Below are 144,179 nucleotides of genomic sequence, written 5' to 3'. Positions count from 1 at the left end.
TGACGGTTGTATTCGTGTACAAGATATGGACAACTTACTTTATTTGTTTTTTTTTTCTTTCTTGTCATATCTCTTGGCAGTAGTTTGAGGAACTTCGCCAGCGAAAGTCGATAGAAACGTGACTAATTTGTTATCTTTCCACACTAAGCTACTTATTTCCACACCATCGCAAGTACCAACAAACTCTACACTAGTCTTCATTTTTCATAGCCCTTTCATCTGGCAGCTTACAATTTGAAATCCTATTCCTTCTTACGGTTCCTAAACTGTGATTACCTTTTTTGGAAAGACATACAAGGAGAGGTATAAAAGAGTAATAATTGTCAAAATAAAGCCTGTGACAAATATTCCTAGGAATAATTCTAGCCAATCTCACCACAACATTTGCAGTTATTTCGAGGTCAGGTTCAAAAGCACGTCTCGTTTTTTGATCATTCTCTTGTCCCGTATATAATACTATACGATATGCATATCCAGAGCTACTGCATAAGACAAAAAATTTAAAACCCCATTTATGTATCTTGTTTGGTAGGTACTGATTCAGGTGCCTAGCTTTGGTAGAACCAATTTGCTCATCGACGGACAGATATTGTTCCAACGGAAGTTCATTTGAAAATGCGTTATTAAGGTGGTCAATTATTGGTCTAATTATATAAACTCTGTCGTAGTTTAGATTGCCACGGGATAAGACATATATATTTAGGGATTCTACAGTATTCACTGCCTTCCCTCGCTCAACCGTTTCCATCTCTCTCTGTTGTTCCATTCTCCATCGTTTAGTCCTCTCTTACTCATGGCGTCGTCTACTTCGTTCCTCCAGGATTTTCGGGGTCGTCCTCTTTTCCTCCTTCCTATGGGGCTCCATTCGGTTATTCTTTTTATCCATCTGCTGTCGCTAGTTCTTTTTACATGTCCATACCACTTTAGTCTTTTTTGTTCTATATATGTTAGTACGTCTGTTTCTATTGATGTTGTTTGCTTTATTTCGTCATTACTTCTCCTATCCATTCTTGTTACTCTGCAGCATCTTCGCAGGCATTCCATCTCTGTTGCTATTATCTTACTGCTGTTTTTCTTGTTTATGATCCAATTTTCGGCCCCATATGTCATAATACTTCGCACTAATGTTTTATAAATCTGCGTTTTTGTCTTCATATTTAGGTGTCTATCCCACCATACTGAGTTAAGTTGTCGGATTGCTGTTCTTGTTTGTCCTAATCTTTGTGTAATTTCTTCCTCTGTTGTTGCCTTTTTCGTGATTATAAACCCCAGGTATTTGAATTTAACCTTTCCTTTGATTGTTACGTTGTCATCAATCTGTAGATCTTCTATGTCTTCTTCACTTGTAGATAGGTACTCTGTTTTCGCGAGGTTAATATCTAGGCCAGCCTTGGTATATTCTTCTTGTAGTTTCTTCATCATGTAGCTGAGGTCGTCTTGGTCTTGTGCAATCACTACTTGATCGTCTGCAAAACTTAACGTATATAGGTATTCGTTCCGTACCGGTACTCCCATGCCTTCGCATTTTCTTTTCCATGTAGTCAAGGCTTTCTCTAAGTATATTTTGAATAGGGTTGGAGATGTGGAACAACCCTGCAGAAGCCTTTTTGTTGTGGTGAAGTCTCCTATGATTCTTGTTCCCATTTTAATGGACACTTTATTTTCTTTATACAGAGCTTTTGTAGCTTCTATGAGTTCCGTCTGTATTTCTAATTTGTACATTGCCTCCCATAGTTCTGACCTTGGTACAGAGTCATACGCCTTTCTCAGATCCACAAATGCCAAGTGTATATCTCTATTTTTTGCTTTTTTCTTTTCCAACAGTTGTTCCAGTGTGTATATGTGGTCTATGCATGATCTTCCTGCCGTGAAGCCTGCCTGATCCTCCCCGATTTTGCCTTTTATCGCTTGCTCTATCTTTTCTCGCAGTATCTTCCCATATAATCTTCCTATTGATGATATTACGCTTATTCCTTTGTAGTTTTCGCATCGTTTTCTATCTCATTTCTTAAATATAGATGTCATATATGCCGCCGTCCATTCCTTTGGGAGCTGTTCTCCATTTATGGCTTTCTGAAATATCCATTGTATCATCCGGTGTAATTTTTTTGATCCGTATTTTATAAGCTCAGGTGAGATGCCTCCAGGTCCCGGTGCTTTCTTATTTTTGATTGCTTTTATGGCCGTTCTCATTTCCCTATCTGTTATTTCTATTTCTTGTTGTGGGAATCTGCTTCGTCTTCGCCTGTTTTCTTTTCCAATGAATTGTGGTCTTTGTTCTGTTAATAGTTCCTTGTAGTAGTCCTTCCATTCTTTGTCCTGTATATTTTCCAATTTAGTTTTTTTTTTTGAGTTTTGTTTCAATCCTCTCAGTACTTTCCATGACTCCGAAGTTCTTGTACCTCCTATATGTGTTTCAATATTTAAGCAGATTCTTTCCCATTCTTCATTCTTTTGCTGTGTTATTTGTTTTTTCACTTCTCTATCTTTTTCTCTATATTCTTTATAAACTTCATCGTTGTTTGTAGTCAGCCATTTTCTGTATAGTTGCTTTTTTTCTTCAATTATTCTTTTTGTTGGTTCATTTATTTCATTATAGTGCTGTTTATTTGTTATATGTTCTTTTTCCCCAAGGGCTTCGAATGCTGCTTGCTTTATACGCCTTTATATGCTCGTATATTTCTTCGATGTTGCCGTATCTAAATTCTATTAATTTTTGGTCTAGGCGTTGTTGGTACAGTTCTCTTATTGATTGTTCTTGGAGTAGTTCTATATTGTATTGTTTTTCTCTTATAGTGTTCAACGGTTCTTCTGTGGAGGGGGTCTTGTTATGTTTCCAATTAATGCCCATTTTTGCTGTCAGTAGTCTATGGTCCGTTCCACATTCTGCTCCTCTTTTGACTCGCACATCTTTGATCTTTATTGTGGTATCTTGTTTGATTATTATGTAGTCTATTATCGATTTCAGCTTTCGTGTTTCTTGCGTCCATGTATATTTATGAATATTTTTATGTCTGAAGAATCCGTTGGTGATTTTTAGGTTGTTTAATTCGCATAATTCAATCAGACGTTCTCCGTTATCGTTTTGTTCATCCTCTCCAAATCTCCCCACTACTTTATCGTTTTCTTTCCTTCCGGTTCTGCCGTTAAGGTCTCCTGCTATAATTATCTCCACGTTCTTTTTAGGGATAAGACATTATAGTTATTATTGAAATGTAAAAATTGTCCGACTTTTTTGTACCTGTTGACTGACATAGCACTTTTCATTTCTCAAAGCCAATTTCTTCTGACCAATATGCCCTCGTATAGCGCGTGGAAGGCCCTCATCGCTCCTAGTACGGCATCACTCATTGGTGATCTAAATCATATATTCCTCGAATGTTTTCTAACCTCTCGGCTGTCTTCAATTCTGTATCAAGAACTAATTCATAATAAGTTTCCATTGCCGCTAAATATTACAGTTCTCCTATTTTTCTCCGATAAATCGGTACTTGATTTCATCATTAATTTTATCAGAAATGCAAAAATTGTGGTTTAGTTTAAAGAAATTAATTATTTTCAGAGTTAAAGCTCTGACAGGTCGATTTTTGTTTTGTTTTTTAACCTTTTTTGAAAAATTCCCAACTTTTACGCTCACTACCTTACATCTAGCAGATGTAACGTCATCGATAATTAAAAAAAAAAGGGATTATTTTGACGTGACAACGTCTTAAATTAGGTTGTGGCTCGGAGTCACTCATGAAAAAGTGTAACGCCCGCTCACGTCTGTTACGATGAGTCACCGAACGAGAGAGAGGCCCGCCGGACCGGCGAATGCCTTGCGTCTCTCTCCCACTCAAACATGATCGGTCCGCTGCGCGCGCAGCACTAGAGAATTGGGCGCGTTGAATCGGTGCGTGCTTGTGTCTCTGTCTTTCTCGAGCGTTCTTGGCGTTGGAAAACCGAGAAAGCGTCATAATACAAGTTCACACGTGTGGTTAAAGTATCGTCAGCTGTGTCTGTAGTGAAAATGTGGAGTGCTTAGATTCGTCATTTACAACAACTACAACAATAAAGGTAAATAATTGTACACTAATATTTCATTATCGTAAACTATGATTGATTGATTAATTGTTAGATTGACACAAAAGTTGAGAAACTGAGTTTATAGGTTATGTCATACTATTGACAAATGTTGATAGTGTTAAGTAAATTATTAGTTTAAATCACTCTGCAATCAATCGTAATTCAGTCGATTGAGAAGAAACAGCGCGTTTCAACTGCAAACAACTATTGTGCAATTTAATAATATTCATATCAATAAATATTCTACCGAGAAAAAGACGTTGTCACGTAAAATCTTCGCCCGTAAAACCGACTTTACAGGCAACCGATTTTTTTACTTAAAAAATTAAAAGCCCATATTTTTGTGAATACAACCTTACGAAACTGATCACATTTAAACTTTACTATTCAGCGTGTAGAGGAAACCAGTACTCGTATTTCTTAAAATTTAATTCAAAATTTATTTTACAAAGAAAATTATTAAAGAAGTCATTTCATATTAAAAACAAACAAAAAACATAATTACAACAAATGCTCAAATGGAGTGGCCTATTGTTGAACGATACAGAAGGTGGATTGTTTATCTATTAAAGATAACCAATTCCATTTAAATGGCTTTATAATGGGCTGTAGATCAACAATATAATAAAATAAAGTGGTAACGACTATACTCTGTGGGCTGTGAAGACATGTCAAATTCCTTAGCAACCAGACAGTAAGTTCGTAGCATCCATTGGATATGTCAATATTAAATTCATTTGTTGTATCACATCGATTAAGAAGTCTATACTAGTATCTTTTTGAGAAGTATTACCCTAATAGAAATTATTTGAAATTACGATGGTACTGTCAGAAACACAGTAAATAGACGTGTTACGTAAAAATATGAGTCATAGTGAGGCCGCCACCGTTGCAGATAAGTTGATCCAAGAATATATCAGCCGATTTGGAGTGCCTTTGGAGATCCATAGTGACCAAGGCAGGAACTTCGAAAGCGATCTATTCCAAGGAATATGTGATAGACTCGGCATGAAGAAAACAAGAACTACCGCGTATCATCCGCAATCGGATGGTATGGTAGAACGAATGAATAGGACAGTTGGCAAGTATTTGACAAAGATGGTGTCCGATCATCAGCGAGACTGGGACCAATACCTTCCGTTCTTCACAATGGCCTACAGATCTGCTGTTAACGAATCAACAGGCCAGACACCAGCCAAAGTCCTATTCGGACGCGAAATGCGACTACCTTGTGATCTAGAGTTTGGGTGTCGACCTGGAGAAGATGTAGCAGGTGAAGATTATGTGATCGAATTACGAAGAAGAATGGACGATGTACATGAGTTGGTCCGTTCCCACCTTCAGATCGCTAGCGACCGAATGAAGAAACGGTACGATACACAAGCCGAAAAGGGTTGCTTTAAGAAGAACGACAAAGTCTGGCTGTATAATCCCAAGAAGCGAAAAGGTTGTTCTCCCAAATTGCAGCAGTTTTGGGAAGGTCCATACCTCATCATGGAGAAGATCAACGATGTCATCTACCGAATAAGCAAGATTCCGAGGGGAAAGCCGATGATAGTACACCATAACCGGCTGGCGTCTTTCAAAGGTGACCACGACGTAGATGAAGAAGTGGAAGTAAACCAAGTCCAAGATGTGTCTGACCTCACGTTTGAGGAATTCATGGGTGCCTATGGAGGTACCGGTAAAGCAAGACATGGTGTTACCACTGAAGAAAAGCAAGATCTACTCGCGCTCCCCGATGACTACTCGCTGGCCCTTACCATCCCGGCCAGTATCAAAGACGCACCAGGGTTGGCATCCGTCTTTCGAAGGAAGTTTGGTCGAGTTGCAGAACTTCAATGCCAGGTGCCAGCTCCCGGTAAAACCTTGAAACTCCAAGATGCATCACGTTACCTTTTCTACCTGGTAACAAAAGACACTGCCCGTGACCAACCTACCTACCGAGATGTATGGGAAGCCTTATTTCAACTGAGAGAGCACGTACTAGAGTCCGACGTGCAAAAGTTAGCCATGCCAAAGTTGGAGTGCCGCCAATTAGATTGGAGGGTTATCCGAAATATGGTGGAGGAGATCTTTAAAGACACCGAAGTCCAGGTGTTAGTCTGTTGCAATCCGCATAGTTACTGGTGCGGAGAGAAAACCGTCCCTTGTCATTTTTATACAACTGGAAGTTGTAAAAGAGGGTCCAGTTGCCGATACCAGCATACCGTTCCAGTTCTAGTCCCGACAAGGTTCCAGGAGGAACCATCTTTTGAGAGGGGGGCAATGTTACGTAAAAATATGAGTCATAGTTTTAACCTGTAAACATGTTTTTATTCACATGTTTATGTTTTAGATTTTATCAGAGGCTTCTATTTACCTGAAGGGACCTTCCAGAAACGGTCGAGCCGATGTAAAAATACCCGTTTGCCTTACCGTTATAATTTCGCCGCTAGTCGAGAAGGCTGTCGATGGTTCTAGCGTAAAGGCAATGGCATATATTAACAGGACATTTTATTTGGAAGGGACAGTTAATTCTGAAGACGCGCTCGCGAATTTAATTGTTACGTACGGATATATATAAATTATTGTCAGATAAGTTAATATAAATAAAAAAATAAATTAAATCCGTAAGTGTTATAAATATTGAACCTTTTAATAAATTCACAACAGACGTTTTGATGGCCTTAGGTTACGGCGATCATAAAAGAAGTATGGCGAAAGTGTGCGATATCTTTAATGAAAAATATCCTGATCGAGTACCAATAAGTAAAGTGACGGTAAGCACAATATTGCATAAATTTAATAATATTGGCAATGTTAGAGATAAGCTCAAGAGTGGCAGACCCACTGTTTCCGAAGATAATCAATTAAATATGTTACTTGAATTTTAAGAAAATCCTCATTCTTCGATTATAACCTTATCAATTAACAATGAGATCTGTCGTGGTGCTGTTCATAAAATTATAAAAAAAAACCAATTACATCCATATAAAATTAAACTTATACATGAACTCAATAAAGACGACTTTGATAGACGCATGGAGATTTGCGAAAATATGCAAGAATTGTGAAAACGAAATAATGGATTTGAATATAATATCTTGTTCTCCGACGAGGCCACTTTTTGTTTAAATGGTACCGTTAATAGGCAAAATTGTCATTATTGGGCAACAGAAAATCCCAATTGGACAATGGAAGTTTGTACCCAATATCCTCAAAAAGTAAATTTATGGGCTGGGATTGTTAGGAATACCATTGTAGGACCGTAGTTTTTTGACGGTACTGTGGCAGGTGGAAGGTATTTAGAGATGTTGCAAACCTACGTAGTTCCATGTTTTTAACCTCAACATTTATAGATATCAATAATCATGGTCAAATAGATCCGACCATTTGGTTTCATCAGGATGGAGCCAGTCTACATTATGTTGTAGTGCTTAGAAATTTTCTAAATGCAACTTTTTCCAATCGCTGGACTGGACGATGGCCTGCTAGGTCGCCAGAGTTGAATTCCATGGACTTTTCTATTTGAGGTTATTTGAAAAGTAAGGTATATGTAAACCGATCTACCAATTTAATAGGCCTTAAATAGAAAATTCGTACCGAAATGCAACAAATTACACCATTGATGTTGTCAAAAATAACCCAAGAATCAATTGGACGTCATGAATACTGTCAATTAAACTAAGGAACTTAATTCGAGCATTTGTAATTATGTTATTTATTTTCTTTAATATAAAGTGACTTCTTTATTAATTTTCTTTGTAAAATTGTAGTATTTTTAAATTATCTTTGATATATATTGAAATCCCCTCGTATATGTTAAAACACCGAAATATTCTTTCAATTCTTTTTGCGTCGACGAGTTGATAATAAACATTTTTAAAGTTTGTTTATATATCACAGATGCATATTTCCTCAGTATCCTTTGATCGTTAAGCCGCCTAATATTGGGCGTTGAATAAATATTCCCGTTTATATGTTTTGTTTATACCAAGTTGGGTGAATGAATTTTAAAGATAATTACATCACTCTCGGTAAGGCCGGCCGCTGTTAAAGGCGTATTTAGTTTTATTGGAGTCCGAATTTATTTTCAAATTCGTAATCTTTTTGTTTTCATTTTTTTGTCATGGAAATATAGTATAAAGTGACAGTAGCAGTGAAATGTGTATTATTGAGCAGTTAATAGTTACAGTTTAAGTGAGGTTAGGGGGAATCTTTGAAAATATTGGTCATTGAGAGCAGACGTCGGTGTGGTAGTTTGAAGAAGCCGGCAAATTTGTTGAAAAAAGTGAATTATACTCAAGTAATGTGTCAATTTTAAACGAGTAATCACTGTGTTTTTGTTTTATGTCGTCTCCCACCTAAGAGATTTGTATCTAAGAGATTTTCGGCGTTTCCAACAAATTTGAAAAATACCCACATGGTTTCAGTTTTTAAAGAAGCAGATTTTCGAAGTTTGTGTCCAGTGCCAACTTTTAGCCTCAATTTTGTTTGTCCCTGGTCGTCGTTTCAGACTATAGATGCAGTTTTTTGCATGACAGTAAATCTCCAGTTCCACTCCCAGAAATTCTAGTAAGTCCAGTTCCTAACCCCAGAAATTTTAATGAAATCCAGGTAACTTTTGTGTTTGATTTTTAAAGGAAAAATAAACATTTTCTAATAATAATTGCTTTCATAACAGTTTAAGAAATAGTAATAATTAAAATTGTAGATGTTAGGACGTGGCCTAACTTGCTGTCATTTTAATTGTTCTCAGTTTTAAGATTTAGTATTGATATATTATGACAGTTAGCACTATTTTTGACATTTGGTAAATATCTAATCATATTTGAGATTTTGTTTTTGTTTTTTAAAAAAGGTCAACCTCTATCATAGTTTCTATGATAATAGTAAAAATTTGGTACTATTTACTTTTGTCACTGTTTGTGTTGAGACAGTAATAAATATTTAATTTTTCCATAAACCATTTTGTTTTTATTTTATTTAACTAACTCTTTAAACCCTTTTTTGTGTTTTTAGGAAGGAAGAACCTTTTCTTTCATCCAGTAGAAAGATTCTTCAAAGCGGCGTCCTTAATTTAAATAGCTTGGGAACCCTCTTGTGTTTTGTTTGTCCAGGAGACTTATGTAAGTACCCCTTTGTTTCATTTTTGTAGTTTCCCCAATCCAACCCTCTTGTCATTCACTTATCCACGACACAGTTCTCTAGATAATCCTTGATTGGCCATTCGCCAAAGTTTAGATTTGCTTTGCTTGCCCTATCTTCACTTCAGTAATTTCTGTCCCCAATTTTCAATCCCCTATAATAATACCGTATGTGGTAGTAAATTTTAAGAAATACGAGCACTGGTTTCCTTTACACTTTGTATACTGAAGTTTGAATGTGATGACTTTGGTACGATGGTACTCAGAAAATATGGGTTTTGATTTGTTTAGATAAACATATACCCGTTCTATTTAAAAAAAAATATCGATGTCGTCACATCTGGGGTAAAAGTTTTTTTTTCCAAAAAGGTTAAAAAACAAAAATAAAAATCGACCTGTCAGAGCTTTAGCTCTAAAAATAATCAAATCTTGAGATAATAGACCGTTTCCAAACTTAATGAATGCACTCTTCATATATAAATGTGTATGTGATTTGTAGTTTTCTGGGTTTTAACTGATCATATAAAATTCTATACGTTATTATGTCTTCTTTATACACATAAAATATGAATTAATTACATTTTACCAAGAACAAGTTTAACAATTTTTTCCATTATTACGCAGTGGCAATTTCACCAAAATAACTACCCAGAAATTCACATTTTCAATTTAATTTCGTAGCAATAAATTTAATTAACGTCTGATCTCTTCATTAGCGAAGTTGACACTTAAGTTTCCTTTGTCTTGCATATCACTCAACTCCTCTACCAGGCTTTGGTTCATAGTCAATTAATTTTCACCTTATTCTGATTTAACGCAAGTTAGGGCGATCATTTCGTAATATAACCACAAAATATGCAAAGTGGAAAAATTAATTTGCGAACGGGGTACGGTGTGTTAGAGTAACCAGATAACTGCACTAGTTAAGTGAGTTAATGTAGAAAAGTTAGCTACTGTTTAAATAATAAATAGTAGTAAAGGTCAGATACTTAAAATATATATTTTATTTTCTGTCGAATATGGAAATAACCTGCAGATAAATTAGTAGTTTTTATGTGATGTTAAAGATTACGATAAATACTAAAATAATGGTATAAGTATGTACTTACTTTTACCAAAGTGAAACTATTAGTATTCATGTCTTTAACACCGGACTCTCTCTCTTGTCGTTTCTCCATTACTGAGGATCGTGATTTCTTTCAATATTCCTAACAAGGTTTCTCCATAGGTCTCTATCTTCAGCTGCTCTGAGAGCTTTGCAGAATAAGTTTTTCCGCTGAACTCTGAATTTGGTCGGACCATCTAGTTGGTGATCGTCTTCTTGATTTTCTCCCCATTTCCAGAAACAATTAATTTCTCCAAACGGTCGTCACCTCTGCAGACATATTGTGGATAGCCTTTTTTTAATCTTGAGTTAGTTTAGAATGGAAACGTTTGTCCTATGAGCTGCTCAACAATGCGCAGCATTCACTTCTAGCACCACAAAGAGTGCTGCTAGAGCACACAAAAAAACACCTCCACCTTCTCTCAACATCTAAAAGAACATAACCACATCCTCAATATCCCAGAAGATGTATCACTTATCCACAATATCCCCCAAAAAAACTTTCTCAAACTAGACTTATACGAAGACCTTGAAATCATTAAAGAAAAACAAAAAAGTCCAAATTGTGTTAATCGCCATGTCTCATTCAATCGAGTCTTCCTCCCACTCCATCGCCAATTATTCTCATAACCCACATCCTTAATTTACTTCTACAATAAAATTTGCATTTATCATTATTCGTTCATCAATTATTCATCTTCCTTAGTTCACTCCAAAACCTCTTATCAATACATCAAACTCTCTATCACTCTATCACTCTATAAACACTCTCCGTGGAGCATATACTAACTCGGTGCAAAACATGAAGCAGCAAGAGGGAAGCACACTATCCCAAATAATATAAAGGAAGCCTTAGGAAAAAACATGAACATTGAAATACACAATAAGTTATCGTAAAGACGCAGGACTGTATCAATTATTGTAATTCTTTCTCACTTTACCTGTATTATATATTTTAGGTCGCTAATAACCCTTGTGGTTGCAGCGTAAATAAATAAAAAAAAAACTACGTTTAGCATAACCGAGGAGCAACAACGTGTACGTAGTAGTTTTTTTATTCCCCTCGGGGTGCTTGTTTTAAGGGAGTCCCCTTGCCTCTTATAATTTTATTATAAGTATACATTTCACATAATTTAGACTTATGTCTAAATAAAATATGTTTATTGTTCACACTAAAAAATTCACAAATAGCTCCTTAAGATTTTGTATTTGATTTAGCTGCTTTGACTTCATTTTCTGATGTATTTTCTGTCTTAAAGAAACCAAAATATTTGCTCTGTAGGTTTCACCATTGTGGTTTCAATCCAAGTGACTTTTGACATATATATACTTACTGTTTCGTACTCAGCAGAAATGTTTGTTGTTTACTCGGTTGATGTGAAAACCGTGTAAACGGCGAAATACAGGCAGGAATAATTTAAAATCGGTCGCGAGCAAAAGGGATTAATACATGGGCTTCCGAATATAAATTCTCGTATTCGTCCGGGAATACTTAACACACATTTTAGGAATAATTGTTGACGTTGACTTAAATTTAATAATGTTAAATCGAAATGGATTTACTGTCGCAATTAAAATCTACCTAAAAGGCACTTGAAATTTTAATAATTAGGCATAATATTTAAACAATAGTCTAGGCAATCTAATACTTGTTATAATAGAACCGGAATTAATAAAATTAAAGTTGAACATTAGAATAAGTATATGAAATTTGTTCCAAATTTTTGTAACAGTCATATTTTTTTAAAGATTTATAATATGCTAATAGTACATAGTATGTTAGAAATAATATTATCTATGGAAAAAACATAATGTAATGTGGGAAATGCAAAGACTAAATATAGATATACTAGAAAAAGAGAGTACGAAATCATCTGGAATATTGTTTGTGCAATGGGGAGGAAGCATTTATTAAAAAAAACTTGGGAGATGTACTTGTTGCATAATTCTTAGCCCTTGATGATTATCTGTAGTGTCTTTCCTCTTCTCACAACTTTTTAAAATTACTCATTCTCTCTTTTTTACTTAAATTTAACAAAACCACCTACAAACATTCTACTTTTGCAGTTCTTACATATCTTGTCAATATACAACAACGGTTTATTAACTCTGTCCACCCACTTTATGCTCATGAACTTATAACTTATCCTTTTATATTTCTCATGTACCTAGTGTTGCTTTATAACAGATGGGGTCTCTTCTTCTTAAGTTACAAGCTGAGTAACGTATGATCAACTTGAATGAATCTATGAACCACGTTTCAACCATCAATTTCTAATATCATTTTCAAAAAATATTTTTCCTATTTCACCCATCAACAATAAAGTCTCAAGCATCCAACTTCCCACATATGTCTATTCTGCATTTTCCAGGTACGAAATGTTGCAAAACGTAAAGGGCCTTTTATTAGAATCCTGATTTCACACCAATTCATTAGACCTATGTATAGTTGGTTGCCTATCAGCACCCACACAATTCATTCCACGTACATCAATCAATATAAACACTTTTCTACAGGTTCTTAACATAAATTCAGGACAAATTCGAAATTTAATACTACAACATTGATGGTTGCTACTGTTAAATTATTTTAACTTTAACTTATTCAATTTTTAAATATTGATGGCTTCTGTCATATTTAGACACAGACATTAAGCTACAATGACTGCTTTGTTCTGACTTCCTTCCTAACATGTCAATTTTGTCATTCAAATCAGTTGCTATCATCATAGATAAAGAATATATATTACTGAATAGATAGGAAACTGTGTAGGTTATTTCTGGACAATGCGCCATCTGGCGGCCTTAGGAAAGCAACATCTTTTTAAAAAATCTTCTCGTAATTCTTCAAATATAAAGATTAATATTGAGGGTTTGATTACAAAAATAAAACAAACGTTGGTTCTTTTTCTACTTTATTTTCTTTTTTACGTTTTTATATAAACATTAATTACATGTATTTAAATGTAGTTGGTTAAACAGTGGCTATTCTGTAGTTTCTATAAATTACAACACAGAAACAGAGAAGGAATAGCATCACATTTCAAGGTGGACTTATATCTCAATCCAACATAGCGGGCTTCTGGTCCAAAATGAATTGTGCAAGTCTTCTCTGCCAATTTTGTTAATCCAAATATCATAAAGCTAAAAAATAAATAGTTTGTTTTTAATATTTTCTGTGAAATAATGTTACATAGTATATTTCTAGAGGTGCTTTACAAAAGGAGAAATAAACAAAAGTTTTGTAGAAAAAGTTCTTGAAACATTGAAGAATTGCCACATTTTTAATGGCGATAATTTTAATTCCTAAAAAACTTTTACCTAATTCAATATCGGCAACAATTCTAATACACATCATAACGTGAAAGAAAGAAGTTTGGGACAACATCGGACATTTTAAGGCAATTATTAAAAAATAAATAAAATCTTATATCAGCATTTTCTACTTACCGCCCTATCTTTTGGAAAAATATGCATTTGAGCATCCTTATTGTAATTATTACAACCATTAACGCAACAGTTAAAAACCGTAATTATTTAAATATGATGGCAAAAAAGCAAACAATTATTTAATCGCAAATAATACAACTGGAAACACTGTGTCGAAACCACAATAAAAATGGCGTACTTGTTTTGTTGGTTGCGGTATTGCGCAGTCACGAAGCTTTGCTATGAATGCTACGCCCTCTGGTGTCCTTAGGAAATACAAATTTCAGAGGACTGTCACTCCCATAAGAGATACCCGGGCATGGCTATCATCAAGTCCTCGTAGACACTTCGTCTCAGGACCAGCAACTTCATGTGGAGTCATAAGTCGCCATGTTATCATATCCACTGGTAACTTTAACATCTTAAAATATAATACCAAATAGTGTAAACTAAATTGTAACATATAACTTTTAACGGGTTTTTACCCTGATATTTAGTGGCTCAAAACATGTACACCTAGTAAGTATTAACCACAGTTTGTATTAACCTTGGTCAAAATTTTTACTTTATGTTCTTTTTAATTAAAGTGGTTATAGATATACTTTTTAGGACACTGATGATGAAACATGGATTCCGAAAACGTTTTGTCTTCATGGCATAGCCCGTTTGGGTTTTTAATTTATATATACCTTTTATAAAGGATTTTTACTTTTGATGAATATATTACTGCTTGGGTTAGCTGGTTCTAAACGTTGGACTAAGTCGTCCTCCTTTCGAGCAGGGAAGATGTATGTTCTTTTTGTGTGAAATTATACAACGTCGACCTTGTGTCATTATATGTACGGCCAATTAGAAATACCTCAAGAACTAGAGGTAACTGATTTATGAAAATTGAAATGAGGGCGGTTTGAAGAGGGAACTGTTTAATAAAAGTTTATTTATCAATCTGCTACTTCTGGTTATGCCGAAAGTTGCTTATTACTTCGTTTTTTTTTAATGGAACACCTTGTATGTTTTCTAATTTTAGAAATACTCACATTATTCTGAAAACTTTTGTTAATACTTCCCTATACCTATTGTATATGAAAATTACACTTTTCTATCATGTATAAAGAGTTGAATATCCTCTAATGTGACATGAATAAGAGTTTAAATTCCATAGAAACTTATTAACTACATACAACTTTATGTTTTATAGTGCAAAGTTTACATTGGATTGGTACCAAAAGCCGACAGCATCAGGCAGGTATATAAATTACTATTCAAACCATACTACCCGTCAAAAATATAATACCGTACTAGGTATGAAAAACAGGATAATGTCCATTGTTGATGACAACTTTTTACAAAAAAATCTGGACATAATATACAAAATTTTTCGTAACAATGGATATCCTAAACAAATTTTAAAAAAACTGATTTACAGCACTAATTTCTATGACGGTCCCGTCCATGATTCTAACAACAAATCAATCAAATATAAAAAACTTCCCTTTATTAATGGTCTAACTCATTCTGTCATATCCATATTCAAAAATGTTCCTAATATTAGTATAGCTAAATATAATACCATGAACAGCAAACAACTATTTTCAAAAATCAAAGACCCAGTACCAACCTTATATAAAAGTAATGTCGTTTAAGAAATACCGTGTTTAGGATGTCAAAATAGCTACATTGGTCAAACATGACAATGGCTAAAACAAAGCATCACACAACATAAAAGTGATTGCCGCTTGGGAAAAAATACTTGCGCAGTGGTTGAGCACTATAAAAACACTGGTCATATGCTAGATTATAACAAAGCTCATATTTTGGCACAGACTGATAACTACAAAAGTAGATTATTTCTTGAGATGTATTACATTAACAAAAATAAAAACACTTTAAATTATAAAACGGACACTGGACAGTTAAGTAACATATATTGTAACATATTGAAAAAAATTTATAAATTTTCAAAATAGCCAACATTCATCTTAATAACAACTAACCTTAATAATTCATCAAAGAAATATCATTCTTCTAACGTTTCTTTTATTGTTATTTTTATTTTTACATTTGAAATAATTTTAATTTTTTATCGTATAGCTGTAACGAACGTGCTTAAGACAATTTAATCTTGACATTCAATATTTCAAATACTTCAATGTCAGTTTTTATTTGCGAAATCTTTTAAATTCTGTGAGTGTTTTAAAATGTATTTGTACGCCATTTTTTGTAATGTTTAAATTGTTTTAGTTTACTCCTGAGGAAGCTATTAAATAAATGGCGAAATATTGAGTATATCAGAAAAAAGAAAGATTTTCATTACAGACCACTTTACCCGATAATTCGAACGTATTAATATATATATATATATATATATATATATATATATATATATATATATATATATATATATATATATATATATATATAAAGAGAGAGAGAGAGAGAGATTGGATGAGATTAAAATTTACAGTAATTACAATCAATATCTCTCTTTAAGAAGCATTTTCAAGGACATCAAAGTACTCGTATGGGAGTGCGTTGTTGAGTGTATTCAGCAAAACACCAGGACGAGGACGATGACATATAGGAAGATCCGAACAGAGTTACTTTTGGCTAAATCTTGAAAATAAACACAGAAAGAAGAAATATTAATTTAAATTAAATCGAGGAGAAATCCAAACCTCAATAACAAATTAAACAGGTACCCGCCGCTGAATGGCTTTACGTTTCTTTTACGCTTTTTTTCCCTATCTCTACATCTAAAGCACTGGTTTTTGTAAAAAATTGAGTGCTCATTATAACAGCCAATAAAACGAATTGAACGAGAACGAAACGGTATATATATATATATATATATATATATATATATATATATATATATATATATATATATATATATATATATATATATATAAATATATATATATATATATATAAATATATATATATAAATATATATATATATATATATATATATATATATATATATAAATATATATATATATATATATATATAAATATATATATATATATATATATATATATATATATACCAATTTTATTGCAAACCATTATATAATAATCCGAGTGCTGTTTTTTTATCAAGCAGTGTACGTAAAGGTAGTATTGAAAATATGTCTACACATTAAGTTGTCGCTTGGCACGCAAGTGATAAATAAACATGGCTGGATAAATATAACTTCTGGCAATAGTGAACTACGCAACTCATTGGTAATTATTAATTAAATTAAGCATAGGAACATGTAGTTTAGTTTGGAAAACAATTTTATTATTAAAGTATTGCCATTTTGTATTGGAATCCTTATTTATAGCGACTTATAGGTATGTATAGCGACTTAAGGGTATGTGAGATATCATTGAAATTCTTTGTTTGTTTGAAAGTTCTGTTGATGTCAATGTATGGGATGTAACATCGTTAAAATGTTCGCCTCGACTTCGCTGGGCGACGGGCATTAAAGATGTCTAATTTTCCATGATTCTGGCTCATAAATCAAGCTAAATTTAACCGATGGCATGAGATATGTTGGTTTTAAAGACTGCTGTGCCTTGTGGTTTATTCACATATACCTTCAACTTAATAAAACCCCCAAGAATCTCACGGCTTAAACCCTGAAACGACGAAGAAGGGAAGACTCACATTGTTTAGTTGTAATATAATCTCCCTTTGTTTATATCCCTTTAAATCTTTTTATTATGCTTTTGGTTATAATATATTGTGTATCTAAAGCATGTTATAAATTAAAAGCAATTTAGTATTCTGAACCAAAATGTTTTGTACGGTTATTTTCCAAAAGGTTTTCGTGTTTCATATTAGAAAATAGTTTCAGAACAAAACAGCTATATCGACCGAACTGGTAGAGCTACAAAAGAAAATATATTTCATCCGTTCGCTTTCTGAAAACATTATTACGGTTGATTAAGCAACCAACAGGAACCGAACTATTTGTCGCTGTGTCCGTCATGACATTTTGTCCAGACGGAGTTGACCGCTTCGAAATGAGAACTAACTTTCTGATTTATGAGTGCCATTTTGCGTTTTTGTATTTGAAATCGTTTGTACAAATTGTTAGACAATGAAATCAGTCCATTAATGTTTCCGTAATATTTTTGTTTATTTATTATAACTAAATGGCAAAACTCGGCAATATTTAACACAAACAGTTAAAATGTATGGCTTTATAAATGATAATAAAAGTATATTCTTGTGGGCATTATATTGCTTCAAAGATAAAATATTTATAAGTATAGAATCATCTCAAAAAAAAAACGTAATTAAGATAGGCTGGGGGTCTGATTTAAATAAAGGCCTTTAAATACTTTACGTTAGTAAGACCTGAAGGAGAAAATTACTAACACAGACATGAAGCATACCAATGGCTGCTTGGCAGGTTCCTGGAGGCATGCATGACAGGTACGCATAAGCTCTAGCCAAATAAGTACCCTGAATTACCTGAGAATATGACATTATCTGTGAAACAGTTCGGAGACGTATTGGTATGGCAAAAAATGCGATGAATCGCCTAACTAAAGTTTGAAAAGACCTATCTCTCAAAATATCAAGATAAGACTGGTGAATGCCCTCGTATTCTCAATATTTCTATACCGGCAGAGACTTGGATTCTTCGTGGACGAGAGCCGTGAACGTTCACGGCCGCCAAAGCAGGTGGCGCCTTTGTAAGCTAACTACTGTTGTAGTGAACTTTTGGGAGACATTCGTTGGACTTTCCGAGTTTGAATTTGTATCAGCCCAAGTGTCTGATGAGGCTGGGATAGGCCAAAATGATCATAACACTTTATTGATACCGATTCGAGCACGGGAAGTTTAACGAATTTGTCCTCCTAGGCCAAATTCGTATTATATTATATATATTATATATATATATATATATATATATATATATATATATATATACATAGTAAACTCTTAAATATTGGGGAAATCTGCAAGAAATACTCTAATGTGTATCAATTGTTTCGCCGAACGTTTTCGCCAAAGAGAATTAATTTGGCTTCTTCAGGGCTGAAAGAGAATAAATTATAATTAGCTACCATATATTATCTATTAAAACATTATTGATCTTACCGTAACTTAGAATTGTAGAGTTAGAATATTAAAAAACTTTGCTAGTAACATAGTGGTGTTTTTTGTTACTATGTGCAAAAAAAGTTTTTTATAAGAATTGAAATGTATGGTAGCTTCGAACTTGACACGTAAAGGCTTACCCAAGGTTAATCGAAAAACCCAATGCAACTACATTTAAAAGGAGGTAATTCTTTGAAATGTCGGCAATAACTAAATTTTTGATTTTAAATAGTTAAAAGTGAGGTTCTGTTTAAGCCAGAACGCAAGCGCTGACAACTTCATTATAATTGGTATGAATCTTTATGTCGTTAAGGTTCATTGGTAAAAAACGAATGAATTTAAATCCCAGTAAAGGGAAATATTATTTTGATTTTCTTTATTTAATTATATTATATTGTTCATGTATTATTGAATCTTATTGAGACGTATCTAGGAAAAGCAAGGGAATGTTATATATTTTCTGTTAATGAAAATTAATTATAAAGGTATGTTAGTTGTTAATGGATATATCAGTCACGTTAGTAATCTGTGATATAGTATTGTTCTTGGTATCTGATTTAAGTAACAGGTGGTATATATCGCTTAGATTCTTGATGTCACTCTTAACATTAATGGAGAAAGAAAAATATAAGACATTTCAATGAACTCTCTTTTAGATTTATTGTTCTCACGGTGGAGAATTGTGGTGTTGGTATAGTCCATGAGATGACCAGTGGAATGGACATGTTTGGCTAATGCACAACGGTCAGGGTGAAGTCGAGAATCACTTTTGTGTAGTGTAATACGTGATTTTAATAATTGAGATGTTTGACCGATGTAGGAATTGTTGCAAGAGAGACATGGAATGTTGTAGACAATATTACTAAGCCTATCTGAGTCTTATCTTTTATCTTAGAATAAAGATTATTAATTGTTAGGGCTGATCTACAAGCTACATTAAGTTTAATGTTGTTATTATTATTGCCAAATTGTTTATAGGAGTATCAGAGACTGGGTTCCCACTTAAGACATCAGGATCAGCATTGTTAGTCGCGAAGGAAGGTGAAATATCTTCGTCATGGATAGTATTAAACAAAATCTTATTAACTAATGGTGTTGGATAAGCGTTTGAAATAAAAAGTTTCTGTAGGATTTGTAGGTTTTTTGTATGAAATGAAGGATCTGATAGTATATATATATATATATATATATATATATATATATATATATATATATACAAAAAACGCAGTTTATTAGGGCTGCAGTCAGTAGGTTTGGCCGGGATGTTATAGAAACACTCTTTTGACTTTTGGTCGAGCTTTCGGAATTCCTTTATTCCTTCTTCAAGACACTGTAATTAGAAAGAAAGTGTAAATATATACAACATATCTCAAATTGTCATTACACCTTACTAGCCGTTGAGATTATTTGTGTAAAGCTACGACACTCAACAATAAAAACACACATATAAAATATAACATTTAAAATAATGGACAAAATACATTTTAAAATTTAGTTGAAAAGTTAAAATTTTGTTCGTGACATCTTTTAATGGTGTGTTTTGACTGATCCATAGAGAACAGAAGAAAAAAAAAACAAAACAAAAATAGTGTGGTTTAAAAGGTAATTAGGAGTTCTTGCTATTATATTAATGGAAATAATATTAAACCTGTCTTGATAGTATGCAACATGTTTTGTATACAGGTGTATTATGGTGTGTATATGTAAAAGTAAATCTTTATTTTATTTTTGATGTTTTGTCAGTAAGTAACAATAAATGTTGCTCAATTTATCTATGTCTGACTTTTTATTTATACAAGACGTATTAGATTTTATGAAACACATTTCCAAGAAAACACGTTTTGTATGGTTTTTTTCCTTTGCCAAAATACAGGAATCATCGAAATTAAATTCATGTTTTAGAGTTAATGCATGTTCTGTGAGCGCGCATGCGTTTATCTTTTTGGTTTTTATGTCGCTGCGATGTGATATTACTCTATTGTGAAAATTACGAGATGATTCTCCGATATACACGTTTTCACAATTGGCACACGGTATAGAATAAACAACATTCGACGACTTCTGTATTGTGAAAGGATCCTTTGTCTTTGTGTACAACTTCGATACCGTTTTCACATTCTTGGTTGCAATTTTTAAGCCACTAACATTTTTGAAAATGTTCAATAGCTTAGGTGTAAGAACTGAAATATAGGGTAGGCAACCATACGTTATTTTAGATTGTGGTAGCTCTGATGTGTTCTGTGTCAATGTCTGTGTCAGTTGTCGGACCTCATTCATCTCATTATTATGAAAATTTTGGTTATCAGAAAATTGCACAGGAAAAGGAGAACCAAAAATGAATTTATTCAATAGCAGTGTAGGATAGGAGTTCTCAGAGGTGCCACCTGCTTTGGCGGACATGAACGAAAACGATTTAATAATATCGTTTTCTGTCCTCTGGGCTATATGAAACGTGTAAAAGATTAAATCTTTTAGCAAATGCTGCTATCGCTTTTTTGAATTAAATGGCCAAATATATGGCCTAGGAGGACAAATTCGTTAAACTTCCCATGCTCGAATCGGTATCAATAAGGTTTTGTATAAATTGAAAAACAATGGTGATAAAATACACCCTTAGCACACCCCACGGCGAATCTGGATATCCCCAGTCAGTTCATTTTTAACTTTCATTTTCGCTGTTTGATTGCAATGCAGATTACATATACTTCTAATGTCTCTACTGGATCTAGGCATCTCTGCGAAAGGTCACTCACTGTAAACAGTGCATCCCGCGCATTTTCGATTATATCTGTCAAAATGCGATCAACTGCGTCTGATAATTCCAGATGTGCTCCAACGTTGTTAAGAAAAGAATGGCACAACCATACAATATCCATAAATTCCTGCCCATACGTCTAATTGCAATGGCTGTTGGGTATGTGTTTCATAAAAAACTCGAGCATTTTTACCAGCCCAATCGGCAATTGTTTGGTTTTCAGTGCCATTTAGAAAAGTATATCCGAAAAACAAATATTATATAGACAGCTTGGATTACTATTTACAATCTTATAATCATCATCCAAGAATAATTTCACAAAACTGTAGTCGCCTGTCTGGATCATCTTTTATTTCCTGTACCAAGTGTATTTTATAGAGATTAAATTTCGTGAAAGTTCGCGAAAAAACAGATACGTCTTTTCACATTTCCTTTTTTATCTGTTACTTACACAGTTTCATAATTTTTTTAACTAGTGTTAATATGTAACAGTGATAAAGTTGATGATCTTGATGAAGTTGATCAAATAATGTAGCTGTTCTCTTAACACACTTTCCATTTTCAAAAAATATGTTCGCTACCAACAATAGTTCAAATAACCTAACTGTTTTTAAATTTTCTTTAATGTAGTTTTAGAAGTGATGGAAAAAAATCGTCATTAACATTTGTAAAGTGAATCACTTCAGCATATCCCTGCCTGATCAGACACTTAAGCTGATACAAATTCAAACTCGGAAAGTCCAACGAATGTCTCCTAAAACTTGACCACTGCAGTGGTTAGGGTACACCGTAATACCGTATACGTAGATAGCAGCTTTTGCTAAAAGATTTAATGTTTTACATATTTTGTGGCGTTTACACATCACTGCATCCTGGCAAACAAATAACATTAATAATCTGTATTTTGAACAATTTAAACCGATGTTTTAATAATTAAGGACTATAAAATACGGAACAGATTTCCAAAAATGTTTGGAAACTACCTCTTTGTTAACATAAATATTAAAACTAAAAATAACTACATGAATCAAATCTCGGTCATTGCATCTGCAAATGTTGAGGATATAAAAATAGGAACATTATAGCCAACACGATCTGTGCCAAAATATTGAATAATGATCCGAACGCTAACAAAATATGAAAAACGAAAAGTAAAGTAACTCGCATTTTATGTAAATGGATAAAATATTTATGAAAACTGAAAAATAGGAGACTCTGCCGTTGCGCTTACTGTTGTGTAATACGGAATTTACCGGAATAACAGTATGATATGGTTTTTAAGAGGAAATATATTTGACAGAAGCTTTGTACACTGCCAAAAATAATAATAATTTTGTTATGTATATCTTGTATATAACGGAGCTTTGAGCTTTATTGGGATACGCAGCGGTGAAATAAGTGTACTCTTTTAACTAAGTTTCAAGCTTTCGAAAATGTTTATTTTCATCATCAGGAAAAACTGAAATAAAGTGAGTTGCAAATTACTGTCACAATCGGAGAACCGAATGCCAATTGCTTATATACTTTTTTAAAATAAGTTAAAGACATAACACCCAGACTGGCAAGATTGTTCAAAAAAATCATCAACTTAAAAATAGCCTTTAAAACCTCATCAACTTCAAAATCTATATTTTCTAAGGTTAAAGATAAGAATGACATTAAGGATTGTTGCAACAATGTCTACCAAATTCCATGTAACAACTGTAATTTTTGGTATATGTGGGACAAACCTCACGCAGTTTAGGTAGTCGTTTAATTAGTCACCGGAGTGATAGCAGATTATATCCTGAAAGATCTGCTCTTGCGGAACATGTTAACAAAGAATATCATAAAATTAATTATGAATCGGTAGAGTTTTAGCTACAGAGTCCAACTATACTAAAAGACTGTTCTTAGAAATAGCATTTATTTCTCAGAATGCTAATGCAATGAACAAAAGGAGTGATATAAATCAATTAAGCACTATTTACTCCTACCTATTATAATTGGATAACCATTCTCTATTCCAATGATGTCTCAGTAACTGATTCATTGTAATGTTCCAACTTTTGGTCTATCTTAAAGTATTTAGCATACAATTTTGATTTTTTAACTTCAAACAACTTTTTGGTAAATTTTGATGTGTATTCTATCAGTAGTAGTACTGCATAAGAAAAAGAAAAAATAAAAGAAGAAGTGGTGTCATTTGCAATGTCCAGAAATGACATTTACTCTTAACCTCACAAATCACAGTTGGCTGGCATACGTAGCTTTTAAACTGTTTTTTAATTGTATTTTTCCTATGTGTCAGTGTATATAATAATTTGTCAAGTTGGTCTTTTACACCTTGTATTTTTTAATATTTGACTCATCAATCTAATCTACTATGAGTGGTGCGTAAACTTGTCGTCTAAGAATAGAACATCCACGAAAGACAAATCTCAATAACGTAAGTTAAGAAAACCTTTATACCTTTCAATATATTTTTTGAGGATGCTTTACTAACAGTCGCACTTTATTTCAGTTTTTCCTGATGATGAAAATAAACATTTTCGAAAGCTTGAAACTTAGTTAAAAGAGTACACTTATTTTACCGCTGCGTATCCCAATAAACCTCAAAGCTCCGTTTTCTAACGTTGTCAGCAAAGATTTTTTTTTTCCTTATATATATATATATATATATATATATATATATATATATATATATAATCGGAAGACCTTTCTTCTATAGCGAAATTAGGTGAACCGCAAATTCAAAGCCTTACTCAGAGGCCATTGAACGATACTAGGAATAACCTTTTATTCCAACATGCATCTACAGTTTACTTTTGATAACACTGTCTTTTTTACTCTTTACGTAGAAAAAAGATATTTTAATGAAAATAAAAGATTGCATTTTATTTCAATGTGAATTCCGCCATTGTTCTACACGTGTTTCGAAGTATATCAACTCTCATCAAGAACACTTTTGGAAGTTCAAACTGAAAAGAAATGCAGTATATTTTTTGGCCGTTATAATTAAATCTCATCATATTTCTCAATCGAAAAAGTTGTACGACAGGGTTGTGTTCTGTCACGCCTACTTTTTAATCTTTACTCTGAAACGATTTTCGATAGAGCCTTAAGTGACACTGAAGATGGAATCAACGGACAGACTATCAGTAATCTTCGCTATGCTGATGATACAATCATAATAGGTGATAGCCAAGAAGCCCTACAACGACTAATAGATACAATAAACACTGAAGGAGAACGACTGGGCTTGAAGATTAATATAGACAAGACGAAGGTAAGGGTGGTTAGCAGAACACGAAATATGCAATTAAATATAAGAGTAAACAATAAGAACATCCAAAAGGTCCCCAAGTTCAGATATCTCGGTAGTTGGATAACTGAAAATCTAGACCCAGTCATAGAGATACGTAGCAGGATTGAGTAATCCAGAACAGCATTTACTAATATGAGAACCTTGCTAAGCAACAGCAGCCTTAAATTAACGCTTCGATATCGCTTTGTAAAATGTTTATTTACTCGATACTACTATATGGTGTAGAAACCTGGACCATAAAGGCCAATGTGATGAACCAATTGACGGCCTTTGAAATGTGAGTATTTAGAAGACTACTTAAAATTCCCTGGACAGATCACAAAACAAATGTCGAAGTATTAAAAAGAATGGGCAGAGAACGAATTTTGCTGCCTACAATAAAAAGAAGAAAAACTGCTTATCTGGGTCATATATTTCGAAATTCCAAGTACCAGTTCTTAAAGCTTATTATGGAAGGGAAGATAGAAGGAAAACGGGGCATCGGAAGAAAGAAATACTCATGTCTTAAAAACATAAGGGATTGGACAAACCTCGATGCCCATGCACTGATGCCCATGATACCAATGGCAAGGATTCTTTGATTTGCAAATTTAGACGGCCTGCTTGTCTTTGAGTATTTTTGTGTTTTCCACTTTATTTTTGTTGTTGCTTGAAATAGTAATTGGATTTTCCAAGCTAACGGAGCTTCTGATGTTCTTCGGACTCATATTTGGCTCAGATGAAGGCGTTGGTTCGAAATATGAAGATTCTATAGACCAATTAATTTTTACACCAGATACTCAAATGTTCTTATTAAATAATAAGTCAATAGAAGTTTGGGATTGTATGCCTATTTTGAATGAGGAACTACTCGCTGTGTCGGCATCTTGAAGGAGGTCCTAATATCTAATATATTCCTGGATATCTAGCTCCTTTTTAATAAAGGCAACCACTTGTATAGGGGTGTAAATTGAAGTTAAGTTGCTAATAACTACATTATAACATTTATCTTCTGTAATCTTTGGCATTTTCTCTGGGCTAGACTCGAAATGTTGAGGGACTTCAGTCTGGATACCTGAGGTGCTATAAAATGTATTGGTATTCAATACTTCTTTTTTTTGTTAGTATAGTAGATAATAATTTGTTGGTAAGATTACTTATTTGATTAGATGTTTCACTGATGTTTGAAGCCTTTCTAACCCCATCTTAATCTCAGTTAATTTGAGTCTTGGTCTTGAAGCTTGATAGTGGTATCGAAATAGCCAAAAAAAAAGGAAACGATATATTAAAAATATCTTGTTCCATCTGCCTTATAGATTTTAAAACATTGTCAGGATTTAGCAGGTTATTTATTTTATGGATCTCGTCATTTTTTTTTTTTTTGTAAGATAGTCCAGTTTGTTCTCATTTTTTGTTAATAAATCGCATGTCTCAATAAAAAAAGGAAAATTATCAGTTAGTTTTATAGTTACTTGAATTACTGCTTTAAAGTTCTCTAAAGCTATTTATTATTATTTTTTAATTTACTAGTTTTCATTTAAATATTTTGACAGCAACATGGGATGGAAAGACCGAATTTGTTCGAAATGTTTTTATATTACATTGCAAGAACTTGAGTTTAATATTTTTTTAAGTTTATTTGAGATTATTCTACCAAAACCAGAAATTTTGTTTGATATCACAGAAAAAAATGTATGACATTGGATTTTGCACGAGAAAGGTTAATGAATTTCTTGAATTTTCGCAATTAGAGCAGAATAATTTTAAAAGTATTTGGTCAAAACAAGTAAATGATGATGTCCCCAAACCCAATAACAGGCAACGAATTATCAATATTAACGATAATAAAGAGACGTCTTATGGATGACTTCTTTTTGAAATTTCTGACACTATGATTATTCAACTTAAAAATAGGTTTTCCTATTTAAAGCATTTAGAGTATAGATAGCGCCTTTCATTAACTTGTTAAGCTATATGGACAAAAATTTGACACAGTAAAGTTAAAAACAGAATTGACAGTTTTTTATGATGATCCAGACTATATTCAAAAAAGTGTACAAGAATTATCAATATTTAAAGTATTCAGAGATTGATAATGCATTTCCGGAAGCTTTTAAATTGACAAACCTATTTTTAACAATTCCAGCTACAAGCGCATCCGTTAAAAGAAGTTTTTTAGCAATGAAGCGGTTGAAATAAATGCCAAAGAAATACCCAATTGCAAGATCGAATGTCGTCAACTTCTTAAATTTTACACTTAAACAGATTTTTTACATCTGGTTTTGGTAAAACTAGAAAAAGTGATGCGACGCTACTGGTAGTTAGATTCTTTTTCTGAAATAGACTTAAGTATATCGAACAAATTTTGATAAATTCGACATCAGTGGTCTATGGAAATCAAAAATATCGATAAGTGGTTTACGGGGCAAAATGTTTTGGAAATACTGGTTGATTCTTTTTGTACATTTCAATCTTACCAGAATCGTAAAAAATGGCAAAAATCGCGTAAAGTTTATTTATTAAACAGCTTTATAGAAACTGACTTCATTTGTGTCAAAATACAAAAATTGCATAGGAAAGCTGCACTCTTCACCCTTAAAATGCATTGTTATTTTTGTTGATAGTCTAATCAAGAGATATCGACTTTTTATCGTCGAGTTTGATACAAATTTTATGTAACATTGATTTTGCGCTCGGATTCGACATTCAAAATCGCTGGCCGCTTCAAGTGCTAATAAACATTTTTGTTCAAAATTATCTCAGCTACATTTTTTATTTGAAATATTTTTTTCTACGGCGTACTGATTCTTGGTAAATCGATTTTTTTGCGTTTCTGCCCCCCTACGAGAGAGATTTTAGGGGGAAGCCCGAGGTTAAAGCGGTAAACTTTTTTGTATCTTTTTTGGGGTCCCAAAATTGATATTCTCGGTAAACGTTAGCTTGTTCGTTGATTTTTAAGGGGTCAAATCTCTGACGACTGGACTGTAGCGAGTACCTAGTGAGTGGTTTGGTCATCTGTCAGATCGTTTAGGTATTGGTTTTTTAATTAATTTTCCTAAATTGGTATTAATTTGTAACATTATAATGCGGTTAACATAGGGGTTAAACCAAATACTTATGTCTTGATTTCCTTGTTTCTATGAGGTATGATTGGAATGCATAGTACCAGTCAAACTTATATTTATATTTATAAAAATTATAGCTAGCTTTTAGATACACATCTAATAAAATTTAAAAAAAAAATCATGTCTTAATTTATCACATTTTGAATGTCATTGGTGAGGCCACAAACAATATCGCTCTATAATAACTAAAATACAATACAAATATTGTAGTTTTCGCGAAGAACTATAGATTGAAGTCGCCCTGCCAATTCAAGCACTTATTTTCTCTTATTTCTCCATCAATAATACCATAGCTAGCTGTAAAACATAACATTGATGTTGTGCGGCCCCCTTACTTTTAAATAAACGTTCCAAGGTAGCAGGAACTATGATGTTTATGACGTCACCCATGGTAAACGCGTCCAAAATGCGCTGTGAAAAGAAAATTAAATTAAAAGACAGTCAGTGGTCGGCCGTCTCGTGTCGTTGGTTTGTTAAATAATTGTGACTGCATTGTGTTTCTATATTTTTATTCGTCTGCCACTACGTCTAAAAGTTTTTGACAAGTATTTTGTGGATTAGGTATGTTGAAATATTTTTCTTGTTGCGTGTTTGTGCATATTGAACGATTGATCGCAAATTTTTGTGAGGAGCGGGATTTATTTATAGAATCGCGTTTCTCGGAAAGTAGGAAAACATTTTAGGTGACATAAGTTTTTCTGAGATATATCATAGCATAACTATTTAAATTCAATTGGATTTACCCAATGTAACTCCTTTGTTTGATTTATGTCTATGAATATAATTTAAATATTTGTAATATTAAACCAAGAAAAATTGGTTTTTGAAGCAATAAAAAGAGAATATTTGTAAAAAAAACATTTGTTGAAGCCCTTATACCATTTGATTGATTGATTTACATAATTCTAAAACAAATCTATACCATTGATTACAATTTTCCATCTCTCTATTTTTTTTATTATTTTGAAATTATTTTGTCTCATTTCGCCTTTTATCTGAAAGATTTTTGGATCAAAAAATAAATTATAATATTTTTTAAATTATAAGACGATTCCAGAGTGCTTTCGTATGATTAAAATCTGATACGTAAGAACTATATGCAGTTTTATTCTAACGTAACTATACATATATCTACAATAATTCTTAAGCTACTAGTGTACTTTAGAGTCCTAGCTACTAGTGTACTTTAGAGTCTAATTTCTACAAACAACACTGATAAAGTGTTATTAAAAACTGCAAAATATTCTGCTTTTAACTTTTACTCTCACTGAACTAATTTAAAACGCTTGGTCCTCTTGAATCTTCTCACCAGATGGGTATTTTCTCGACGTTCCATTTTTGATATGGTGATGATTTGGATATGATCTTGTTAAGAGTTTTTACATCTAGGTCTCTTTAGACTACATACTGCGTAGCAATAGTTTTTTGTCTTTTGATTACCACAGCTACTCTTTCCGAACTTATAAATGTTGGTAAATCCTTAAAAGTTTAATATAGTACTGACTTACAAGATAATCTACTGGAAAACAGAATAAACGTATACTCATATTACAAAAAAAAAAATAAATAAACATGTCTGTTGCTATTGACCCCATGAAGTGGGGCGAATGGCAACACTTCTTCTTCTCCCTTCTTGTATGTAGGCTTTAAAGCCTGTTGCTTTTTCAATATTAGCCTCCTACTACTACTACTACTATCGGTTTACAGCGTTCTCCGCGCCTTCCGACTCCTAACCGCCATTCTTCTCTATTTAACCATAGGCCTGGAGGGATTTCTCTTTCCTCTAGTTCTTTTTCAATTCCCTCTCTCCAGCTTCTTCTTGGCCTTCATCTTTTTCTTCTTCCTTGTGGTGTCCACGTCAAAATCTGTTTCGGAATCCTGTCATCTGGCATTCTCTGTACATGGCCCTACCGTATTAACTGTTTTGTTTGAATGTCATCAACTATTGTATGCTTGACTCCCATCATTTCTCGTATTCTCTCATTTGGTATCCGATCTCTTCTTGATTTGCCTGCTGCTCTTCTCCAGAAGTCCATTTCTGTTTTGTGTACCGTAGAAGTCGATTTCCATCCTTTTTGTAAACTGTTCCCAGTGTTAATTTTTTGTTCTTCTTACCAACTGCTTTGTTTCATTTTGTATTCTTCTATAAGTGTCTCGGGATTCTGGAGTATCTTTTATTTCTTTTCTGAGCCATGGTGTATTGTTTTTGTTTCTTTTGTTCAGTATGACTTTGCGTTTTCCGTTGCTGCTTCTTCAATGTTGTTTTTAATTTTCTCCCAGCTCAAATTTATATATTCGATGTCGTCTATTTGTTGCAGCTGTATATTCTGTGCTAGCCTCCTTTGGTACATTTCTCTTTTAGAGTCGTTCCACAGTGATTCTACATTCAATTTTTTCTCGGTAATTTCCTGTAGAAAATGATTTGGTGTTATTTTCATTCTTATTTTTACTAGTACTAGTTTGTGTTCACTCCCTGCGTCTGCTGAGTTTAAAGCTGGATTTTTGTAGTTGACAATACTTGTAATTATATTAGTATTTCACTGTTTTAACTAACAAAGGATAAATAACAACATATCTGTTTAGACAATATATTTGACATAACAAAAAAATGTATAAGTCACAAAGTAAAATTTGAGAAAAGTTACAAGTAATAATTTTGAACCAATATTTAACTTTAATGGTTATATAAAAATATAATTATTAACTTCTAGTACCTAACTGTAACGAGGATTGATTAAATTAATTTATGGTTTAGCCTTCAAAATCATCGTCAAATGTAATTAATTGTTGGAATTGTATTGATGTGCACAATTTTCGTTTTCCAAGCTTGTGGATCACATCATCAGATGCTTTAAAGAGTCTTCATCTGTTTGTGAAAATCTCAAGCCATGGGAGGATGTTTTGTAAAACTTTCGTAACTTTTTCTGTTTTTTGTAATTTTTGGTCCTATATATAACTTTGACACTTTGACAAATGATTTTCCTTCAAAGCTTGAATTTCAAATGAATTCTCTTCAGAAACACTCTTGCTCTATTCTGCTCCACTGTCTTTGAGTGAGTAATCAGGCTCTTTAGAAGTTGGTTCATCATTATATTTCACAGGTTTTTTTTTGTTTTTAACGTGCTGCTCTTTCGTATTTTGTTCTTGTTGCTAACTTCTGTTGTGCATTCATTTTTGCTATTAGAAATCTCTGCTTGAAAATCTACAACTTCAGGAAAGACCGATACTTTGGTTCTTTTTTGCCTTTTCTTTGGTTTGCCAGATTATCTTATAGCTTCCATATACTAATTAAAGTTTAAATCTAAGGCTTTAGCGATAGTTTCATTATTAACTTAAGAACCTTTGGAGCAAGGCAGCATACCTAGAACTTTATTCCTATCCAGTGGAATAAAGCCACATCTTTTTAAACCAGAAACAACATTAATTTCTTTAAGTCAGACCTATAACTTTTTAAGAATAGTTGGAAATCGATCTTTTGGCAAAGAAGCTTCTAGTCCTTGTTTCCACTTTAGAGGGATGCACCTACAAGTCCCTAAGTGGGTGGAAAAAAGGCACATTAAGAGGTTGTATAAGATAAAAAAAAACAAATTTGATGTTATGTTCTTGGTAAAGTTTAACCACTTCTACAGATAGGTGTGAGGCTAAGTTGTCGCCCAACAAGATCTTCAGCAATAAGAATCAAACCATCCCTACTTTGTTCAGTTGTATTTGGATTTGGTGGTCCTACAACTATCCACCTGTCATAGATATGCTGTTCTTTATATACCTCATATGGATAGAGGATGCCTGCACCAGCAGTAGTAAACATATTCGACACGAAAGCTTTTGTGGAATTTATTATCCTATCGAGATACTTACAACCCCCTTTTCAGTTTGGTCATGGCATAACTTGGTTTTATCATAATTAATAATATTGTTTGCTGTAATATATTCCAAGATGATTAAAGTATTCATCAATAGTCTCTTCAGTGATAGCTGGTCTAGACCGTTTTATATTTTGACACATACGAGCCGATATGTGCTAGATATTCTTGTGTGGTGCTAGAAAGCTGTGGACAAAATAAGGTCAAAGCATATTATTCTTCGATTTTGTGACAGTTTTGCTTTGCATACCAATTAAATCTTTTATTAGTATTCGTAAAGTAATTGAGTCAATTGAAAATCCCAAGCACCGCCAATCTGACGTCTATTAAGAGCTTTTCATCAGTTTCAGACAGGACAATCTGACCACCCCAATCTGATGTCTATTAATAGCTTGTCATCAGTTTCAAACAGGACGATCTGACCACCTTTTTTCTTGATCAGATCTCTTTTCATATGTCTGTATAGTACAGTATGCTGTATTTTATATTTTTCTGCAACTTTTCTAATACTACCATTATTAATTGCTTTTTTAATGACTTCTGAGGCGTTTTTGTTTAGTTACCTTCGCTACAAATTATTCCTGAAACAAAAAATAATTCTTATAGTAATCAAATAATATAATATTATATAAGTAAAATGTATAATTAAGTAAAAGTTTACTAAAACTTATCTTTTAAGTTTATACCGGGTGGAAGAAAGAAAATGTTGTTTTATGCTGAGTTTTGGACACCCTGTAGGGAGAACAAAGTATATAGGGGTAACTATATATCAAAGTCATGTTATAATCTCATGTTTTGTAAACATTTTGTTTTTTATTTTCGTGGTATCTTTAAACACAAAAAAAATAGACGGTTTTATTTTTTAACGTGTATTTTAATAATTGAAGCCATATAAAAAATATATACGGTTTTATTTTTTAACGTGTATTTTAATAATTGAAGCGATATAAAAAATTAACTTGTATAAAAAACAAATTAACAAAACTTTAAATAACGTAAATATAGGGTGTTCCCATCTCTACTTCTAATAAGAGCTTCACATCGTTTAGGCATGCTGGATATTAAGCGGGCTAATTGATTTTGGTCTATGAAGTTCCAGATATCAATAACCATAGTTTCTATATCCTGCAGGCAAGTAGGAAGGAAGCTGACAAAGTCTTAATTGTCTACCAACAATATCCCATAAGAGTCCAATAGGATTCATGTCGGGACTGTGAGGGGACCAATTGACAATGTCAACAACATGCAATACATAGGGCTTTGCGTTATCATTCATTAAGGTGAAATTATTTCCTATATAAGGTGCGAAAGGAACAATATATTCAGACAAAATTTCTGTAATGTACCTTTCGCTATTTCAGCTCCTTCTGAGTCTTCGCGTAAAGGCAAGAAATCCGTTCTTGCTGTCAAGGAAATTCCACCCCAAAACATCAGAGAGCCTCCATTAAACAATCTCGTTCTTCTTATACTGTACTATACTGTGCATACCACTCACCTGGTCGACGAATAACTCTTAAGCGCCGATCAGAGCTATAAAGGTAAAATCTTGACTTGTCCGTAAAAAGAACGTTTATCCAGTCCTAGATGTTCCACTTCATATGTTCTCTAGCAAATTGTAGTCTTTTTCTGTGTTGGTCTGCTCAAACTGTGACTCGGATATGAATATTTTCTTCCAGAAGAGGTCTTCTGACAGTGTCAAAACGTTTCCTTAAAGCGCAAAGTCTAATGTATCGATCTTGAATAGATCTAGTCACTCAAGGTCTACCTTTTCGTAGTCGTATGGAATAAATATAACTTTTCCTGAAGTGTCTGACAATATAAGAAATTGTTGTATGAGCAAATCCCCATCTCAAATTGTAATGTTATCGCTTGAACTCATTCATCGCGAGTCATAGTTCTTTTAAGCTGTTCCATTTTCTAAATAAAGAACAAGAAAAATTGACAACAACAATGACAGCTCTTAAATGACCGAACTTTGCAACATGCAACAACATATAACAACAACAGCGATTATGTTTCTTAATGCTTTGTGTTGCTTGTGTCGTTTATATTTAGATACGTCGTGCATCTGAGGTGATGTTTTGGCTTTTTAGTAAGTTTTGTTCGTAGGTATAGCTGGAAGCTGGCCTGCTACTGTATACCTTCTCTTTTCTCCGGAATTGGAATCAGCGGTAGTTCCATCGAGCTACATAATCCATCCGATAATCTCAAGTGTAGCCAAAGGAAATAACTCCAAGCGGAGTTATTTAACGTTGGCTACACATTTAATGCCCTTCTGAAAGACGCAAATGGAAAAATCGTTATAGAAATTAAAGAGAAATAAAAAAAAAATGGAAGACATACATAACAGATCTGTTTGAGGATATTCGGCAAGAACCGGAAGAAATCGACAGCGAAACGGGGCCAGAGATCATAATAGAGGAAATCGAACAAGCAATACGAAACGCAAAAAACGGAAAAACTGTAGGTCCAGACGAAATACCTGCGGAACTACTGAAATGTCTAGACAATGAAACTCTACCTGTACTTCTGGAGCTATTTAATGAAGTATATAAAACTGGAAAAATCCCACAGGAATGGTTGGTGTCCACCTTTGTAGCAATACCAAAAACAGTATATGCCAAAGATTGTTCAGACTATAGGACAATATCACTAATAAGCCATACCCTCAAAATATTTCTAAAGGTGATTCATAGAAGATTATATAGAAAACTAGAGGATGATATGGATGATACTCAGTTTGGGTTCCGCAATGGACTGGGAACGAGAGAGGCATTGTTTGCTTTTAATGTCCTCTCTCAAAGATGCTTAGATATGAACCTAGATATTTATTCCTGTTTCATCGACTTCGAGAAGGCATTCGACAGGGTCTGACATGAAAAACTAATAGAAATACTGAGAAACAAAGATATAGACAGACGAGACTTACGAATCATTATCAATCTGTATTGGAATCAAAAGGCCAATATAAAGATAGAAGAACAAAAGTCCGAAAATATAGATATAAAGAGAGGAGTAAGACAGGGCTGTGTTCTGTCACCATTACTGTTTAACGTGTACAGTGAAGCCATATTCCAGGAAGCGATAGCGGATCTGGGTGATGGAATCTCTGTAAACGGAAAAATAGTAAATAACATAAGATTCGCTGATGACACCGTTATAATGGCAGACACCCTGGAATCGCTACAAGAATTGGTAAATAGAATTAACGATTATTGCATTAGATACGGACTAAAAATAAATAAGAGAAAATATAAATTTATGATTGTCTCAAAAACGCAACATGGAAATGAAAGATTAATGATAGAGCAAACCGAAATAGAAAAAGTAGAGACATATAAATATCTGGGAACCTGGGTTGATGATAAAAATGACCAAAGCAGAGAAATCAAAGTCCGAATTGAAACTGCAAGGCAAGCATTTGTGAAAATGAAGACAATGCTTACCAACAGAGACCTTCAGTTGCATCTCAGATTGAGGACTCTAAGATGTTACATATTTTCTAGCTTACTATACGGAATGGAAGCTTGGATATTGAAGAAACAACACATAAGGAAAATAGAAGCGTTCGAAATGTGGTGTTACAGAAGAATATTAAAAATTCAGTGGGTTCAAAGGATTACCAATGCTGAGGTACTACGACGTCTAAATAAGGAGTTAGAAATTATGAACAGCATAAAAAGAAGAAAACTAGAATATTTGGGTCACATAACCAGAGGAGAAAAATATGAGCTACTGAGAATTATTATGCAAGGAAGGATCCAAGGAAGAAGAAGCATAGGAAGAAGACGCATCTCCTGGCTGAGGAACCTTAGAGAATGGTTTAACTGTAGTTCACTACAACTTTTCAGAGCAGCAGCCAACAAAGTGACCATAGCCGTTATGATATCCAACCTCCGATAGGAGATGGAACTTTAAGAAGAAGACACATTTAATCGTAACATCTGTATTTCTGTACGTACCTTTTGTACTCTTGATATACTGTTTTTCTCTTTGCTCGATAACTTCAAATATTTTGTGTCTATCGACTTGCTCAAAGCCTTTTTCTAAGGGTAAATTTTCTTCATTTTCATTCATTTGATTTGTAATGAAAACCTTTTCGAAACCGTGCTATTATCCTCCTATAATGGCTTCTGTGATATTTTTTAGTTGTTGTTAATAGTTTTGAATTATATTTTATAAATTGCTGATACCTACCTCTATGGTTCCGGCACAGTGATGACTTGTGCCTGTTGTGACTAACTAAAATTTAAAAGAAAAATCACAAAACAATTTCTTGTAAAAGTTTCATATATTATGTTGTAGAATTTTTTTCTTTAATCGAACTTTTATTATTATGTATAAAAGGATCATGAGGTTATCTTAGCAAATGATAACTAAAATTGCTTGTTAAACCTTGTACTTATTTTACATTAAAATACCCTGTTATTTATGGGGTTATTAAGAACTTATTTTCTAATTTCTTCTTTATCATTACGTAAACAAAACAGTCATAAGAAACCGCTGCAATTATTTTTACATATAAACAATTCATGGGAATATCATAAATATGAATCACGAACAAATATCAACAATACCTAAAATAGTGATAACCCTGGTAATAAAATTTAATTATCTTTATATAGGTACTGTTAAGATCTAATGCGTTTTAAAGTATTCACTACATTATAGGTACAAGTTAAATGGCATTGCTGTCCTTGTGACATGAAAATTGTAAACCTAAAATATAGATTTAATTAAAAAAATATTTTTATAGCGTACTTAAATGTGATGCACTTATTAATTAAAAAAAATTGCGTTTTAATTTTTTTTTATTGCGTGCTTTTTAGAATACTCTGGTTTTAAACTGTAATCGTCATAATCATTGAATATGTTTGATGATTATGACAAAAACTTTGGTTATATATTTTTTAGACTTTGTATAACATTTTTTTGAAAACGATTTCCGGAGTGGAAATTGAAACGTCAAACATTTGTGAATTAAAAATGTTATTTTCAATACAACCAATAATTGTTAATACAAACATAATATTAAAATAATAAATAGGTAAAAGAAATAAAAATAAGACTTGCTCACAATCTATTTAATCCACCCCCAACGACCGGTTTCGCATACTACAATTTGCTATGCATCTTCAAGTCTTAAGGTACATGGTAAACTAAATGCTGAAATTACAAAAACCCGCATTAGCGGTCGGTACAAGAATTATTATTTAGTGATTTAGAAAACATAGTCCAAACTATCCTGGTTAGCTGGATGACGTGTGATCATCGGTTTTATTGTATCTGTTTAACAATTAGATGGATAGTTCTTGAAGGGAGAGATACTAACTAATAAACTAGGAAGTAGGTGTTGTGTAATTGTTTGTTGAAAAGAATGTGATGTATTATATTATTTAAAAGGTATTTACATTTATTCAATAGGTATATTTTGGAAATGTGTGTTAATTTATTGAATCATTTATTAAAAACAGACAGCTCTATGATAAATGAAGGTAGATGTATAATTTGTGGGTCTGCAATGACTCCAACTTGTAATTATCAAATTATGATAAATTGATATATCAAATTATTGATAATTACAAGCCCTAGTAATTCTACGATTGCAATTTTGTGTGTGTTTGGAGGAAGGGTTAACGTGTCGTAGTGCTTACAAGCAGTAGTCAGTCAGTAGATTCTTGGTGTTGTCTTGTAGTGCGTATTGGTGTTTAGGTACCTGGTACCTAATACCTTTAGGTATTAGGTATTGTGAAGGTACCTTTTGCGTGTTACCAGCTATACCAGGCTCTTTTAGATAGAGCATTTTTGGCATGTAGATAGTTAATATCTACGGTATCTTAGGGGAGTCGCTTCTAGGCTGTTAAAATACTCATCATCAAGGAAGGAAACTTTTCTAGCGGGATGCCTAATGAGTATGTGTCCTAGGCGGTGGCAAGAAATTTTTAGGACCTCTTTGGCTCTGGTGTTGGAGCTGGTTATAGTGCGGAGTGTGTATCTTTTTCCAAGAGTTCGGATCCTACTCTCGATTGTTGGGATGTTTGCCAGTTGGTGTATGATTGCTGATGAAAAATCAGCTCGCCTTCTCATGATCTTTCTCAAGATCATCTGTGGTCATAATGGCGTTTAGTTGGCGGTTGTTCACTAGGGAGAAAAGAATCGCCCTTTACTCAATAATGTGTCTGATGTAAGTTTTATAAGTGTGGAGGAGAGTCTTACTGTTTGCCCCCCAAGATTTACCATCTACAGCTTCAAGGAGTTTAGCCCTTCCTCTCACCCTGTTAAGGGTGTGGTTAAGCTCAGTGTCCCAATTGAGGTTCCTCTGAAATTGAACACCCAAGTAGTTGACTAAACTCTGGAAAGGGAGTATAGTTACGTAGAGCTCTATCTGGTTACCATCGTCTTCGAACCTGGAGGTTCTTGGGTATCCGGGCTTGTATCGTAGTAGAGTTGAGAGTGACTCTCCATTTGTTGTACCACTTGACAATATTGTCAAGTTGGGCTTGAGACCTACTGAATGCAGAGCGGCTCCTTATAGTTCCCTCTAGTGTGCCTGAGGCAAGCAATGCTGTATCGTCAGCATATAGGAGGATTGTTTCGTTTTGAACGTAGGGGCGTGGGAGGTCACTGTTATAAACTGTGTAAAGGATATTAGCTAAAATTGAGCCTTGTGGTACTCCACCAAGTGGAGTAAAAGGGATAGAATGTATGCCGCTGATTTTAACTCTTATAGTCCGATTGGAGAGATAGGAGTGAATGGTTTTTAGAAAATAGGTTTGCTGTCCAGCGAGGCGGAGTTTTTCAATCAGACCTGCATGCCAGACTTGATCGAAGACCTTCTGGACGTCTAGGAATATGCCTATGGCGATTTTACCTTTATCATTGAGTGCTCTGGATACAAAAGTTGCTGATCAGCCAATGCATTTTGTGCGAAGTAATCAGTTTACATCCAAATTGTAATTTTGGGATGATGTTGTTTGTATCTAGGAATTCTACGAGTTTTTCCTTAAGGATTATCTCGTAGACTTTACCCAGTGTGTTTAGAAGTGAAATTGGTCTGTAGGATTCTGTTCTGGTTAAGGGTTTCCCTGGTTTAGGGGTGATGACTGTGCTGGCCACTTTCCAAGGAGTAGGAAAGTAGCACAGCAAAAGACATGCATTGACTATGTTTGTGAGCAGCGGGATTATACCCTCTGGGAGTTTTTTGAGGCATCTCCTTTGTTTTTACCAACGTTGCACATCTGCCTGAAGGTGTTATCTTGCACAGGAGCCATAATTGGATATTGTATATTATAGTCTTCGAAGTGCTAAGGGGGTAGTAGAGTATGTCCTCCACTCTCAGTGTCGAGTGTCGAGTTTGAACAATTTTTTGAAGTTAGGGTTATCTGGTGAGATAAATATTGCCTGGAGTGTGTTTTTGACAACTTTAGCTTTCTCTAAATGATTTAAAATGATTGCATTATCGATTACTAGATGAGAGAGAGGCCTTGAGTTTTGTTTAGTTAGGGTTTTAAATTTGTTTCAGAATTTTCTGCCGTCTCTGTGATCCAAGTTAGAGGTAACTCGTCTTCACTGATTTTGTTTCAACTCGTTAACCTCCAGCCTTATGGAAGCAGAGAGACGGTTATATTTTGTTTTAATGTAGTGGTCTCAGAATCTTTTATACTCTCTGATTAATCTGCGCTTCATAGCGAGGATATGCTGTGGGAGCATTGGAGTATACGGATTTACTTTTATGAGGGGAATTGCTAGGGAGGAGGCTTAGCGTAGGAGGTTCACAACTTTTGAAATATAATTGATATCGTCGATAATCTCGTCTATATATATAGCAGTTATTGGTGGAAGGGGGAGTCTCTGTTATTGTATAGTAAAACTATATAAGAATAATCATGAATGTTGCTTGTGTAAGTCCATTTCAAAAGGTAAAAGAAATAATAAATTAGACTTACTCACAATCAATTTAATTTAACTATCCAGACGACCGGTTTCGCTTTCTACAATATGCAAAGCATCTTCAGGTCTCGATACAAAGTTAAAATATGCAAAGTACCGGCATCATTTATTTAACTTTGTATCGAGACCTGAAGATGCTTTGCATATTGTAGAAAGCGAAACCGGTCGTCTGGATAGTTAAATTAAATTGATTGTGAGTAAGTCTAATTTATTATTTCTTTTACCTTTTTTATATAAGAATATTTTAAATTTTCAGTTTTAAATGTCCTTTTCTGTTGTAGTAATTGATTTTTTTAAATAAATAAATAAAATTTTAAATCCGCAAGTCTAAGCACTTTAACAAATAACACAATATCTGGATCGGTGTATAACTGATATAGTTCAAAGTTGTATCTTCGACGTCATAGCGCGTTTTCATTTACGGCCCCAAAAATCTTTCTAAGAATTTTTCTCTCAAAAATACCAAAAAGTCTTTCACAATTTTGAGATAAGGTCCACGTTTCAGTCCCATATATCAAAACCGGTCTTAAGGTCTTGTATGTATTGAGTTTTATTGCACGTTTTATATTTTTATTTTTTAAATGTTTCTAGAGACCGTGAACAGTTCTGTTTGCTATTGCTATGCGTCTTTTTATTTCGTCGCTTGTTGTGTTTGTTGCGTTTACTAGCGATCAAAGATATGTGAATTCTTTGACTTACTCAAAGGTATGGTTATTAATTTGAATTCTCTGTGGATATTTCGGGGGTTTTTAGAAACCAACATATATTTGGTTTTTTCCTCGTTTACCACAAGTTCTAATTCACTTGCCGCGTCCGCAAGCCTTGTAAAAAACTACACCATGTCTCTCATACTTCTGCCCACTATAACTATATCGTCAGCGAATGCGAGAATTTACGTCGATCTATTAAAAATAGTTTCATTCTTTTTAATATTTAATTGTTTGATTGCCTTTTCCAAGGCTATATTAAAGAGGAGACACGCCAGCGCGATCCCCTGTCTTAAGCCATTATTAATGTCAAAGAATTGTTATGCAATATTTTATGCATAATCTTGCATTTTTACAAAAATACGTGCAACCATATGCGCATATTTTTCAAGATTTTCTTTGGCATTTTTTTCGCTCTTTAGTATAACACTTTTTAAACAAAAAACTCCATTTTACCGGAAGTCACTAACAATTTTGTGATCTATTCGGTAATAAAACGTTTTTGTAGGTAATTTTAATGAATCATTATTGCCTGATATTTGTATAATCAAATCAAACTATTAACAAATGAATAATCTGAACATCTGCGTTTTACTATCAATCAAAATTAGGTGGTTGCATTCATTATTTATTTAGTCCCGATCAAATATGTACCAATATTGCTATTTTATCATAAATATTCGCAAATGTTTGTGATTTGCAGAATTTCATTAGATAATTAATCGTTTCTTGTTAAATATATAACAACTAAATAATTGATTGTGTTTAGCGAAGGTGCGTTCACTTATGGTATAAGCGTATTAGACGCCATTGGATCGATAATTATGACATATAAGGTGTACATTCCGAGAAATGTGTATGCTTAGTACATTGTCTATAAATACAAAGGCACACAAATAAAGCAAGAATCTGCTTTATGATCGTAGGATAATTTATCGGTAGGGGAGACCAGTCTGTGTTGGTACCCATAATAAAAATGGTCTGTAAAATCCTTAATCGAACAGATAAAAAACTCTTTTTACCATGAAAAAGTTAGTAACACGTTACTCTTTGTAATAACAAAAGATTTTGACAAATGAAACAAAAATTTGACAGTCAAATTAAAAAAAAAGCAAAGTATGCTATCATACCCGAATAGTCGGGTATGATGGCATACTTTAGTTTTTATGGTTTATTTTGACCTCCAAGTTAAATATTTCAAAATAAATTAAACAAAACTGTAAAGGAACTTAACAACTCTATTTAGTAGTAATAAAACATTTATATGCATAATTTACACTTAAACACTTCAATTTTTCTCACATTCTATGTGGCACCAACTAGGGATGGCGGTTTTTGACAAAACACCGGTTTTCGGTTATACCGGTTTTTTTTGCTTACGGTTTAACCTGGCGGTTATAACCGGCCAAAAAAAACCGGTTTTTCCAAAAACCGGTTTTCGGTTTTTTAATCCAATAGTTACAAAGTTACATTTACAATACACTTTAGTTTGCGATACTTCATTCGACTCGATATCAATATGATCAAAATTAGAACTATCGAAAGAACATCAATATAAATAAAATATAATATAAATCAATATAAATAAAACACAATTTTTAATAAAACCATTTTATGCTATTAATTATTATATTTATTTATTATTTTATTATTAATTATGATTATGATTATTATGATTATTATTAAATATAATATAGCGTAAGATTAATATATACATATTGCAATAATATACAATAAAAGAATATGAAGTAATATTTTAAGTAAAAAAATATAGGTTAGAAGGTTACAAATAGGTTATATTATATGAAATGGATTTAGCATTATGTTGGCCAGTATTTTTCATGAAGCCTATTAAGAAAAACTCGTTCATATAATATGTTGGTCGGTTAAGCGGCTTCTCTCATCTGACACAATATCATTCAATGATGACACAAGTCTCTCTGATGCCACCGAACTTCCGACCAACGACATGTATTTTTTTAGCTATAAAAGCCAAGCCTGGCATACAGGTTCTGTTCTGATCCCAGAATGAAAACGGATCACTTGGCAGCAAAGGCCGCTGCAGATATAGAGTCAGTTAATTTGAAAAAGAACTTTGAATCTGTGTGTCCTGAGAACTTGAACTGAAACCACTGTTCATCAACTCCAGATCGTGTGAAGACCAAAGAGGGTTTGATTTTAAACTCACTTTGGCTTCTTCATTCTGGAAGGAGCAGGAAAGAGAAAGTTTTCCGATTTCGGTAAGTTACGTCCTAACTTCCGAGCCTAAATTGGATGTGACTGTCTCCGCTATATACGGATTCAGATATAGTTTTTTGAACCTCGGGTACGTGATTGTAGCATGGCAAAGCAGGGGATTTCGTAAAAGAATAGTGCCCCTCTCTTGAAGGCTAGTTATAAGCTTTTAGCATAACTTTTGAGCTGTACTAAGGTTTGGCTTGAGGTTTCTTAAAAATCTTTCGATAATAGACACAAGGGGGATAACAAGGCTAGCAGTAATGCACTGGGAACCCGAGATCTCCTTTGTGGCCTCATCACAAGGCGATAAAATGCTTACAATTTCAGTGATTAGTTTCTGAATCAGAAATCATCCTTGGTGCTTTTTTAATTGAGGGATCTGCCAATATTGCAGCTATATATGGGGACATTAGTGTAAATCTTTTAAGCATATGGTAAACAGAATTCCATCTGGTTATAGTCAGATGCAGAGAGCAGTAAACCAAAATTATTATACTACTGCTCAACAGAGAGCGCTAAAATAATGCAGGTTCTATTGTCAATGAATATAATGAGAGTAGAATATAATATGCAATTATTGTATTCAATTAATGATGTAAATTTAATTTACCATTTAAAAATATAATCCTCTAAAATACCCACCAATTTTCCTCTCCTCCCAAACCCAAAAAATTCCCCACCCCAACCATTTCGACTTTCCCAGACTCTTTCAAATGGGATTTAAAAAAAAATAATATCAACATAAATATTTTACTTAAAAATAAATTGAATAATGCAATTCATCTTTTATTTTTACTACCATCAAAAAAAAATTATCATGTATTACTTTTAACACGTTTGTATATTTGTATAATAGGTACATTTTAACTCATTTAATACTTCCTGTATGTGTGTATCGTTTTGAAAACGTAGGGAAATCCTTGGAGATTCGTATTCGTAATCGGTAATTCGATATTTGTAGTCAGAACATTATTTTTGGTAATCAGAAACAACTAGAAACAACCATTCACTTTCAATGTCAAGAGTCAAGTGTGAAAAATAGGTGATGTAAAAGATCACTTCTTATGTAAATATTATGATTACAAATACCTTTTCAACGAAATATTATAATAAAACGTAATTGTTTCTGGCTGATGAGAGTTTGCACTTTCAGTTTGCTTCTGTATTTATAAAATAAAATAAAATTTGAATTATGGTTTTGTTTGGAATAATTACTTGAAAATAATAATTATGATTGGGATCCAAAAAAATACCTAACCTAATCATAATCACCGTAAAAACCTAATAACCGGTTTTTACTTTAAAAATAAAAAATCCGGTTATAACCGGGACAAAAAAACAACCGATAAAACCGGTTATTGCGAAGTAAAAAAACCGGTTTTCGGTTAAAACCGGTAGGTTTTTCCCATCCCTAGCACCAACTGCTACACTTTTGAAAACGAATCCAGGTCTCTCCCTTTTGGATATTAAATATTGCAGTAGAGACAGGGTGCATCCGATTCATGGTCGGTTTCGTTTATTTTGACTTCTTCGTCTTTTTCGCTTTCATCAAATATTCTCTTCATAGTTTCATTTTTCTTCCTAAGCATCTTTCGTCTTTCTTTTTCCTTCTTTTCCGCAAGTTGTACTACTGCATTAGCTGGTGAATTGTTTAAAACACCTGTTTTTTGCTTTTTCTTTGTTCCATCCTGTGATGCAGGCGCTTTAGACATCGACGATATTTGAAAGAGAGATTGCTTAAATTATGACATTTTATTTTCGTCTGGTTTTGGAGAACTTGATTTGGATTTGGAACTTACTTTTACAAAATAGGCTGCCTCTTCAGCTGGTTCAAGTTCATTGACTTTATGTGGCAAGTCATTTTCATCATTATTTACAATATTTGTAGTTTCAGTAGCAGCGAAAACATAATCACGAAATGGATCCATGTTTAGAGGTTGAATTCCTATTTTAGACAAACCACTCAAAGCATTTTCTATTGTAGCTGCTTTTTTGTATGCATTACAAAATAATTCCCCTACCTGACTGTGCCGCACAGCATGACCTAGATTTTATCACAAATATTTCTGAATTTCCTGATCATAATAAATGGTTAAAGGCCCATAACCGCTTACGTCCAATGGTTGTAAATGATATAGACAAAATAGAATAATATTATTTTGTTTTGCAAATTGCAATACACCTAAGTTCTTGTGACTTCCATGTCCATTAATTAATAAAAGCACTTTCTAGATCAATGATGGTTTTACGAAATCTCTAAAATGTATAAGCTATGTTAGAAGCAAATCTCCATTAACCCATCCATTTTCTTGGCACAATCCTAAGCAACCTGGCAAAGCGTTGTCTAAGAAATCTTGTTTAATTTTTTTCCTTGGATATATGATACCGAGAGAAACAAACGTTCCAATCGCATTCACGGCACAAATCACTGTTAAATGAATACCTCTCTCCGCACTTGATAACCTGCTTGCACCTTTTTGTTGCGAATATCTTTGCAGATCTAGAATGTACAGTACAGAAGCCACTTTCATTCACATTTCAGATTTGATTTGGAGACAGATTATTGTCGTCAATAACCTTTGTCAACGTTGAAAAAAATTTCATAATTTTTGGTTTATTAAGCGCTTAAGCTGTAGCTAATGAAGTTTTTTCTGGTAGTCGCAAACTTCCTAAAGGGATTTGTTTTTCAAAAACCCGTGCATCCAATCCCATCCTGCCAATTTCTTTGATTTATTAAAAGAATGTGGTAAATGGTTGGGCTGTGCTATTTCAAATGCCAGTCTACGAAGTTCTATCATGTTTAAACCAAAAAAACAAACTTTAAGATCTCTTAAATGGGTGACTAGTATTGCTTCAAACTCCTTGCTAAATGTAGGACGCTTACCACACAAATAACTTTTACTGAAATTTGTAGCAAAATGATTTTTCTCATGAAATTTTGTACGTATAATGCTTGCAGGGACATTGTAAGTTTTTGCAGCACGTTTCCATCCCATACGTTTGTTTCTTACTTCCTCCAGCGCAAATTTTATCATACCCCGGGCTATCATACCCCGGGTGCCATCACAGACTGGTCTTCCCTATTATTTATAACAGTTTTATAATCGATTTTAAGTTGGATATTTTTTCACTTTCTCGTCATTCCTTTAGTCTTTATTAGTGCATGGTGATACTCAAAATATTGTTTGTTAGCTTTCTTTCTCCATTGGCTGTCCCAGATGGATGGATGAATGTAAGGATTTTCACACCAGAGTCTTCATTATTGGGTCTGCCCAGCCCATCTTGTTAGATATCTTTCTCTTCGTCTTTCTTCCTTTCATTCTACGAACAGCAGTTCCATAGTCTCCGTTTTTCTGGCTATGTGGGCGAAGTAATTTAAATGTGCTCAGTTCACTTTTTTTAATAGCCCGACTTTAATATTAAGCTCTACGAGAATTGACAGGTTGATACTGTGTTCTGTCCAGGACACGCGTACAATTCTTCTGTAAACCCAGAAATCGAAAGCTTCGATCTTACTTCTATCGATTGAGTCCAACCGTTGGAAGTTTGTGGAATTATCAAAAGATATTGGTTGTGTTTTGGAGACCTCAGATTTTAAATATCCCCACAAAAAAATCGAGTGGTGTTAATCCTGGAGATCTAGGTGGCCACTATATAACACCCCTTCGACTAATCCACTTGCCGGGAGAATTTTGAACTAATCTCTCACACGTAGGTCAAAATGTGATAGAGTTTCGTTTTGCTAAAAGTATAGTCATAAGTTATTTTCATCAATCAAAAAATTCCCTTGGTCATCTAGTTGGTTTTCCACCCTATCAACAATTAAAACGTTTGATAACATTATCTATAAGTTCCAAATATTTTTCTCTCGTCAATTTTTTTTCAATGAATACTGACCCAATTAGAGCGTTTCCTAATATTGCAGCCTAAACATTTATGTTTTGGGGTATTTGAAATTATCTTTACCTAAAATGTGTGGATTCTTACGTTATAAATAACTATCTTTAACCGTAATCCTAGGATAATAATCAAAGCATTCCTCAAACTTGACACTCCTGCTAATAAAAATTAAATTGATTGAGAACACTTAATCTCCAAAGGGAGACTTCTCTTGGTGAAATTGCTTCTTCTTTTCAGGATCAAAAAGGAATCCACCAACCAATAAATATTCTTTATGTGCACCAGGTATTCATTTGTTAACCTGTGAATAAGTCCAGGAATTTAACAGTTTCTTACGAAAATCTAATTGCATATTTCAGAATATCTGAAATATAAGAGAAATATAGGAAATATATAAAAAAAAATTGGTCTAAAAATAAATTCAACAACAATGGGAGGGGTAAATCTAACGTTTATACATTAGCGCTAAAAAGTGTCCCCTAAAGTTAAAAGTTGAGCTTTTTAATAAATCGCATTTCTGATATTGTAGGTGGGTCCTTCTCAAGTAAACACACTGTATATTTATATAGCACAAAGTGTGAATGTTTTTTCAATTATTGTATGATTGATGGAATGTTGGCGAGCGATGTAACTCGGAATTACAAATATTCAACATATGTAGTTTCAAAATAAATATTGTTTTGTTTTACTGAATAATCTATTTTAGATTTTAGTTGCATATTTCGAATCACGAATATAATTATGCCGGCGCGATTATTCCAATGATAATTAATGAACAAATACTTTTCAAAAAAATATTTACTGCGTCTATAAGATCTGCTCAACGATACATGAAAGAAGTCTAAGAAATGAAGCACTGATTACTCAAGGCTAATATGAAAGTTACCACATTTGAGATTATCTTTAACTAATTTGGAGGTTAAACTATATGGTTATCTCTATCAACGTCATTTGTGTAGAAATAATCAATTATTATTTCATTTATATTAAATTTTAGGCTATTATTAGCATATGGCTATTAAAAATTTTTGCTAATTTTTATAGACTTTTTTTTTGTCTACTAAAATAATGTAGTCTGTTAGCGATCGTCCAAAAAGCGGAAGACCTATTACTACCAATGTCCAAGAACGCTTTTTAACGTTAACTGCCCGAAAAAAACCCCTCTGACTACCTCAGCTGTTAGAAGAGAGCCCCAGCAAGCTCATAATATTGTAATTTGCGATCAGACTATTAAAAACACGGCGAATTTATTTACAAGAAGACCATTGTTTATACCAAAGCTTACGTTAGAGTAGAAAAGGACTCGACTGGACTGGGCCAATAAACATTTACAATGGCATGACAACAGATGGGAAAACATGTTATTTTCTGATGAAACCAAAATTAGCCTTTTGTCGGATATGTCGGAAAATGGCCGAATTAGGATTTGGATGAACCCAATTCGACAAGATAGACTTAACCAAGCTGTCCAAAGAGTCCCATATCAAGGTGGCTCCATAATGTTTTGGGGTGGCATCATGCTAAATAATAAAACTCCTTTAATTCCTATTGTTGGTAAGATGAATGGACAGATTTATATTGATACCATTCTTAGGCCTGTTGTACGCTTGTGGCGAGGAGTTATTGGTCCAGAATTTATTTTTATGGACGACAATCCGTCTCCTCATCGTACGAGACATGTGGTAGATTTTTTAGAGACAGAAGATATAGTCAGATTACAATGGCCCCCTTGCTCACCTGACTTGAATCCCAGTGAGCACGGATGGGATATGCTTAAAAGAAAAATTCAGTCCCGGCAGTCACCCCAAGGAAACTACAAGACCTTAGAATAGCAGCGATTGAAGAATGGGGCACCATGGACCAGAACTACATTAATACACTTATAAGAAGCACGGGATATCTCATTCAGTCTTGCATTGATGCAAGAGCTGGAAATACGGCATATTAAGTATTAGTTCCTATATCTGTACAAATTAAAAAAAAATATATTTATAATACATATTATAAATAATCATAACAAATTGTTAATCCTTTAAATTTTGTTTATTGTTTTTTTCAAAACATACATATAATAAAGTATTTTGTTAAAAAAAAAAAATAGATTTCACCAGATTTGGTGGATAATTATGAAAATATTACATTATGCAAAACATTTTTGAGTGTATATATATATATATATATATATATATATATATATATATATATATATATATATATACAATTAATATATTTTTAAAGATTATGCAAGAAACTAGAATTTAAAGTATTTATATTTTGGATCAAAGGTAAATGACCTGCAATGTCATATTGCTAATCAGTGAAAACAATAAAAACACTTGCACCTTCGCCCACTGAAGATTTAATTCGTAATTGGTCAAATGGTGACTTTTACACGTTTCTATAATTGTATAATTGGTCACGCTGAGACTATATTGCATATTTCTGATTCATTTAGTTTGTTAAATTAAGTAATCGTTTACCAGAATGTAATAATAGCGCAATAAACTGGTATCAAACAGCTATTCTTTGGTAACTTATATCAATTTAATATTATATAAATAAAGATTTATACAGGGTGATCAACTTTTGTGACGGTGGGAACAAATACCACAAAACGAGATTTTTGCTTTTATGGTTGTTAGTGAACTTACAAAAAAATAATAATTTATTAAAATTGAAGTTTTTCTAATACTTTTTATTCTACTTAAAATAAACTTGGTGTTCGGTACTTTTAAGGGTCAGTGTATTTAGTAAATTCTATCAGCTCCATCCTCCTCAATTTAAATATAACTAAGCGGTTAGTAGTACAAATCAAATCTTAAGTACTTTATTAGCGCTAGATGCCGACAAAACCTACTCGCATAAAAATGTAGTTATCCTAACAAGATAATGGTATAGAATATATTAAAATGACTTTGTAAATTTATTTTCATGTACTAACTAAACTGGTTTTATATGTATATGATGTTGTCATAAACAATGTACATTTTTTTATATAGTTTGTATTTTTGAATAGTTTTATAGCGTGCAAAATATTATTAGAACTGATAATTAGCCTGGATATGCTAATTATAAAAGAAGAAATAATGAAAATAGCTTTAGAACTTCTACTACTACTAACAGTGATATTATATAATAATAGTCATCCCGAAGCGCCTCCTAGAAAACATAAAAAAGCTGGGTCTAAATGAACATCTATGTAATATTATGCAGAAAGCTGTGTTACTTTCGACGTCCAGATGCTTACGAAAATTTTTGGGAGATACAGAGATACACCGACATACCAAGTCACCTAGGACTCGATAACATGAAAAGAGTCCCACCAGAGCTCAATCCTTTTGATACCGTAGGTATAAGTGAATTCCCCCCCCCCCCTTAGAGGGAGTGTGAGCCGTATGGCTAAATCTGGATAATAATAATAAGTGCAGTAAATGGTAAAACACCGATCAAACTGAGGGAACGAGAAATATGCATAAACCATCTTACTAAGGACAAAAAAATGCGCACCTGTATGGGTAAACCTCTGCAAGGGCGACATCCCAATAAGGTCAGTCAAGACCATGTCGACAATATAGCGTCGAACTATTGGCTGACATCAGGAAAGATGTTCCCTGAAACAGAAGAATCACTACTGGCCATTCAGGATCAGGTTATACCAACCAAAAATTACCTGAAATATATCGTCAAATATAGGTCCAAAATGACAAATGCCGATATGGATGTCAAGCTCAGGAAACGATCCAACATCTTACCGGGGGCTGTCAAGCATTTGCTGCAACTTAATACAAAGAACGACATGACTCAGTAGAAAAGATCATTCATCAAGAGATAGCTATCAAACTGGAACTTCTTCCAACAAACCATCTTCCATATTATGAATACGTTCCTGAGAGTATACTTGAGAATGAAAACTACAAGCTATACTGGGACCGCACTGTGCTCACAGACCAAACAGTGGCACATAATAGACCAGATCTCATACTAGTTAATATACGAGTACTAAAGAGACAAACAACATTAATTGATGTGGCGATACCCAACAATAATAATCTTCGTGTTAACTAGAACGAAAAAATCGCCAAGCACAGGGATTGGGAAATTCAAATACAAAGACAGTGGAGAATGGAAAGTATCCAGACAATACCTATTATTCTCTCTACTTCTGGAGTCATTTCAAAGAACCTCCGAGAAAACATAAAAAGCTAGATCTGAATGAACATCTCTACAAGACCATGCAGAAAGCTGTACTACTCTCAACGTCCAGATGTGTACGAAAATTTTTGGGAGATACTCTAGCATGCCAAGTCACCTAGGGCTCGATAACACGGAAAGAGTCCCACCAGAGCTCAATCCTTTTGATACCGTAGGTATCTGGGATGAGTGAATTTTCCCCTTAGAGGGAGTGTGAGCCGTATGGCTAAATCATGTATAATAATAATAATAATAAATGTCTTTATCTTAATCTTAATATTAATCTTATCTTCTGTCTGTCTTAACTAGGTGCGCTGTTACAACTTATGAATACTGAAGTCCTACCCAATTATATCGTGGAAGCTCATACATTAGAATATTTGCATATGCTGATTTACTATGCAGCAATAGCAATTACTAATGTTATGGGCATTAAGATCAGAACACGACGGGGTACTAATATCGAAAGGACAGATAACAGAGTTGCACCTTGGGAAAAACGGCTGCTAATTAAAATTGAAGAATTACGTAGGGACATTGGTCAAATCACGGAATATGTTCGAGGAACAACAAGTAGAAAACTAATCAGAAGAGCTGAAGAAATAATGATAACCGCTGCAGGACACTCACAATATAATCCAGAAAACAACACAGGACAACAGTGCCTGGATACATTAAAACCAAAACTTTCCGTTTACTCAGGCCGACTAAGGAGATACAACATTAGTAACAAAAGAAAATCCGACAATATGCTTTTTGAGAATGCCGAGAAAGCCTTCTATCGGAAAATCAATTCTACTGCGGAAAGTGCCAATAATTCGTACCCAAGCCAAGAAGAAATCCATGAGTTTTGGGGAAATCAACTTTCCACACCAGCTGCTCTTAATACCAATGTTGGATGGATCAAAGATACGGCGCACAACTGCCAACACTACGTTACTGCTCCCTACGAACCCTTTACTACAGAAGTAGTTTCAAATATTATCAAAGAGCTTCATAACTGGAAATCTCCTGGACCAGAAGGCATTCAGAACTTCTGGCTTAAGAAGTTCTGGAGTATTCTTGAGTGCTTAGCAGTATTAATTAATCACAATATTTCTTATCCGCAGGAAATACCATCTTTCCTAATGCAGGTAACAACTTATTTAATACCAGAAGATCAAAATAACACAAAAAATCCAACCAAGTATCGCCCAATTACTTGTCTTCCAACTCTGTATAAATTGGTCACATCCTGTGTAGCCCGGCGTACCTATCAACACTGTGCTATAAACAATATCATAGATCCTCAACAAAAAGGGTGCGCAAAGGGTTCCATGGGCTGCAAAGAACAACTTATCATCGGCTCTGTAATTTCTAACCAAGCATATAGCAAAAAAAGGAATCTCTTTACTGCTTTTATCGACTACAACAAAGCGTTTGATTCAGTGCCGCATGAATGGCTTATAGATATATTTAAAATATATAAAGTCGATGATAACATAGTGACCTTTTTAAAACATAGAATGTCAGATTGGAAGACAAAAATTCACCTCCAAATACCTGGTGAAAACAATATCCAAAATGAAAATATTGCAATCAACCGGGGCCTATTTCAAGGAGACTCGCTGAGCCCACTGTAGTTTTGTCTAACGATGAACCCCCTATCCCAGCTACTGAACCCAACTGACAGGTTTGTTGAACACTACTGTTGTGGCAAAGCTTAATCATCTATTGTATATGGATGATTTAAAACTATTGCCTTCCAGTCGAAGCCACCTGGATCAGATGCTAAAAACAGTGGAAAATTTCTCTAATGACATTAGTATGCACTTAGGCCTTGACAAGTGCCGTGTCTTAAACATAAGCAAAGGAAAGGTTTAGCCCGGCGGATTCGATATGCAAAACGGCTAGAACATCGAGGCCATGGGTAAAAATGATATGTATAAATACCTCGGAATAAAACAAGCGCGGAAGATTGACCATAAGCAAATGAAGACTGAGATAACTACTTAGTTTATACGAAGGGTAAAACAGCTACTTCGTTCAAGAGTTAATAGAGTTTTTAATCTGTTGCAATATCACATTCATCAATGGATCATTTGTGACCTTAAAATAATCTACTTTCTCCTTGGACAGCAACGTGGATATACAAAGCATTCCAACTTTTTGTATATGTGGGATAGCAGACCTCGTCAGACACATTGAGTATAGTCGAATTGGCTGCCAAAATCTGATCTAAAATCTAGTTATCCAAACATTGTATATTAACTACTTATTGACAAAACAAATATTATATGTCAATATTTGCCAATTGAAGGAGACTGTTTCAAGTATCTCATTTCTGTATTTCCTAACTAGTTAATTGAAAAAATAAAAGCTGGTGTTTTTGATAGTCCACAATTTCGGCAGCTTGAAAGAGGAATATTTCACCTAAACAATTCTAGAAACTAAAAAAAATGCTTGGTTGGCTTTAAAAACATGAATTTCCATTCATGGAAATATACGAAAACAGAAGTACACTGAAATTGTCTAGCAACTCTTGGAGTGGGTTGGAGTGGCTGTTCCACTGTATCATCAATAAATGTAAGAACAAGACGAGACTTAGACAGTCTTGGTCTTGGTCTTGCGCTAATACACCTGGTCTTGGTCTTGATTTTGGCATTGGGCTCCCGGTCTTGTTCTTGGTCTTGGTTTTGCAGCAAGAGTCTTGCAAGTCTCGCAGTTACCCATTAGCCTATTGCTATTTATTAAACGTTACTTTAGATCTTAGAACAACGTAACAGAGTAAGTACATTTCAAGCTTGAATTAACATAGCCATAATAAAGACCAACCAATTAATAAATGTCTAAACAACTGACACTGGGTGGGGTTTGAACCCACGATCTAAGCGATATGAGCTGTCACTAAAGGTGCCTGTCATACTATTCATATGCATAAAGATACAGCCAAGTTATTGAAGGAAAAAGTTAACTTGGGAAAGAATCACTACAAGACCAATGCAACTAGTCATTAGATGTAAAGGTTAACAACTGGAAACTATATTTATCAACAAAATTAAATTATAATCAATTTTAAAAGCTGTTTACGATCTAAACACTAATAATAATATATAAATAAAGTCAACATAACATAATTTACATGTCGTCAAATAGAAGGCATAATTGAATTGGAAAATTATTGCATGTTTGCGGAAAATTGTGGATCATAAATGCGTAAGCCTTGTACATACTATATAAAAATATTTAAAAATGACTGTAAGATTTTAGTAATAAGTGTTCATGTAGAATATTGCATTTTACTTTATTTCTAAATGTGTTTCTTTTGTTTCAGGTTACATGACACCAAAATGAATCTATTTCAGTTTGCTATTTTCTTAGGATACTTTAGTATTGGATACTGCTACACAAGTAAGTATATTGAATGTGCACTAGTAATTAATAATGTTATTATCATTCAATATATAACTTATTGCAACATCTAAATTAATAATAATAAGTTAACTAATTTACTAATGTTATGGGCATTAAGATCAGGAACTAATATCGGAAGGTAGCAAAACAGAATTGCACCCTGGGAAAAACGACTGCTGAGGAAAATTGAATTATTGCGCAGAGATATTAGGCAAATTACGGAATACATCCAAGAAGTGAGAAGTCGAAAAGTAATTAAAAAAACTAAAAAAATAATTGTAAACACTTACAATACGAAGATACTCACAACATGATCCAGAAAACAACACAGCTCAACACTGCCTCGACACATTAAAACAAAAACTCTCCGTTTATTCTGGTCGCCTAAGGAGGTACAAAGTTAGTAACAACCGGAAATGTGACAATATACTTTTTGAACATACAGAGAAGGCAGAGAAGGAAACTGAATTCCACTGTAGCAAATGTAAATAAACCTTACCCAAGCCAAGAAGAATTTCATGAGTTTTGGGGAAACCAACTTTTGACACCAGCTACTCATAACAACAATGCTGGATGGATTGAAGACACGACGAACAATTTTCAACACTACAGTAATATTCCTTATAAACCTTTCACCACTTCATAACTGGAAACCTCCTGAACTAGACTGAGTTCAAAACTTCTGGCCAAAGAAGTTTTGGAGTGTTCATGAGCTTTTAACAGTATTAATTAATCATATTATTTTTAATTCATAGGAAATACCATCATTTCCTCCTGAAGGAACCACTTATTTAAAACCGAAGAATCAAAATAACATCCAAGATCCAGCCAAGTACCGCCCAATTACTTGTCTTCCAACTTTGTACAAATTGGTCACATCATGTGTAGCCGACGGATCTACCAACACTGTGCTCTAAACGATATCATAGAGCCTCAATGGAAAGGATGCTGCGCTAAAGGCTCCATGGGTTGCAAAGAACAACTTATTATCGACTCAGTCATTTCTAACCAGGCATATACCAAAAAAAGGATCCTTTTTACTGCCTTTATTGACTACAAGAAGGCCTTTGATTCAATGCTGCATGAATGGCTTATAGATATATTGAAAATCGATAATACGATAATCTCGTGACTTTTTTGCAGTATATAATGGCAGAGTGGAAGACTAAAATTCACCTTCAAATACTTACCTGCTGAGACCAATATCAAAATTGAAGATATCACAATTAACCGAAACCTTTCCAGGAGGGCTCGTTGAGTCCACTTTGATTCTACCTTGCGATGAACCTACTATCTCAACTGCTTAACTCCACTGACTCAGGATTTAGCATCAAAAATAACAATACTGTTGTGGTGAAGCTTAATCATCTGTTGTATATGGGTGATTTGAAATTACTGGTTTTCACTTGAAATAACCTACATCAGATGCTAAAAACTGTAGAAACGTTCTCAAATGATATCATTATCCATTTTGGACTACACAAGTGCCGTAAACTAAATATAGTCAGAGGGAATGTTTATCCCGGAGGTTTCGATATGCAAGATGGCCAAAACATCAAAGCAATGGGTGAAAATGATATGTACAAATATCTCGGAGTAAAGCAAGGGCGGAGAATTGACCATAAACAAATGAAAACCGAACTAACTTTGGTTCGTACGAAGAGTACGACAACTAAATCGGTCGTACCTTAACAGTAACAATTTGTTTAAGGCATTAGATACGTACGCCTGCTCTGCGCTGAGCTACTTATTTGGTATTATAAAGTGGTCAAAAACGGATATAGAGAGTCTTCAGCGGAAAGTAAGAACACTTCTCACAAAAGCGCAAAAACACCATCCACGCATTGCAGTAGAGAGTGTTTAGTTCTAGTTTAGAGAGAGTAGATTAAACTGAGGGAACAATAAATGCGTATAAACCACCTGACTAAACAAGAAAAAATGCGCGCCTGGATGAGTAAACCTCTGCATGGGCGACATCTCATTGAAATCAGCCAAGAATATGTCGACAATACAGCGTCGAACTATTGGTTGACATCAGGAAACATGTTTCCTAAGACTGAGGGTTTCCTACTTGCCATTCAGGATCAGGTTATTCCAACTAAAAATTACCTGAAATATATTGTTAAAGATCTTCAAGATCAAAATGACAAATGCCGATATCGACGCCAAGCCCAAAAAACCATCCAATATCTTACTGAGGGCTACCAGGCGTTTGTCAGTACTGATTATAAAGAGCGTCATGACTCAGTAGCACAGATATCCACCAAAAACTAGCTGACAAACTGGGACTTTTCCAAGCCGACCATCTTCCTTATTATCAGTACGTCCCTGGCAGAATGCTTGAACATGACAACTACAAGCTATACTGGGGCCGCACTATGCTCACAGACCAACCAGTGGCACATAATAGACCGGATCTGATACTAGTTAAGAAACTTACTAGGCAAACAACACTTATTGATGTGGCGATACCCAACACCAATAATTTGCGTGTTAAATACAACGAAAAAAAAACGCCGAGTACAGAGATCTACAAAAACAAATCAGGAGACAGTGGAGAACGTAAAGTACCCAGACAGTACCTATTATTCTATCTATTACTGGTGTTATTTCAAAAAACCTCCTAGAGAAAATAAGACAGCTGGATCTAAATGAACATCTCTAAAAGGCCATGCAGAAAGCTGTAATCCTCGCGGCGTCCAGATGTGTACGAAAATTTTTGGGAAATACTCCAACATACCAAGTCACCTAGGGCTCGATAACACGGAAAGAGTCCCACCTGAGCTCAAGCCTTTTGATACCGTAGGTGTCTGGGATGAGTGAATTTTTATCTTCGAGAGAGTGTGAGCCGTATGACTAAATCTGGAGAAGTTGACTTTGGAATTCGTACGCACATTTTACTATAACACGATTTTCTGAATACCTTCACTTGAGTACTCTAATAAAACACTGATGAGTATTTATCAACGCATGTTCAGACAAGTCTAAATAAGGTATTCATGCTGTACACCTAATACTGGTTGTCTATTTTAGTATACTTTTAGTGTATTAAACGATACATTTACAACTCAACTGGTTCCGTATGGTGACTGTATTCCAATATTACCATCCGATTCTGATAATTTTGTTTATTAAAATGCAGAGATCTTCTTCGGTTGCAGCACTTTTTAAATTCAAATTCTTCATCATTGAAACTATTATCCGTGTCCATGTTTTTGGTGACACAAAAATACTTTTCTTTGATCCAAAAATTTGATTTCTGCAGCATTTCATATTACTATTACTTTTAATATCACTTTCACCATCTTCGGCTAAACAATCATCGTCGGATGCAAGGATGGTATGTAGTCTCATAAATTATTATTTTTCCCAGTTATTTGTAGGGTTTGTTATTTATTAGTCCTCCCTATATCCTTAAGCTTTATTGACATTGGTGTGTTTTTATAAACACCATAAACTGTCTGTTTTGTGTTAAAAACTAAACCGTTTTTTAAAAAGAAGTTTTAAATGATTACATGCTGAATACGTTTTTTTGTTATTTGGATAAAATACATTGTCTTCCTGAACATTTTGTCCTTGGCTAAAAGGGATGGCCTAAGACAGTCTATTAGCCACAGGATTCATTTTTATTCTTACACATATAGGTACATATTTGGTGCTTATCAGGTTAAATATCGATTTTAGCTTCTTAATTATATATTACTTAATTATATATTGCATCTAAAACGCGTTTATTATGACTTGATAACAGGGAACCAAGGTTGAGAGGGAGAGGAGTGTTGTATTCTATGAGTGTTGTAGTCTAGAGATATCCGTATCATTTTTTTACACTCCAGAAATATGTGGTTAATATCACCAATGGACATGTTGACACAGTCACATAACAGGGAGTTTAGTATGCCTAATTTATGAAGGTGCGCCAGAAAACGGCCATGATTCAATGATAAGCGTGTTACTGTTGAAGTATATCTTTTTATATAATCAAAAGTTATGTCCGATATTATATTTGGAAGCTGTGGGTAAAGCAGTAAATAAAGATTTTTTGATGTCTTCCTAAAATTATTGTAAGATTCTGACCATCTGACTTATGATCTTTAGGTTAGTAGATAAGTCGGTATAAGAAAAAATTTCTACAAATTTATCTGATTTACAAGATTCTTTTCTTCACAATCCACCCTTTTATTACCTATAATACCGCTGTGACCTTTTACCCATATGAGAAAACATTTTGTCCTTATATTGCAGTTTTCTATACTTTATAGACATGTACAAAAAATGACATTGTCAATGTCAGAGTATATCACAAGTGTTTACAAAAATTCGGATGCAAAAATAATTGAAATGGCTCAATTTAATTCAAACAGTTACATTAATTACAATTATCCAACAAACGTCCTGTCGGTTAAGCAAACCTATTATGTCGTTTTGTTCCCAAAATATGCAAATTTGCAACCCACATCCAACACTTTAACAAGTTCAATTTATCAAGTTAAACAAAACGTTCCAACGTAGGTCAAGTTAATGTTTATGTTTTATGACTGAGCGACCTTCACCTTCACAACGAGATCTGGTATTTTATAAACAAGACATCGCCAAATTTGGTAATATATTTTACTCGGAAAGTGGTTCCATTATGTGATTTTATCATACAGTGTATAAGCATTATTAAAGAATACTTGTAATTTTACTTTATTGCTTACTTAGCATAATTATACTTCGTTTTGGAAATTACAACGTTATGTTATACATCTGTGAGGAAGAATTTCAAAATTATTTGAAATTTTCTTGATTTAAATGTGGAAGCAGTGGCGCACCCAGGATTTGTCTTAGGGGGGGGTTTTGAAATTTTTTTAAGCTACCTCCATTTTGAGTCCCTAAAATTTGGGTTTTAGTTTAATTTAAAGTACTAAAGATAGCAGTGCCAAAGATTAAGGTATCTATTATCCTGCCTACCAACTAAAACCACCCTCTCTTACTTGTGCGCTGTTGACGGTCGCACGTACCATACCCCGAAAGGGGGGTGGCCACTGTTAGGCTGAAGGCATTTTTGGAACACTCCCTTCTCATATCTAGATCTTACCTATTGTTCTGAAGCTATTTTATCGTGTCATTTTAAAATAATTACTATTTTAATGGGAATAAGCCACAATTGAAGGTTAAAAAAGGTTATTAACGTTTGACATTAATCCAACTTGTAAATACAATACATTTTGAAGTCGGCTATCGCCGTATTCCCGTTCTCCTCCGCCAATCTTCCCGGTCCAAGGCATGCTTCTCCTCGAAACCTCTCGATTCCATCGCTCTTCTAATTCCTTCATTCCATGAGCGTCGAGGTCTACCTCTTTATTTTCCTCCAGTGGGCTTCCGTTTGTGAGGTTTTTGAAGCCAACGTTCGTCAGACATTCTCAATAGATGTCCAAACCATTTTTAACGTCTTCTTTCTATTCTGTCAATGACCGTTTCTGTAGCATTCATGTTATTTCTTATAAATTCGTTGGTCTTCCTTTCCTGCCTTGATGTTCTAGCACTTCTTCTCAAATAATCCATTTTAACTGCCAGCAATCTTCTCTTCAGGTCTGCATTAATTGTCTCTACTTCAGAGCCATAACAAAGAATTGATTCAACCATGGTTTCCCTATTCTTTTTTTGTTCCTTTTGGAAATGTTGTGATCCCACCATAAGGAGTTCAGACATCCTACAATTTTACGTCCCTGATTAATTCGTGTTTAATTTCGGTTTCTTCCAAGCCGTTCTTAGCAATGAGTGGACCTAAATATTTAAATTTTTCCACTTGTTTGATTTCCACGTCCTTGTCTATCAACACTTCAAACCTTGCATCTAAATTGATAACTAAGTAAATATTCTGTTTTATCTTTTTTAAAAATTCTCTATAGACGCTTTATCATAAGAATCTTGAGCTAGGATGACTTGGTCATCCGCAAAGTTCAGGGAGAACAGTACGTCATTTCCTGTGGGGATTCCCATTCCCTGGCAGTGATTTTTCCAATTTTGGAGGGCTGCCACAATATATAAATTAAACAGTAAGGTTGACATACTGCATCCTTATTTTAGTCCTTTAGTTACTTTTATTGGCTCTGATAGTTTATAGTTCTCAGAATAGAACTCGCACGGAAAAACTTTATTAACTGGCGTTCTGTATTATGCAGTAGTTGACCACACGTCTAAGAGTATTGAAGTGCTACGTCTGGTCCACTTTGTTCTATGGATGTGAAACCTGGACAACAAAAATAAAAAATCTTAACAAATTAGAAGCGTTTCAGTTATGGTGTTACCGTCGCATGCTCAGAATCCCGTGGACAGCACACATATCTAACGAACGCGTGCTAGAGACCGTGCACAAAGAGCGAGAATTGATCAACATCATCAAAATGAGAAAGGTCCAATACTTCGGTCATATAATGAGAGGACCTAAATATCGCTTACACCGGTTAATCATTCAGGGCAAAATCGAAGGAAAACGTTGGGTCGGAAGAAAACAACTGTCCTGGCTGCGTAACATTAGACAATGGACAGGTCGAACGGTCGAGGAACTGTTTCATCTAGCTGCCGACCGAGAATCATTTCATCAGCTTGTCAATATGACGATAGCCAACGCTTAAATACAAGCACGGCACACAAAGAAGAAGAAGATAGTCTATATCCGATGTTTAGGTAAGTAGTGTTATCCCCGTATACTTCTGTGATTATTCCTAAAAGGTATGGACTAATGTCGAGTTGTTGTTAAGCTTGCCACAATTTAGGTCTTGGAACTGTATTTTACGCCTTTTCTACGTCGATGAAGGCTAGATGTACTTCGGTACCAACCGCTATTCTTTTTTCTATTAATTGTTGGAGTAAAAACAAGTTATCAGTGCAAGATCAAAGATCAAAGATTCAAACGTCATTAAACTTATTTTAACTTTCAATTGCGACTTATTTCCATTAAAATAGTAATTAGACCTTATCTATGTCGTTAGCCCGGTTGGTGTTTATCTTCTTCTTCTTTCTTTTTAATGACTGCTCGGATGTAATTGTGAACACTATTCCATCCCTCCGTATTTCCCGTCATCTTCACGATCATCTCTCTTACAGTCACAGGGTTCATACCTATTTCTTTATACATTCTGTTTCTCTCCACTGTACATCTATTACACTCCAGCATTGTGTGAGTAACAATGTCGGAATATTCGCAGTATAGGCATTTATCTGTATCTGTCTTTATGAACCTATGAAGATACGCCCTAAAACAGACAATCTACCCAGTCCCTTAGGCTCGGGATCAGCATCTTTGTCCACTGAGCAACATATTCCTTGTTGTTCCACTGTTCTTGCCATCTTTCCATTGATCTTTTCCTTTCTTCTTTTTTTTATAGCTGTTGTCAAATGCTTTCTTCTCCCATAGAGATGTCTCTTTTCTACTGCTAACAGATGAAGAGGAACACAACCACTGATAGTCCACAAGGCCGCCGCAGATACAGTTCTGTAGACGCATGCTACTCGCAACAGACTCGTTCTGTCTGCTTTTTCATAAGCCTAATATTAGGTATCTATATCTAAATATAATGAAAAATATTATTAATTATTGTGTATTTATACAATAATTATTGTGTTCTACATATTTAAAGTGGTAATTTAATTATTCAATCAGCGTTTTGGATTTATTGTATTGTGTGTGAAAGACACGTTACATTTTCCTACTATTCTTTATATATTGTTTACTTTATATACCCTCGGGGGGGTTTAACCCCCAACCCCCCCCCTGGGTGCGCCACAGTGTGGAAGTAAGCTTAATAATATTGAATAATTTGCTGAATTTTAATAAGATTCAGTTTGTATAATAGATTTATTAAAATCATTGAAACATTTGTTAAAAATAACCGTGTTATCAACAAGTTTAAAACAGAGTATAACAAGAACCAATACCTCGAAATAAATTATTTGATTAGCTAAGTCTTTTTCTTCTTTAGGTACCGTCTCTAATGAAGGTTGGCAATGTTGTTTTTTTTTTAACATTCTATAAGTATTTCGTCCTTGACTTTCTCAAAGGCCTTTTCATAATCTATAATCTCTTTTTGTTGATCGCGACATTTTTGCATGGCCGTATTTAACATAAGGCCTAGTAGACCCTGGCCTAGGGCGGCAAATATTAAGAGATGGCAAGTTTTCAAACATTAATCTAAAAATCCATAAATGTAAAATATCAACAGATGCTCCCAATTTGACAGTTAAAATGGATTTAGTGACTGGAAAAATCGTTTCAGTCTCCACGCGCTTACAAATTACCAATCCCTGAATTTTTTTAAGGTCCTTCAAGAATTATATGTGATCACTAGAATATAATAGACCAGCATTTCTGTGTCTGATTGACCTAAAGAAAGCGTTTAACAGCTAAATATTATAAAAGCTATCGAAAACATCTACCAATACAACAAAATGGAAGTCAGAATAGATGGACAACTTACAGAAGCTTTAGAAATAGGCAGGAAAATAAGACAAGGGGACTTATTGAGACCCATGCTCTTTAATTTAATCATGGATGAAATTATCATAAGCGTTAACAAAAGAAGAGAATACAGAATGGGAAACAAAGAAATAAAAATACTCTGTTCGCAGACGATGCAATATTGATAGCCCAAGATGAAGATAGTCGGCAAAGATTGGTCCACAGATTTAACATAAGAGCAAATGAATTTAATATGAAAATCTCATCTTAAAAAACCAAAACAGTTGTAGTCAGCAAAGAACCAACCAGATGTAAAATAGAAATTGATGGCATCAGTATTGAACAAGTAATGGAAATAAAATACCTGGGAATTACACTGTCTAACTATGGAGACCTGGACGAAGAAGTGAGAGATCAAGTACAAAAAGCAAATAGGCTGGAAGGATGTCTTAATAACACTATAGAGCGAAACAGACACATTTATACTGAGATAAAGTCAAGAATTTATAAGGCCAGTGTAAGACCAATAGTGACATATGCATCAGAAACAAGACCCGACACAGACACAACGCAAAGTCTACTGGAAACGGCAGAGATGAGAGTACTGAGAAGAATTACAGGAAATACGCTAAAAGATCGAAAGAGAAGGGAAGACATTAGAAGAAAATGTAATGTACAGTGTATAAATGAATGGACACAAAATAGAAAAAAATAATAAAATAACCACATAAGCAGAATGGAGGAGACCCGTGTTGTCAAAATAGCAAGAGATAAGTCACCAATCCGCAGAAGTATCGGAGGACCGCACAAAAGATGGAGTGACAACCTTCCATAGAGGTATTAATCCGCCAATGAACAAGCATAATTGCTTAGAGAAAGAAGAAAAAAAGGAAGAATTGTATGTGTTTTTTACCAGCTCAACAAAAAGATAGGAAAGTTTGATATCCGAGATCGATAACAGAAAAATATTATAAAAAGCTATCAACTACTTGGTGGTTGTCCAGGGACGTTGCTAACTTCCATGAAAATGACTGTACCAAAACAACAACCACAAAATGCGAAGCTGTAGAAATTCTTAAAAAGTTCTGAGAAGATTTGAGATAGCTGTTGGAGCACAATTTTAGATCGCCTTAATAAAGTATCCAAAAAATACAGTCTCAAATGACACCGTCATTACGTGAATAATTTGCGAGACGGTATTTTGAACCATATATTCATAACAATTATGTTCTTCAATGAACTGAAGTAATATGTCGCCCCTTTCATTCCGTAGTCTTATTCCATTTTCACCAATGATGTTTTCAATTTTACCTTTTTCCATTTTCCATTGAGATATCCCATTATTATTATGTTTTTTCGCTGCTGCATTAAGAGCGTAGGCGCAAAATTTCGGGCCAATGCTTTTTAAATGCATTCATTTTTTTGGAATCCTAAAAAAACTAATAAGTTTTTTGAAAAATTTAAACGCAGAATAAAAGAATACATTATTACTGAGGGTCAAAAGCCCCTGAAAACTTCTATAATGTTTATTTTAATAAGTTACAGGGGTGAAAAAAAAAGAGAAAATTTAGTGTGATTTTTAATTTTAAATATCTCATTCAAAAAACTTGTTTATTCTAAGGGACTTTCGGCCCACGGTAATAATGTAATCTTTCATTCTGCGTTTAAATTTTTCAAAAATATTTGTTAGTTTTCTGAGGATTCGAAAAAAATGATTGCATTTAAAAAGCATTGGCCCGAAATTTTGCGCCTACGCTCTTAAGTCATGAATATCTCTATAGAACTGTTCAATCAGATTTTTCGGATTTTTCAGCTAGACCCTTAGATTACGGTTCCAATGGAATAATGTAAGCCCACGTATCGCGAAAACATTATTTTATACTATTTAACCAGAATATATGCAAACAATTAATTTTTTTATCTTTTGTAGAATATGGAAGATCGTGTAAAGACATAGGATGTCCCAGTTCTCAAGAATGTGTCATGGCCACAGATCCATGTAGTTATTATCATAGACAAGGGGAATGCGGTTCGTAAGTATAAACTACTCCTCTCTTGTCCTTAATGTTTTGGCTACAATATGCTTATTTTCTCACAGGAGTCTTCTATTCAACTGCTTCCTTAATTTGCGTAGCATTTAATTGTGTTGCAAATAAATAATACTGTTCAGAAGAATACAGTTCTTTATGAGAGATATTACGAGAGGCTTTCTTTGATATGGGCCAAAGTAGCACTTTGTTTTATACTTACAATCGGTAGTTTATTATTGATATTGAATATTTCCTTTCCTTTGAATACTATGAACGTAACCATTAAAAACTACGAGACTTAATCTTTCCTTACCATTTTGCATTACAATCCTTATAAAGTCCGATCCTCTGCACTATCCCCTTCCAATTCTCACAGTGTTTTTTTTCCTAATCTACCACCCCTCTTGCGTTAAGCTGCTGAATAAGTGATAGGTGAGCCAGTCATTGTAATTTGTATATTAATCAAGCCCTTATGATAAAAGCCCCAATATTGGACTCCCCATATACCACACTGAGCTTTGTAATGGTGCGTATATGCTATTATTCTTGTAATCTTACTGCCACGTAGAATTTTTTTAAAACTTTTCTTTCCAATATCGATACAATTATTTCATCCTGTCTGGTCGTTACGTTTCACAGCCCATGAGTACCATGTACCATAAAATCTACTATGTTCTCTCATTATTAAATTAACTTTTATCATTTTTACAGCTATCCCACATGCCAAAGAGTTTCAAGTGGTCCCAGGACTTGCGCTACGTACGTTTGTCCGCCTACCAAAGTATGCAAAATGGACGGAGATACACCAAAATGTGTTGATGATGTGGGCAAAGGTAATATGTTACTTTTTAGTTTTAGTTTGGTTTTTTTCTTTATTTCTTCATTCCTTCGATGACAAGGCTCACAAACTCAAGTCGCAGAATTAAATGGTGTGGGGTGTATTAAGCGAATTTTCATTGAAACGTTAAAGGAAAGAAAAATGATGAAAGGAAGTGAATTCAATGAATTAAGTGAGGCAGTGTACTCATGGTTTCGTCATACTAGAGAAAAAGGAACCTCAATTTGAGGCCCATACTGTACATATTTGGTAGCAAATGTGGGTTGGCTTGATCTACAGAAAAATTGATACGGGGTCAGACAACTTACTGTTTGTGGCGAAAAATTTTCAAGTACATGACCATTCTTTTACTCTTTAAAGAAAGACTTAAAAGAAATAGTGAAGGTTTGACAGGAGATCAGATTTACAATTGCGATAAAACAGGGTTGAATTTTAGACTCTTGCCAGACAAAAGCCTTGTTTAGGAGCATGAAAAGTCTTCTCTATTGTACAAGAGCAGCAAAAAACGTATTTTTACTTCAGACCCATCTAGGTCTGCAGTAATACAACAGGGGAGGATAAGCTTAAACTAATGAAGTGAGTAATGAATGAAGTAATCTAAAGAGTGGTTCTACGATTAGTTTTTACCTGCAGTTGAAGACGTATAAAATCAATTTTTACCTTAGACAATGCCTATTTACATCCAGACATAGACAAATTACTCGATGGTGATATAAAAACCATGTTTCTGTTCCCCAACGTGACTGAACTGTACCAGACTATGTGCCAGGGGTTCTAGCCGCTTTAAGGGTCCTTTTTAGAGAAGAGGTACCTCCGCAAACTGTTTTCATATATTTTTGGTACCCGTAGAAGATCTTAAGAACTTAAAAAATAGCCATAAAAGTGTGACAGGTAGCTCTTTTAAACAGCAGACTCAGTAAAACACAGGTTTAAATTAAATAAAAATATATTCGAAATAAATAAACAACTAAATATAGTTATATACTAGGTATTATATACCATAAAAGTTAACAACGTCAATCCTGGCGATGACGGCATCCACGGCAGTACGACTCACTGTTTAATATCTGCGAAAAATAAAATACAATTAATGATATAAAATCTAAGCAGCAATTATGCTGTGTTAATACACTAACACACAGGACACAGACAGTAGTGAACTGGTCAAAGAAATAAAAATCAAGCGGGCCCATTAATACTGGGCCCGGCGAGGAGCAAACGGTGTCCAATCAGTACTTGGACACAGAAGAGAATAGGTCAGATGAGAATGTCTCAGATCTGTACTCCAAGACCGGGTACGGAACTGCCATCTAGCGCACGTCGATGGAGGAGGAACTTCTGGTAGGGATGCGTGACTACGAAGCACTGACGGTATCGAGGCAAATCAAATCGTTACAAAAGTTAGCAAAAATCGTTAAAAGTAGAACATTTAAAAGAACCATATCATTTTTTTAATTAGTCCTAAAACCGTCTACAATAGACCGTTTTAAAGGTAATTAATTTTTCTTTTTGCTAAATGTATTGGTATTCGGTAACGAAACTTGACATTCAAAACACAGAGGTTTAAATTTGACCCGCTATGGTTAATCTCTATATAATATTTTGTTTTTTTTTTATTTTCTGTATTATTTATATTTTTTCGTTTTTATTCCTTTAGAATTGATGATAAAACCGATGAAAATATTAACTATTTATTGTTGTTTTCAGTGGGACATGTAGGATATGAGACTAGTGGAAACACCAATTATTTATCACAAAATGGAAATAATGGACATAACGGTAATCTGTATCCTAATTTACCAAGAGGAGAAACAACACCTAGGTCGAATGTTAACAGACCAGGTAATTATTTAAGAAATATTTATAAATATAAAAGACGTATTTATCAGAATAAACAGTATGGTGTCTTAAAGTTTATGCTTCAGTCGCAATATATGTTTCGCCATTGGGACTCATCGCTATTTTGAGGCTCATCTCCGTATTAGGGCTCACTGTCGCATTGGGGCTTTGAACTCATTACTTTTGAACTGAATTAATCTGAATTGTCACTAATGACGTCTACACAAGAATAATTCGTGTGCTTTTCAAGATAAGTCGATATTTTGTTTTTGATATAGGGTAGTTGCGGCAAAAACACGCAGTTTCGTTATCTCGTGTCGTCTTCAGAAATTATAACAGTATAGAATTTTTCCAATGTTATTACGGGAGAGCTTACATATTGATTTTCCATTTTAAGTATCGACAGTAATTCTATAAGTTCACTAATAAATGAAAAAAAAGTTTTTAAAAAATCTTCATTTGCATACTCTTGCCCCTACAAATGGGGCAGTTTAATCTAAAAGAGACTTTATATTTGGCGAGGTAGTCAGAGAATCCTACTGAATTTGAAAATCTGAAAGAGCTGGTTTTTATTGGCTTTGAAAGCTTTAAAACAATATTCGAAAAAGGCATCTTCCGTTGTCTCACGAAAACGAAATGTTGTGAGCAGTCGCTTAAAAAATACGCCTTCATAACCATCATCATTTACTTGGCAGACTTTGGCGACAAATAATCTGTATAATTTTTTTCCAAAAACATGTAAAATATTTGGTACATCATCAATGTCTTGCTCTTCATCGTTATCGGAAAAATGAATGTCACAAGAATCAATACTTTCTTGACAGGAGAGTGCTACTGATTCATCAGATGATGATTCCTCGAAAACTTTCCTTTTGGCAGCACGAACTTTAGCACTTTTGATTTTTTGATACTTCAGTAATGCTTTCCTCCCCTTCTCTTTTTTTGCTTCCTTCTTTTCTTGTTCTTCTAAAAGTCGCTCGTTATTAGGTGAAGATGTAGTAGTGTTGACTTCAAACTTTTCCTGGTTCGTTTCCTTTTTATCTTAATTTTTAGGAAGTGAATAATGTCTGAAAGAGAAATTACTGACTGTTTTGATTTTGATGACGGCTGTCTTTCGTGTCAGTAACAGTTTCTTTTTCAATATTTGAAGGAGCAGGTACAGAAATTCTGACTTCCGGTTTTAATGACGGCTGGGGCTCTATTGCATCAGTAACAAGTTCTTCTTCTTCTTCTAAATCTTGCTCTGTTACTTCCGCTGGCATAAAATCTACGTCCGAAAAAATATTTTTATCTAGCAGGTAGATTCCTGTATACCGAAAGTCCTCTCTTGCTATATATACAGTAGCAGTTTTTGCAAATGTTGTAGAAAAGAGACCAGCCACATGGTAAATGGAGAGAATCTGTCCTGGGCGGGAACTGGTCCAGCTGTCAGCGACGCTCTTATAATAAACTTTTAATAATTTGAAAAATGTCCGATCGTCGCGCTGGGTCTTATGGCTGCTATGTGGTAGCAGAATTAATAAATGGATAAAATTATCTAGAATCAGAAGAACGGGGTTGTCCTCTGTTGGATTTGTATGTTTTTTTTTAAATGCTCCAGGTACTTTGGTTTGAGCAGATGGTTTAGGACTGTCTGAATACCCGTTTTATCGACGTTATAGATACGGTTGGGAGGTAACTTATATTTTTTATAGTGTTCTCCACAAATTTCAAAATACTTTTCATGAAAGATCTAGTGACGTCATGACCAGCCAACTGATTTGCAGGTGAAAATGGATGCTCAATACGCTTTCCTATTCCTACACAATAAGAGTAAATTAAAAAACGCAATGACTTCAGCGTCATTTCATAAAATCACTATTTCGTTTTCTAGGATATTGGTTAGAACTGCTTGAAATCTGCCTAAAGACTGGACACAATTTTTCCTTTTTTTAACCTTTGCCGTAGTGTTGCTTCATGAAATCCCACAGCTTTTGCTGTCTCACGTATAAAAACGCCATTATTAATAAGATCACGAGCTTCGCACAAAATAACTTCTGTCCAAGGCTTGCACTCTGATTTTCTTTTGTAGTTTCTGGAAAATAGATACCAAGATTTAGATGAATTGAATATTTAATTTCGAAATAGGTAGAAACAAAATTAATTTATGATAATGGGGAAAAAATATGCATTCGTAGTTTTGCCCCATAACTCTCGCGTATTTTTGCCCCATTCGGCAACACTCTCAAAACCAAATGTTGATATTTTAAGGACCTAACCTCAATCGAAAACACAATAACGCACAATTCAGTCAAGAAGCACCCCCATAAACTAATTCGACGAAAAATGCCAATTTTATTTTATCGCAAATTAATTTTATTTGCCAATATAACAGCGTAATAGTAAAAAATAATATTTACCTCATAGTTTGTAAACAACGCCTTGAATCAGCTTTAAATTTGGAACAACACGTATGGCACACTGTTGTAAAAACGTTTGTAACTAAAATCAGTTCAAACTGGACATTAGCGGCAAATTTAAATGAGGTGCGTTCTTTTGCCCCGTGCGTGTTTTTACCCCCAACTACCCTACTTGATTTGATTTGCTGTTTTCAACCAAGGTGTAAAAGAATTGGACTATAGGTAATTTGGACAGTTCTATCAATAAATTTGTAAACGGGCTATAATTAAATATCTTAGATTTTGGGAAGCGCAAAAAAACTCACTGTGCTTTTTTTCACCTCGACTACAAACGGCTGTTTTGTGTATAGAAATCGGTTAAATAAAGAATGGTTTCAATATAGAGCGAAGAAAAATATTATCTTGTATAGTTTTTTGTAATTTTTTTTGTATTTGTATATGAGTGTTGCTGCTTTTATATTTTAGTTAGTTCAGGTGGCTATCAAGGAGGCCAAGTAGGCTCTGGCTACCCTGGAGGACAAGTAGGTTCAGGTTACCCAGGTGGTCAAGTAGGTTCAGGCTATCCAGGAGGTCAAGTAGGTTCAGGCTATCCAGGAGGCCAGGTAGGATCCGGATATCCCGGATACACACCACAAGGAAGTTATCCCAGACAAGGTTATCCACAACAAGGTTATCCACAACAAGGTAATTATCCACAAGGATATCCTCAAGGATATCCTCAACAGGGATATCCCCAATCAGGATATCCTCAAGGGTATCCACAGCAAGGTAATTATCCACGACAAACAGTTTATCCACAGCAATCAGGGTATCCGCAACAAGGAGCTTATCCTGGATATAATCAAGGCAAGTAGAAAAGCCAGCATGTTTGGAAGTTTAAAGCTAAATATAGTTTTATTTATTTGGCATACTATGAAGTTTATTTGTAGTTTTCCACTTAAATATATTATGTTTTTCTTTAATTTTCCATTCAGTTCATTTATATATACGAAGTAGAATAAACTTACATTTTTTATTTTTTCACTAAGAGGTTATATAAAAAATTATAATTCATATTTGAACAAAGTTTTGCTGAAGTAACACCAAATAATCGCTGACAGCCGTAATTTTGACAGCAGACATCCCGCATATTAACATTAGACAGCCGCCACGTTGACAACTGACAGCAGCCATGTTGTATTGGCCACGTGAGACGTTAATGAGCCAATAGGAACACGACGGCTATCTTGGAATGTGGTGTAATTTACTCACCATTACAGGTGCTATAACCAGGTTATGCTTCTTTTTAGGTACCGTCTCCTATTAAGAGGTTATTATCATCTATAACAACAAACACTTATCTTCTCTCATCACATGACTTAGATATTGCAACTTTCTTATCTTAATTGTATTCATTATTTCCATTTGTTTCTTTATTGTCTTAACAACCTTAAGATTTTTTACTCTGTCCAGACAGCTTATTTTTAACATCCTTCTGTAGCACCATATTTCAAATGCTTCAAATCGATCCCTTATTAACTCGCTAACAATCACGAATGGCAAAAATCATAGAAGGATACTTTTCCCACGGTCGGCAAAATTGTCTCAAGCCCAATAGCAACAAACTCATAACTCACTTATGGGAAAATGTTCACTACACTAACGCAGTCGAGTTTGAAATTTGACAAATATTTTGCTGTCAGCAGACTTAAGAACATGCATTTTAGGATATAAAGAAACGTTGTCTAGCACTGCTCTAGCATCCTTAAAAGATCCAGGTTTTTTGGCTTAATAATTAACGTTAACTTCAGTTGGTGAATTTCTGTAGTGTTCCTGCAATACTTATCGTGATTCATTATTTGCTGGATTTATCTTCAATTGAAAATGTTAGTCTCTGAGTTGGATCACATTTCAAAAGAACCTCGATTCACCTGCGTTTTATATTTATTCGTAGCTCAGAATATTAGAAGAAAGGAGGTCTTCTAACCCACTTTTAAATTCCTCAGCTCTCTATTGGTTAGCTTCTCTTCGTGAATTCGTACCTCCTTCATTCCATCGCTTTACTAACAGCTAGTCTCAATCACCGAGCTAATGTATCAAAAAACTGGTTTGATTTTGGCGGCAGAAATATATTGTTTATACAAATCACCAATAAACAACAAATTTTTATTTTCTGTTATAATTATATTAATGAAATATTATATTCTTCTTCATAGTCTTTCAGATCTACTGTTCATTCGTACATTATAAGAATATTAAATATTATATTAATACTCAAAAAGTAAATCAAACTAATCGACTTTGTTGAAATTAAGTTTATTCTACTCCATATATATAAATGTCTGCATGTCGTTATCCAGATAGCATGTTCCAAAAAGCCGGTTAATATTTTTATTTCTATGATATCTCTTACTATCAATTATTTGCATTCTTGAAATAATAAGTAGTAGTGATATATTCATCAAATTATATGTGTGAAATTATAATATATTTAATAATATAGAGTATATAAGTATAATGCTGTAATTTCGTTAATTTCAAAAGTTTCCTCTGATGTTTCTAAAGTTTCTTCCCATGTGGTCTAAGTTTCTGGTAATATCACATCGTTGTAAATGTGTTCTTGTGTTATTTCAAAAGTTTCTTCTGACAATTTTCCAAATTTCCAAATTTTCTAGGGACCGGAAAATACCGCCAAATACCGCGAAACCCATAGACGAATTAGAGCTGAGATAAGAAAAACTAAAGAGAAATGGTTCTCGGAGAGATGCGAAGAAATCGAACAGTGCGAAAAGGTATACGACTATCACAATATGCATAAGAAGATAAAGGAACTCACAACAAAGAAAAGCTACAATATTTCATCGAAAGGGCTATGCGATGATAATGGAAATCTACAACTAGACCCCTACAAAATAGTTAGAATCTGGGAAACTTATATGGAACAACTGTTTAATGATGACCGTCCTAGTGGGTATACACTGAGCAATGATGATACTGGCCCTTCTATTCTAAAATCAGAAGTGGAGAATGCTATAAAGGGTCTTAAAAATAACAAAAGACCAGGCAACGATAACGTATACGGGGAAGTATTGAAAATGCTGTGCGAAACAAACAGTCAATTTCTAGACTCACTCGCCAGACTCTTTAACAATATTTATAACAGCGGGGAGTTTCCTGAAGACTGGCTAGAGTCAACTTTTGTTGCCATACCGAAAAAACCAAAAGCAAAGTCTTGTGATCAACATCGGATGATAAGTCTAATTAACCACATTTCGAAGGCATACACCAAGGTTATTTACAACAGAATAAGCAAAAAATGCGAGGATAACATTGGAGATTCGCAGTTTTCCGTTTCGGAATTCTCTTGGAACAAGAGAAGCACTTTTTAGTCTACAGGTACTTATCCAGCGCTGCAGAGATATGAACAAAGACGTGTACATATGCTTTATAGACTACGCAAAAGCATTCGATAACGTAAAGCACGAAAAGATAATTGAAGTTCTCCATAAGATCGGAGTCGACTACAGAGACATTCGAACAATAGCGAGTCTCTATTGGGTCCAAACAGCTAAAGTGAAAGTAGGATCTACAGTGACCAATAAAATTGAGATCAAGAAAGGGGTACGACAGGGCTGTATCTTGTCTCCTATTGTCTTTAATATATACTCAGAAGAAGTATTTAAGACAGCTCTGGAGGAAAGCACAGAAGGCATAAAGATAAATAATTAATAACATAAGGTATGCTGATGACACTGTGATTCTAGCAAGTAGCATGGAGGAACTGAGTTGCCTAATGAGTAAGATACAAAAAACAAGTGCACAATACGGACTCAGACTAAATATCACAAAAACCAAATGGATGTTAGTAAGCAAAACCCAACAACCACCACAGCAACTGATATTAGACAATGAAAGAATTGAACACGTGGATTCGTACATCTACTTGGGAACAACAGTTAACTCAAATTGGGATCAAGCGAAGGAAATACGTATAAGATTAGAAAAGACAAGAGCATCGTTCACTAGCATGAAGCAAATTTTCACCTCTAAAAGCCTCACCCTACCTCTCAAAATTCGACTTCTGAAATGTTATGTATTCCCGGTTTTGTTATATGGAATGGAGGCGTGGACAATGACCGCAACATTGATGAAAAAAGTAGAGGTCTTCGAAATGTGGGCTTACCGACGTATATTACTTATATCCTGGACTGAGCACGTGACCAACGAAGAGGTACTACGCCGGATAGGTAAAGAGAGAGAGGTAGGAATAAGTATAAAGAAAAGAAAGTTGGAATACTTGGGTCACGTTATGAGACATAATAAATATAGAGTACTACAACTGATCATTCAAGGGAAAATAGACAGCAGAAGAGGTCCAGGGAGGAGAAGACACTCGTGGCTCCAAAACTTGCGGCAATGGTTCGGATTGTCATCTGCTGAACTATTCAGATCTGCCGTAAACAAAGTCAGAATAGCCATGTTGATTGCCAACGTTCGGAACGGACAAGGCACATGAAGAAGAAGAATTCTTTCTGTACAAAATAAAGTTTCTAGCGATATTTCCTTTTTTTTTTAATACAAAGTTTCTGCCAACATCTCTTTAGAAATTTCTAAGGTCACTTCGGAGATATCTTCTTTAACGATAAAATATCTTCGTTGGAAAGTTCGGACTATAAAGAGGAAGACGTTGAAGACAAATTTGAGCAGCTTGTTTGTCGGATCAAAGGCATTTCTTACAAAAAAAACGGAGACCATAAATTATTGGAAAATGATGATGGTCCCGAGAAGAGAACACAGTTGCTCATTCTAAAGAGCAAAATCGCCTAGTAAGTTCGATCAAAGACATAGCAAGGGCTAAAAAAACAATATAAAAGAACTTTATTGTAGACGTAATAAGGCACGCAAACAGACTTCATAACGTAAAACTAGTTTGGGAGTAGGTTCCTACGTGAAAAAGGTCCCATAAACATCACAGAATGCAATGGAGAGACAAGATGCAATCAGATTTTCAAAAAATGATCGCCATTGAAATTAACCTTGTCATATGTTCAATTTGTATGTTAAAATTCTTCTATTTTCAATTAGTTTCATTTTTTAGTGTGCTTTTAGTATCTTCCTAGTGTGCTTGGGGCCGCCTTTCTATCGGTTGTGGTATCTCTGTCATCATTACTTTTGTGGTACATGATCTACTCAACCTAATCTACGGGATCTTGTAATATTTGTTAGTAAAGGCTGTCCAGTGAGTATATTCTGGTTATTGTTAATTCTCCAGTTGTCCTGATGGTCTTGGTACGGGGCTAAAATGAATCTGAAAGTTCTATTTTCAAAGGCTATAAGACGTTATTAATTTCTTAAAGTTTACTACAGCTAGAAAAGAACTACAATCAGAAAACACGAAAAAAATGGACTCAGATCGAGTGAAGTCAAAAACCGAGCAAGAAATAATATTTCCAAGAAACGAGTAAGTGCCAAATACTACACAAGGAGGAATGAAACTGAAGTTTTTTCTCTATTCTTATATAGACATAGCTTATTTTTGAACTTCTTTAATATTTTCACTGATAGGGGTTTGAGGATATCAAAAGAATTAATGTTTTCGTAAGGAATACTTGTTTTTATAAAATGGTTTATATATTCTTCCAGGTCCCTAATTTGTTTGATTTGTCCACGTTTTAATTCATGTATTTAATCAAATAAGTTTTATACAACTTAAAAACCAATGTAGCCCGTCAATACGTATTTCTCTTCGTTCCATAGTAATAAAATCGGAAAGAAACTATGAGAGAAGAGAACCTTGTCAAATTATTTATAACTTCATTGAATTTGCAACTTACAACAATGATTTATTGCTGTTAATGTAAATTGTGTTTTCTAAAAAAAAATTCTATATAAGTTTCGTACATTTCCTTTAAATTTAACTAGTGAATGTTGTGAATAATGTTTACTTTAGATTACCAATAAATGTCTGTTGTGAAAACAAGAGCAAAATAATCTAGAATCAAATAAATTCTAAACCGACTTTATTATTTCCATTAAAACAATACATAAAATAATTAGGTAAATATCATGATATCAGGATTTCGACATTTCGTAAATAATTTCATTCATAGCACAATCCATCACAAAGTAAGTTCACATTCTAAGTAGGTAAGTCTTCTAATATCGTTTTGGACTAGATTTACCAGTTTTACGTACGTATTCGTTTTGTTTTAATTTAATTAATAATACTAAAGCTTTTGAAGGTATAGGGAGCCGAAACTAATTTTAAAATAATCAAGCTGCATAAATAACAATAAAAATTGGGGGCACTATGGTAGAATGATGCACTTTTTGTTTTTTTTTTTGTATAATTTTTATTAAAATAATAATAAGTTGTATCCTCATCTTGTGCCATGACCACCTGATCGTCTGCAAAGTTTAATATGTATAAATGGTCCTCATCCCTTCACATTTTCTCTTCCAAGGTCCAAGGGCCTCGTTTTAAAAATACTTTAAAAAAATTGGCGATGTGGAGCAGCCTTGCAGCAACGCCTTTGTTGTTTTAATAGTGTTGGAAAATTTCGGTCCCATCTTTACTCTTACTATCTTACTCCTATACATGTTTTCACTGCTGTTATTAACTGTTGGGGTATATCTAGGTTCTCCATAGCATTCCTTAACTTTGCTCTTGGTACTGAGTCATATGCTATCTTTAAATATATAAGTACACAGTGGATGAATACTTTTTGGATCGTGTATATTTGGTTGATACAGGTTAAGACATTGTTTAAATGTCCTAAATATGATAGTGAAAGAATATTTCAACCCATGTTTAGATAGATATGTTTACGATTTATCGCTTAACTTTGTAGTGAAAGCAAAATGCAAATTTTAATCCAAATTTGTATCATTATTTACCGAATAAACTTGCGTATAATGCCGTTCTACAGACACAAACAATATGAATTACATTCCCAAAAAAATCAATCAACATACTACTTTAAATATACGTACCAGAGGGGTACCAGGTACCAGTACAAGAGGTTAAAGAATATAAAGATAACTCTACAGTTGTGGTACGATGGTTAATAATAATAACAACTATAAATAAGACATAAAGATGCGAATTGGACAAACTACAACAATATTTAATAAAATTACCCCGTGACCGTGAATGAGACAGTAGTGACATTGATTTACAAGTGAATGTAATAACGTTACATTTTTTCTTCAAACCTTAGTTGTCTTCTCTTTTATGTTTATTGTCTTCTTTTATGTCTGATGAGCCATGTACTGAAAATACTTCTGAAAATTATACACTCTAGGGTACACAGAAAACTGGAAATGGACATCAATAATACCCAGTTTGGATTCCGAAATGGACTTGGAACAAGATGTCTCAAAGATGTCTTGACATAAATCAAGATGTATTCATGTGTTTCATAGATTATAACAAGGCCTTTGATAAAGTGCGGCATGATCACCTAATCAGACTCCTGACAGAAAAGAATTTAGATAAACGAGACATCCGACTAATAGCAAATATGTACTACAATCAGAAAGCAGTAGTGAGAGTAGAGAATAATACCACTGAAGAAATTGAAATAAAGCGAGGTGTGAGACAAGGGTGTATACTGTCACCAACCCTGTTTAATCTCTATTCCGAAGACGTAATGAATAGAACACTCTCTGAGCAATCCGTAGGTATTAAAATAAATGGTGTTAGATTAAACAATCTGAGATTTGCCGACGACACCGTTCTGATCGCAGAAACACTTGAAGAGCTACAGACATTGGTGAATAAGATAGCAGACTGCAGCGAAGAATATGGACTATCTTTGAACATAAAGAAAACTAAATTTATGGTAATATCGAAATCAACACAAAATGTCCAAAATTTATATTTACACGATGAAATTATCGATCGAGTTAGCAAATACAAATATTTAGGCACTTTTATAAATGAAGACAACGATAGCTCAGCAGAAATCAAAATAAGAATAGAAAAAGCCAGATCCATATTCACTAAAATGAAGAGAGTGTTCTGCGGAAGAGACTTGAGCCTTGAAATGAAACTTCGCCTGATGAGATGTTACGTACTTTCTGTGCTGTTCTACGGAATGGAGTCATGGACGTTGAAAAAGATTGATACCAAAAAATTAGAGGCATTTGAACTGTGGATGTATCGTAGAATCCTGAGAATATCATGGACCGAGAGAGTCACAAATGTCGAGGTCTTGAGAAGAATGAATAAAGAAAAGGAAGTCATATTTACGATCAAAAAACGAAAACTGCAATACTTGGGACACATTACAAGAGGCGGAAGATATGAACTGCTTCGAATAATTATGCAAGGGAAAATAGCAGGAAAAAGGTCCATAGGAAGAAGACGAAACTCCTGGCTAAAGAATCTACGGGAATGGTATAGCTGTAGCAGCAACGAATTGTTTCGGTCAGCAGTTTCGAAAATACGTATAGCCCTGATGATCGCCAACCTTCGGAACGAAAATGGCACTTGAAGAAGAAGAAGATTCAATACTCTGATACCTCTATAATTTCCACAATAAATCTTCTGATTTACATTAAATTATTCCTTGTAAATAAATTACTAAGGAGCAGTGGCGGCCGGTGATGTAGTGCCATAAAGCCATGACACTACCTTATTTTTACGCAGAAACATATTTCTTATCTTTAAAACGTCTTAATGCCTGTTAATTTTTTGTGTGTATTTCTTTTTATCTTCATAAATTATATAAAATCTGACAACTGTGTGCATAATACAACCTCTGTCACCCACAGTGGAAGTTATTCGATCGGAAAGTCTTATGCCAATATCATACTGGCCCGTATGAAAAGAGAAAGATTTTACGAGCATTTTATATGTGACACAGACCTATATTGGACTTTCAATAAGACGTTAAATGAGAATCTTTGTTTAAAAGAAGACCAGTTAAGAGATTTTGAGATTTTGTTGCCAAATCAATCGCTAAATGCATTTTAAATATTTTAAACCACTTATTAAAACATACTTTGAACAAATTAATTACTCAAATTTATGATAACGCATCTGTTATGAGTGGTGGATTAAATGGTGTGCAAAAAATTATTAAGGAAGTGCATGTTCTATCAATAACCAGGCTAGAATATTTTTTTCTAATTTATCTGGTTTGTGCTCATTCTTTTCTACGTCTTCTCAAAGAACAAAAATTTTGGATGAAGTGGTTAATCCGATATTGACAAAAACTTACCAAACACGTTGAAATTTTCAATGACCAGAGTGTTCATACTATTTATACTTCACGTGATTTGTCGTCTATTAACCAAGCAAATGATTATAAATTAAAGTTTCAGGATAAACATTTTGTATATTGGTAAAATTATTTTTCATCAATTGCAAAAAGTATGCACTGATTCTGTTAAGGCGAAAAAAGATTTGGAGACTTTTTAAGCAGCAATTCAAGGTATAAGGGAGCAATTGACGTCGTTATTGACAATATTCAAGAAGAAATAAACACGTCACACAGAGAAACAGATAATGATAAACCAATAAAAAAAGGCTCGAATTGAATAGGACAGGCCAAGCAGAAAATGGGAAACCGTAGAGATATGTGATGCAGTTTTGTTGCAAATAAAAACATGGTTTACCTTCTCCGAACATGTTGCTTCTAATTTATTTATGTCGAAGAAGTTTTCTGCTTATAAGCATCAGTTCCTCGAATCATTTTTTAATGATACAAAATTTTTTATTTTTAACCAAACTCAGCTTAAAACTGAATTACATGTTCTGCATCAGAGAGACGAATTAAGTAATACTACTGGGTCTGTTCCGCTATCATTTTTGTTAAATGAGGAAGGTTTAAAATGTACATTTGAAGAAACTATTCAACTTTTAAATATATTAATTACTATTCCTATGTCAACATCTAAAGCAGAACGATTTTTCGATGCTAAAACTAATTAAAACATTTCTTAGAAATACCATGAAGGAAGAACGACTAAGTGCTTTAGGTTTGCTATTTACAGAAAAACTTTTTGTAAATGGCATTGATAATTTTAATAATAAAGTCATTGAAAACTTTGCAACCAAAAAATAAAGAAGGGTTTTAAGTGATATTAAACAACTTTGTATGTGTGTGTGTGTGTGTGTGTGTGTGTGTGTGTGTGTGTGTGTGTGTGTATGTAAATACTGAAATAGTGTTATTTTTATTATTTTGTAAATAGACTCAACTTATCAACAGTAATTACTGGTGGTAAGTTGAGTTTTTTTATTGTTAATTAATTTACGGAACTGTTTAGATTAATTTTATAGTAGCTACTAGTATACTAGTATAGTAGCTAGTATACTTTTTTAAAGTATACACGCCTATTTATTTTTTTTTAATTTCTATTTTATACCTTTTATAACGTGAAGTCGTTACTAAAAATTTAGGCATCTGGCCGAATTCTTGCACTACCTTCTGAAGCACTTTCAGCCAAGCCGCCACTGCTAATAAGTGCACTAAAATAAAATTTGCTGTCTTTTAATTTATTATTATTGTATATAACATTTATGTGTCAAGTATTACTAAGCGTTTAACATAAATATATAAAAGAATTTTCAGGTTCTAGAATACTAAAAACGATATGTACTGACATAAATATGTCGAGAATAATGTACTCATATGTATTTTTCGCTCAGTATATATTTCTTTAGTTGTATAATAATATTTCAAAATATAACGGATCAATAAAGACCACATACCTACTCTTACTACCATAGTACATACATACAATACTAAACGTAATTAATTCCCTAGTCAATAAATGGTTTGTATTTTGTTTTTATCAAAAAACCTAATTTTTTATCATATATTTGGTTATTTTATTTTCTTCTAGTTTTTAGTTTGACTACTAGATTACAATACTGGCAGCTGGCAATCTGGCAGCTTTGAAATCAACAGTGGACTAAACAGGGTGATGCTTTATCTACACTACTATTTAACCTTGTGTTAGAGAAAGCCATGAGGTCGGCCAAAATAAAAACAGAATTGCTATCGGTTCAAGGACGCAAGCTATTACTCGCATATGCAGATAACATAGATCTCGTTGAAAGACTCCAGCCTATCCACGAAAGACATCTTCAACAAGGTGGAAGGAGCAACAAGTGAAGTAGGGCTGAAGATTAATGAAGAGAAGACGAAATATATGTGTATAAATAGAACGACATGAAGAGACAGAATAGGACAAAATATGATGGTCAACACCTTCAATTTCGAAAGAGTACAACGTTTTAAGTATCTGGGGGCCGCAATCACAGCTGACAACGATGTTACTAAAGAAATAAAAGACAGAATACAATCTGCAAACCGCTGTCTATTCGCATTGGATAAGCTTATAAAATCCAAAAATCTTACAAGAAGTTCAAAGATCAAAATCTATAAATCCGTCGTCAGACCTGTAATAACATACGGATGCGAAACGTGGACCATGACCAAAGCAAACGAAGAAAAGCTCAGACGCTTTGAACGAAAAATACTTATAAAAGTTTTTGACCTCACCATGACATCACCACAAACCAGTATAAGATCAGAACCAATATCGAATTGAAAGTACTCTACAATGACGCCGATATTGTCCAAGAAATTATATCACAGCGACTAAGATGAGCAGGCCACGTGCGCAAACTGCATAACGAGAGACTTGTAAAACTGGTGTGGGAGGAGATTCCCACAGGCAAAAGACCGCTCGGACGTCCAGAATGCGATGGGGAGAAAACATCCAAGCAGATCTCCGGCAAATGAACATTCCATTTGACCCTAGGTTGATGGAAGACCGAACAAATTGGAAAAAAGTTGTACAGTCAGCCAAGACCCACCCAGGGTTGTAGCGCTACCTGCTGATTATGATGATTACAATACTAAATTTTTAGCACTATACTAAAATCACAATCAAGATGCACCAGAAATAAACAATCTAAGACACTTGAATGTTACGAGAAACACACCCGAATCATGATTTACAATGTATAAACTTTGTAAATCATGATTTGGGATTTATACAATGTATGTAAATTGTAAATTATGATTCGGGTGTGTTCCTCGAAACATTCAAGTGTCTTGGTTTGTTTATTTCTAGTGCATCTTGTTTGTGATTTTAGTATAGTAAGTGTGGTGTGTAAATATTTATCGATCCGTTATACATTCTGCTTTTATTCACCTACAGCCTGTTTAGCTATATCGCACAGCAATTTTTGTACGTATTTCATTACATTTAAATAGCCTAGCAGGTTCTCACTACTCTATTTTTTAATTAAGATACTATGGGAAATTTCACATTCTTATATTAACTTAAATTTATGACACAATAAATTAGTTTTTCTATAATGCATACAATAGATCAACAACGGAACAAATCTTTACAGTGATGCAGATTCTTGAAAAAAAACTTTAAGTAAAAAGCTGGCTACCGTGTAATATATACAGAGTGAGTTTTTGGTACAGAATATCCAAAATACTTATTTAGAAAAAAAGTAGGCAATGATATTCTCCATACTTGGAAAATATGTGGAATTCTATAGGATGATCAATAACTACATGGTATAGCAAACATAAAATTTTTTAAATGGGACACCCTATATATTTTTAAAATTTGTATTCTTCTCATAATTCTTGTTCTTATATTATTAGGTTTGGCATTACTATATAGAGGATTTAACAAATTATCACCACTTTATTTCGAAATTCCTATGTAATCAACACCATGTATATAAAGAAGTAATGCATAAACAATTATTTGTTTTATATAATAAAGTAAACCATATATTGTAGTTTTTAAATTAAGTTTATTCGAAATTATTGACAAAAATTTGTATACAGGGTGAACTACAAAACAAAATTACGATTTTCTCAATTTTTTAAATGGATCACCTTATATTTTATTTTTAGAAATATTGTATTTATTCATCAGTTCATTTTTATATAGCATTCTCTATACCTAAACTCATTAGTTTTCGAGATATTTTTAATTTTCTTTAAATTTCGGGAATACATTCAATTTTTGTAAGTAGAATAAAAATAATTTTGTTATATTATCACTTAATACTCAATACTTATTTCTACTTACAAAAATTGAATATATTTCCGAAATTTTAAGAAATCTAAAAATATCTCGGAAAGTAATGAGTTCAGGTAAAGAAAATGCTATATAAAAATGAAAGGGTATCATAAATACAATATTTCTGAAAAATAAAATATATAGTGATCCTTAATATTGTTCTGAAGCTATTTTCTGGTGGCATTTTAAAGTAATTACTATTTAAATGGGAATACGGATTTCCGAAGTGGAAATTGAAACGTCAATAAACGTAATTTAATCTTTAATTGTGGCTTATTCCCATTTAAATAGTAATTAATATAGTGATCCATTTAAAAAATTATTGAGAAAATCGTAATTTTGTTTTGTAGTTCACCCTGTATACAAATTTTTGTCAATGATTTCAATTAAATTTAATATAATAACTTCAATATATTGTTTACTTTATTATATAAAATAAATAATTGAATATGCATTACTTCTTTATTTACATGGTGTTGATTTCATAGCAATTTCGAAATAAAAATGGTCATAACTTGTTAAATACTCTATATAGTAATGCCAAACATAATAATATAGAACAAGAATTATAAGAATAATACAAATTTAAAAAAATATATAGGGTGTCCCATTTAAAAAATTGTATGTTTTCTTTACCACGTAGGTATTAATCACCCTGTAGAATTCATCGTATTTTCGTATGGAGTATGGAGAATATCATTGCCTACATTTTTTCTAAATAATTTGTATGGATATTCTGTACCATAATGGAAATATCGATGTTGCACTAAAAACTCAGTCTGTATATTATATTGCTTCAACTTGTTCAACTAACTGAACATATACTCACAGGAGCAGCGAATGTGGTCAGAATCCAGAACGTTTTTTTCAAAATCCATCAATTGCAAAAATTTGTGTGTGTCTGCGATTCAACCACACCGCTTCACAGTATTCTGCCACTGGATATATGAGGCCCAGAACAGAGGATCTTAAGAGTGGATGCTGTGATCTAACATGTAGAGCCGCAAAGTTTTTGTATTAAGATGTTACGTGTTTTTAGCTTTACTCGGGTGTTCTCTGAATGTGAGAGTTCTGTCGAGAGTAACCCCATATTATTTCGGGTATTAAATGTGTTTCAATAGTTTGTTATCAAGATACACTCGTATTTCTCTATTTCCCAGTCTATTATTTAGATAAAAAGTTAATACCTCAGTTTTCGCAGCACTTGGCTGTAATCTTCATTTCTTAAAGTATTCGCTAATGATGGATAAATCATTCGTGAGAGTGTTAGTTTCTAAAGATTCAAGTAAATTGATGTTGGATTTTAAGTAACATTAACTTACAAGAAGTAACATTTTTAAATGTAGAAAGACCTTCATATCTCCAAAGTTCCATGTTTTTTGGTTTGCTCTGGTCTCTTTTCTGTTATTTGATCGTTATATGGTCAATTCCATATGGATTTTGTTCTTTTAATGTTAAATAACATAAAGTAATTAGAGCTGTGTCTTGGAAATAAAAATTTATGTTTTGTTTATATAGACTTATTTTGAATTGCAATAATAGACATAATAATTTTAGCTTTTGGAAATTAATGGTAAATACTTTATGGAGAATAGTGAGAACCAATCACAACGTAACAACTACTACAAAATTATTATTATTCTGTTTTAGGTAATCAAAGACAAACCGGATACCAACAATATGGAGGATATCCGCAGACCTCCAAACCAAGTTCAGGGACTTCCATATCAGACAAAATCACTAACGGCCTTAAATCCATAGGTAGTGATATTTTACAAAAAGCTTTGTCTAAAGCTATATCCGGTCATTAACAATGGCTTTAGCTTAATAACTAAATCTAAATTTTTATTTTGTAGATATTTATATGTGGGGGAAATAGATTCAAAACTCATTTAATCCAAACAGTTTTTATACTTTATAACATGATTTTAAAATGTTTTACACTGTTATTTGATACCCAATTGCCACTGGTTCCGATCAATCTAGTGGTCCACTTATAAGTATCCCTCTTTAGCATTTTGTATCTTCCTTAATTATACGAGGGCGGTCCGATAAGTACATAGAACTTTCTCCAGGAAATATATGTAGGTAACATCCTGCCAATAACAGAAAACTGTAGCCATCACCTTTCCGTCCCATAGAACTCTCTTCCAATTCTTTAGAGATCATTCGCCGGGTGAAGTCCATGTTTTTCGACTGTTTTTTGGTCCCTGGTGTGTACCAATGAATGCATGTTTCGTCGGTGGTCACAAAATAACGAAGGAACTCCTTCGAATTGCGCTTAAACTGCATCAAACACTGCTCTGGAGCAGTCTCTGGGTTACGCTTGATATTCAGAGAAAGCAAATGTGGCATCCATCTCCATCACTCCGGCAGGTTTCTCATACCCAAAATTTAATTTAGTATGTGATCCACGCGGTCTTTTGAGAAGCCTACTGATTTTTGTTACGTTATCCTCCGTGGTTGTCATTTTTGTGATACTTGGGCGTGGCTCATCAAAAACCGACGTGCCGTCACGGTGAAACTCGTTAAACCAATTTTTGACGGTTGCCATCGAAGAAGAAGAGTCACTGTATACAGAATTCAAGCAGTCTTTAATTTTGCTATATTGCGAACATGCCCTCTTTTACACTCGTTCAAATAAAAAGTACCAGGCCGATTCGACTGAAATTTTGACAGTAAAGTCCTACCAGAAATCTAAGAGAGTCATTTATATTTTTTTATTATCGATAAGTGTATACCGCAGGCAACGAAGAATTGCCTCTGGGCAGGATCGTAACAGCGGGGTGCTATTGTTCGAGGTGTGAAATTATATAAACAACGGATCATTTCATAAAACAGGTTTATGGAATTTGATACCACAAGTAAGACCACCCCTCGGAGGTGAATATTATTGAGTCTCTTAGAAATATGGTAGTACTTTAGCTGTCTATGAAAATGTACTAGACGATAATAAATTTCTCCTGTGATAGTGGCGCCATCGAGTGGTGAAGCTAAGTACTAATCGGGCCGTCATCTTATTTGTCAATAAATTTTCCAAGAAAAATTATTAATCGATTAGGCGCTTACAAATTTCTAATACTGGACGAATATTTAGACCTAAAATTATCCGTATGATGACAGTTTAAAACCATTAAAGTACCGTTTCTATTGCACCTAAAAGGTCTCAATTTTCAGTTTTATGCAGGGTCAGTTACTTCGGTTCTTTATATAAACTACTTAAGACAAACCACATATTTTAATTGATAGCAAAAATTGCTAGAAGAGACCAATGTGATCTAAAAATAACAAACTTTGGACTGTACGAGTTTTGATTCTAATCCCATACATAATTGAGCCCGACAATGATATTCAGCTTTTTCTAGCTTATTATTATACCAGTTATGTGAGACAGGATATATTTATCAATTCAAGCAATGGAAATTTTTACTATAAACAGGATTTAGTAGATAAATCTCTTAAATGAGTGTAACAAATTCCCATATCTTGATATTGCTATTATTTACTATGAAAAATTTTATTTTCAAAATAGCTAGACTTCGAAAATAGTAGTTTACTTTCTTTGGAAAATGTGAGGACTATCAACCGAAGGTAATACTTTTGACTTATCTCAAAAATTGTGAGCAACAACTGTCGAAAAGAATTCTCTATCTGTAACTTAAGAATTCTCTATCTGTAAGATTATCCCTCTCTACTTTCTCGGCAATTATAAAATAGAGAATCATGTCAACTTTCCTTGGATACTTTTCCTAATATGTAATCCGTTCAGTCATCCTCTTTTTTTAATACAGATAAGTTTTCTTTCAATATTTTTCTTCTTGTAGTGCCAACCAATTTTTGCATTAGATTATAAAGCCATGAAATACTTCATCTGCAATAACCTACAATAACCAATTGTTGAATTTTTCTTCGTCTACTAAAATTCCCTCATCCACATCTACGGTATAGTCAAAAATTTATTCTGAGTATATATTAAAGAGAAGGGGGATCATATGCAACCCTGTCATGCTTCATGTTGTATTAATATAAGAGATGTCAACTATTAACTTCTTTCGCTATCGACATTAGTTTTTCAGGCTTTAGTAGTCAAGAAAACGTATATAGACATCGTAATGAATGTCTCTATATCTTTGAAATAGAACCTGAGTGAAAAATAGGGCTTGTTGTATACCCAAAGCGTTAAGGAATCTTTTCACCATTACTATTTATTATTACTAACATTGCGTTAGGTGCTAATAAAGCATCTAACAATAGATTGAGAGGAATATTGTGGAATTACAATGTGCCAAATCAATTCGAGGAATCGCTGCATTATGCTGATTATAAATGTGACGTGTTGCATAGGAGAAACGTGTAAAATGCAATCCTGGACGACTTGGTCATTAAGTAAACTAATATGAATATTCCTAAGATTTAAAAAATGGGAATTGATTTAGTGTTTAGTTCTCTTAACCTACAATACAACAATGAATACTTTTAATGTCTTGGGAATAATCTAAAACGGCGTGAATCTGAAGAATTTAGAAACTAAAGATACAAAAAGCACAAGGTAAATTTGAACTACTTTTTACCTACTGTATAGAACATTTGAACTACTTTCAACCTACTGTATGAAACGAGGATAAAAAACAAAAGGTACATTTGAACTACTTTGAGCCTACTGTATAAAACGAGGATAAAAATCAAAAGGTACATTTGAACTACTTTGAACCTACTGTATAGAACGTTAATAAAACCAACACGTCCGACAATACATATTTAGATCAATACTTTTCTAATGTAATATTATTGTTAGAATCGTGCTTTGTAGTTCGTACGTATTAGTTGTTAAAATTTGTGTTCCTACAATTACGACTTTGTTCAGTTAACTTTAACGACAGAACAAGCTGAATATAGCCGCAAATGTCAACCATGGAAAAAATATTTCGGTTTGGCAGTGTTCACGGTTCGTAGACTTGAACCGTGGGCAGTGTTTGCATGTTTTTATAATGTATAATGTTGAATGCTTCAAATATAAAGAGAGAAAGCTTTAGAAAAGTACATTTTGATTATATCACAGAATACACCACCAAATAAAAAACGAAACGAAGGGCTTTTTCGCAATCCAAATTTCTGTGAGAATTAGCTAAGTTCTAAATAGTTTATCTGTCAACCTATAAAAACTGAACTTTGTTTACGTATTGAGAAGTGTTGTTTCGTGTGAATTGTTTAATAGTAAAAAAAGAGTAATACTGTTATACATATCTTGTATATACATATACATATTTTAATACTTTAAAAAATCGATAAAAAGTAATAGAAATCGACTGATTTTCATTTCTATTTTGAAATTAACTCTCAAATTCAATCGCTTTTTATCGGTTTTTTAACGTACTAAAATACTTTAAGCACGTTAATTTGTTTGTTAATGTGTTTAAAAAAATAACAAATCGATATTTTTGACTTAAGACCTTTTTACTTATCAGTACAGATTTGATATAGGTATGGGTTATATTAAATTTTACAGAAAAAAATACGATTCATACAAAACAGATCTACTTAAAAACCATTAGTTTTAATGATTACTTTGTTTCTCGGTGTAACTATAACTTTACTACTGTTTTGAACGACTTCCTCATTACTTTTCTTAGGGCACTAACAGCCGGAAAAATGAAAGATTACCCAGAAGGATCATATCAATCACGTATTTTGTATTTGCTGTCTTTTTCTATAAATAACAAATGTTTGTTATAGAAAAAGACAGCAAATACAAAATAAGTGATTGATATGATCGTTTATGGGTAATCTTTCATTTTTCCGACTTGTAACTGTTATTGTCACTCCGAAATTTCTGTCCTGGAAACATCAAAGGTACCGACAAAGCTTTCGCTTCTTGTTGGGTGGTGTATTCTGTGATTATATTATGGTATGAATTTTGCAATTTTTAATTTATATAAAACAAGAAAAAGTAAATATTTGCTTCTTTGGAGATTAATTGCAGTTAATTATTAGAATTTTTTTAACAATTGCTCTTTGACAGATTAGCGGATAGATTTGGCAATCGTTAAACCACCAGTTTGTCAGATTGCAACAGAAGTTTGCAATTAATCTCGAAGGATAAAAATATTTACTCGTTATTGTTTTATATAAATTAAAAATTGCAGAATTCATAAAATAATGTAATCAAAATGTACTTTTTAAAAGATTTCTCTCTTTATATTTGGAGCATACAACATATGCATTACAAGAACATCCCAACACTGTCAAACTGAAATATTTTGTTCCATGGTTGACATTTGCGGCTATATTCAGCTTGTACTTTCGTTAAAGTTAACCCTTTGTTCTTGAACCACTAAGTAAACATTACAGTTTTAAAGCTCCTGCGCTAATTTACAATCTGCTACAAAGAGATATTTGTTTCAGGGCTATTCTGTGTTGTCTTGGTCTATACCAGGCTATTTAGTATATGAAAATAGATTTGTATAAATGTACCAAACTAATATACTTAAATTCTACAAAAATTCCCGGCTATAAATGTAAGTAGGTCCAGTAGGTTTGCTGCTTGGGGTGTTAGATCTATGCACACTTGTTCTTGTCTTTCGTTTTGAGTTGTATTAACAGAATAGCCCTTATTGTTTCAGCACTGGTTATAAGTTGCACCTATCTACTCTTTTTTAACATTTTATTTTACACCACACCATTTTACCGTAACGCTTTGTACAGCTTTTTAACATTTTTTATTTGTACAAATTTTGTTGGGTATACGATTTTAGATGTTCACTTCAAGGAAATGTAAATTATATGAAATAATGAAATTATGATTGTAGATAAAATAATTGATAAATATTATGTAATCATGAGTATGTTTTTAAAACAAAAAACTAATGTATTACATTTATTACGCACAGATCATTATAATACTAAATATCACTGTAATTATTACTTATAGCACAAAACTCCAGACAATTATAGCTGCTCCAATCTGGCATGTCTAATCGAATGTGCAGACCAAAGACCATTTACACCAATGTAGGATGGTTTGGAGTAGATGGTCTTTGGTGCAGACGCTGTGCGTACGATCTTTGCCGACTATTCGTTTAATGTGCCAGTGAAAACGCTTGCTGCGAAGTACAAATACAAATATTCTTTAAATGCGTTTCAAATAACTGATATCTTTGATTAAATTCCTAGAGTGTCTCAAAACACTTGTTATTTCTTTTCTAAATACTAAGCAATTCGATTAATATCTTTAATAATGTAATAAATTGGTGCAAACACTTATTTGTATAGATATCTGTTGTTATGTAATGTATCAATGGTAATTTGTTAATTTTAAACATTTTATTTGTTTTCTGATGTAGGTACAACAATATTTGCTTATATACCTGGATACACCTATTAAAATTGACTAGTTAAGTTGGTGTTAAATCTTAACAAAAATAATTGATGCTCTTTCCCTCATCTTGGTATTCTGTGCCAATAGACCCAGGAAAAATTTCCACACTCTATAATCTTCGAATTATTCTCTCGTAGTACCCTATGCTCATTGGATGTTGGTGATCATTCTCGCCAACAAAAGTTAGTTTATTTTTGTTGTGTTGATGTGGTTCTTAACTTATTATTCAGTTTTTTGTGGTTTACCTTGTCAAATCATTATTTGGTAATGGTGTTGAAAGCCAGTAATCTGGAAGATGGTGTTAAAGACGTTTTGTATAGGTTGGAGGTAGCTCCTAGACAATTTAACTGATAACCATTTAAATTGTAAATAAAGCTCTTTCGGTACGACATTACCAATTTGCTGTAAATAGCTACTAAATGATTAGTCTGCAAAGATTGCTTAAGTAGAATCGAAGTTAAGCCATTTGTCTATAACAAGGTACATCTTCCCCAGCTCTTATTTGAAAAGACAAAATAGAATATGCTAAGGATTTTATATACAATACAATGATCGCATTTTCAGTGTCCTTTATTTTGGTTAAGTTTGTAAAATTTTATTTTTTTTATTTTTCGTTATTTAATTACGCCATCTAGTGGTGTAAATTTTGAGGTATTTCTCAAGGTCGCTATTGTTGAAAAAAGTTTATTCCGAACCTGCGTTATAATAATTGTAGATTTAAAATATAAATAGGCTATGCGTTTCATCAGGCAAAGTGAAGGGGTCATTTTCTTTTTCCTTTATTTTTCTTTTACATTTTTTCTCTCTGACTCTGTCTTTTTGTACTGAAGGGGTAAAATAAAATAACTAGCTAACTTGAGAGACATTGGAAACTGTCGGCTTGCTCAGTCTATTGTATATTCTGTCTATGATTATAATAGGTGTTTGAAAATATGGTCAAGAGCCGTTCTTAGCTGACATTAGTTATTATTAACAAAAAAACATGTTTATTTAGAGAGAATAAATTTAAGAACCTTACTTTATAATGCATAGCACTTTTGCTGAACAGATTTAGGCGTCGTTTGTTAATAATAAATGTATAGGTATATTAATTGTCTTATGTTACCAAAATTCATTTATAATACGAATCAAAACATCGCACCCGCACAAAGTTTGTATATTACCACAACATAACACGCCAGATTTAAATTTTCATTTCGTACTAACATTTGCTCTTTTTGTTGTGCGCACTTTTTATGAATTTTGTACAGTTAATATTTTGATTTTCTTTTGAAGGTGGATTTTTTAATAAACTGCGTGTCAACTAAAAGAAGATATAGTACCGCTAGGGAATTCATTTTGTACTCCATGCATGCTCCATCATTTTTAATTATTTTTTTATTTTGTATAAAAAGACTAAATCCGTTTATAATTATGTAAAGTAATAAAGAAATTATATTGTAATTGAGTTTTTTGTTAAAATTTTGTGTTATTGGGTCACAGGTAACAGTAATTGTATATGTTATTCCATTGGATGAATAATTTGACTCAAATAATTTGAACCAAAACTCGTCAGATATATCTGCGACGTTGTCACGCTTTAGAAAAAGCCCGAAAATAAAATAAGAATAATACATTTCGTCACAGAGTTCTATTAAATAACCTACATATAGAGGTCGAACTCCCTATGATCGTATTAATATTAAAGACAGAATTAAAGCCGGCGAAAGTGCGCTATTTTTCCGTAGCAAGAAATAAGGGGGCAAGAATTTAAAAATTACTCTTGACGGCAATACCTAAAGTTCAAGAATGACTGAATAAGATATATTTAGTTACTTCATGCCTTTTTGAAGTAGCATTTACTGTTTTAGTCCTGTTTTCTCAGTGCACAAAGTCTAACCAAGTTAAGTTATTCATGGCTAACCAGCATAATTAGCTCGATAATGTGAAAACTGAAGTCTAACTATGATATATTCTTTGGTATATTGCTAGAGAATTCTTTATGAAGCAATATCAGAGATAGAGTCGGTTCGCTATTCCCAGTCCAAGTGAATTTGCGAAGTAGTTACTTTCTAACATTCTGACAGACTAAAAGTGGCTGGAAATTACTATACAACCAAGCATACGTATTCATAGCCAATATTAGTAGTAAGTAAATAAAACAGAACTTTACGAATTACCGACAATCAATATTTATTTATCTTCACCATACAATAAATAGTTATGTTAAATTATAACAACTGAAATATATTTTTTAAATATATACTACCCAAAATGGTATGGTTTTATTATATACTTCCACTATTTAGACTAATTCTTCTTTTTTTAATGAAAGAAGTCTCTAATAAAAGTTTATTAAGTTGTTAATACTGTGAGCTAGGAACTTTTGTGTTGTAGGTTTCCAGCTATGAATCTGTCAAAATATGCCCGAGTTGAGCGAATGGACTTTAAGGTCTTATTTTTATATGAAAAATGCTATATGTATACATATCTCTGAGCAATATACTGTGACTTAGCTCAACGTCATGCGTCTTACGCCTCTCGCTATGTCATACCCCCAAGGTTAGTAGATATTTAAGTATCATGGTACAATGAATACACATGTGTATTCATTGTACCATGTTTAAGTATCTTAAATATCTACTAACCTTGTCATACCCCCACCTAACGTGACTAGTAGCGCCGTCGCCATTATGAACGGTTGGGCCCATGCAATTCACTCTACCCACCTGTTCTATTCCACTTACACTACTATTTGTGGTATTTACTGTGTTCAGATTAGAGAAAAGAGAAAGAGTAAAAGCACAGCCACCTAAAGCTTACAAGCCGTGAAGTGAGAAAATTGGCAACGTTGGAGGTAGTCCGATAGCCCTGTGTTTACTTGGAGAGATTATGCTAATTTTGTTTGTATTTCTTGTATTATTGGTAAATTATTCGATTAAAAAAAACGTATGTATTTTTTACGTATATTGTAATAATTGTATGAAGTATTTAGATATATATTATTCAGACAAATAATACGTACAAACTGTTAAATTCACAAATTCAGACACTGCTTTAGTAATTACAAACCCCAAGTCGATGTTAATTTATTGGTACAGGGAGTAGTAATATGATATTCTAACATATTTTTTTAATTACAGATGCCGAGACACTGCAGTGTACCAAATTGCAAATCAAATTATGCAACTACTTTAAAGTATGAAAAGGCCCAAAGTACATTCTCTTTTTCCAAAAACGATCACCTTCGTACTCAGTGGGTTAGATCTATTAACCGTGAAGATTTCACAGTAACTTCTAGTTCGGTAGTATGTAAAAAACATTTTGATGCAACGGATATTATTGAAAGTGAGTCATTCATTGATAAAAATGGTAAGGTTCTTCAACGAAATTTGGTTTTTCCCAAGTTGAAAGAGAATGCGATACCAAGAATTTTTGAAAACCAACCGTCATATTTATGTAACCCAAAACCACCAACAAGAAAAAATCCTGAAACTAGACGAGCAGAAATAAGTCTCCGGGAAGAAAATAATATAAAAGAACTTGAAAACAAAGACCTTATCGTGGATTTTAAGAAATTTTTACAAAGTGTTAGTGAGAGGGTTGAGTTAAAAAACTGGCAAATAAAAGTTGTAGAAGAAAGGATTTGTTTTTATTTATTAAATATTGACAATCAGTGCAGTGATGAGTGTATAAAAGTTATTTCAAACATTAACATTACGAAGGAATTACTTGTATCTGTTTATGTGAAGGACATAAACAGATGTTTGTGGAACAGCTGTTAGTTAGAGTTAGAGAACTATATTTTAAAATTTCTGTGATTTTCTCCAATACTTTGTTAAATAACTTCACAAAAAACAAGAATAATGAAATTATGACAAAGAAACTAACTAAAAGTTTATCTAAAAAGCGCAAGCTTTCAACTTTAAAAAAATAAATACCTGGAATTTCAATAACATTTTTTAAGCCACTCTTAATAAATATAATATTCGCTCAAGGGATACTAGAATTCAATAAACTGCAAGTTGTTTACAAAAATATTAAAAGATTATTTTCTTTTTTTTTAACATAAATTATGTAAATAATGTAAGCTGAATGCACTTGTATTACTTTTAAATTCTATTAATATTACACCTCATTGTATTCAATGTTTTGCAGTTTTAATAGATGTGATATATATGTACCTTATCAGACTATTTTGTATGATTTTTTTACTTAATTCTAACTTTATAGCGAATATTATGATGTTCCTCTTTTATTTATTATTTTGTTGGGCTCTTTACAGTCGGACTACTTCTAACAGCTGATGCGGCGTTGCCATTTTTATTTCACGGCTTGTAAGCTTTAGGTGGCTGTGGTAAAAGTTGTCTGAAGAAAGGTTATTTACTATAGACAGAACAATGCCATTGACTACCTTAGCATTCACAGACGAACTAACCCACCACTATTTTTTAAATTTAGTTACCTGACATTACCCAACAGAAGCACAAGAATGATCGGATTGTGGTTTAAATAAACGTTGAATACAATGCATAGATTAGGGGAGGGGATACAATGGAAACACTTCAGTTTGGCAACAATTTTACTAATAACCAATCTACGGCAATCTACACATATAAAAAAAGTATAGAATCTCTTAATTTACATTTATCATCTCGGACCAATTCAATGTTCAAGTTCTTTTTCTTTTTCCTTTTATTTGGAATACATTTCCCTCATTTTGATTGCTTACAATACAATTGGCAACAGAGGAGGAAGTAATATCATTGATTTAAGAAATACACTAGTATAAGTAAAAATGATTATTTTTGCGTCTAAGAGATATAATTATATATCTGATTTAAAACAACTTACACAAATTCCCATATCAGGGGAAATAAGCATGGTACAATGAATGGAAATAAGAGTGACATTTTAAACATGTTTATATTTTGCCCCCTTATTTATGTCTACCTAGCGGACAACGCACGCACTCATCTTTAAAAATCAGCTTCACTTATTGTCATCCAGTTCTACTTCTAATTTATTATTACTGCACATATGGTAATAACTTTTAGGGCCAATGTTTTGTAATGAAATATTATTTTTGGGGTTTATAAGCCACAGTCTGGAATTATTTTTTCCTGAAATTGTGTCTAAGAATGCAGCAAATATTACCAAATCCGATAAGGCAACACATATTTACCATTGCCAAAATACTCCAGAGATTTGGGTTTTTTAATGTAGAAAGGCAATAAAAAAAAGAGTTATATTTTGTAAACTAATTTATTTCATTCATATTATAATATATTTTGTAGATTCAAAACATTTAACATTTTTCATAGAGCATAAACCATTCGCGTTACAAAAATCAACTGCAAAAGTATAACAAGGGTATGTACAAAAAGTATTCAACTAATAAAATATACACTGTGCATTTACTATAAAAATAACAAAGATTCATATTGACAGCAATTTCATCTACAATTAGGCAGGATTCAGATAGTATGTAGTCAGAAATCTGGCTCTTTAACCTCTTAGCTTAGCAAGTTGAGCCTCAATGTCCTCATCGCTCATTCCTTTCGATTTGGAACCCTGTCCTATCTTGCCAGTCTCTGGTAACGGCGCTCCGGCCATCTAAAAACAGATCAAACCCAAAATTAAAATTGTACAGGTATAATCATAGTAGATATGCATACAGAGAAAGGTAAAGAACAGCTTAACATATCACAATTATGTCCTTTTGAGTATCCTAAAGAAAAATACTGAAGTCCATTTAGAAATGTCAAATTATGTAATCTGCAATACTTTACGAATGTTTTTATGGGAATGATGGATTTCCGAATACACTTAATACCAGAAAAACTTATTATTGGTGTATATAAAGTATTCCTACTAAAATTTAGAACTGTCCAAAAGCACTGGAGGGCACATATGCTTTTTAAAGCCTAGTTTACAATTTATTTGATACACGCATACAGATTCAATATCCTTGATTCTATATGTTGGCTCTACAGTTCCAAAACTAGTTTAACTTGCTCGTGTTTCTTTAATAATACACAGAAACATTAATATAATATAAAAAACTATAATTATTACCTTTCCACTGACTTCAATGCCAATTTCATCTAATACTTGGGTTACAATGTTATCACTTTCCTCTTCATCTCCTGATTCAGTTAGCATGTCATCTAAGGTGTCATTAACTGCAAGAATGAAATTATTATTTTGAGATCATAACAATATCATCGACAATAAAAAACAACAGATAAAAGTTCAAAAATGTATCATACATACTAATCATGTTTTTAAATGAAAATATTTCTTATAAAGGAAAAACTAATGTTTAAAAAAATATAATATATTAAGAAAATATATTTTTTTAATATAAATGGTGCCCCAATAATGTTGGCCATTGGCTATATGTTGAAAACTACAACAGATGCGAGTGATGAAAAAGGAACACTACAAACAGTTTTCTGTGTTTATTCATACACAAATAGTTCTGCAATAGATGCTATTATCTGTTACTTCTGTTGGTAAGCTAGATATAGCTCTCTTCATTCATTGAACTTTATCTTCACAAGTTGAAGGATGTGTTTGAAATACCAAATTTTGTATTACTCAGAACAGCTGCATTGTTATTAAAAGCATTAAACATTAGGTTAACTCTATCTGTATATTGCTAATCTCTAGTCAATACCAATTCAAACAAACCGTCCCAAGGATAAAATTGAATAAGTGACACATGCATCAGTTCAACAAGATTTAGCAGTGCTCACTATAGTTATTGTAAGCAATAAAGAAAAAACTAGAGACAAAATGGTGTATCGTAAGTTAAACTTTTAAAATATATACTAAGTTTATTACAAATATTCACCCCTATACCCAAAAAACTCGCTTTATAAGGTTTATCAATAGATATAATTTTCCCTATAAATCTATCAATTGTAGTTCACAAGATATAGCTGGTGGTTCACAAACCTATATAATGTACTCACCCATTTCATCTGTCATCTCCATTTTCATATTTTCTCTAGAGAATGCATTAAGAGTAGATGCCAATTCTTCGGGGTTCATAATTTTGTTCATATCTGACATCGTCTTTCCTGCTGTGCCCATTGCATTTGCCAATTTAACATTAGCTCCCATAGCTTTGTTCTGGAAGGCTATTCCTTGAACTTTACTGCCAGCTGTATATGTTCGCTGTTTCTGTTTACGAAGCTGCACTAACTGTTTTGCTAATATTCTACAACCTGCCGCATCTCCACTTTTTGCTAACTTCTTAATTTCTTGTTCCTTAAACATATGAATATAGAACATATTTTAATATCAAGAATTATCATGTATATATTTAATATAGAATTAGTTCTTTAATAATATAATTACCAATTTTTGCTCATCTCTTTCTAGTTGTCTGCGATCTCTTTCAATGTCTCTTCCTACTTTCCTTAATGACCTATCAACTTCTCTCTGTTCATCTACAATGACAAAGATATTTTATTATATTATATCTGCAAACTTTACTATTATCAAAGAATATAGATATTCAGTTTAACTCCTACATAGTTGTGATGGTGGCAGGGAATGGGTTAACATTTAACAAATAAAAACAATTGCATCTCTGACCTGTCCTTGTATTCAAATTAAACAAACAAAATTATACGGCATCATACCTACTAATTTTAAGTTAATGATACATATAAAAATCAGGAAGTCATTTAAAAGAAAAATTTGTAAAATGTATAAAAATGACCTACCTTTTGGATCAGGTTTTGACCAAAAATTGAACATATTGATTTATATTTATTGAAGAAAAATACTACCAAAATAGTTTAAAAATTAAAATTTTAATACTGTTTTTTCGATGGAAATAACTTTATAATTCGTCGTAAACTTTTATAGGATAATTACAATAAATCCCAGTTGTTACTCATAGTTTGTTTTTAGATTTGACTTTGACACTGAAGGTTTGGTTAAGGTCTTTTTCTTCATATTTGCGTTTTCGTTCTTAATTTTGAAATATGTATTTAAATTTAAAATAATTTAATATTTATCTAATAATGGTACCAGTGTAATAAAAGGGTAGGGCCCCTTCGAACCTGAAATTCATATCAGTGGATTGTGCTTCAGTTACTGATTTACTGAATGTGTAAAATACATTTTATTGTGTACTTAGCGATAATTTTTATGTATTTTGCATGTAAGTAAACTAGGTGCGTATCGTCTAGTAAATAATTATTATTTCAATTATAAATTATTTAATTTCCCTGGACCACCAAAGATTTAAATTTGTGTTCTGTGATAGTAGTTTATATCAATCGTTGAAAACGAAGAAGAAAATAAGGCGAGTATTCTGCTTCTGTGAGATACATATGTTTTGACAACCAAAACCAAACAATACAATTTTTTATTTGAAATCATTTAGCAATAAATTATGAATTATTTAATCATCTTTATCATATTAACTACCATAATAAAATGCTCAATTTCCTCTGCAGGTGATCATTCACCTTATTACCAAAGGTGTGTCGAAAGATGTGAAATATTAAATTGTACTGAAGGTAAGCAACTCCCAGTTTAGATTCATTTTTTTTATTTTTTGTCTTCCTTAGATGGTAAAGAATTTTTAGAAGATAAACAACCAATTGTCCTTAAATTTACATTATGGGACTGTAGTCAAGAATGTCATCATGAGTGCATGTGGAAAACAGTAGATGCATTCCATGAGAGAGATTGGAGAACACCACAGTTTTATGGAAAAGTAAGTTGTTATCATCAACTGTATTGTAATTATGTAATAACCTATGTGTAATAAACATTTCTAGCAAAGTAATTCAATTGTTGCATTCTATACAAACATATTTCATAATGGTGTAACCTTGATCACATAAATGATTTAGGTATAATTTTTTTAAACCTTAGAACACTTGAAAAATAATATAAAAAAATATTTTCTAGAGATTTTACTATACTATATTCATTCCTAAGATAAGCTTGAGGTCACACTGATTGGTGGGTGTGTCATGTCATCACAGTTTGTCATTGGTTAGAAATTAATTTTATTTATTATTTTTAAGTTAATTTTTAACCAATGACAAGCTGTGACAACACAAGATAATCACCAATCACTAGTCTGAAATGGTGATCTTGAGCTTATTTTGGAAATGAACTTAGTATATAAAGAAATTTAATATTTTTTATTAATTAATAAAATCCCTTTTACATTTTTAGTGGCCTTTTATCAGGGTATTAGGAATGCAAGAACCTGCATCTGTGATATTTTCTCTGCTCAATGGATATTTCCACATAAAAATGATTAGGAAGTTTAGAAGAGAAGTAAGGGGTGACAGTCCTTTGGTATGGTTATGGCATGCATTCTTCATTGTAAGTGTTTAAAAATATAAATGACCATCTTTAAGAAACTCATTCATGTGTAGAGATACAAAAAACTAAATTTTATGCCTTTTTTTATATGTGGTACTTGGAAATTAAATAAGGTGAAAACATTCTTTCTTGGTATTTATTATGCTTTGGTCTAGTTGGGCAAAATTGTGGGAAAGAAAATAACATAAAAAGTCTAAAATAACTAGGAAATACTGATTTTTTAGGTCTCAAGGTAAACAGGTATAGTGATGAGGAAATAATTTCATAACTAAATCAAGATAAATTTACAGAAATTGTTTATAAAGACAAATAAGTCACTTCACTCCTTCTAAATCTCTTCACTATTCATCCAAAAAAATAATAGTTTTGGGTGGGTTTCTTTGATTCATACATATATCTTTTTAGGTTTCCGTACATGCATGGACCTGGTCAGCCATTTTCCACTATCGGGATTTTCTTTTAACAGAAATTTTAGACTATGCCTGTGCCTTCTCTATGGTATTGATGAATTGCTATGTTATGGCTATGAGGTAAATGTGTTTTCTTAATTTTACTATGCAACAAAAAAAGTATTTATTAATAATAGCTTCATATTCTTCTGAATAAAGTTGTCTTCCTGAAAAATGATAACATTATTCATAAGATAGTTTGAGTCGTATTGTTTATTCCCACTAAAAACACTGATATGAAAGCATTTATGGATATTTATTCTAAGATTATTCTGTATACTCCAGTCCCATAACCTGTCAATATCCTTTTGCAATATATGTATGTCAGCTATATATTTTATACATCTATATACCTTTAAGTCATCTGCAAAAAGTGAAACTAAGGATTCAAGATTATCAGAAATATTATTTATAAAGAGATTAAATAGTAATGGTGAACAGTGGCCTCCTTGGGGGACACCTGATAAAACTTCAAATGATTCAGATAGGAAATTAAATAGTTTCATCCTTTGTTTTCGATCCTTTAAAAAACTTGATATCCATTCTGTGGCCTTCTTAGTAAATCCTAAATTGTGGAGTTTTGCAAGCAAAATGTCAAAATTGACTCTGTCGAAGGCCTTGGAGAAGTCAGTGTAGATCGAGTCTACTTGTTCCTTTCTCTCCAATGCCTCCAACAGATCCATTTCATATACTGCCAAGTTAGTAATAGTGGATTTTCCAGCTGCAAACCCATGTTGAACTAGAGATAATAATCCTTTACATTGCCAATATAGTTGATTGTATACTATTTTATCGAATAACTTTGGTATTGCTGATTGCTTAGAGATACTATGATAATTTTTTACATTATTTTTGTCACCAGATTTAAAAATAGGTGATACATAGCTTTCTTTCCATCTAGTCGGGAAGGAACATGTAAGCAAAGATAAATTAAACAGTAGGTATATTATAAATATCATATACACCAGCAAAATGTTCGGCAAACAAGTTAGCTATGTTTTGAGCATTATCTGTCATTTGGTTATCAAGGTACATGTGATTTGGAACATTGTTTTATTTTTTTTATCATTAATGTATCTCCAAAAATGTGCTAGATTAAATTTGAGGTTGTTACCAACAGTTTTTATATAATTAGAGTGACATTTTTGAGTTTCTATTTTACATTTAGATCTTAATTTAGAAAATATCAAGTAATCTGCTTCAGACTTTGTAAATATGTTTTGTGGCTACTTTTCTTTGCAATAATTAAAGTTATTAAATATGGAGAAAACCATTTTGGAAAGTTAGAGTTTTTAATGAGTTTTCTTGGAATAAACTGATTAAAGACAGCATCTAGAGTTTCATAAAGCTTTTGTACAGCAGACTCAATATCTAATTCATAAAATAAGTTGTCCCAATTAATACCTGCCAAATAATCATTTATCGCTATATAATTACCATCTATGAAGTCAAAATAGTATTGTTCATATGATAAGTTAATTTTAGTAGCACATAAAAGATTAAATGTGTAAGCTATATTATTATTATGTGAAGGCATTAGAAGGTCTACAGCTGGTTCTACTTTCACTTTAGATAGGTTTGTAAACATTAAATCCAAATATGTACCCCTATCATTTGGATGTACTACTTTTTGAAAAAAATTATAAAAAGAAAAATATTCAGCAACTACTAATGCATTCGAGTTCTCAGGCAATCCACACAAACTCCCAGGTCATCATTATACCATATCACCTCAGGTAAATTATAGTCACCTAGTATTATAAACCTGCTATCTGTGTGTCCTTAGTATATGATATTGACAAGATTCTCAGTGAATCGTGTAGCATTCCATTGAGGATCTAGGTGTTAGATAGACTACACCAATAATGACATTGATAACTTAACATTAATTGAGTTTTGACCTAAATCTATCAGCTATTGCAATAATTACTCCTCCGCCCCGCTTTTTAGAACTCGTTGCCATGCTCTTGTCACAATGATACATATTATAACCACAAAATTTGATTTCATGTTATGAAAACTCGTCACTCAACCATGATTCAATAATAATTTTAATATCATATGAGCAATTTAATACTGACATCTCTAACTTCACTTGATGGGAAAATGCTCAAATGACAAAAGTTATATTACGCCGATGTGTGCTTCCGCCCCAGGGCTGGAATTTTTGGAATATGTTTATTTTATTTAAGTCGAATCAGATTTTAATGCATAAAGCGCTTATTGCATGCAGTCTGACAGAATTGGAAGGTAAAGAACTATTTTTCGCCTGAGTTACTGGACCATTAGATCCATTTATATTATCGTCCAGAATTCCTAATATTTATTTCCAACAAAACTAACGCAATTTTTGAAATTCCTTATCTTTACTTTGTTTCTTTAGTGTACAAAGTAGTATCTACACTGTGTTTTTTATGAGGGATCCTTATACCAATGATTTACTTCAATAAAAAAAATTATTTTTAGGTTATTATATGGTAAGCTTCCCACATATGGTTTAATTGGAATAACACTCATTTTTATACTGTTTCTGATGAGCCATGTAGCATATTTAAGTATAGGACGCATCGACTATGGTTATAATATAGAACTCAACATTGCTGTTGGTAAGTTGTTCCAGTTCTATGTAGTATATTTCAGCTTCTTCACGCATATCTGAAGCAATATACAAACTAATTACATATTTAAATTCCAAAATTAAATCATTCTAAAAAAATTCTCTTTTTGACATTGTCTATATATATATTTTTATGTATATATAGACATTTATTTTACATATATATATATATATATATATATATATATATATATATATATATATATATATATATATATATACAGCCATACAGCCTGTAGTCAACACCCCGAAGTATGAGCGGGAATAAAAAGTGTATACTACATTCATTTTACAAATTCCCAACGGTCAACAAACGCACGTGAAAGCCAAACAGGGTCGTACTGAGGTGTATCATATGATTTTTAAAAATATTTACTTTTGAAACTATTAGTGTAAGAATTTCTTGCAATTTATTCATTGTGAGCAAAGTGTAATGTTCCATTGAAGAAAAATGTACTAAAATAAAATATTCATTAACTGAGAGATGCATAACAAAGTGAACATTTTGAATAAAGTAGCATTGTCATAAGTTTATCAAAGCATAAAACATACCATTCAAATTACGCAGAGTCTGAGGAGCTACATGTGCTGCTGTCTTCGTCTGGATTTATTAATATGGGTTCGATCTGGTTTTCTATCATATTGTTCAACTTCCACATTTTGGACTCGACTTTTTGTTGAACGTGTTGCACACATTTCTGCCATTAGTTGGACTATTATTATTTATTGCATCATAAAAAATATATTTCATATCCGCAAATTTAAAAGTAGTGTTTTGTCTGCTGCATAATTTTTTACTTCTGCTCAGATGAGCTCACAATGGTATAGGGGCAGCCTTAACACTTCTTTGTTTTGGCTTTTTGCCATCTCATCAATGATATATTTATTATATTGTCCCTCATCTTCCTAAACGATAGCCACCAGTTGCAGTTTGTAACATGGAGTCCTCAACCCTATATTTTTTGATTTCAGCCACGCTTGGAGGTCAGCTTATGTTCAGAATATGTTCATTTTTTAATAACAAAAAAACAAGGTTTTTAGACGGTTTTTGCAAATAACTCATAAAGTATTTTATCTAAAAAATATTCATAGCAAAAATATAGCTTATAAAATAGCAAAAAAAAGCGTACGTATAAAGCCAGAAGCATATTTCTAGCTAATGAAAAGTAGGTTCTTATTGGTCAAATTCCAAATCGAATATTTCAACGTGAAAGAATAAAAAAAAAACAAGCACTTTCCCCGACAGCGAATTTTTCCCCGAAAAGTGCTTCATTTTTTTTTATATTTCTCGTTGAAATATTCGATTTGAAATTTGAATTACTTTTCATTAGCTACAACTCTGCTTTTACTGAGTCTACAGACTTCATATAGGTATAAGTACATCATTTTTTTTAACTTTTTTATAAGCTATATTTTTGCTAACAATATGTTTTTCCATAAAATACTTACTTTTTAAGCTATTTTCGGAAAACTGTCTAAAAACGTGTTTTTTTATTGAAAAATGATCGTATTCACTCGCAAATAACTCGATAAATATTGACTTTGTGCAAAAACTGTATAAAATAAAAGTTACTTAGAATTAGTGTTTATTCAATTCTGGCCTTATTTTGAACGCATGTTTTTTCACACCCGAGAAGGGGTGAAACTCACCCCCATGGCAAAACCACACATCGGCGCAATATCACTTTTTTTCTTTGCCGTTATCTATGTATATGCCAAAATTCATTTCAATCCAAGCGGTTCTTTAAAATATACAGCAAAAACCGTGAATCAATGGACTAAAAAGAAAACAAAACTTATCGAAACATCAATAAATTAAAATATTGGTTTCTCTTACCGTTATTAAAGTGATTACCATAAGCTATTTTTACTTTTGATTAACAAATACTTTGTTTTTTGATACTAAAAGTTCACTACACACTATAAAACTTAATACTAAACACTTAAACTAAACTCTAAAAAATAACACGACCAATAAATAACTTTACAATAACTATAACATATATTATAACACACAATATATTAAATTAAAAACCAACACGCTACAATTTGAATTTAAACAGACTAACAAGTTTGGGCCTGTAAAATGAGAATCCGTTTGGCTTAAGGCAATAAATTATATTTAATAGCCTCTTGACGAATGGGAGGGCGAATATCAACACATGCGTTTGTTGACACAGTTTTGAATTTGCTGAACGAATGTACTTTAGCAATACTCATACGCTTATGAAACACACCTGCCGCATCATAAGGGCCTTCACATTTTACTCTTTTTAACTAGTCTTGAGTGAATATCTTTAATCTTTTCTATCAGCCTCTCTTGGTTAACTCTTGTTTCTTCCGACCCTGAATGGCTATTAGGCTTCCGATGGCAGACGGGTCTTTATTTGAAGTTTATATACATGGTATAAATAATTCTACCTTTATTTTCATTTCATTAATCAATAAAAACTCTAAAGAATAAAGAAGGCTGACAGTTTAATAAAATCTGTAAAGAAAAAGAATGAAGTGTATAAAAATTATCTGAAAAATACAGACAATAACAAACAGAATACACAATTTACAAAAATAAATTAAATATGTTAATTATTGAAGCGAAAATATTTATTTTTACTCAGAAATTAGAAAATATAAAAAGAGTTCCAAAAGTCTATGGAATACTAGTAAAAATTAGATAATGATAGCACAAAAACTAATATCAAATGTATTTTAAATAAAAATATTGAGTTAAGGGGGTATGTTCATGCGACTTATAGTTTTCCCGGAGGCAAAACTATTTTTAAAAAAGAATTAATTTTATCAATTAATTTACAAAAATGAAAAAGATTGTGACAATTTTATACAAAGCTTTAATGTTCCTTCTTTAAAGTTTAAGAACAGACTGAGTAATATATCTAGCAAAAATGCAATGGTAAAATGATAATTCACTTATATAAAAATGCAAGCTAATTTAGTTACAAAGTTCATTAGAACACAAATCCTGGATCATCATTCTTAGGTGAATGAATAGGAAAGTGCCGGCTCCCATAACTCGCGTCAGTTAAAATGAGTGACATTCAAATAAACTAACAAATAACAATTCTTTGAGTAGATGACAGCACGTACATCATATTCTAATATTTTAATTTTTCCGGAAATTTAATTCTCTGAACAGCGACATTGTTGCCAGCGATTCCAAGTAAAGTAACTTACGATCGGTACAGTTCGCTCTCAATCGGAAGTATTTTTCAATGTAATTTGATATTAGTTATTAGTTAAAGATTCACAAATTCTAATTTTCGGACTGGACCATTGAATATAATTTTTGTATCGTGTTTTTGTTTATTTACCATTGAGGTTAAGTTGCTGTTTTGATTTTGAGTGTTGTGTTTTTAGTTTTATAAACATTTTAAATAGTGTATACCAATCTTGTTTCCTAATATTGATTGACTGAATATTTTTAACAATTGTAAATATTGAAAATAGATGTAAACATTAAAAAGTATAATTATCCTACTATACACATTTTTAATTAATTTTAAGCTTTACTGACTTTTCAAATTAAAATTTAATAAAAATAATCATATTTTTCTTCATTCTTTTTTGTGTAGAAAATTATGAGGTTATTATGAGATATAACAAAACCACTTGTTTTGTTTGAAGATTTTTCTTAAATTCGGCAAACGCGCATATGTCGCCATTTAATACATACATTTAATACTGCTGCCTTCTATTAAATGACACGTGAACTTATTTTCCCATCTATTAAGTGACAGCCGAACTAATTTCTCACTAGCAAAATGACAACTTGTTACTGTAATATCAACAAAATCCCTAGTTTGCAGATTTTAATTGTACTTTTGTCTTTAGGTACAGTTAATTTAAGAACGCGGCAGTATGGATAATGAACGTTTGCTTAAAATAAAGCTTTTTGGATAGTTAATGATTTACCTAGTTATTGTGTAGCTAAGTTTAAAAATTATTACACAATACCAAATTTTATGGATTCATTTAAGTATAGTTATGAAAAAGTTGGTGCTTTCTTTGGAAATTTTAAATAGATATCATTAAAATAGAAAGCTTACAGTTCACGCACATAATCATATATTGAGTATTTGTGTTGAAATAGTGACGATAACTGTACCTAAAAAGTATATAAATTTTAACATTGTCACCTACCACCTTAATCGCTGATAAATCAGAATATTAGCTTAACGAGAAACTTTTTTTATGATTTATTTTTCCAAATGGACTGGGCAAAATAATAAGATTTTTATATGGATTTTTTTTTCAGGTACTTTTACGGCACTTTGTTGGTTTGTCTGGTGTTTTTATAATCGTTCGAATCAAAAGTATGTATGGAAATGTGCCATTTATGTAGCAATGTCCGGTCTTGTTTTACTGTTGGAATTAATCGATAGGCCTCCAATTTATTTTACAGTCGATTACCACGCATTGTGGCATTTATCTACAGCACCTCTCATCGTTTTTGTATATGGGTATGTATGATAAATTACCAAATATATTAGTTTTAACAAGTATTAATTTTAAGGTATTATAAGGTGAGGTTAGGTTGGGATGTGATTATCGAGAAATAAGTGTTCATTTCGTAATACTGTAATACTGTAAATAGGTTGCAACGCACAGGTTAAGGTAAATAATAATAAAACATATTATTTGATGCGGTGTAATCAGATTAAAATAAAACAATAGACTACATTATTGAAAAACTACATTATGCAGATACACACATGTTGATTGCTGGATAGACAATGACAATGGCGGATGCCGATTTATGACAGCCGTTGACAGCATCCTACGTCAAAATGGGTGGCAGGGTTGCCAAGTATAATCTTTGTTACAGCATTAGTTTTAATAAGTATTTAACAAGTATTCAATGTTTGACATATTAACCATCACAATTAATCTATGGTTTAGGTACAGAATTTTCCACCGACTGTGTTTTTAAAAAAACCCAGAAAATATATAAGTCCAAATTGTTATTTGAAATATACCGAACAATAAGTTTTTATGTTTGAATTAATTTGGGTCAATTGAATGTTTTTGTGGAGAAGAAGAAGAAGAACGTGAAGATAATTATAACAGGAGACTTTAACGGCAGAACCGGAAGGAAAGAAAACGATAAAGTAGTGGGGAGATTTGGAGAGGATGAACAAAACGATAACGGAGAACATCTGATTGAATTATGCGAACTAAACAACCTAAAAATCACCAACGGATTCTTCAGACATAAAAATATTCATAAATATACATGGAAGCAAGAAACACGAAAGCTGAAATCCATAATAAACTACGTAATAGTCAGATAACAAGATACCACAATAAAGATAAAAGCTGTGAGAGGCAGAAGAAGAGCCGAATGTGGAACTGACCATAAACTACTGACAGCAAAAATGGGCATTAATTGGAAACATAACAAGACTCCCTCTACAGAAGAACCGTTGAACAGTATAAGAGAAAAACAATAGAATATAGAACTACTCCGAGAATAATCATTAAGAGAATTATACAAACAATGTCTAGACCAAAAATTAATTTACAAAAATGTCTAGACGAGCATATAAAGGCGAGTATAAAACAAGCAGCATTCGAAGCCATTGGAGAGAAAGAACATATAACAAATAAACAGCACTATTATGAAATAAATGAACCAACAAAAACGATAATTGAAGAAAAAAAGCAACTATGCAGAAAATAGCTGACTACAAATAACGATGAAGTTTATAAAGAATATAGAGAAAAAGATAGAGAAGTGAAAAAACAAAAACCACAACAAAAGAATGAAGAATGGGAAAGAACCTGCTTAAATATTGAAACATACATAGGAGGTGCAAGAACTTCGGAGTCATGGAAAGTATGAGAGGATTGAAATAAAACTGAGAAGAATCAATTAGTGTAAGATGCAAAACAATTCTTTTTCTGTATTTTGTACTAATTTTGTTTATTGTAGCACCCTGATAATGCAAATAAAGATTTGCGAAAGCTAGGTTTACTAAAAAGAGTACTTCTTTGTCCTATCTTCCGCTGCACACCCAAATATTTGAGTTTTGTATATATATATATATATATATATATATATATATATATATATATATATATATATATATATATATATATATATAATAAGTAGAAATTTGTTAACTAGCGACTTGATATTTTGAGTTTTAATTTGGATCTATATTTTGTGTATACTAAATATATGTATTTTTGGTTGCCTATACTCAAACTTCCCTTTAAAAGTGAGTCAACAGTTTTGTACATTAATATAAATGCACAATCGATGGAAAATATATTAATGCATTGGGATATAACTTCTAAAAATGACACTTTTTGTGGCATTATTCTTTATAGAAATCATTTGAAATTTTTTTAGATTTGCTATCGATGACTGCAAATATTTGAGAAATAAGAAAGACTTGGCGAAGAAACTGCCCTGAGGATCGGACAAGAGAACTAAAGATAAGAAGTATAAACGTCGAAATGCCAATTCCTTGAATAACCACAAAGTCATATCATTTTATAAGTAAATGGTCTAGTCACTTCATTTCGAATAATGAACAAGACTTGTTTTATTTAAAATTAATTATTTTTTTGCCCGTCTTTAAGGAAAACATTAAAATGTTAGAGTAATATAACGAAAAAGTATTAGTAGGTTTTTAATGTTAATATATTTTTTTTAATCGTCATATAATGGACATTAAAATAACATGAAAGATCATGGTATTTTTTTTAAGATTTCTAGGATCATTTTTTCTATGCTCGTTTGTCCCGATCAAGGGGAGGGGGTAATTTTTTGACATAATTGACATTTAGCTTATTGCATCTTGGGATGCAGGGGTACTACAGTACATTCAACCAACTTACACCTCAAACTATAAATGGAATTCGTAGGAAACGTTTCATTGTAGTAAAAGGCACGGTAAACTGCACTGGTGTTATCAATAATGTTTAACTCTTTGCTACATTTTAGGTATAAAATAAATATATATGTCATTAACCCGTTGTTCATAGTTTTGCATATTTTGTTATATTTTTTTATCGTTTCGAGGTGTAAGTTGGTTGAATGTACTATACAGAGCAGCAATATTGAGTTCCAATCCTAAGTCCACCTCTTCGATGGATTATAAATCGTTCGGTAGAGTGCACTGGGAGTAAATAACGAGAGGGACGAGAATAATACGGCTAGTTAGTATGTACCCAGCTTTCCAGTACTTCCTTATTACCAAAACTATGGTCCACGAATTGTATATCCATGATCCACGATATTGAAATGTAAATAATAAATTTAGTACATTAGGGCTGTGCATGTATTGCTTAGATAATTTCTAAAAAAATCAGATAGTGAAAAAAAATGTATAAAAGATCATGAAAATTGTATAGTTTGATTCATGAGTCTTGTGAGTATGGAAAAGAAGCAAATTTAATTTGTTATTTCAAAACTTTTCAGTGTAAATGTTCTTCATTGGCTGGATTATTGTTGGCATTAGATTTGGCATTACCGTACTTGGTATCTAGGTATACCATAGTACCATAATTGTAGCGAGTGACTCATATTTTCAATGTAGAAAAAAAAATAAAAATTAAAAAATATATATTTTGTTAAAAAACAAAATATTTTGTATTTCGTATTTTTATTTTTTTTTAGAAATATTTCTTTATTTAAACGTGATTAAAATCGTTTTACTCAAACACACAACCTGAGTTAAACACGACAGTCTTGTGTATGGCAACATCGTAGGAGCGTAAAGTATATTTACCAACACTGTATTGCAAGCACTAATGGCTCCAATTCAGTGACTCCGTCTTACGCGTCAGTCTCAGTCGATAGCGTCTGTGTGCTGTTTGTAGCAATCAGTGTAATCGTTATTTAATAAAAGAGTGATTGTTTGTGAATTATTTAATAGTGTTGTGTAACAGCTTTGAAAATGGCTAAGTCACTTTCAAAGAAAAGATTGTGTTCAGACGATTATATCAAGTATGGTTTTACCGTTATGGAGAAAAACGGCAGTCATTTACCTCAGTGTGTCAACTGCCATGCTGTTTTTAGTAATGATGCAATGCTCCCCGGACGTTTGGAACGGCATCTAATTACAAACCATTCTTCTTTGAAAGATAAAGGCCCAGAATTTTTTATTGCCAAAAAAAGCAGCCTAAAACGTATGAAACTTAACTCTACTGCAAATTTTCGTGTTGAAAATAAGGAAGCTGTGGAAGCATCATACAAAATAGCACTTTTGATAGTTAAAGACAAGAAACCACATACTATTGATGAGTCACTAATTAAACCTTGTTTACTTACTGCTTGTAGTACCGTACTTAGTGAAGACGGTTGTAAGAAGGTAGAAAAAATTTCTCTCTCAAACGACACAGTAAAACGTAGAATTGATGACATGGTTCTGGATTTGCAAAATCAACTATTGCAAAAATTATAAGGTTCACCGTTTTTTTCTTTGCAATGTGACGAAACAACTGATATTTCAAAGCATGCACAGTTATTGTTTTACTGTCGAGTTATTGACAGAAAACGGTTCCTGGAGGATATATTGTTTTCAACATCTCTTGAAACAGCCACTAAAGCCATTGACATATTTTCTGCTCTTGAAGATTTTTTAGTAATCAATGAATTTCTATGGGAGAAAGTAATTGGCATATGTACTGATGGGGCCCAAGCCATGACAGGATGTCGATCTGGATTTATGGAATTGGCAAAAAAGAAGAACCCTAGGATAATTGGTTCTCACTGCATTATTCACAGACAAGCTTTAGCTAGTCAGACTTTACCTGAACCTCTCAACGTCACATTAAACTTAACAATTAAAATAATTAACCACATCAAATTCAGCGCATTAAACACTAGGCTCTTTCAGACACTATGTCAAGAATTGAATAGTGATCAGGAAACCCTCCTGTTTCACACAGAAGTCACACAGAAGTGCTTGCAAGATTATTCAATTTAAAGTCAGAAGTTGAAATTTTGTTAATGACTTCAAAACAAGAAGATCTTCACAGAAGATTTACAGATGATAAAAATATCTTTTATTTGGCTTATTTGTCTGACTTTTTTGAGACACTTAATGTCCTGAATCTGAAGCTTCAAGGCCGTAAAAACTCATAAACACTTATGATGCAATTAAGGGGTTTATAGAAAAAATATCGCTTTGGCTACGCCGCCTTCACAGTTCCAAGCCAAACTTTTCCTTTCTAGTTTCTCTTCTCTTCTACAATACATCTAGTTTCGGATTTGAAAGACGTCATATCACGGCATTTGGAAGAACTGAAAAATCAAATTCGAAAGTACTTTCCAGATGTTAGCTTGGAAAACTGGGAATTTAAGTTGACAAGAGATCCTTTTCATATCGAAGTTGACATTGTTCCAGTTAACCTTCAAGGGCAGGTAGTAGACCTAAAATGTGATTCACAAGCAAAAGCAGATTTTGCAAACATGGACTTGGAAGAATTTTGGTTAACCTACTTTCCTGTTTACCTAGAAGTGGCTTTAGTATCTGCGAAGTTATTAGTCCAGTTTTCATCCACATATCTTTGCGAATCTGGTTTTTCTGCGTTGGCGTACATTAAATCAAAATACAGTTTCAACCGAATATCGAAAAACTTGTCAAGAACAGACAATGCCAACCCTCTCATTGAAAGTGCAAAAACACTCATATAAGACTTTCAACTTTATATGCGTATTTGATTTTTTGATTATTCTTTTTCTCAAATAACTAAACAATGTTAAGTTTATCGAGACATCAAATAAACTTTCGTATTTAAATATATCTGGATTTTTATTTTGCATCCCAGCTTTTGCTAACGTAGAGTTAGCATCGTCAGTTTCACAATTTCACTGTTCTAACTTGAACCAATCAATTATTGACTGGAGAGGACGCGTGAGCTATCTTCAGTGTTCATGGGGGGCGCCAGTGCTAAAAGGTTGAGAACTGCTGCCTTAGATGAAGAAAGCTAATCCTTGTTAAATATTTTTTTTTGAGAAAAACCTTTTATCCGCTTAAATTAACAAACATAACTGATTCAAGGATTAAATTTAATTCCCATTGTCAAATGAGACTTAATGATATCAGATTAAACAAAGGGTCGTCTAGTAACTTTTAGCACAGGTAAAATTGAAGTACTTAAACAATTCTTGGTACGAAACAGTACTAATAATGAATAAATGAATGATTCACCTTAACTGAATGTTTGTTTCCATAAAATATAAAAAAATATGTTAAATAAAAACTAACAATATATAAATATAATCTAATTTGAGTCATGTCAAAACAAGTGAATTCTTTAATTTACTTTTAACTTGCATTTAGTACTAACTCGAACTTTGATTGTTGTTCTGTGAATACAAATTACAAAATAGTCTGGTCAATTGGCTATGCCAAGGCCATTAAAAAAAAATCTGAGTCAATTTAGATTCATCAGTAGTATCTTCGCCTAGATCCACAACTATTGGTTCCATGGTTTCAATGAAGTTATCAAGGTTCCATATATTCTGCTCTTCTTTCACTACATGCTCAATACATTTTGCGATTCTGCAATAATCCATTAATTTTTTTATTAAATAATTAAATTTTCTCCTTTTAACAGTATTCCAACAACAAAAATATTTTTTTCTAAAGGGTAAACGTCTAATTTTACTGGCCTATAAAAAATACATTAAAACATGATTCACTCGCTACAATTGTGGTATTTTACTGTAGCTTTATACGGTTTTTGTATCATTCAGTTGTTCATTTTGTTGATTATCCTATGTACCATTTTGTATAGGAACATTTATATTTTTTTAAATAAAAAACAAAAAACGAATGCTTTTATTTATTTGTATAATACCCATGATCGTATTCTTCTGAAGCTATTTTCTTGTGGCTTCTTAATACAATTTACTATTTTTATTGGGAATAAGCCACAATTTTATAAAATACGCGTTCTCAAACAAAAACTTTAATAAATTAAACAATTTTTGTTTTTGTTACTTAAAAAAAACTTCTGGTAATTTAATTTTATCTGACTTATTTACATTGGCGCAATTCAGACATATATTTGGAGTTGCGTTCCTGGGTCGACTTTAAATACCCTTGTTTAGGTCACAAGATCAAAAGGATTGTTGATTTCAAAGTGGTTGTCGTCACTTACTGTCAATTGTCTAATATTTCATGTCAAAAATAAAATAATAAATAAATTATTGGTAGGTGATTAGGTTAGGTTAGGTCAAGGCAAGATCAGTCCCTGCCCAAAATCACAAACCAGAGATCAGAATTAATACCAGAAATAACTCCATATGAAATCAAAGCGGCACTTTTAGAAATGAAAAATAAATCACCTGGCGATGACGGAGTGGTGATCGAAGCGATCAAACTAGGTGGAAATAAAATTATCCAGACTTTGGTCAAGCTTTTCACCGAATGCATCTACCAAAGAAAAAAAACTCCTCAATGGAACAGTGCAGTAATTATTTTATTACACAAGCAAGGAGACATAACCGATCTAAAAAAAACTACCGTCCTATCAGTTTGCTTTCACACATATATAAACTTTTTACAAAAATTATCAAAAAAAGACTAGTCGCTAAATTAGACGTCTATCAGACTAGAGAACAAGCTGGATTTAGATCGGGATAGAGCACTAACGACCACTTACTAGTGACTACGAGAAAGCATTCGATACCATAGCTACCAGAAAATGTTAAAAGCATTGACAGAATGCCGAATAGACCATCGCTACACTCTCATAATCAAATATATCTACCAAAATGCCAAAGCTAGCGTAAGACTATGATTAGCAAGGAGTCACTGTATCTCCAAAGCTATTCACGACGCTTTTAGAACATACTTGTAAGAAGGCATATCTGAAAAGAATGGAGGAGTGTAAGGGAGGCCTATGGCCAGCAGTGGACGTGATAAATAAAGGCTGGATGATGATGAGATGACATCTTCATTATAGCCGATCGTATGGATGATGCAATAAGAATGTTTGAAAAATTATATAATAGCAGGGAACGACTGATGACTAGACTCGGTAACAACAGACATCTTGTGCTGGCATATGCGTATGACAAGGTATCTTAGTGCCTACAAACAGTACAATGACAGATGGCAGCAACAGAGAATAAATATACTCACAATGAGTATGATATAATGGTTGCTAATACTAAAGAGCAGTTCCATTTTGAACCAACAAGTGCGTGCTTAGGATGTAGAACATACATTTAAAATTAGGAGAATACATTGGCTGTCAAAAATGACCGCAAATATTTTTAATTCAAAGAATGGTTGACAAATATTTCATTTCGTTCATTTATTTTTTAAATAAAATACGCTGTTCATGACGTATATGCATGTCTTTTATATCAAATTAAAGATATTTTTCTTAATATGATGATATAAGGTGGCCTGAGAAAAAATGGTCGCAAATTAGGGTTTTCAGCTGTTAAAAACGCGAGGTATAAAAGATAAAGTAAAATAGAGTTATAGTGCAACGACACTGGGTGCATGTATATATATATATATATATATATATATATATATATATATATATATATATATATATATATATATATATATATATATATATATAAGTGGTAATATGTATATTATTATATATATTATTATATATCTATCGACGCATGCTTTAAAAACTCACACAACTGACACTTCAAACCAGTAATGTTGCGCGCTAGCTATCTTTTATTTTATCTATGATACCTCGCATTTTTAACAACTGGTAACCCTAATTTTCAACCATTTTTTCTCAGGCAATCTTATATTAAAAAAATCAGCCTTAATTTTATATAAAAAGCATACATATACATCATGAGCGCTGTGTTTTATTTAAAAAATAAATGAACGAAATAAAATTGTCAAAAAAAATTAGGTCCTCATCCCATAGAGAAATTAATTGCCTCTAAACTAGCAAACACAAATACAAGCAAGTGATTTAATGGTTGCATATATGGCAGTCGAAATAAAATAAAAACTTGAGGTAGAATATAATTGACAAGTTTTTATCAGATGTATTATGTAGACTTTACACTACATGATTTATCATGTGATTTGTCATATGATTTGGTCATAAAGTCAAATTTCCATGTTTACACTGTGTGATTTGTCATAAGCACTGTCATGCGGCTCATCATAGCTTCATCACACGGTACCTATTCCGCGTGATAAAATCATACGATTTTCGATAATAATACCGGTAATACCAACATATTTAAATATCGTGCCTTATTCTTATGTCAATTCGGCGACATTCACTTACCGAGAGACAGCATCCTTTATTTATTTTTTTTTTGTTTGTTGCATTGATATTGAACCTATTGTCTAATGTGTGCTATTATGTCGTGTTTTTCTTTTATTATTTACCTATTTAGTTTATTTTATTCTTAGTTTAGTGTTTTATAGTCTTCTTATAGTCATAATTTTAGTTTAGTTTCTTCATTAATTATTTTTAATTTAGTATAATATGATACTTGTTTAGTAGAAACAAAGAATATAGACGCTTCTATAGCGTATATATTCTTTGGTAGGTATTTTAATTTAGTATATAAGAGCCACCTGCAAGCCCAAAGACGTCTGATCTTTTTCTTCTTACTGCTGTACGCTATACGAAGTTGTTGCCGGCTGCCGGCTTGTATTCTTTGATCAAAGAATATAGACGCTCTATATTCTTTGGTATTATTATTAAAAGTCGGAAAGCCAATGCCATCAAAGATTTATTTTCCACTATAATAGTTTAAAAATCTAATAGTTGATACCTATACTTGCCTAATATCTCTATGATCATAAACAAAAAGAAAAATCAATAAAACCTCACTCATTGTCACTCATATCATAAGTCATAACTTATCATGCAGTGTAAACACGATTTTTTAAAACATCATAGAAACGAGGAATCATAACAAATCTCATATGATATTATCATATGATAAAATCATGTAGTGTAAAGTCTACCTTAATTAGGTAAAATATTATTTTTGGCCACTTTTTGGCTTATCAAACTTATTATCAACGTATTCTAATTTTAAATGTATGTACAAATATGAGTTTGATTAACTAAGTAGTAATCCTGCAGTGGTATCTTAGACTATAGTGTTTTCATCAAATTTGTATGTTTTATCTTTAAACTATCAAATGGTAAGCTGCAAATCTTGCTTTTGTAGTTCACACAAAAATTCAGTTAGGAAATAGTTGATTTTCCAATAATCTTCTTCTTCTTCTTCTAATGGCGCTACAACCCTTTGTGAGTCTTGGCCTGCTTAACAATATTCTTCCATTCTGCCCTGTCGGATAGTTTCCTTCGCCACTGCCTGATATTCATGGTTTTAAGATCCCTCTCTACGTCGTCTATCCATCTTTTACAGGGCCTTCCTCTTGTTCTGTTTCCTTGGGGCTTCCATCTTTGGACTACTTTTACAGCTCGATTATCTGGCATTCTTTCTAGGTGACCAAGCCAGTTTAGTCTTTGTGATTTTACAAATCTGACAATATCTGCGCTCTGCATTAGTTCATCCAGCTCGTGGTTCATTTTAATTCTCCACGAACTATCGCTGCATTGGGTTGGTCCAAATATCTTCCTTAGTATTTTGCGCTCAAATATTCTCAATTGATTTTCATCAGTGGTTGAGAGGGTCCACGTTTCACATCCATATGTGACCACTGGTCTAATTACTGTTTTGTAGATTCTCAGCTTAGACTCACGATTCAGTAACTTACTTTTCATTAAGTCTTTGTATGCATAAAAGCACTTATTACCGCTAAGAATCCGTGCTTGTATTTCTTGACTGATGTTGTTGTTGTCATTTATTATTGAGCCTAGGTAAGGAAAAGTGGAGGCATATTTGTAGGTATGGTTGTCTACCTTCAGATTCTCATGTTCATTCGATTTTGTGCACTCCATATATTTTGTTTTGCTTTCATTTATATATAGACCAAACGTAGCAGCTTCTCGTTTCAGTTCTATGACTTTTTCGCTCAATACCCTTTTGTTGCGGCTTATTATGGCAACATCATCCGCATATGCGCATATTTGCATAGCTCTTGTATTAATACAGCCGTTTACATCCAGTATTCTCCAATATTAAACTTATTATTTATTGTCTCTAAACTAGGCAAACACAAATACAGGCAAGTGATATGATGGTTGCATATATGGCAGACGAAATAAAAGAAAACTTTAGGTAGAGACAAGTTTTTATCAGATGTATTAATTATTAAGTAAAACATGATTTAAATAGTTCGTTGCTACGCCCTGCAGTATATATATATATACATATACTATATCTATATATATATATATACTATATATATATATATATATATATATATATATATATATATATATATACATATATATATATATATATATATATATATATATATATATATAGATATAGTATATACACTTCTTCTTCCTCTTTATAAGCAATTCGTCGTATATTCCTCTTTATAAGCAATTCGTCGTATATTCCTCTCTATAAGCAATTTTTTGCGCGGTTGTCCGATACTTCTGCCGAATGGTGACTTATATCTTACTATTTTGACGACACAGGTCTCCCCAATTGTGCTACGTGGTTATTCCATTCTTTTTTTACATTTAGTGTCAATTCGTTGATACACTGTACGTTATATTTTCTTCTAATATCTTCACTTCTCTTTCGATCTCTCAGCATATTTTCTGTAATTCTTAGTACTCTTATCTCCGCTGTTTCCTGTAGCCTCTGTGTTGTGGCTCCGTCGGGTCTGGTTTCTGAGGTGTGTCATTTTTGGCCTTACATTGGCTTTATAAATTATTCTTGACTTCATCTCAGTGTTAATGTGTCTGTTTTGCCATATATCTAGTATTATTAAGGCATTCTGCCAGTCTATTTGTTTTTTGTACTTTATCTCTTACTTCTTTGTACACATACACAATACGAATAATCATTAATAATAAACAAATAAAACAATTTTGTTGTAAGGTAGAATATATTTTCCTAATATTATTGTCACAGTCACTTTTCATTTAAAATTTTAGAATGTCAACTGAAGTCCTGCTTTCGAAGTTAGTAATAATATAGAAAAAACTAAAATATAGCATCACACAGAAATAACATTTTGTAAACATACCTAAGTACACTTTTTATAAATTTTCTGATTGCTATCAACTAATAAATTACAGTAATATCACAAAATAAAGAAGCAGCAGCAAATCTTTTCGTATAGAGATTTCTCTGTAAATTATTTCAAAGATTTATAGATTTTTTCAGTAAAACATAATAATATTTTATCGAGGAAGAGTTCCAAGAACTCTTTGAGAATCTCTTTTGTACAAACTACACGTCCCCTTCCACAACTATATTTAAACAATAAAAATAATTTTTGGTTAACTGAACTAAGGCACTTCAATTATATTTTAGTGACCTAATCATTCAACATGGCCGATGGGTGACATTTTGTAGAATATTTTAAACAGTGTCTCTCAGTATGTTTCTATATATTTGTTCGATTTTGTCGCACCGTTTTAACATGGCGACAGAAGAAACAAAACTTTGGACTACCCCTAATAGTTTGTCAGTTTTAAGGTTTTACGGAAAACGCTCGAGCAGGTCAATTTATTCTTCCAGTTTCTCCATTGAGTTAGAATCTATGGAGAGGGCATCACGTGACTAAAAACGACCTCACTTCGGCCATATTCTTTTGCCACTTTTGACAGATCGTATATGTTTATTTACGTTTGTTGTTTTTCGAATATTTTTAGTTTTATAATACTTTTATAGAAACTGTAATAATATATTGTGATAGTGCATAATAATAGTTTCTTGTTCTCAACGTAGTTGCAGTGGCAGAAGCAATGTTAATAAAAAATCTTCAGGAATAACGTTCTACAGGTTAGTATACAAATATGTAAACAAAGTAATGGCCCGTACTTCAGAGAATAAATTAATAGTATTTGACTGTATTAATTTATCTTTATGTATAATATATCGTGTTTTTAGTGTTTACCGCGGGATAAATAAATCATAGTTTATTAAAAATGTATTGCACTTTTTTAGATTATGATTAAATCTTCTGAATAACTAGTCATATTTTTATAGTAGTTTTAATATTATTGAGTCCGGCCATGATCCCACCGCCATATTGATATCACAGTTAGCCACGCCTACCTACGCCGTTTTTAGTACATACGTTAATATGCTCATAGCTTCTCCATAGATTCTAACTCGATGAGTTTCTCACATTCTTATACAATGTTGACATCTGTCAAAATAATATGTTTTCGATATTTTCCTTACTTATGTAACGCCATGACAGTTTAATATAAAGTATTTGTGCCACTGCGACAGAATCCCAAGTAAATCTGAACATATTGAATGACACATATTATATATGTATATATATTGTCATTAAAAAAATTTTCTTTAAAAGTTATCTTTTTGACAGATGTCAATAAATGCACAAATAAATTTTGTCAGACTATGTACAACAAGAAGGATAAATTTACTTGCTCAATTTTTTGCATAAAAGCTTAAGACAACTAAATTATTACTGATATTGCATGCTTTTTTTTTATATTGCCGCAATAATCACCACTTTGAAAGAACAGAACAGAATGGCAAACAAATCTAGTAACATACCGAGTGAAACAAGACTCATCAAATGAATTATTAGTTGCCATATGATCCTAATTAAAATAATTTTGCGAAATGGCTTCCGTAAGCCATTTTGAACGATTGTATAATTGAAACATTGAAGAATGAACAGCTACCTTAGATCAGTTACCTAAAAATGTATTATTAGTTGTATAGTTCAGTGAATAGTCGGGGGTGGAGGCGGTGTTTATACATACAATGTATACCACTATTATAATTTTGAAAATATCAAAATGGCATACAATGGTTATATAACATAATGTAAAAACAAATATCCTTCTATTATTAGTAACAATAGATCATATTTTTATTTTTCGTATATCCTAAATATTACCATTTTCTTTTTTTGATGGTGTTAATAACCTCAGTTCATTTATTTATTGGCTTAAGTACATATTGCAAACGATAATTACGATGAGGTTCACCGAACGACAATTTAGTCTTTAAGTCACTAACTCCCCAACGGCGGAACGATCGGAAGCTGGGCATTCCTTCATTAAAAAAATAAACCAAATATCAAAAGTTCTGGATTCGTGTTTAAAATTATTTCAAGTACTTAAAAAGTAAAGTGGATTAAAAATAAAACATCACAAGCAACATGTGAGTTGATGAACTTATCCGTTGAGTACAGATTCATAAGATGTATGGTAAATAATAGGGTTATTTCACACTAAAGTGTAATATTGTCACCTACTTTGATTTTTTTTCTCGAAGTGGGAGAAATTTCAAGGACTATATATAGTTTTTCAAAGTTATCTTCTTTTAAAACTTTTTTTATATAATTTCATTACTGTATCATCTTTGTACTATTGTACCATCTGTAGCTTAGCTTAAAATGATGTCCACTGAGACTTGCGCCCGCCACTGTTTAATTGTCACCATTTCTTAAGGGCATATGCGCAAAATGTTGCCTGTCAAAATGGTCAATGCGTTTTAAATGTATTCACTTTTTCGAATCCTCAGAAAACTAATAAGTACTTTTGTAAAATTTAAACGCAGAATGAAAGATTGCATTATTACCGAGGGCCGAAAGTCCTTTAGAATAACCAAAGTTTTCTTTTGAATGAGATATTAAAAATTAAAAGTCACACTACATTTTATCTTTCTTTTCAGTCCTATAACTTATTAAAATAAACATTATAGAAGTTTTCAGTTCTCATGTTCAAATACATGTTCATGTTTCATGTTCAAATGCACTTATTCGTTATCTCAGGACATAATACAAAGAATAACAGGTATGATATTGCGCAGGCCATTGTCAGCAGATCCCCTACTCTTGACGTCACAATGAGAGTGGCCGTCATTGTAATACAGTAGACTCCCTCTATAACGAGCACTGAAATGGCAGATTAATTACCTCGTGATAAGCCGATCTCCTTATATCAAACAACAATAATACTGTGCATTTGGAGCAATATAAGATGCTAAAAATTTAATATACGTTAAAACAAAAGAATTTGTATTCTGTAAATCTGTATAAAGCGTATTTTCAAGGATAACATAAACTATTGCTTCTGCAATTGGATGAAGTCTGTCATTTGTGACTGTTTTAAATTGTCCAATATTCTATCTATCATATTTTCTAAAGATGTGAAACAGTTGTATGCTTCTTCATTTGCGTTTTGTCTTTGGATAAAGTTTCTTACAACGTTTAAAGCACTTTCCACATCTTGTCTATTAGAACCTTCTTATTATTAGGTGCGAATGGTCAACCCCCTACACTGACACTTAAGAATCATAAATTGGAAATTTCCGAAGAAGTTTATTGCGGGCGGCAGTTAAAGAGGATATTTATTTATAGCCACGGCCGGGCCAAAAACGTAAAAAACACGTTTTTCGATCTTATTTTCTCTCGTTATAACCAAATTTGCCTCGCTATAGAGGGTTATAGTTCAATAGAAATTTCACATTACATCTAATGTACCTCGTTATAAGCGAAACCTCGTAATAACCGTGTTCGTTATCGAGGGAGTATACTGTATATCTTGTTGTAAGGGGAATTTGATCAATTTTTTAGCTTTTGGCTTTTTTGGTACGCTTATTGTAGGTTTTATGTAAGATTTAAGTTGATTTGTACGCTTTTTAGTGTGAAACAATTATTATTAGGAATATTCTCTTTATGCGATTTTATAAGTGATAGAGGCTTTGTAGGTATACCTACTTTATATGGACAATATTTTTGTGTTAAGAATAATTATTGAGTCAGTACTTAATATTTAATTATACTCATACCCCTCCTGTATTATTTATGGTCTTTCGCTAAGAGTAATTTATAAGCTAAACATAAAATGCGTTGTGCAGTAGCTGGATGTTTAAGTGATAATCAGACAAGTGATGCCGATTTTTCTTAAGGACTCGGTATTGGAAAAACTGTGGGTCATTGCTTGTTGTCGTGAAGACAAATTTAACACTAAAACCTCAAGGATTTGTTCCAAACACTTTAAGCCGAAAGGTTTTACAAGAAATTTGCAGCAGGAATTGCTGTAATATAAATCAAAGAAAGGACCCAAGCTGAAGAGTGATGCTGTTCCTTTTCTTTATCTGCCACAACCGAAAAGTTTATTCATAAATCAACTTTAAAGGCAGGAAAGGCTTTTCAAAAGAGAGTCGAAGAGGATTATGAAACATATACTTACACAATCTTTTTCGCTCTCAAATGTATTTTATAATTAAGAAATTAAACTTAACCCTTAAAGAAGATATAGGAAATCAGAGAAAATTAAAGAAAATTGTAACTTAAAACCTTGTGTTTCATTTGTTTTGTCGATTTTATTACAGATAATTAATGATCAATTATTTTCATCTGTAACTCATCCCAATTTCGCGCTCGGGAATATCATACCTTTATTCTTTGTTTCATGATCTCAGGATTCAAAAAAAGGAATACATTTAAAACTCACTGAACATTTTGACAAGCGACATTTTGCGTCTACGCCCTTAACCCCATCCCGTTAAAATGAGTCTTCTTAAAGCCCACGCTGAGAAACCTCACCACAATTAGCGTTTTCTGTACTCAATAGTAGTAAGTTAAATTAAGGCAAAGTATTATTAGTTTTACTGAAATCAGTTCGTTTACAATTAACAGGACGGGAATTCATATTCGAGGTTTTCTTTGTATAAAGTGTAAAGCATTTCAGACAGTCGAGGTGGAACAAATGTAGTTAATGATATCAAAGTAAAGTCTTGTATTGCTTAACTTGTTTAACTTACGCCTTCGTAGGAGTGTGGCTACAACCCCAACACACTAAACTAATCAGAATGACGTGAGTCCGCCAGCCCGTTAAGGCTATCGAGCGGATACGAATTTATACATTGCTCGTATAGTCGATTCACTGAGGTTGAGAATATTTTAACAAATTCATTGTCGTAAAAGTACAACATCAAACTCACTGTAGCAGTCCTGGTCTTTTAGAGTCTTTTCCAACACCGTTTTCTGAAATTAATTTACACTAATAAAGTGTATTGGATAGGTGAAGTGTTATTTTATATGTAAAAAATTGGCAAACATCTACATAGTTTAGTTTTTGTTGTGCAAGATTCTAAAGAATTTCAATTAAAACAAAAATAGATTGCATAATTATGCGAAATCTATTGAATCAATTTTAATAAAATTTAGTGGACTGTTTTGTTATACTATAAAGATTTTCTAGGCGAATTATGAAGATTGAATAAGAACAGGCTTGTTCCCCCCCCTTATTTGTATTTATTACTATTTTGCAGCAAGGGTAATAAATAAAAACATTTTTAACCAGTCGTATCTTCTCTAAGAAATTCAGTTATCGCTATTTTATTTTATTACGACTTTGCTCCAAAATAAATCGTTTTAAAGTTATAAGTAAGAAACGTAGAAGAAAAAAAAACGATGTTTTTGGTAATTTTTAAATATTTTAATTTTTTTATTAATATTCCCGAATTATTTGAGAGGGATGATTAGTCAATTATTATTACTGAAGTAATTACACAACTTTTTTTGTAAAAATCAGAATGACACCTTTCACATCCACTTTAAAACAGATGCACCCTTGTCTATTCGAGGACTAAAATTTTAACCAGTCCTTTTTTTTTAACATAATGACTCATATTCATTCATATTTGTCCACCTCGACTATGCAATAAAATAAAGATTTTATTATACCGTTTGATGAAAAATCAAAAGAATAAATTCTCTCTGAGTCTATTTGTATGTAAAGAATTGGTTGCCAAAGTTGAGGTTTTCTAGATCAGCGGTGCTGCTATGAAGCGGCCGTAATATATCAGTGATGAAGCAGCGTATAAAGACAGCCTCCTACAGATGATCACAGATGTTATATTAAAGCACCAAATAGCGTTTAAAATGGACGATCTTTGAAGGAGGAGGATGAAGATTTATCAGAAGTTGAAATTATTCATTTAAAATAAAGTTAAATATATGAAAATTAAATTACAGATGAGTCATTACGCAATGTTGTCCATGCATAACATTTATATTCATAAATTTTGTTTTAATTTTAATTTTGTAAGTCTATTAATAGTTTTTAAAGCATAATGTAAAAGTGTCTACCGTAACTGAATCTTGAAATTTTTTAAAACCAACTAACTGCTTTATGTGCGAAGTTTTCTTTTTAGTTTTGCATATAGCTGCTTAGAGAGCACCACCAGTAAAACCTTCAGACACAAATGTAACCTAAATCTTTTGTTGACATAAATCGAGAGTTTCATTGCCATACAACAAGTCGTGTAGATACAGTGAAGTTTTGAAATTAGCAAGTCAGTCGAAAAATGGATCTTAGCCGAGAACATTTTCGAGCAATATTTTTTTACAATTTTCGGAGAGGATTATCCAAACAGTAATGTCTCGCTGAAATGGTTTCTATGTTTGGGAATGAAGCATGACACCAATCAACTATTTCCCGCTGGTATTGCGAATTTCAACGTGGCCGCTCCAGTGTCAGCGACGAATCCAGGCAAGGTCCACCCAAAACAGCAGTCACACAACAAAACGTTGATGCGGTTCGTCAGCTAATTAAGGGTGACCGCATTGTAACATACCGGGAGATAGAGGCATCTTTGGGCATTTCAAACACCTCGATCCAAAAGAACTGGGAGTTACAAAGTTGGTTTCCCGTGAGATCAATCATTTGCTCACAGAAGATCAAAAAGCGGTTCGCGTCACTTGGTGCCGAAAAACATTGGAACAAAAAATAGTACTCCTATGCACCGGAAAATAAACGCCAATGCGCTGTGTGGGAAATTACTCATAGGCGACAACTACATTTTAGTTCAACCAGCTATGAGACTGTGATCAGGCAGGCAACGGGAAACCACCTGATTATCTTCCCAGAGAGCGTAATGAAATTACGACTAAGCAAGAAAATTCTGTGCTCTGTAATCCAGCTAGCAACCGGCGCATTATCGATTCCGGGTCGAATGGTGTGAAATGGGCGACCGGGCAGATGATTGTGAACGACCAGGCAATATCTGCGAAATGGGACACTGGAAGACCAAACTTAACATTACGTACAAAACACCGCATCGCAACATGGAATGTTTAGGTTACGTTAGGTTAGGTTAGGCTAGGTTAGGTTAGGTTAGGTTAGCAGCCAGGTAAATTGTATATATTAGAAAATGAACTGATCAAGAAGAAGGTAGATATCTGTGGGATATCTGAGACACACTGGGAAGGATAAGCACATTGGGAGGTCACTCACTACAAAATTTTCATGTCAAGAGCTAACAAATCAGGACAAAAAGGCGTAGCAATATTAATTCAAAAACGTTGGGCAAAATATGTACATTAATATATATATATATATATATATATATATATATATATATATATATATATATATATATATATATATATATATATATATATATATATATCGGTTTCAAAACGTCTTGCGTCGTTGTCCGATGCCTAATTTCCACGAATTTCTATCATTCCATTGTTCTTCGGTCAAGTCTCGGGAGCTCATTGCCTTTGTTATTCCCTCCTTCCATGTTCTTTTTGGTCTTCCTCGTTTCTTACGATTTGGTGGTATCCATTTCATGGCGATTTTTGGTAGTCTTGTTTCTGGCATTCTTTGAACATGGCCATACCATATAAGTTGTTTCCTTTCTATGTCTGTTGCCAGTGATCCATCTACCCCCATCCGATTTCTTATTTCATCGTTTCTAATTCTGTCTGCTCTAGATATTCGAAGTGATCGTCTAAATACATCCATTTCTGTTGCTTCGAGTTTTCTTTTATTGCTTTCTGTTAGTCTCCATGTCTCTGTACCATAGGTTAAGCTGGTTTTTATGAGAGATTCATATATATTGTATTTTCGTCTTTTACCAATTTCTGAGCTCCAAAGAACTCCGTTAAGGCATCCAATTGTTCTACGGGCCTGGGTTATTTGTTTTCTAATTTCCCTATTGTCTGTGCCTGTGGTGTCGAAATCAATTCCTAGGTAGGTATATTCAGTGCAGAATGCAATTTCGGTTGTGTCCATCTGAATGTTGGATAGTTCTGCGCCTATTGGGAGATATTTTGTTTTTTGTGTATTGAGTTCTAAACCCCACTTCTTGTATTCTTCCTGTAGTTTTCTGGCCATATATGTCAGGTCTTCTTTATCGTTGGCTATAAGGACTTGATCGTCTGCAAACTGTAGGGTATATAGGCAAGTTTCTCCCAGGTCAATGCCCATTCCTCTGCACTTTCTTTTCCACTGATACAGTGCTTTCGCCACGTAGATTTTAAACAATGTGGGGGATATGCAACACCCCTGCCGGAGTCCCTTGTTTACAGGGATATTTACAGTATATGTACATTAATACATTTCAGTAAATGATCGAATAATCAAAATAATTCTAAACGCTAAACCAGCCAAAATGCATATTATATAGGTATATATGCCAACATCCGAAGCGGCAGAAGATACAATAGAAGAAACATAACACCTGATACATGAAACTATCTCTAACATTCCTAAAAAAGAAGCAATTATGAACTAAAATAGATGACCATTTGAAAGGAACGATAGGTGATTTGAAAGACTAAAATCAATTCTCTTACCACAAATTTCCCCAGAACAATGCGGATTCGTCCCAGGTAGAAGAAAAATGGTCGCAACTTTTGTGTCAAAATCTGGTCATATGGCAACAATTGCTTTAGAAGATCGAAGAACGGTTACTTCTGATTGATATATAACCGTTTGTTTACCAGAAGTTATCGCGAAACTCCAACAAAGCAAAACACAATGGCGAATCATCCTACATCAGGACAATGCGAATGTCAACGAAAACATCGAATTGTTAAACCATCCACCGTATAGCCCCGATTTAAGTCCCAAAGACTTTTTCACGTTCTTAAAGATCAAGAATTCAATGCATCGGCAGCGATTCGTCGCCAGTAGAAGCCATCGATGCCTTTAAAACAGCGATTTTGTAGGCGTCAACTGAAGACTGGAATAAATGTTTTACCAATTGGTTTAAACAAAATGCAAAAGTGTATAGATCTTGGTGGGATATTTTTGAAAAACAATAAATATTTTTTGTCTTTAGGGTTATATGCAAAACTAAAAGACAACTCTTGTATGAAATACTTACGTTGTCATTCACCGCCAATTTACGGCCGCCAAAAATGCACCGCTTTACTGAGAAACCCGTCTGTAAATGGCTATTATTTGAGACAGTACGCTGTGAAGGATATTAATTGAGAATTAATATAACATATTTACTATCTCCGGTAATTAAAAATACTTAAAAAAAACTACATATAGACACTAATATTCTAAAAGTTCTTCAAATGAGTATATTTAGGGAATATTAAAGTAATTGTCTCAAATAAGTAGCCATTGGACCACACAATGAGTCTTATTGTGTGCATCATGAGATATGTACACTTTGTAACTAAAAAAATTAAGTTTGAAAACACAACCCTGTAAAATATTACATATGGAATCAGAACACACGTGGTAGATACATCTGTTATCTTCAAAAACATAATTTTCACTAAGATAGTATCAAAAATTCATACTGTAAAGACTTTTAATTGCAAACAATTAAATAAATACAATAAGATACCAATTTAATAATATATTATTTCACTTTCTTGCTAGCACAGAAAATGATTTGTCCAGTTTGTCCCAAAATTGATTAAAAATGTTTGCTGGGTTTATTAGTTTTTTGAGGATAACCGATTACCTAAATAGTCAGAATACTTTGGAAGATATTTAAGCAAGATTAAGTCTTTAAACTCTAATAAGCTCTTAAGATGGATAGATTGCATTTCCTCTACTGATTATATATCTGTAAGAAGTAAAATTAACATAAAATATTGCCCAATATCGATCCTTTAGTGTTTTCTGTTAAATATACAAAACCAGGTTTCATGTGCTTATTATTGATAGTGTTACAACTGAGACATTACGTCCTGCAGTAAATAACGGCATGAGGAAAAAAATCAACGTGGGTATACGGGATGTGGCAGATAAACGGCCAATTAGAAAGATCTCGAGAACTACAGGTAACTGAATCATGAAAATTGCGATGAAGGGCTTTTGAAATCTGTTTGTTACTTCCTGTTATACCGAAAGTTGCTTATAACTTCGTTTGTTTTTAATAGGACACCCTGTATATTTTTGAATTTTAGAAATATTCACGTTGTTCTGAACGTTTTTTGTTAATACTTTCCTATACCTATTGTGAACTGTTTTTGAGTGATAATGGTTTTTGTATGAAAATTACACTTTTCTACCATGTATATAAAGTTCAAAATTTTCTAATGTAATTTGAATAAAAGTTTTAATTTCTTAGGAACTTATTAGCCAGATACAGGCTTATCGTTTACAGTGTAAAGTTGCCTTTTTCATTATACTGTCAAAATTGGCATAAAACAGGCATCCTAAATTTTTGCCTAATTCCTTTTTTTTAATGGGACACCCTGTATGTGATTCATTATTTTAGAAAAATATGTTTTTCTCTATCGATCTGTATTAGTATTCCCTATACATATCTCTTGCAGTTTTCAAATAAATTGACTTTCTACATTTTCGTCACAAAAATTTTTTTTTCGTAGACTATGTTGTGTTAATTTACAACTTTCATATTGTAAGTTAAACATTGAACAATTAAACAGATGCTATCAAAGAAAATAGGCTTATTAATGTAATAAATGTTCAAAATGTTACCCATCAACATCCAATCATTTATGAATTGAAGGACTTTATTTGTTATAGTTTCCTCAGTAGTGACAGGTTCAGAGAACACCTTATTTTTAACATATCGCCAAATATAGTAATCTAACGGTGACAACGGGATCTTGGTGACCAGAGAAACAGATCTTTTTTAGCTATCCGTCTATCGCTAAATATTTCATCAAGCAATGTGCCGACTCCTCGAATATTGTGAGCCGGTGCTCCACCTTGTTAAAACCAAGCCTTATTATTATGTAAAGCGTGCAGTGTTGGTACAATTACTTGCCGTAAAATGTTGCAGTAACGTTCTCCGTTTAAATTTTCGTCATATAAAACATGAGAGCGACTATCAGCTATTATTTTCGTCACTCCAGAAGCGATTGTTATGGCGGTTAAACTTACCATTTTTTGTAAACTTCGATTCATCACACCAAATAATTTTTTTTATAAAATCTTGATCTTGGCATTTCATTCAAGTCCATTCACAAAATTCTACACGTCTTACCTAATCTCCAGGATGTATATATTAATGTAAATTTTGAGCGTTTCAAGCGTTTTCAAAGTGGCCGCCAAGACCTTGAATATTATTCATGCCTGGATCGCCCTTCCACGTCAAAAGCAGAGGACAATATAAAAAAATAGGTAATAAAAAGTAAAGGTTGTAGATCAAGTTGAAGTTTGTTCGAAAAGTGTCTTCAATGTCATTAAAGAGTATAAAAGTATACATTATCTGCACCTAAAACAAATCAAAGTCGTTCAAAATCAATAGATGCTGTAGATGATTTTGATAAGTCAGCTATAAGAAGAAAGGTTCATCAATATCTCTTCCGTAATGAAGTTCCTACAATTGACAAAGTCCTAAGAGATGTAAATAATGATAATTAATTATCAAATTTTAAGAGAACCACGTTTCACAAACTCTTACGAAAATTAAAGTTTAAATTTCAAACACCAGGAAGAAACAGTTTGCTACTCGATAGAAATGAAATTGTGCTAGGGCGAAGAGATTATCTGCAAAAGATAAGACAATATAGAGCTGAAAATAGAACAATTTACAACTTGGACGAAACATTAATAAATGCTTGGCCATACAAAATCAAAAGTTTGGGTGGATGCTTTTGTGACTTCTACAGGACGTGAATTTTTGGATGGGCTGTCGACAGGCTTAAAAAATCCCTCAGGTAATTCAAATTAAAAAAAACTTATTTGTACTGACGTTTCGAGTGCCACTGAAAACGACCTAAATTAACTTATAAGTTTAATATCATGTTTCGACCTTAAAAACGATATTTTATAAATCTAATCGAAACCGTTTAGGTTTATAGCTTGATTGTATTATTAACAGAAACTCTCGGATTACTACAGCTATTCCTTTTCGAGTTAATTTTACTTCCTTACACAAAAGTAGACACTACCAGACTATAGCTACACTATGATTGTTAACAGTATATAAAATATGTACAATTTATTTTATGATAAACCAAAATAGGAATAAAATTATTGCACCAAAGATATGATTCTAATTTCAGTACGTAAAAAATATGATTACAAGTGTCAAATAATACTGAAGAGGTACGTGAAAGAAGGGATTTCGTTTACATTTTGAGATATTTTATAGAGCCATCTATTGAGTCGTTTTCAAACTATTGCATATATGAGAGTTACGTGAATACAATTCACTTTGAAAGTCATATTTTCAAACAAATGTCACTATCCCTCTTCCACCACTTTATCTCTTCAATTTAAAAAATACACAAAGTTGTATCAACAATATCTCACTTTTTGGTCATTAATGCAAATAGTTATATTTCGGTTATTGATTATTTTAGTTATTTCTTGCACTAAAAATAAAGAAAAAAATAATTCTAGAACACTATTTCGAAATCAATAAAAAAATCAAAGATTGTGCCATGGCAAAAGGACGTCACATATTATGTGATACGGGACATCACGTCTCGTATCAAATGTTTCGATTTACGTAAAATGTTATATATTACGTGACATTTGATATAAAACATGACATTTATAATAATACGTGATCTTATATTTTACGTGACGGTTTGACATAAAACGTGACATTTGATGTGAGACATGACATTTTACGTGACTTTCGACACGTAAAGTTTTACGTGACGTACTTTGATAAAACGCCATCTTTGATTTTTTTAGATCTTTACATTTTTATGCCATCTTACATTTTCCAAAATTCAACTAAAGTTACTTTTTTACTATTTTTCTTTATAATTACTTTTTTTTCTAGAAAAAACTTGGTCTATGTTCAGATATACGTTTTTCGAAATATCTACCTGTCTGGCCTATATAAACTTTTGGAAATGTACTACCAAAATTTTATTCTCGTAGTTTTTTTTGTGTTTATACAACTAATCGTCCATTTGCTAATAATAAAATTAAGTAAAAGTAGAATTGCATATGGTTTCATTGCTTCGTCCTTATTTATTCCCATTAATGCTGGAGGGATTAAGGTAGTTTAAGATAAGTCTGAAAGGAAAATTCTATAAAACTGTCATAAGATCAGCATTGATGGACGACACTTAATGTATAATAATTAAAAAGAAGGAATATCACCATTGAACTAGAACTTTAAGTAACACTAATTACAATAATGATGATGTTGAGATTTATTGTTGTTAAATGTATGTTGATGACTTGGTGTTGGTATGAAACAATGACAGGGAATTGCTACAAAGTAAAGAGAGGTTCTGGAGGAAAACGGTTTAAAAATTAGTAGAACAAAAGCAGATTATCTAGAATGTTCATTTGAACTACTGCTATTAAGTTGATAACTTTGTATGAAGAAATGACTGAAGAGATTGATATTGCAGAGAAAGATGGAAATATAAGGAGATGCGTGCAATAGAATTAGATGGAGTGAGCAAATGGAAATGAGCTGAGTATGGCACTTATGTTGGACAATTAAAAAGAAGGAATATAGTCGCTGAACTAAAACTGTAATACCACTGATGACGATGATACCGATGTTGACATTTCTTGTTGTTTAATGTATGCTGATGATGAGGTGTTGGTGCAAAAAACTAAAAGGGCATTAAAGTGCAGATATGCTCTGCACGGAAAAAGATTAAAAATTGATAGAAAAAAAAGCAGAATTTCTAGAAAGTTCCCCAGAGAAATGGGGAAAGGTCGATGTAGTTGGATGAAATGAAAGGAAGAGAATATTTCTATGTCATAGAAATATTTCCATGAAACTGATAGGAAAATTCTGGTAAATGGGAATACTTTCAGGGGGTCAAAAAAGGATGAAATTATAGCCATATTTATTAGGAAGTCTAGGTGTAGCACCAATTACTACCAATTCGAGCATAGTTTATGATGGTTAGTTAGATAACGTTCAACGCCGAAACAAATGTGAATTGTGAAGTTCATAGAAAAGAGTAGAAGAGAAAAGCCAAAGGAGACTTAACGAGAAAATGATGAGAAAAGTTTGTGAATAGGATTAATATTGATTTAATTCATGATAAAAACTTATGGAATAACATTATTAGGAAATAGGGACACGCAAAATCTTCTGGTTTAGTTCAGTTGTACCCATTCCTTCTAAATATCAACAAAATATTTGAAACCGAATAAAATGCTGGGGTAAAAAAAACTGGAGCTCTAGATAGACCAAGTCTTAGCCTGAAGACAATTCAAGTGGTTTACAAACGACCAAAACATGTTAGACGAGTAGTATTCTCCTTATTTACTATTAGAAAAGCTATGTGAACATGTAGATAATCTTTTTCTGACCTGACTGTACATCATTTACTAGAGGGTAATTATATAATCGTCTAAAATTTTCTAAAATAAATATTGTCGCCATTTTATAACTGAACCATTGCTTAAAATCGCTTGAAACGTTAATAAAACTTGTTTTTAATCAACAGTAATAGTAAAATAAAATATTGTTGATCTACTTTCAGAGATTTCTAACTTAGTCACTACTGTCTTCAAAATAATATTAAAAAAATATAAAACACAATATTTGTAATTAAACATCAATTCACAAGTTTTTAATTCGAAGTGTCTACTTAACCGCCATGCATCAATAATATACACCTAAACGGTTACGCAGACACTCCATTCTAACAAATTCGATTAACAAAGAAATAACAAAACAACTAATGATATCACTAGTAACTATTATACTTTTTTTATACACTAATCAGGAAAAAATTTGAGGGCGAGAACTTTTTTTGTAAAGGTTTACCTCACCCTTATTGACTATTCAATTATTGTAAAACTACGAATTGTTTTGATAATCTTTTTCTTTTCTTGGAAATTGGTCCGTTTCAATATCTGTTACAGATCTAGTTTGAAATACTTGGTTAATTTTTGGCGGTGACCTATTTTCGAGCGTATCGTATGAAAATTATCTTTATATCTCGACAAAGAGTCGAGGTGTATACGTTATAATCGATTTAATTGTTAACGAGATGATTTTCACATTTATATAAAACTCACGACATATTTTTGTGCCAACATTATAACATTAGTGGACATATATTAACCAACACGGCACACCATCTCAGATAGTGAGTTCGAACAATATCTAATCACACTTTTAGACTGAAATGCGAAAAACACTCATCACTCTCAAAGGTCGGAGTCTACTCATAGCAATACAACGTTCCAATTTGAATTATCTATCAACAGAAGAACCAATATACTGGCCTTCAGATCCCCGGAAAATACCTGATCTTCTGGATATTGCCATAACTAGAGGAATATCTATATTTTCTCGACAAGTATATGACAAGTATTAAATGTGGAATACAATGGAAGAACTTTCAGTTCCAAAAAATCTTATCTAGCTCATTAAAATATGTGTAAATGGCTGTAGATCCAAAATACGGATCGGTAACACTCCTTTTTAATATAATCCTGGAGAAAGTAGTAAGAATAGCACAAATTAGCACAGAACTACTGATATTAAATGGACCGAAAATAATTACTAAGCATACACGGATGACATTGACATTGTGGGAAACACAGCCATCAATGTAAAAACGGTTTAGGGGTCAATGAAGAGAAAACCCAATAGATCTGCATGAACAGACAAAAGGGACGAGATAGAATAGAGCAAAATGTAACAATAGACGCATATAACTTTGAAAAAGTAAAGAATTTTAAATATCTCGGAGCGACAATCACCGCAAATAACGATATCACTGAAGAGATAAAAGAGAAAATTCAGGCAGTAAACAGATGTCAGATCATCTTCAAGAATCCCATTCCTAAAATCTGCACAAAAAACACAATCTGGGATAAATTTCAAAATTAATTAAACACCACATTAAACTTAAACATAGGGTTAAAGGAACCAGCTGATATATGCACAGTTTCAATACAGAAATCTACATGGCTAGCAACTCCAGTATCAAACTGGCCGAAAACAAAAAACAGTCCATTACGCATAAAAGAACTATTAATTGAGAAGAGAAAAGCTAGGAAAAGATGGCAAAGATCAAGACTCCCTCCCAACCCTACAAGACTCTCGAAATAAGACTTTTCAACAGTAAATCACAGTACTATCGAAAGATGACCACTCTGCCTGGGAAGCAACAAACGTTAAAGAGTATTTACAGAACATCTAGCTGAAGTTTTCACTCCTCTTCCATCACATGACTGTTAACGTCCTAACGACTTCCTCACGTTCCCAAAGATCAAGAATTCAATGCGTGGGCAGCGATTTTAATCGCCAGAAGAAGCCATCGATGGCTTTAAAACAATGATTTTGCAGGTGTCAACTGAAGACGGGAATAACTGTTTTACCAATTGGTTCGAACGTATCTTGGTGAGGCATAGTTTGAAAAGCAATAAAATACAAGTCTATATAGTTTTTGCCTTTATCTTCTTCTTCAAGTACTATCTCCGCAGCGGAGGTCGATAATCATCATAGCTATTCGGACTTTTGAGACGGCTGCTCTGAAAAGTTCATTTGATGTACATCCATGACATTCTACTCCTCCCTATGCTTCTCCTTCCTTGGATCTTTCCCTGCATAATCAATTGGAGTAAGGTGTATTTCTCTCCACGTGTAATAAGTCCAATGTTCTTGTTTTAATTGTATTTACAATTTCTATTTCTTTATTCATCTTTCTCAGAACTTCTTTGTTTGTGACGTGTTCTGTCCACGATATTTTCAGAATTCTTCTATACATCCACAGCTCGAATGATTCCAGTTTTTTCATTGATGTCGCATTCAAGGTCCAAGATTCCATTCCATAAAACAAAGTCGAAAAAATATAGCACCGCGTCAACCTAACTCTTAGTTTCAATTTTAAATCCCTTGTACATAGCACTCCTCTCATTTTGTTGAAATTTGCTCTAGCCTTTTCTATTCTGATTTTGATCTCCTGAATGTAATCATTTGTGGAGTTAATCATTGTTCCCAGATATGCATATTTGTCCACTTGTTCGACGTTGGTTCCGTTTATTAGAGGATTCTCGTTATTTCTTTAAGTTTTCGATATTTTCATAAATTTCGTCTTCTTGGCGTTCATTGTTAGACCGTAGTCTTTTCCATACTCCGCTATTCTGGTCACCAATCTCTGAAGATCTTCAATATTATCGACTATGATCACAGTGTCGTCCGCATATCTAATGTTGTTAATGGGAAATCCATTTACCCTTATTCCAACTGTTTCACTCTTCTCATATCTTCGAAGTGGACATTAAAAATAATTGGCGACAATACGCATCCCTGTTTCACTCCACGTCTAATTTCAATTTCTTCTGACAGCTGTTCGTTAACACGTACTTTTGCTCGCTGTTTATAGTATAAATTTGATATGATCCTGAGGTCGTTGTAGTCAATCTTCTTTGATTTCAGGACATTCATTAATTGCTCATGTCGTACTTTATCGAATGCTTTATTACAGTCAATAAAACATGCGTATACATCTTCATTGACGTCCAGGTATCTTTGTATCAGTATATTAAGTGAAAAAGAGCTTCACGCGTTCCTAGGCCTTTGCGAAAATCCATTTTGTGTATCATTAACGTCTATATCCAGTTTGTGATATATTCGGTTATGGATGACTTTTAGTAGTAACTTTAGCACATGAAACATCAAGCTTAATTTGGTTCAAGAGTTTCCCTAAAACATCAATGTGAATGTAGAATTTTTAGAATTTCTATAAGAAGCATGTCAGGTTCAGGGCTTTTCCCACTCTTCATTGTTTTTAATGCGTGTAATATTTCTTTTTTTGTAATATATGGACCTATTTCTTCTGATGTAAGTTCTATGTGCTCCAGATCTCTTTCATCATCGAACAGTTCGTTGATATATTCTGCTCATCTTTGTACTTTCTCGTCCGCCTATGTTATAGTAGTCCCGTGTCTATCCGGAAGTGCACCAGTGGGATTTTGTTTTCTTAGTTAGGTTAAACAGATCATATTTATTTTGAAGGTCTTTGATCTCTTTGCATTTCTCTTCAAAGTATTTTTCTTTTGGCTGCTTTATCATCTTCCTTATCTCTCTGTATTTATTGTTGTCTTTGTTTTAAAATTGTCTCCGTTGTTCCATCATATTGAGTAACTCGTCATTCATCCTTTCATCTTTTCTCCTTGCGGAAGCCTTTAGAATTTCTTTACAGGGTTCCAGTAGATAATGTTTTAGTCGATCCCAGTACTCGTCAATATCATTGGTGTTTGTGTTCAATTTGCTGCAGTTCATGTTGGAGGCATTATTTTACGTTAGGTTCTTTAAGTTTTCTTATGTCTATTGTAGGGATTCTTTGATGTCTTTTAATATTCTTAAGGGTGCCTTTATGGCTATATGCAAAACTAAAAAGACAAACCCCGTTGACCTGCACGGAGAAAAAAAAGGTATATGCCTCTATACTCCTCGATTACCACAAGCCTTCGACATAGTATGGTATGAGGGACTGTCATATAAGATGAAGAAGAAATTTCCGACTTAACTGTATCTACTCTTAAAATCCTACCTGCAATATAGATGTTCTCAAATGAAAATGGAAAATGCAATAAGCAACTATAAGCTAATTAACTCAGGAGTACCACAGGGCAGTGTTCTAGGGATGTTCCTGTACCTTATTTAAAAAGCTGCCCTACAAACAAATAACGGTAAAATGCTAGTGACAGTCGCAGATGATACTGCAATCATGGTTACCCACAATGATCCTGTACATGCTGTTCAAAACCTACAAAAGCACCTTAATATATTACAGCAGTGGTTCAATAAGTGGATAATCAAAATTAATAATACTAAATCAAATAAACTACATTTACCACAACACATTGCAATGTCCCACTTTCTTCAATAATAACCTTATGCAAATCAAACCAACGGTAAAATATCTTGGACTGCACTAGGATCAAAAACTAACTTGGAGAGATCATATCAAAGCTAAGAAACAACAACCAGTGGAAAGTATGTTTCCACGTGAATATAACATTCCTTGTATCGGAATCATTTAGTTATATTACCATAGACCTGAAGATGCATAGCAAATTGTAGTGTACGAAACCGGTCGTCCGAAGTAGAATAAATTGTTTTTACCTACATCGTATTTTAGTACATTTTTCCGATACACAACCTTAGATGACAGGAAAATAAGGTCGAGGCAAATTTTTCTCAAGATATATTGACTACACCGTAGCAACCTTTGATATTCCATTCTCAGGTTGTGTAAATAGCCGAAAACCGACACAAATGTAACATAATAGGAAAATTTAACTCATAATATTACAATACTGAGAAGATGTAGGATAAATTTTATGCTGTGATTTAAAATGCGTTGTTAGTTATTTTTACTGTTTTATATATAAAACCTTCGTATACGAACCTCGAATCTTTGCTGAAGAAATAATAATTTAGCAAGTACATACAAGACATACTTAATTAAATTTAAAAAAAATTCAGTCCAATCAACCAGTCAAAGATCAACATTTACACACACCCAAACTTTTAAGGAATCACCATGTATTTCAAAGCAATATTTACTTCTTTTGAAAAAACTTGTTATTGTTGTGAAGAATAAAGGTTTTTATTGAATATAAACAAACTGATAAAAAGATCAGGTAACACAGCTCGTTACGTTGCATTCAAAAAACGAATATATGCTTTATATGGGGTTAACAAATGTGAAAAGGGGGACGATTATTGGTCTTGTGGAGAAAGAAATGTCTCAGGGACATAGTTGTAGTGGTAGTGCATTATGTCCTGTTATACCTATGTTAGATATCAGGAAGAGAAAGTCATCAAACAGTAATAACGGCTCGCCACGATCGTTTCATTGTATAAGAAACCCAACAATTTCTCACCCGCAACTCCAAAGGCAGCTTTTGAAAGCAACGGGTGTAAGTGTTTCAGTTGAAACGATAAGAAAACAACTTCGTGCCCAAGGACTATACATCAGTAGACACTTACGGATTCCCGAGTTGGTGTCTTTCACACCAGAACTGGACCATTGGAAATTGGCAAAATGTGCTATTTTCCAAAGAAACCAGGATTTGTGTAAAATCAGATGACTGAAGAATTAGTGTACTTGGAGAGCGAGGAAGACAAGCAAGAACGGAACCTGACAGATATATATATATATATATATATATATATATATATATATATATATATATATATATCATATGGAAGAAGTATCATATGATCGGTGAAAAAACTTTTTTAATTTCCATCCAACCAACTTTAACAGCTCACAGGTATGTTGATTTGGTTCTAGAACCTGTAGTTGGGCTCTGAAAAGGTGCAATGGAAGAAAATTTAATTTTCATGCATGATAATGCACCTCCACTAACCAGCAGAGTGACCACAGATTTCCTTGTAGCAGAAGATAACACTTTTCTGGAATGGCCTGTTTGCTCACCCGACCTTAACCCTAAGCATTTGTGAGATATGCTCAAAAGAAGAATTAGAGTTCGCCGGAATAATCCACTAACATTGCACAGCAAGTAGAAGCTGTTCTTGAAGAATGGAACAATATAAGCACAACAAAATGTTAACAATTACTTTCATAAGGGCTAGGGTTTGAAGCTAGGCTACATTTTGAATTGAAATTGACTTTAAAATAAATAGATTTAATTTGTTATTTCAAGAATTTACCGTTTTCTAATTTTTATCTATTGGTGATTAAATTGCTTTAATATAAATATTGTTTATATTAAAGTTCGTACTGTTTTTTTTTTAATTCGCTTAAAATACTAAGAAATATTAGATGATTCCATATAAGTTTGGTTGTATGTATCACCGATGAACACGACATCTTCATTTTTTTTTATACAAATGAAGCAAATCTTCATCATAGGTATAAACGATCTTCAATAACACTCATCCCATCATTCATCTATATTTACAAATTACAAATCAAGTACAAGAAAGGTACGTTTCGTAAGTACTGGGAACTAGAATGGCAATTTTAATGTTTAATATAAAATTTATACTGGAAAATAGTTTTAAAAATTAGCTAGAGCAGGTCGAGTTTACCAGTTACATCAATTTTAACAATATAATTTCCAAATGCGCTTACCCTACACTGTCTACTACGATTTTTCGATGCAAATCAAATACTTTGCACGAGTATGCACGTGTCTCTCCCTTATCGGGAACAAGGAACTTTAAATAATTCGCTTGTTATAAAATAACTGTTGTAAATGTAAATTATTTATTAATCCACTTACGACACTTTACGATACTTTATTGGTGTCAGGTCGATCCTCAATATTGTGCAGCGAGTAATATAATTGTATTACCATTAAGCGTACGCTTTGAACAATGTGTTAGATTATTCTCCGAAACAATAAATTAAAGAAGTTCTAACTACACACTTGCCTTAGATGTCTCGTAAACATTGTTATGGAGGTCAGAATTGGCGACCATGATCAAAAATTCATGCAAAAATATTATTTGTTCTGTTGTAAAATTTTTTATAACTGAAGATGGTCAACCATTAGATATTTATACGAAAATGAACGCTCTAGATGTTGACTACGAATATTCTTATAACATATTAGTTTGATTGGTATAGGCCTGATCAACCTATAGTGTATTTTTATGTATGAGAGAGTAATAAAACAATAAATTATGTATGCAAATCCCTAAACTGTTGATACGGGTGACTCAATGAAAAACAGATATTTGTCAACAAGTTTACAGAAGTATATAGGAAAACAATTTTAAATTGAGTATGACCACCAGGTATAAAGGTTGGAGCAGAATAGAATACAATAGTTGTGAGGGTTACTAATCCCTAAATAAGGTTGCCAGTGTCGGAGTGATGGAGGTTAACAGGTACTAATGAATTTGCAAGAAATGTAAGATGTTTATTTTATTTGTTATATATAACCAATAAAAGTTTAATAAGTACCTACCTATTTGCAAAATAAAGTTTAATTCTTTAGATAAAATAAAACGTTTTATTTTATCTGAAATGAGTGCATTCCACGAAGTAAGGGTTTCAACAATCAAACATTTAATTCTTTCAGGAATCTACGACAGTAATTGACTAGATAATTACCTTCTAAACTTATTCCACAGAAAATGTGATAGTGGGTTTTTCCATTTTGTATATAGGAAGGTCCAAGTGGCGTATTCAAAATTCTTAACAGTTCACTAAAAGTAGGTACTTCAGTTGCAAGGTGCAGTTTATTGTGTATACTAGTGTTATGGAAAATTTGGAAGTGCCGTGTAAACGCCGAAAAATTGGTCCTCTAACAGTTAATGAAAAAACATTAATATTTAATTGTTTTAAATCATTTACAGACAAACGTTTATGTGAAAGTGTTGATGAGAGTTAGTTAGCAGTACACTTGGTGTTGGGAAATCTACGATTTACAGAGTTATTAAAGAAGAGAAATGTGGTAGTTTTCAAATGCCACGTAATGCTCCAGGGAAACCAAAATTTCAAATAGAATATCATTTTAAAGAAGGACTTCGACGGAAAGTGCATGAATTCTTCTTTAGACAAGAATTTCCAACATTGGATAAAGTTCTTGTCTCAGTTCGAGATGATAAGGATTACCCAGAAATGAGTCGAAGTACGTTATGGAAACTTTTAAAAGAAATAGGCTTCCGCTGGAAAAAGAATCCCAGAAAGTCTATTTTATTAGAGAGAAGCGATATTGTCATATGGAGAAGACATTTTCTAAGAACCATAAAGGAAATGAGAAACCAAAAAAGAAAAATATTTTATCTTGATGAAACATGGATCAACGAGGGTCATACACCAAATAAATTTTGGCAGGATGAAACTGTTACAAGTCAAAGGCACGCTTTTGTAAATAACTTATCTACTGGTTTAAACCCACCATCAGGAAAGGGACGCAGGCTGATAATAGTACACATTGGCAGTTCAGACGGTTTTGTTGATGGTGGTTTATTAACTTTTGAATCAACTCGTACCGGTGACTACCATGAAGACATGAACGCTGATGTCTTTCAAGAATGGTTCGAACAAATGATAGATCTTCTTCCTAAGAACTGTGTAATAGTAATGGATAATGCAAGTTATCACTCCAGACTTATAGAAGGACTGCCCACAACCAAGTGGTTAAAAAAAGACTTGCAGAATTGGCTGAGTTCAAAAAATATTACGTACCATCCCGGATCTATAAGAAAGGAACTTTATTTGTTGTGTGCCCTTCATAAAGAAAAATTTAAAAAATACGAAATTGATGAAATTGCCAAAAATCGTGGAATGACAGTACTTAGATCCCCACCACATCATTGTGAATTAAACCCGATTGAACTGGTATGGGCACAGATAAAGAGTGAAGTTTCAAGAAAAAATACCACTTTTAAAATTCATGATGTTAAACAGTTGTTTTTGGAGGCCGTAAATAATGTAAAACCTGAAAACTGGGAAAAGGCAGTAAATCACACTATTAAAGAAGAGGAAAAAATGTGGAAGCTGGACAATATTACTGATAAAATGATCGAGCCAGTTATTATAAATCTTGGTTCTGAAAGTTCATCTTCTGAATCTGATTTGGATTTGTAACAAGTAGCTGTAAGTTTTATATTAATATTTTTATTCATCTATTTAACATACCTTAGACGGTTTTAAAAACTCTTTTTCTCTTTTGTAATTTTTAAAAATTAAAAAAAATGTGAATTTTTTAAAACCCTTTTTAATGTAGGTCAGTCAGTTCTAATATAGTGTGTGATAAAAGAGGTCACTTTTGTTTACATACACATAACACTTTATAACACTGAAATAATTCATTTATTTTTTACAATTATTCAAAGTAATTTTTCAATTAATCTTGAGCACGCCCATGTAGTGGTCGGATGTACCAGTTAAAATTATGCTAATTACTCTCTCGTTCATAAAAATAAACTATAGTTGAGGAATGTTGCTCAAAGTGAAAAACTTACAAAAATCTTCAATAGTTCGCTCCTCTTCAACAGTCGTTTCAAAAATTATGGCCAAGACAATGAGAGGATAACTTGGTCTCATAACAGCTTTTTGTTGTATTTTCGACCATGCTATAAAATTTTTTATGTGAGTTTAAAGTAGATATGGAGATATATACCTTCTTAAAATTTATAAATATTAAATAGGCCGGCCCATTTTTTTCATTGTTTTTTTCTATGCGCTAAGTTCCAATGTATTTGTGTAATTTATATTTGGTTTTCCTGCTGTAAACCTTGTTTACTTTTCAAAAAAAAATTTTTATACATGTAACATTATAAACGTCACATGTTTGTTATTTTTCTCCAAATAATTATTTTATTCCAATTTTTTTAGATTTCATTCATTAACTTAGTGTTTTTTTACTATTTTTCTTCTAAAAATAGTTATTTCAAATTTTGTTCAACTACTCTGTTTAATTATTATTCTTCAATTTAAATTTTCATTCAAGTTCAATTCTCATATACTTCCAACTAGCTGCAAATTTGTTTGTGTGCTGGTAAGCTCGTCAGTGTCGGTTATTGCTTCAAAATAATAGAAGTGGGGGTAGGGGATATGTCTTCCGTATTTAAACAAGAGTTCTAGTTCGTAAACCCATTCTTAATTTTTAATCTTTTCTTGGGGTAAGTTGTTACAAACATTCATTATTGATAATTTTTTTGAATTATTTTTTTTAACATACCTAAATCTTTATATGTCCATGCTTTAATCAAACTTTAATAAAGTTATATGTAGAGAGAATCTTTTAGTTATTTCAATTTTAACTTTAATGATTTGTTTTCATAATTAAATTCATATATATTTGTATAGATTAAGAGCCCCTTCCCATATCAGTTGGCCCACCCATGGAATTTGCAGTTTAAGTCTATAATTAATATGACATTTTTATTAATATTTATTAAAACATTGCCCTTATGGTTTTTTATTTATTTTCAACAATAAAAAAAATTCACTAAACCCTGGCTATGCACTCACTTATGTCAACATACGTTGATTTTTTTCATAATTACGTTAAATCCAGAGATAGCTATGGAAAAATGACATCAAAACAATAATGTTGTCAGTTAATATCAAATGTATTTTGTAGTATTGTAAAGCTTTTTGCTGTTTGCGAATTGTACAATGGGTCGAGGTAAAGTTATCGATGAGAAAATTTGTTCAATCATTATTAGATTTTTTAATTCTGGAAAATCCAATTCGGGAATCGCGAATATGTTGCAATTGTCACGCTATAGTGTAAGAAATTTAGTCAGAAGATACAAAACTACAGGTTCGGTCGTCACAAAACCTAGAAATGTACGAAAATGTAAAATAACCGAAGCAGATCGAAGTGCATTAAGACGCATTGTAGTGAAAAATCGACG

At 32.9% G+C, this 144,179-nt stretch overlaps 4 protein-coding genes across 8 annotated transcripts; 3 read left to right on the top strand and 1 right to left on the bottom strand.

The window, feature by feature from the left end:
- Positions 1 to 28,397: 28,397 nt before the first annotated feature.
- On the top strand, positions 28,398 to 91,651 carry LOC140436415 (uncharacterized). 5 transcript variants are annotated; one of them, XR_011950280.1, is made up of 9 exons: positions 28,398 to 28,553; positions 54,155 to 54,231; positions 64,608 to 64,710; positions 65,419 to 65,540; positions 67,253 to 67,387; positions 70,249 to 70,467; positions 84,484 to 84,594; positions 89,236 to 89,348; positions 91,484 to 91,651. XR_011950280.1 is itself a non-coding variant. In XM_072525231.1 (8 exons), exons 2-8 carry the CDS (start codon positions 54,171 to 54,173, stop codon positions 91,513 to 91,515), a joined length of 783 nt encoding a protein of 260 aa, XP_072381332.1. In that variant the 5' UTR covers positions 28,398 to 28,553; positions 54,155 to 54,170; the 3' UTR covers positions 91,516 to 91,651. The 5 variants fall into 5 exon arrangements, 3 of the variants coding, with proteins under 3 accessions (XP_072381332.1, XP_072381331.1, XP_072381330.1); XR_011950279.1 differs by having other exon boundaries at positions 70,249 to 70,629; XM_072525231.1 differs by lacking the exon at positions 89,236 to 89,348.
- Positions 91,652 to 95,433: 3,782 nt separating this feature from the next.
- On the bottom strand, positions 95,434 to 98,145 carry CHMP2B (Charged multivesicular body protein 2b). The gene is made up of 5 exons (XM_072524212.1): positions 97,927 to 98,145; positions 97,556 to 97,647; positions 97,168 to 97,465; positions 96,266 to 96,372; positions 95,434 to 95,803 (listed from the first exon to the last, which is right to left on the bottom strand). The coding sequence occupies exons 1-5, from the start codon at positions 97,958 to 97,960 to the stop codon at positions 95,696 to 95,698; spliced, it is 639 nt and encodes a 212-aa protein (XP_072380313.1). The 5' UTR covers positions 97,961 to 98,145; the 3' UTR covers positions 95,434 to 95,695.
- Positions 98,146 to 98,517: 372 nt separating this feature from the next.
- PGAP3 (Per1-like protein PGAP3) lies at positions 98,518 to 113,431 on the top strand. Its single transcript, XM_072525228.1, has 7 exons — positions 98,518 to 98,730; positions 98,782 to 98,930; positions 99,401 to 99,553; positions 99,959 to 100,083; positions 102,469 to 102,608; positions 106,893 to 107,097; positions 108,993 to 113,431. Exons 1-7 carry the CDS (start codon positions 98,604 to 98,606, stop codon positions 109,054 to 109,056), a joined length of 963 nt encoding a protein of 320 aa, XP_072381329.1. The 5' UTR covers positions 98,518 to 98,603; the 3' UTR covers positions 109,057 to 113,431.
- On the top strand, positions 110,545 to 111,051 carry LOC140435671 (protein FAM200C-like). Its single transcript, XM_072524392.1, has one exon. The coding sequence runs from the start codon at positions 110,545 to 110,547 to the stop codon at positions 111,049 to 111,051; it is 507 nt and encodes a 168-aa protein (XP_072380493.1).
- Positions 113,432 to 144,179: the final 30,748 nt, after the last annotated feature.

Source organism: Diabrotica undecimpunctata, chromosome 3 (assembly GCF_040954645.1).
Source record: "Diabrotica undecimpunctata isolate CICGRU chromosome 3, icDiaUnde3, whole genome shotgun sequence".
Classification (NCBI taxonomy): Eukaryota; Metazoa; Arthropoda; class Insecta; order Coleoptera; family Chrysomelidae; genus Diabrotica; species Diabrotica undecimpunctata.
Note: the sequence above shows the minus strand (reverse complement) of the source record. Positions and strands in the feature narration are given on the sequence as shown.

Excerpts from the sequence above, each read along its gene's own strand:
- LOC140436415 (XM_072525229.1), top strand. The coding sequence starts at position 54,171 with ATGAATCTATTTCAGTTTGCTATTTTCTTAGGATACTTTAGTATTGGA. Across the intron at positions 67,388-70,248 it reads GTCGAATGTTAACAGACCAG|TTAGTTCAGGTGGCTATCAA; the intron begins GTAATTATTTAA and ends TTTATATTTTAG. Across the intron at positions 84,595-89,235 it reads TAACGGCCTTAAATCCATAG|GGCTATTCTGTGTTGTCTTG; the intron begins GTAGTGATATTT and ends TATTTGTTTCAG.
- CHMP2B (XM_072524212.1), bottom strand. The coding sequence starts at position 97,960 with ATGTTCAATTTTTGGTCAAAACCTGATCCAAAAG. Across the intron at positions 97,648-97,926 it reads GTCAAAACCTGATCCAAAAG|ATGAACAGAGAGAAGTTGAT; the intron begins GTAGGTCATTTT and ends TTGTCATTGTAG. Across the intron at positions 95,804-96,265 it reads GCATTGAAGTCAGTGGAAAG|ATGGCCGGAGCGCCGTTACC; the intron begins GTAATAATTATA and ends ATCTGTTTTTAG.
- PGAP3 (XM_072525228.1), top strand. The coding sequence starts at position 98,604 with ATGAATTATTTAATCATCTTTATCATATTAACTACCATAATAAAATGC. Across the intron at positions 98,731-98,781 it reads AATATTAAATTGTACTGAAG|ATGGTAAAGAATTTTTAGAA; the intron begins GTAAGCAACTCC and ends TGTCTTCCTTAG. Across the intron at positions 102,609-106,892 it reads AGAACTCAACATTGCTGTTG|GTACTTTTACGGCACTTTGT; the intron begins GTAAGTTGTTCC and ends TTTTTTTTTCAG.
- LOC140435671 (XM_072524392.1), top strand. The coding sequence starts at position 110,545 with ATGGCTAAGTCACTTTCAAAGAAAAGATTGTGTTCAGACGATTATATC.